At 53.9% G+C, this 143,736-nt stretch overlaps 2 protein-coding genes across 2 annotated transcripts; both read left to right on the forward strand.

Moving 5' to 3' along the window:
- The first annotated feature begins 6,032 nt into the window (after positions 1-6,032).
- Positions 6,033-101,870, forward strand: LOC119093590 (ETS-like protein pointed). Its single transcript, XM_037216565.1, has 8 exons — positions 6,033-6,068; positions 21,757-21,868; positions 79,100-79,216; positions 80,413-80,613; positions 89,216-89,467; positions 98,793-99,346; positions 99,910-100,067; positions 100,509-101,870. Exons 2-8 carry the CDS (start codon positions 21,817-21,819, stop codon positions 100,570-100,572), a joined length of 1,398 nt encoding a protein of 465 aa, XP_037072460.1. The 5' UTR covers positions 6,033-6,068; positions 21,757-21,816; the 3' UTR covers positions 100,573-101,870.
- Positions 101,871-123,305: 21,435 nt separating this feature from the next.
- LOC119094495 (homeobox protein Nkx-2.8-like) lies at positions 123,306-142,866 on the forward strand. Its single transcript, XM_037217553.1, has 4 exons — positions 123,306-123,606; positions 138,019-138,109; positions 141,479-141,571; positions 142,195-142,866. The coding sequence occupies exons 1-4, from the start codon at positions 123,341-123,343 to the stop codon at positions 142,816-142,818; spliced, it is 1,074 nt and encodes a 357-aa protein (XP_037073448.1). The 5' UTR covers positions 123,306-123,340; the 3' UTR covers positions 142,819-142,866.
- The last annotated feature ends 870 nt before the right edge of the window (positions 142,867-143,736 follow it).

Genomic DNA, 143,736 nt, shown 5'->3' on the forward strand with positions numbered 1-143,736 from the left:
GGCCGTTATATCCGGAAATCGTGCTCACAAAAGTCAGATACGAATGACTCGACCATCAAATTTGTATTAGCTTTGACCACCGAGTGACTTCTGGAATGGCACGATTTGGATGACGTTGCTATGACGTCATGGATGTCAAAGTGACTTTGAAACACTCCTCCCAAAAAGTCTCCCCATGTTCGCGGAAGCGTAGCTCAGAAACTAAAAGGGCTTGGGTCTTAAGCAGGGCAGGTCTGTTAACTGCACCAAAGGATTTTCAAGATGCCTTTTTCAGCTCAAGATCCCAGAGAAATGTGGAATGCTTCCTTTAACGATGGCTCACGGTGGTTCGTCATCATGCTCCTCCGACAGCCCATGGTGGTCCGTCATCACTCCTCCTGTGACAGTCCATGGTGGTCCGTCATCACTCCTCCTGTGACAGTCCATGGTGGTCCGTCATCACTCCTCCTGTGACAGTCCATGGTGGTCCGTCATCACTCCTCCTGTGACAGTCCATGGCGGTCCTCATCACTCCTCCTGTGACAGTCCATGGTGGTCCGTCATCACTCCTCCTGTGACAGTCCATGGTGGTCCGTCATCACTCCTCCTGTGACAGTCCATGGTGGTCCGTCATCACTCCTCCTGTGACAGTCCATGGTGGTCCGTCATCACTCCTCCTGTGACAGTCCATGGTGGTCCGTCATCACTCCTCCTGTGACAGTCCATGGTGGTCCGTCATCACTCCTCCTGTGACAGTCCATGGTGGTCCGTCATCACTCCTCCTGTGACAGTCCATGGCGGTCCATCATCACTCCTGTGACAGTCCATGGTGGTCCGTCATCACTCCTCCTGTGACAGTCCATGGTGGTCCGTCATCACTCCTCCTGTGACAGTCCATGACGGTCCATCATCACTTCCCCTGTGACAGCCCATAATGGTCCGTTATCACTCCTCCCTCGCTATGACAGCATATGGCAGTCCGTCATCACTCCTCTTGAGACAACCCATGGTTGTCCGTCATCATACTTAGCGACGGCCCGTGGTGATCCACCAATGACTCGTCGCGTATATTTTTTGGGTGGCATAGGTGTGGCCGAGGAACTTACAATGGGATCATCCCCCGGTTTTGGAGACCAGGGCTGCATTTTTCCAGCAAGTTTTCTCGCAGGCTCGCATTTCCTGAAACCTGAGAACTTGACAAAAATCCTCGGTGTGACGCAGGTGCCTAAGTGCAAGACATTTTTGCACGATAGGACCGCGCGTGAGGCTCGAATAACTAAGACTGACTAAGGCTAAGAGACGGAACACGATCCAAAGCTCGGCGCCGAAATGGGGCTGTGTGTGCGTTCCTGCTCGCAAGAGGTACGTTGACTAGCTGACACGTGCCAGTCTACAGCGCTCTCCGTCTGCAATCGTGCACTTTTGTGGTGCTGTATAAGGCCGGGAGCTGATAGCCACGACCGAATGAGTCCTAGCAGCGACACTCTTGATGTAATCACGGCACTTCAGAGCCTTAAGCCGCCTTGACTGCACCGAAGCATTCTCGACAACAGGTCGGTGTCAACCATCCTATGGTGTGCAGGGCCCCCTCCCCTTTGAGCATTCCACACAAGAGCCGTGCCTGATGACCCCGTGACGGCAGCCAGCGGTGCGACAGGGGGGGGGGGGGGGGGCAATCACACCACAGGAGCCGCCCTCGACGGCGGCCGCGGCCTCCGTCTTGTCGCCGCGACGACCTCCGCGAATACCTGACGGCATTTACGCCGGCGACGGTCGAGCCGCGGCCCTGAGAGTGAAGAGCCGGCCCCGCCCCGTCACGGCCACGGGGTAAGGCCTGGCTGCGCTGCCGCGGGTCCGCCCGGCGTGTTCTGGACCGTAGGCACTGCTGGCACCGAGAAATGACGTGCACTGCGGCGCAGCATGTCCGGCCGTGGTGGAGATCAGTGATGCAATATTTTTGGCGAGAGGCGTTAAGCTTGCGCCGTGCCGGCGATACGCGGAATGCACAGTTCGAAGTTGGCAATTTTTAACTTACCCTGACGCTGATATTGACTTAAGGTATCAATTGTGTCTGAAACTTACGGAGACTCCAGGACCATCATAAACATGTGACGAAACGATTCATCAGCAAAAGTGTCTCAACCACAACAAAAACGGAAGCTGCATGCGTCAAAAGGCTTGTTAAATTGAGTTTAAGGGAGTTGTCCATGTTTAAATATATTCATATCACAAGTGCTACCATCATCAATTTCACGATGCAGTAGATAAACTCCTCAATACAACATCGTTGGATAGCGCCATGGAACGTTTGTGTGACATCAGAGTCGCTTCCAGATGGCTGTGTCAGAGCTGCAACTCTGGCAGACGGGCTGACACTCGCTTGTGGCGCTTTACCTGCCGAGAGTTGGCGTGTGTGCTGGCGCGTGTTTGCGAAACCCCAATATGGTCATGTGCACGTGCTGCGACCCTTTCTCGTAGTGTTCCTGCAAATTTGTGCTTGATTTTGCATTGTTTACTTGCATCCAAATGCTCTGTTATGGCGTTATTTTTCAGTTATCGAACTCCAGTCTTAATTCCGTCATAACTCATACCACCGCCCGAAATCCCGTATTGTATAGTACAATACGTGAGTAGTGCCCTTTGACTGCACTCAACGCATCAAAACGGTCGAAGGCTAACTGATTGCCGCTGATGTCATGAATCGCGCCGCCGTACGCCAAACGCGAATAATTCGATAATCATGTTTTTTCTTGGCCTTTAGCACTGCATTGCCAGCAAGGTACCGGTATTTGTGTGGCGTTTGTGTGGCATCATGAATGTATAGTTGACCTTGATATATTCTGCACATGTTCGCGGAGACTAGGCTCAGAAACAAAAGTGCTATCCTCCCCTACTCTCACCCTAATAGGCGGAGGTCGACGCAACCCTCTAATGTTTTTTTGAAGATATCTCTCCGACATGTTGTGCAATCGCAATAACATATTTCGTAGCCTATGGAGCATTCATTGCAAATGTTTTGACACCAGAAACTAGCTTGTCTGGTTGCGGGGCAGCGGGCGGCAACCAACGATGCCGCGGAGTGCACGCGGCGGGCCGACATTGTTACATTAAGGGAGCCATGACATTGTTACATTAACGGAGCCATATATCATGAATGTATACTTAAAACACATACAACAAGGAGCATTGAGCAAGGGACATACACTTAAACCCCATACAAATGTGAGCACTCCTTTTACAACCGCAGCGTTAGCGCTACTGACGGGATGGTGATTAGGTCCATATCACTGCGGCGATATCAAATCAGGCTTCATCACCATCACCGCGGGTGCATTTCCTTAGAAAGGTGCTGAGTCATGTATAGGTTTACAAACAGTCCGGGGACGCACGCGTCACAGACATCTCCCAGAGTGGAGCCGAGAGAGCACGGATTAGCGCCACTCTGGGGTCGTTGTGTCGCTGTAATAAATGGTCGGCGGGCACCCCAACCAGTGCACGACAATGGCTGAGTTACCTTGAAGATTCCTGAGCATCCTTGAGTTGCCATGAACAGGCATAGTAATGCGGCGCTCAAGCACCAAATCTAGCCCAAGTGCTTGCGACACCCCAGTCACTTTGCACAGAAGCCTGAACGACCGACTTGGGATGATCTGGTGCTGACCATGTGGTGACTACAGCGCGAGTACAGGCCGACCACGCTCAGTGACGGCGCTGGCCTGTCATGCGAGCCGTGCTATCCCGCTTAAATTTCTTGCTATGTGGAAATTAGATAGGTCCAGTTAAGGCGAACAGCGAAGAGTGTGAGCCTGTTGCGCTTTTGGAGCCAGTGAATCAGACACAATCGGTTAGAACATCAAGCTCCCAGCTCAGTGGTAATCCTCGCGTATGATGGACGCTTGCTTTTCGCCCATGTGTCCTTGTCAGTGTCGGCACATTCCTTATCAGCACATCGACGCGTGTTCGTCCACATGATTCTGCAAACAAGCAGTCCGGCTGGGACAGGTCATGGGACAGGTCATGGGACAGGACAGGTCAGGTCAGGTCAGGTCAGGTCATGGGACAGGTCATGGGACAGGTCATGGGACAGGACAGGTCAGGTCATGGGACAGGTCATGGGACAGGTCATGGGACAGGAGAGGTCAGGTCAGGTCAGGTCAGGTCATGGGACAGGTCATGGGACAGGTCATGGGACAGGAGAGGTCAGGACAGGTCAGGTCAGGTCATGGGACAGGTCATGGGACAGGACAGGTCAGGACAGGTCAGGTCAGGTCATGGGACAGGTCACAGGTGGCAGGTCATCAGATGAGTCAACAGGGTCTGCTTCAAGTCATCCGCCAATGTTGAGTACGATGAACATACCGACGTGTGTCTTTCAACAAAGCCTGAATCTAAACCCGTCCAGCAGAAGAATGTAGTTTTCCTCGATAATCGGCAGCAAATCATCACGTTTCATCCAAATTCAGAACAATATGAAGGGTGGGGTAAATGAACCGTGATGATGGAAACAGGACATCAACATCAGAACACCAGCACAAGTTCATGTGTTCATTGAACACACGACCTTCTTCTGATATTAATCTCCTGGACGGCTGGTGTAAAACTTCTATTTTAGGTCCCATCCCACCCTTTTCTGAACTTTTTGCAGTGTTGTTGGTGCGGCCCATGTCAGTGCGTAGACTAATCCATATTTCATGGATTTCTCCGATCGGTGTGGGGCTCTTCTGTCCGCAGTGGGCACACAATGGCTGCTGTGTGGTGGTTTTCATGCTGTTCTGGGCTCCTTCAGCAACATGCCAGACAGGGAGCTTCTGGATCATTCTCACCACAGGCGACCGCAGAAATGAATGCATTGCTGCACATCTGAAGGATCTCATCAGATATGCCTGTATTGCTACTAAATGCCGCAACCGCAATCGGGGTAGCGTGGTGGGAATGCTGAGCATGTAAATGTGGGTCCGAGGATCCCAGAAGTGCATGCGAAAGCAGCTGGCAAAAAGCGCAGGCCACTGGAGCCGCTCGGCATAAGGGTGGTGGGAGCTGATAATCGTTTGAAGGGGTGGGGGAGATGTACATCAGTCGTATTCGTCTCATGCGCTTATCCTGGAGCGGTGCTCAGTTTTTGGTTTGTTACGCATCAACGGTAACCACGGAGGATTCTGCGTGAGTGAAATCCGACCGTTCTAACGCTTGGACGGACTGGAATTACGTTGAAATCAGGCACATATATATATATATATATATATATATATATATATATATATATATATATATGTATATATATATATATATGTGTGTGTATGTGTGTGTGTGTGTGTGTGTGTGTGTGTGTGTGTGTGTGTGTGTGTGTGTGTGTGTGTGTGTGTGTGTGTGTGTGTGTGTGCGTTTGTGTGTATTTAAATTTCAGTGTTATAGGTATGACTAAAATATGTTTCCTTTACATCGAGCCGCACGATCGTAGAGCATATTAGAGCATTCGTGGGTGAGCATGCTTCCGAACTGAAAGATTGCTTGTCTTCGAGGCGTGGCCCAATGATGTCATACTGTGACATAATGCTAGTCAGCGCATGTTGACAAACATGACATGACACTCAAACGTGGCAGCATACAAAATTGAACGTTAGATCTATGGAGTTTCGTAGGAAGTAAGTGATTTGGAAAATCGTTGAAAATGGGTTTCATGTTCCCTGTCCTCACTTTTGTAATTTCGTATGTTTTTGTACAGATACAGCCCAGGCAATAACGAGACTTACTTCAGGACTCCTCTACAACTTACTTGTTCTTAAAAACTGCACCGGAGCAGCTAGCTTAGAAATTGCGTTTTTTATTTTCGATCTTAAATCAATAACGCTGATACCTGAAGTGCCCGCAGTCATAGAAACAAATTTCCAGTCTGAGCTTGAATACCAGCGTGACAGAGCATGAACTGAGCTTCTTCGCTGGTCGTCGATTGCTCTGCTGCGCTAAATCCCGCATGGTCTGTCCCGCAGATGGCGTGTGGCCACCCCGAATGGGCCGAGGACGGTCTTGTCTGCGGCCGAACGACGGGAGCTTCACCTGGAGGAGAGGGCTGCGGCGAGTTCACGCGAAAGGTCAGGGTCAGGAGAGATCTCGCAGACCGCTCTGTGCGCGGGGTCGGACGTTTTGGCGCCTCACAACTGCGGTTAGTGCGTCACATAATTCTTCACAGCCAATCTGTCGCGTGATGGCAGACCTCCACCGCAGCACCGCAACGTAAAAACACATGACGCTGCAGGTGATCCACACATTCCAATCCCAAAACCGGACACGGCCCAGGCACCCTAATATAACCCGCCGAATTAAGTGTCCCGCGGGCTGGTACAACCGGGCGCCGGCGGCGTCGGCACGTGACCCTGTGTGGCGCGCGGAGTTCCCGGCGGCGGCGCCTCTGATCCTCGGCACGGACGTCTCCGGGGCGGCGCCCGGCGGGGGTCCGCCCCGAGCGGCCGCTCCCCGGCGCCCGCCAAATACGGGGCGTCGAAACACCCCGCCGACTGGTTCGGCCTCAAAGCCGGCCAGAAATGCGGCCGTGTGCAGGCTGTCCCCCCTCCCCCCCCCGCCCTGCTGCAGGCGGGGCAGGGGAGGGGTGGGGCAGATGACGCTGGTCCCAGGCGCAGACGGCACATCGTTATCCCCACGCGTGGTACTAGAGGTCGCCATGTCCCCGCCGCTCAGCGACTCGTTTGTCAAGATCTGGACAGGGTGTGAAGGTTGCCACTCCCTGTCGAATCAGGGGCTTATCGTGAGTGTCAACGCCCTCTCTCGTTGACTTCAGCGCTGCGCCATACCATTGGATTGCGTTTTCGCTGGCGTAATCCCCTTGATGTCCATTGCACGGACGAGTTCGCTGTTCCGTCTGCTCGACTCCAATGGAACGACCCATCGATGGATGGTGATGGAAATGACACGTCTATTTTGCCATTGCATCCCAAATTACGCATCTGTAGCACCAACGATCAAACCTAAAAGCGCTGCTCCCAAAGCGTTGCCACCAGTTTGGTTTCGTGTATTCCGTGGGCATTGGTGCCGCTTTGTTCACTGTTGGATCGACTGAGCTCCCTGATAGTCTCTGGTTTGAGAATTAAGCGTGTGGGATGCTGTGGAGACAGAAGTTTGAGCACTTGATTATGGTGTAAGTCTGTTCGAACGACATGTTGGAGACACCACTAGCCATCGTGGGTAACAAATTTATAACGTGCACCATGCAGTCTGAGCAGTCATGTGCAGTCACGCGAACGACAAAGCTTATTGTCGCGCTTTTTGGGCGCTTTCTTAGATGAATTTTCATCGGAGCAGCACTGATCGTCTTTTCTGGCACATAGACTTCGTCGAGCACTTCAATTTGCCTTGTGTGCAGGTGAGCTTTGTAGAATGGTCGACCCGCCAAGCAACGGCATTACTGCGTGCTGCTGCCCTCACAGCAATATGCGCAAACATTTCTTTAAAACCTATTTTGGTTTCCTTTGTGATACGTTTTTTTCGATGATACCATTTCGGCGCATGGTGATTTGTCTTTCTCTCCACGATGATTCGTGTTATTGAGATCATCTACCTGGTGATCGCACCGTCATCATGTTATTGTCTGCAGTTCCGGCACGTTTCGGTTCGCTTCGCACTTCATGGTATGTTGTCAAATGGTGCATTACAGTTCAGCGTCAAATAAACAAACGTGTATTACTGCGCCAAACATGAATTACTGTCGTGTGTAATAACGTTCATGTTCCGAAGAAAGCATAGTCGGATGATGGAATCGCCTTGCATCTTTGATACCTGAGGGCAGTAATCGTATTATTTTTGTTTGATTTTTCGTGACGTCTCCGAATGAACGCAAGTATATTATTTGCGGAGGCGTATCTATGCAATGACGTGATCAGGGGCGGTTTTGGTGCGGGCGGGTCGAACATTGTTTAAGCATCAAGAAGTGATTACCTCTATCCCGTTTATCTCTTTATGTCTCCATATTTTGTTAAACGTTCTATGCGCATTCAAGTACATAACATTTAATGTCACTCTTTCATATCTTTGTGGTCAACGAACGTATTCTTGATGATCTAAGATGCTATCCTAGAGCACATGCGCACCAATGACAGTGCTAGCGGTGTTCATCAGCGGCGCGAAATCGCAGCGGCCCGTTACGTGATGACGCAACGGTGGGATCGGGGTAGTCGTGCCTGTCCTGGATCACTGAATTCCATCGATCCTGCTAGAAACCAAACTACATCTGGTGGAAATCACCTTGCCATCTACATTGGTCACGTGACTAGTTTAAGACGCCCTAGACCAGGTCACGTTTTTTGACTAGTTTAAGTTTGACTAAGTTTAAGTTAGTTTAAGTTAAGCTAGTTCAAGTTAGGTTTGGTTATACTAGTTCTAGTTTGACGTGGATAGTTTAAGACACACAAGACCGTGCACATATGGAGTGTCACTCAATGCTTCGTATATCTTTGCTAAACAGGAAAAGTTTGTGACACTGAATATGAGAAAATTATGACCCAGAGAGTTTCCGATGGTGCGCGAAAACAACAAAGGCTCTTCCTGCCCTTCTCGTACATATTCGCAGCAACCGGTGGATATTTGTAGGACGGTGTTCAAGCTTAATGGTCTGGACCACAAACGCCTCCTTGACATCTATGCCGCCGTTGAGTTGCCTTGACATTTCCATAATTTCTGTCACAGTTCCGTTACACAGGCGTCGCGACTGGATGTATTCCATTATCGGATGTTTTGCTTGTACTCTTTACAACAGTACAAGGACACGGCCTTTTGACCCAGCATAACATAATTCACCCGCAAAGATGTTTTCAAGACGATTAACACTCATGGCCCATGAAGTGAACATCACGATGTTTAGCAATACAAACCTAAAATAACCACAAGGCTGTTGTACACTAAGGCTACCCAATCCCTCTAAGTCCCTTTGTGGCATGTTAACCCAGTTCGGATCGCAAACCTAAAATAATCACAAGGTTGTTGTACACTAAGGCTACGCAATCCCTCTAAATCCCTTTGTGGCATGTTAACCCAATTCGGATCGACAACAAATGGGAGAGTTTGACATTTAAAGATATTGAAGCAAGCATTAGATGCTCGCAAGCAAGTATATGCTCACTTGTAACTATTGGTATACTTTTTAAGTGGAGAAGACCGCTATGCACAGCACAAGTTTCTGTTAAGCAAATGTGCTCTTCAATGCGTTATGGTTTGATTAGGTCATGTACCTAGCACAACATTGATTGAGAGCCAGTTGACGGGCGTCACATCTGGAAATCACGCTTACAAACGCCAGATGTGAGCGCCTCGACAGCTATATTCTTTGTGTTGATTGCTGCATGGCTTGAGAAATTTTGGGATTTGGATGATGTTATTATGACGTCATGAATTCCAAGGTGATCTTTAAACACTCTCCTCAATATACCTCTCTATAATTGGCGGGAAGGCAGCTCTAAAACTATAGGGGCTTAGGTCTTAAGAAGGGTACCGAAACAGCACCGAAAGGCCTTCAACATGGTTATTTCAGTTCAAAACACCATATAAATGTGAAGCACCTTCTTTAATGCGCTGCAATGGTCATTAGGCGCCAGAGCGGTAGCGCTCCCCGCGTTTCATTTCCTTCAGTCAACTAACGGCGGAGAACAACACCGTCACATGTTTTTGGGCCTCTGTGCGTTGACGTCGCATGTATGTACTTCCAACGTTGTACACTGAAGTCCGACTACGTGCTACGAAGAGCGTATCGGCCTTCTCTGGCTCGCAACATGATATAATCCAGTGACTCACGCTTGCGTTGTGAATCACCGGGGTCATTCAGCTCAAGGTCATTACATATCGAAGGCTCCTCTTCAGTGCGCCCTGACCCTAAGCCCCTATGCGTCAGCTGTTAGGAAGGCCTCTTTATTTGCAGTTTGGTCGATACGTGCGTAGTTCCGTAATGTGTCATCAGTTGCCACGTCTTCAGGTCACAGCCCGCTGCCCTTCTCCCCACTGTTGCACTGTCCCGCCGGCGACAGTTTGGAGCCCTCCCCCCCCCCCCTCCCCTTTGTCCGCGATGCCGATCGTCATGTCCACATGACGACCGCACGCGACGGGTTTGTTTCTCTTTGTTGATTTATTTTGTGATCATCTGGAGCGGGAATGAACGCCAGCTAGAAACATCAGCCCGATTTCAGACACGCTGTGAGGCCTGGGTACAGCCTTGCTTTGTTTCGTATCGCCCTCAGTTGGGACATGGCTCCTATGCCATCCCCCCCCCCCCCGTCCCGTATTTCCCATACCCGATGATCGACTTCTGTTAGAAGCATCGGACCATCCCATAACTCTAAAAACGTTAAAGCCCAGCAGTCCATTTGTTTAACATCTCTTCCGGTTTAACCCTACCTCAATAAATTGCCTGAGGCTCCACCTCTGCAACGGACACCCGCTCTCGCGGCGCCTCGTGCGCGGGACACCTGCCTGTGCTACCGCCGGCGTCGGCGCTGGCGCCGTCGTGCTCCCCGCCCTGCTGACCCGCCGCCACCGCGGCGCGCTACCGCCGGCAGGGGTGGACGTTACCGCGGCGGCGCCACTTAAATTTGAACACGGCCCGCGGCGGCGTGATCACCTGGCCGCCCGGGGGCATCTCGTGACGGGCCGAGTGGCCGCTTCCGGGAGCGTTTCCGGCGCGCTCTGCCGCCGCCGGAGCTGCAACAGGTGCTGCCCCCGCCGGCCGGCGGCGGCGCGCTGCACCTGTCCGGGCCCGACGAATGAATGGAGGGAGGGGAGGGGCGGTGACCTCCGCCCTCTCCGTCGGCCGTTGCGGCTTTCACCTCGTTAATGACCGCACGCGGAGGTGCAGGGCCGTTCCACCGTTGGTGACCGGCGGGGAACACGGGTTCTGGGTGAAGGCGCACCCTTGCACTGCGGCGGGACAGGTGAATAACCTCGCCCGATCATCACCCGTTAATAAACATCACCGTTATAACACTAAATTACCATTAGGCTAGTTCTGTTGGCGTTTGTACTACAAAGCTCTAAATGTTTTGTGTGTGTGAGAGGAAGTATCCGCAGGGTTTGTCATTTCGCCATAGCTGTTTGCTTCCTTCTTTTTAGCTTGGGCGGGGTTCAGCGTGTGCAGGCACTGATCACGCAGCTGGAGGATGAAGTAAGGCTGGAATATGGAATATTAGCAAGGAAAAACATGACACGTATTTTTCCATAACAAAACATGTGTCCAAAACAGGAAGTTGTCATAACATTAGGACCATGCTGCACAATACATAGGGTGTTGGTAACTGCTCGTCGATTTATGATCAGTGTCCCTTTTGGGGTCATCGTATCACCGTCATCTAATACGAATGCAGTGCACGACCTTCCAAAGAACACCTTCGGACGAACAGCAATGCATCCGGGCCTCCAGTATCTCGGTCGCGCAGAGCACAAATCTATGACAAGTTTGCCGCTGAGCACAGGTTCCACGGGTACGCTGTTCCCAGCGCCGCGGGTACGCCTTTCTCAGCATGCATCATCAATAGTTTCATACCTAGCATGCATACAAGGTTCCAGGCGGGCAGCAGAGGTTGTCACGGAGTGGGTGAAGCCACAGACTTAGGATTGGTTCATGGACCCAGCTGGATCGGGAAAGCCCCAAGTGATGCTGATTACGAGTGGATGGAGCTAAGAAAGTTGCGCCTCATGCGGTTTTGAGCGGATTCTAGAGTCGAATGTTAATCTAAGAAGCCGGGAATTTGTCCAAACGCGGTTTTTCTCACATTTGTGTTCAGCTTAGTTGAAATGGGAAATGAGATGGATTACTCTCGGAAATGCCCTGGCCGTGGCGGATCGGACCGGCTTGAAAATTCGTGATCACGATGGATCAGTTACTGGATTATGCTGTTGAGTGTTTACTTTTATGAGGGAAATATTAGCGAATTTTTAATGATGTTTTGCAGTACGTAGATAATAGATGCATTTCATGTAACCCCGAAAATGCAATCCCTGCAAAACTCGATTCCATGTCGTTTTGGAAGTACGCGCTGAAGTGATAAAATGAGCCCAATTGCACGTTGCTTCCAAGTAAAAGGACACGGTTGCCAGTGCGTTTCATTTAAAATGACAATCTTAGAAAGGTTCTGAGATTTAAAAAAAGCGCTCATGAAGATATACATACATGCATCCTTTGAACATTTTGCATTTTTTGCTTTTATCGTCAGCGTTCATCTGTCAAGCAAAACGCCCCGCGCCAGCCCCTTGAACATGAACACCATTCTTCAAATTTCAGAACGACCTTCACTTGCTGCAGCCGCTGGTGTCTTGCAAATTGCGTGTGCACCTAGTGAGCGTCGGGACGGAGGTCTGCATCTCTTGATCTTAGACAACGACGTTGAAAAGCGATGCTGAAACGACGTCGACAACAATTTCTAGTATCCCTTAAACTGGCACTGCAAGTGAAACATCGCGTGGATACCGTCGTTTGCATTTTTTAGCCGTGTGTCCTTAAAGAGATCGTTCCACATCTTGATGGGGTTTTTAACTGAAACAGCCATCTTGAAGGCATTGTGATGCATTTCACAGTCATGCCTTTCTTAAAACCTAACCCCTCTAGTTTCTGAGCTACGCGCCCTTGAAAACAAGGGGACTATTTCGAGGAAAGTATTTTGAGGCCACCTTGGCATTTATGAAGTCATAATAACGTCATTCAAATCCTGCCATTCCATAAGTCGTGCGTCGATCAAGGCAAAGAAAAGATAATGGTCGAGTCGTTCATACCTGGCATTTGTGGGTGGGATTTCTAGGTATAACGGCTTTCAAGTCTTTCTCAATTAATATTGTGCAAGGCACGATGACGTAATCAAACAATGACATATCAAGGACAATGTCTACTTAACTAAGAAATTGTGTTGTCTACAGCACCGTATTCTACTTTGAGGTATACTTAAAGGTATAAGTGAGCTTGTTTCATCATATCTGATGCGCGTTTCCATATCTTCAAATGTGAAACATTCCTTTTGAGCTGGTTCTATCTGCGTGGCAAGTAGGAGGCACACAAAAGAGTACGGCAATTCGTGTTAACACTGTCATCACGCAGGTGGGTATGGGTAGCTGTGACCAAACGTGAGGGTCTTTCAGCAGCCGAACAGGCTACATGAGGCCACAACACCAGCAACAAGCCTCGCTGCCAGCGCCAGCATTACGGCGCCTCTCGCTGCCGGTCGTGGCCGCCGCCGCATCGGCGGAGGTCACTGCCGGCGTAAGCGGGGCCGATCCGCCATGTGCGGCCCGTGGGCGGCCGTGGCGGCGCCGCCCGCCGTGCACGCCGTGCACGTGGCGTGCAGCGCCTCTGCACGCCTGTCCGAGCCGGTCGGCGGCCGCCGTCTGACGGCCGCTCCCCCCGCCGGGGCAGTTCCCCGCACCGGGCCGGCGCTTCCCCGTACACCTGTCGCCGAGTCAGCGTCGCCGACGGCGGCCGCGCCGATGCACGGGTCAGATACGGCCGGACTTAGGACGCCGACCGCTGCCGGCTCGGTGGTGGCCGTGATGCTGGCTGGAGCTGATGCCGTCCGCACGGGGCAGACCGTCTGGCCCCCGGAGATAAAGGGCCAGTCGACCGCATTCGTGCTGGACATGATGTCTCGGCGTGATGTCAGGCTGCATGGGATTAGATAATGCAATGCGATGATATAAGAGGTGATGTGGGCCTCCACAATGCAAGTGTCTGCCCCGATTGCAAGGAATACTGTACGGTGCGACATGTTTTGCATATCATTGGCACGGGATGCCCACACTTGCTTCTTCTTTAAAAAAAAACTTTGCCCGGTGCGGATTCAGCGGGGCCAAAAGGACCATGCCCCCCCCCCCCCTCTTAAGCTTGTGAAGCCATGATTTGATTGAAACCAGGAGCCAGCTCCCAAAATGGCCGGACGTGTGCTGTTTATGCAAGTTACGTCATTTTCCAGCAGTTCATCGGGTATGTTTCTAGTCTTGCTTCTGTTGGGGCAGTCAACCGTGTCAACAGCCAACGTATACGCGTAGCTTACGACGTTTGCATATCTAACATGAGTGGTTCAATCCTGGTGGATGGTTAACCCGTTAACACACTGATATTTTGAGAAGTGGCTGAACCCGCTATTATGTTGGTTGTGTCCCTGGTGACCCGTTAATCCCATCATACACCCGGCCTACCCGTCACAGATTGTCTTGCTTCCCGCACACAGCCCTTCCACGCGCGACACAGCGTGCTGAGCCCAAGTCACCACCCCGGGATTATGTATGTATATATATATATATATATATATATATATATATATATATATAAGCATGTCTGGGTGTGGGTAGCAGAAGCCATTAGGAGTTTTAAACGACTTTCTACAAGAGCGGTTTGTCCCTCCCAAAAAGCCCATATCTGCCCCTGGACTTACCTCGTTGTAACGATAGGCAACAATAAACGAGTGGTCTTTAATTTTTTTTCACAATTAGTTGCCACATATCCTAAAGAGCAATTGTTCAAAAGTTTCTCATAAAGTATCAAACTAGAGTGCTCTCGGCCGAAGGCCTTTCCCTTAATTGCCTTCATAATTAGCGCAATGCCCATCAAACGTCGCTTCATCATCATAGATCATTTGGATGAAGACAGGGACGCCCCAACGGAGTCAGATAGCCTCTTGGGATCTTTTGGTACAGATACAAAAGACGACCTTCATTTAAGGTGTCAAAATGGAGTCCTCCGGTACGAAATTCGAATATTCCCCGCGTACATGTTTCGACCAACTAAAACACGCGACGGACAACATCCGCATGTCACGCGAAAGACACTCAGTACTAGAAGCCGGCGTTGCACGCGGCACGGGTTGCGGCTTCGTGCCACAAAAGAAGATATCTCGATATAAAGTCGGCTTGCATTGACCCCGCCCGATATGACCGGTGCGCAGCTTCGATAAGAAGTGCTGTCATATTGGATAAAACTATTGTAGTTCTGCAAAGGCCTGAAATATTAGTAGCTTACTTTGTTTGGGACGGAAGAAGCACTTAATTCGATTAAAGACTTTATAAAAACGTCTGAGGTTACAGGGAAAATTTCCCACAGCTACGGAAATACACAAAAACCCGCTAGTCCTGGACATAAGCAGTACCAGTCACAGGTAAGTCCAATTCCAGTAAACCAAAGCAGCATAACCCGATCTTAGAACATGCAACATGACCGGACGCAAGACATCGAGAGCAGGTCCTCACTGCATTCACCAGTCATTTCCAAGACAGGACAGGACTAAGTAGCCAGTGTCCAGGTTAGCACAGCACAGCTCAGCGCGGCACAGCACGGTTGGGCACGGCGCGGCACAAACAGGACGGCAGAACACGGCACGAATGACACAAAGTGTTCAGAAGGCAGGGCATAGCAGGACAGGCCCAGGCAGGACATAAGACAGGACAGAGGAGATAGGAGAGAGTGCAAAGAAGGTAGGGAAACGGAGAGACGAACAGAGAACAGGGACGGGACATTAGGCAATGCCGAGCGTAGGGCAGAGTGTGCGAAGGTGCAGGGCAGGACAGAATTAGGGATAAGGACGGACAGGTGGAGGAGAGCAGGGCAGAGCAGAATAGAGCAGAACGAAACAGAACAGAACAGAACAGAACAGAGCAGAGCAGAGCAGAACGGAGCAGAACAGAGCAGAGCGGAGCAGGGTAGGGCAGGGCAGGGCGGGACAGGGAGAGCAAGGTAGGACAGGGCAGGGCAGGACAGGGCAGGGCAGGAAAGGGCAGGAAAGGGCGGGGCAAGATAGGACAGCACAGAAGGTGGGATATGGAAGGGCAGGGTAGGAGCGACTGGGGTAGGGCAGGGCTAGGCCTGACCGGACTGAGGCTAGGCTGGACTGGCCCTGACTTGTCTGGGTTGGTCTGGTCGGAGCTGGGCTGGGTTGGGCTGCGCCGGGCTGAGCTGAACACAGGAAAGGTAGAGAACATGATGTGGCGGAGGATAGGGCATGACAGAAGACAAGGGATAGAAAGAAGAGAAAGAAGAATGTAGGGCAATAGACGAAGCACGGAAGGCATGGGACAGAGGACTGGTGATGAGAGGCAATACAAGAGAGAATAAGACATAAGATGAGAAAGACAAGACAAGATCGGTCCTCGTCTTGCTCTGCCCTGCCCTTCCTGCCCTGTTCTGTCCTGTCCTGTCCTGTCCTGTCTTGTCCTTCCCTTAATTTCCCTGCCCTGCCCTGCCTGGCCCTTTCCTGCTCTGCCCTGCCCTGCCCTTCCCTGCTCTGTTTTGTCCTGCCATGTCCTGTCTTGTCCTGTTCCGTTCCGTTTTTGCGTAACTATTAATTGTCTCTATAGCCCTGGTCCCTCCTCACCTACCTGCCTATTCCACTGCAGTAAACGCTCTTGTGATCTTGTAAACGCTCAATCTTTTGGAATGATTGCTCGGACCATCGTCTCCGTCACGTGTGTTAGTATCTCTCCATCGTCTCCGTCAAGTGTGTTAGTATCTCTCCATCGTCTCCGTCACGTGTGTTAGTATCTCTCCATCGTCTCCGTCACGTGTGTTAGTATCTCTCCATCGTCTCCGTCAAGTGTGTTAGTATCTCTCCATCGTCTCCGTCACGTGTGTTAGTATCTCTCCATCGTCTCCGTCACGTGTGTTATTATCTTTCCATCGTCTCCGTCACGTGTGTTAGTATCTCTCCATCGTCTCCGTCACGTGTGTTAGTATCTCTCCATCGTCTCCGTCACGTGTTAGTATCTCTCCATCGTCTCCGTCACGTGTGTTATTATCTTTCCATCGTCTCCGTCACGTGTGTTATTATCTTTCCATCGTCTCCGTCACGTGTGTTAGTATCTTTCCATCGTCTCCGTCACGTGTGTTAGTATCTCTCCATCGTCTCCGTCACGTGTGTTAGTATCTCTCCATCGTCTCCGTCACGTGTGTTAGTATCTCTCCATCGTCTCCGTCAAGTGTGTTAGTATCTCTCCATCGTCTCCGTCACGTGTGTTAGTATCTCTCCATCGTCTCCGTCACGTGTTAGTATCTCTCCATCGTCTCCGTCACGTGTGTTATTATCTTTCCATCGTCTCCGTCACGTGTGTTAGTATCTCTCCATCGTCTCCGTCACGTGTGTTAGTATCTCTCCATCGTCTCCGTCACGTGTGTTAGTATCTCTCCATCGTCTCCGTCAAGTGTGTTAGTATCTCTCATCGTCTCCGTCACGTGTGTTATTATCTCTCCATCGTCTCCGTCACGTGTGTTAGTATCTCTCCATCGTCTCCGTCAAGTGTGTTAGTATCTCTCATCGTCTCCGTCACGTGTGTTATTATCTCTCCATCGTCTCCGTCACGTGTGTTAGTATCTCTCCATCGTCTCCGTCACGTGTGTTATTATCTTTCCATCGTCTCCGTCACGTGTGTTAGTATCTTTCCATCGTCTCCGTCACGTGTGTTAGTATCTCTCCATCGTCTCCGTCACGTGTGTTAGTATCTCTCCATCGTCTCCGTCAAGTGTGTTAGTATCTCTCCATCGTCTCCGTCAAGTGTGTTAGTATCTCTCCATCGTCTCCGTCACGTGTGTTAGTATCTCTCCATCGTCTCCGTCACGTGTTAGTATCTCTCCATCGTCTCCGTCACGTGTGTTATTATCTTTCCATCGTCTCCGTCACGTGTGTTATTATCTCTCCAGCGTGTCCGTCAGTCACTTCTCTGGCCGTCGTCAGATGTAAGTGAGTCTTAAGGAGGGCTGAATGGTGTTTCTCAGACTTAATGGGACTTGATGAGGGCGGCAGAATGCTCTGGTCGAAGCGTTTTGCAGATACTAACACACCGGACAAGGACGATCAATCATTTCATCAATCATCACAGTCGTTTCATCCGCGGTGCCCACAACTTGTCTCAATCTTGCCGTATAGGTTAGATGGGTTCAGTCACTATATTAGAGTGTTGCTATAGCCAACACTTAAAGCTTTTTACGATGCTAGAATAAGGCTTAGCAGTGGCCAGCAGTGGTTATGTCATGAACCTAACGGTCGGTTTTTGGATGTTTATAGGGCATTCCCATAATCGTTTAAGATCTGGTGATGCAACTGTAGTTATTTCCTGGAGCTCAGTCTAGAACTGAGTTATAGATGTACCCGTTTGCTGCTCAAAAGGAAGAAATAGGTATGTCACGAATTCAGCCATCAGCAGAACTATGAGTCATAAAAAATGCGTCAGCACTTCATATACAGTAAATCCGTAGGCTTTATGCTGCATAGAAGGAATGCTGTTTGACCGCAGGCGAACCCCAGCCGTCCCACGGCGGTCCCTATCTGGTAACATGTAGCGATTCAACCGGATCATACTCTGGAAAAGTGCAACTCAAGGGATGTTGTTTAAAACGTTTTGGCCATAATAGGAGGTCCAAGAAATGAATTGGGAGGGAGATCTGAACAACATATTTCATCCACAAAAGTACAGGTTTTGACGTTCTGAGGATTTTAAGGACTTTCACAGACTTTGTCTCTACCTTAAGGAAGCCAAGACAGACATTGGGGGCCAGCACCCAAAGGAGGTCACCTGAGAGATTTCAGCATCTTCTGACCAGGGTATCTGGTCAAAAATTCATGGGAGGGCCAAGAGGTGCACGGTACCATTGGCTGCCGATGAAGACCAAGCGCCATGCCATGAAAAGAGCGATGAAAAAGGGGAAACACTGGTGTCCCTGGGGAGCACTGATCGCAAAGCAATCATATCTTCATTTCATGGTTCGTGCTTTCCTTTCATCTGGCACGCTGCAAGGAACCCGGTTGGAGACACGTGGTTTCCACGCGGGCTCTTCGTCAACCGGGATGGTTGTGAGCCCTAGGAACTCACGCACGTCCTCGCGCGGCCAGATTTGGCCAGCTTCAGGCAGAAGGCAACGACGTGATCCTCGGTGGAGGGAAACGTATCAGCTACTGCCGGTTACGAGTCAGGTACAGATATTCACTAGTCATGAGTGCAAACTTAGTCCGATCACCGTGTCTCCATCTCCTCTTGAAGGTTTGAGCAGAGATATCTGGCCACGAAAGCTGACTGAAGAACGTGGAGGAAGCCACCACCTTGAAGATATGGTGAAGACATCCCGAGCAAAGGATCGGTCGCACAAGCTTCTGTTGAAGACGCGTGCATGTTCCTAGCACTTGTTCAACGTTGTTGGAGGTGCTGTCGAAGCTCATTCCAATGATCTTATTCGAGACCGCCCAGTATTCCAGAACATGTGAGAAAGCGTCGGCTGTCGCTACACCAGTTCCAATTGAAAGCTTCGGAATTCGAAGGAGTTTGGCGACGCCTCCTGGACCGGCTGCAATGAATAAGAGCCAATCCAGCCTTTCCGTTGGGTAACAATTTCTCCGACCAGAGCACTCCGCGCTGGGTGATGCGGTTGAAGAATGCCGGATTTCTTCTGCAATGGTTCTGCTCTGCTATTCGGGCAGCCGCTTGATCAATTTTCTTTTGGTCGCCAGTATAGGGGACCCGTAGCCGAGATCCAAGAGATGAGGGGAGGGTGAGGGCAGAATCGCAGAGCGATCATTCAGCTTGGTCCGATCGAGGGCTGCTGCCAGACACGGAGTAAGGATATCTTTGGCTCTCGAGCACAGTCCTTCCGCGGCAGAAGATACTGGGAATGGCTCGAGTCCTCATCACCCGTCGCTTGCTCGCTGTCGGTGGACGAGAATTCCGGCTGAACAGTTGCCTACCGTACCCGAATATTCCCTTCCCCAAGCCGTCCAAGGCATCTGCGCGTTACCGACGCGACGACTTGTGTTAGATTGTTCAGGCCTTACGTGACAACGGCGAATATTGATGTGTAGTGAGTAATGGAATTTGGCACAAAAAATGACAAATGCATAAATTTGACAAATGTCAGAATTTCATCAAAGCATGTCAGTGAAAACGCACTTTTTAAGAGTTGAGGAGCTTTGAGTACCGCAGTGATGCATGTACAAGCATGTTAGATCATTGCTGTGATTTCTAAATACCTTACATACCTTTTTTGATTTGAGCACGTATCGTGGTGATGAGCCTTTGTGGACATTTGTTATATCCCAAATGTTCATGAATACCACTAGCATGAATTGCATGCGTGTCATGGCGTAAAGGCGGACATGGCGTAAAGGCGGACATGGACATGTCAATGGCGTAAAGGCGGACATGGCGTAAAGGCGGACATGGACATGTCAATGGCGTAAAGGCGGACATGACGCTCCACCAGGCGAGGCGCCGGCAGATCCGTGGCATCACTCCGCCCAGCGCGGACACCAGCGTCGCATCGCAGCCAGGCCTCTGTTCGGGTTCTTGCGCTTATCTCGACCGTTCCAACTCCTGTCACATCATTCTAGGCTGCTTGCTACACAATTGGCAGCATTTAGCGTGCTGTGGATCTTCCAGCATTCGCTCATGTCACCGTGTCCGCCCCTCAGCCAAGCGTCGCAAACCAGCGCGGGTTTGCATGTCCGTATGCCTTTCCCGGCCTGAAACAAACGGTCGGCGAGCAGCCGTCGCTCCGTAGTTGAGGCGTCATTTCCTTGGAAGTCGCCAGCCTCACCCCAGCTGCGCGCTGACGGCTCGTGCCGGGCGCCCATTGGATGGGTGCGAGTCTGGTCCGATCAGCAATGGTCATGACTGGCTCACATGCTCGGCATGTCCCGCTCCAGGTTGCCCGGATCGAAGGATGGCCGAACACGTGGCACGCTTGCACGTGCACACCTGCACGTGTGCAGTGTATACCGCTCCCTTTTTGCGGCGTGTCGTGGCAACGCGACAGTCTTTTTGTGGGAGAGCTACGCGTGCCGTCCTGCCCCCGTTTCCTGCCTTATCTGCAGGACGTCTGACTTGAGGCATACCCAAAAACGTCCCATAAACTCATCCGTCGACGCGCTTGCTGTTCCTGTCCGCGGGATGTCAGGGGCGTCAGGGGGCAGTCCGTGTGCGCGTGATACACTTCCACACCTTCGCCTCCTTCATCCCCCTTGGTTTGTCGCGGTACTTAACATAACCCCTGCGTACCACGCCTCCACGCTTGTCCGCAGCGCCATTGGGGCGCCACGGAGCCTGCGGCGGGCCCGAGGCAGCCCGGTTCGTGCTACGCCCGCGCGTGCCACACCTCCACGCTTGTCCGCAGCACCATCGGAGCACCACGGAACCTGCGCGGGCCTGAGGCAGCCCGGCCCGTGCCATGCCTCCGCGCACGCCTCTGCTGCCCTCCCGGTGTTACGGCATCTGTCGCCGGCCGGGACAGCCCAGCGCGTGCCGCACCTCGCTTGACGCGCTCTTGACGCCAGGCGGCGGCGGGCGGTGACGTTCGGCCGTCGGAGACCAGCTCGCGTTACCTAATCCGGGCCGGGTCTGCACTCTGCAGTCGTCCGGCCCGCCACAGTCGGCCCGGCGCGCCCGGCGTCTCCTGACCCGCCCCCAGTCCCGTAGCAGAGCCAGCGTCGCATCAGCTGCTCCTCGTGGCTGGTCAGGCCCGGCACAGTCGGCCCGACGCGCCCGGCCTCTCCTGACCCGCCCCCAGCCCCGCAGCAGCGCCAGCGTCGCGTCAGCCGCCCCTCGTGGCTGGTCAGGCCACGGACAGGACCTTCGGCCGCGCTCAGGTCCCAACCCGACCCTGACCGCGTTGAACACAGGGCTGCCAGCGAACGAATCGCGCCCGTGCGAAGTGACCCGGGACTTGGTCTGGACGAAACACTGCGGCCAGGCAAGCGGCGCCCGGGACCCGATCTGGGCCGCGACTCGGAGGTGACCTTGCAGTGACCGGAGCGTGACCTGGCGTGCCCGCAGGTCACGTTCACGACGCGTGACGGCCAGTTCCAGTCCTGTCATGAGCCGCACTGGTCGCCGATGAGGAAGGTGCCTTCTCTCAGCGACCTCAGCGACCAAGAGGCTTCTCAGGGTAAGTCATCAGCCTATTCCGGTTAGGGCTGACAGGGTAATAGTGACAGTTGACGGTGTGACCCTGAGGGTGCATGTCGGATCGATGTGCCAGCGGCGACGTTTCACGTTTGTGTAGGATTGTGATTGATTGATTGATGTGTAGGATTGTGAGACGTGCTAGCGGACTTGAAGCCCACAGAGAAAAATCCACAATCATTACATTATCGAGACCCAAAATGCATTGCCTTCTTAGCTTGATTTCAATTAAATGACGGGTTATTGGGCATGCCGAAACTGACGCGAAACCGAGAAGTGTCACGTGACCAGAAATGACTACACCAGCGGCCAATGCCTTGCCGCCATCCCCCGTTGCCGGCCAGTGATTGGTTGAGTGTGACGTCAGGCACGGCATGACCAAACGTGGCCGAGTCATCTCACTCGAAAATGTGTTATTGTCCGGCATTTCTTAACAAATAGAGAGAGGACGGTCATGTCCGGCGCGAGCTGACTTATTAGGATTCGCCCTTTTCTAATTTCCCCGTAAGGTGTCACATGTTACTTTAGGTATTATCAGGCAGGCTATGTCTTAATTATGAAACGAGAAAGGAGATTGCCTTTGCACCCTTGTGGGAATTTCGCGCTTCTTGTGATTGGTGTCTGCAATCGCTGACATTTAGGCGGAAAGATATTCGGGGGGAGTGCATACGTAAGCGAGGACGTCCGTCCGGCGCAGCTTGGAATACTTGGTTACTCGTCACTGTCGGAGGCCTTCTTATTATCCCACATATGATCACATTACACGTCACGTATAACGTACCAACCTCCCAAAATGTTCGATAACCTCGGGCCCTCTAGCACGCCTAATAATGACCACGTTATTTTAAAACTGACAAGAAAAGAAAGATATTTTCGTCGTCGGAAGCACGCTCTAATGTAAACAAAGGTCAAAGGTTTATATTGGGCTCATGTAAAGCCAGGTCAAGGTCACGCCGGACAATTCATCCGGGCTACATGGAATCCACACGTCTTAGACCCACGACCTATTGAGACCTATCAAGGTTGGGAGAATTGTCATTTGTCTGGAAAACGTGTCCGATTTACTGATCCCTGTATCACAAATGGGCAGCACAAATCATCTGAGCCCAGCATTTGTGATTTGGCGCGAACACTCGATGTACTCTGTATCTTAACGTTGATGCCGATAGATACTCGGCCAACTCAACGGGTACATTACAGCCCAAAGAATCAAAACTAATTTAAAATACGAAGAGATTTTTCGGATTGCTCTCACGAGCACTACATGGAGCCAATGGGAGCGTTAACTAATCACGTGCGATACCTGTTACCCAACCTAGCAGCGGTATTCTTATTGGCAATGTATCGATCGCCAGACATCGATAATTTGTTGTTCTTGTCTGGGGCGGCTTCGAAATTAATCCAGATAATGGGAGGTGGGTAAACGTCTCTGCTTTCGTCTCCGCTTGCATTCTGCTTTTAGGCGGTCTCGGTTAAGGGCGTGACAGACGACGCCCTCAAATTTGGGAAAGCATATTTATTAACGGACTCTCCACAACCCTAAGCAAGCAAACTCTTGCACAATCCTTGAATTATTAGGTGATGGGCGGTAAGCACTATAGATGTGGTTGCATCAATGTGTTCGTGTCTTTATGGCGTTTTCATTATGGATACATTTTACATGCTTCATAGTAAAACTAGCATTTCGTCTTACCTAAATTGGTTATACTTCATTTGTCTTCTCCGTACTACAAGAATCTGTGAAGGTAGTAATGCTCAGTGGTCATCCCTTGATACTCAATACCTATTTATTGTGTCGTTTATATTTCTCCAGCATTGAGATAAGATCTCAAAACGTATTGCCCGAACTGTCCTAGATCTTAAAGATACTGCTATGTGAAAAGCCCGGAAACTCGAACGATGCGTAGAAAAGCTCGTCAATGCTGAGTCAGCGGTCGTTTTTAATCAAACACTCATAAGTGAAAAAGCTGTGCCAAGAGAGAGAGAGAGAGAGAGAGAGAGAAAGAGAGAGAGAGAGAGAGAGAGAGAGAGAGAGAGAGAGAGAGAGAGAGAGAGAGAGAGAGAGAGATATATATATATATATATATATATATATATATATATATGAATGTATATATATATATATATATATGTATATTTATATGTATGTATATCTAGATATGTATCTATATTTGTATATATATATATATATGCATATATATATATATATATATATATATATATATATATATGTGTGAATCCGTGGTGGTTTATTTTAAGTTGCATGTACCACCGTCTTCCAAAAACTGGGCAGTTGGGTATAAAATACCATCGTTCACCGCTGGAGCCGCCGGCCTTCAGTTGACTTAATGCTGCTGGCTCTGCCGCTACGTGATCGTGCGGTTCCCGTGCTTCTTATTTCTCTAAAGTCCAGTGGCTTTTCCAAGTCCGTAAGGCCAATGTCGTGGCCGATTGTGGCGTCTTCATCAGAGCCAATGTGGCCGCGCCGGTCCCGTCTAGAGAAGCTGTCATCTCGAAGCTGTCATGTAAAATTAATTCCGTTCTGTGGCATGGTGTACCCACCTAAGGGCACCACACACCATGTAAGAGCCTGAGTTTGGTTCTTGAATACGGATAATGGCATTGCGGCCTTTGTGACGCACTCAAATGGTGTGAAGTGTAAAGTGAAAGCGTCCAACATATCACTATGCTACCATCGTATGACAACTTTTTCCGCCTATATTTTTGTGTCGTGTCCAGTGTAAAAAACAGAGGAGACGTCCTAGGACTTGAAATATCCAGACTTTCTGATAGTGTAAAGCCATAAGTAGATGCATGCAATTTTATGAGACATAGCCTTAGTTTACTGGAATGAGGAATCAGAATGAATTCTCCAGTACATTTCAGTGATGGGCCAATTTAAAATCTACCATTTCCTTCTCATTTGTAGTCGGAAATTGTCACAGCAGCGTTTAAGATGTACTTTGGTTCTGTAGAAATGACATAGCCCAGATGGTTTGATCCCACCGCCCTACCAACAATACTAGTATTGGGCTAATAACGTTATCAGATCACACTGGCATAATATATGTTATGCATACTTCATGTAGAACTATAAAATTCAGAAATATGACGAAATACATATTACACTTACTTTGATACTCGCGGGTTAATGGTGTCAGCATTGTGGCTCGGCGGGCTTTTACGGGCCGAGGCTCTAGCTAGCCTGGGCGGGGCGAACTGCGGGCCGGATAGTTTGGAAAAAGCCACGTCTGCAGTCGGGCTAAATTGCCCAAGCTTTCGATGAAAGTATATTTTCTGGCGTGGCATTTCGCTAGATACCGTGTTTCGATACTTTCCATGCCAAAACATTGTTACAGCGCTGCCTTCTGCCGTTCGCCTGCATGCGCCGCGCACGAAAAGGACGCGGCCATGCCAGGTACGAGGAACAAACGGTACAAACGGTTCAAGCTACAGTGGGACACCATTCGGCCATTTTCATACCACATGGGGTGCATCAACTTTTGCGCCTACAAACTCGGTTTTTGAAAGGAATTGTGCTGTTACTTTGCAAGTAAGAGTGGGTGGTGTTATCATAGTTGTCTTCACCGCTTTTAAAAGCGCGGGGATTTTCAAAAGAGACCAAGAGCTTTCCCTTTTGCCTCCAAACACATTTTCAAAGCGCAGACAAACTCACACTTGACTATACTAAAAGCTAAGGAACGAGTTGAAATGCAAAAACGAGTCAGGTAACAAAAACAATGGGATTTCAATACATTAGAAGATACCCTAAGCCTGACATAAACCTTGTATTGCTCTTAGTTTTGTACATACTGCTTACAAAAAGACTTGCTGTAAATAGGGAGCTTTCTACCTAAGCGATGCTTTAAGATTTTGTCTATCCGTTCCTGTGCATTTTACTTGATACATTACGTAGTTCGCTGTGGGTAGCGTTGAGTATTTGATCACCATATTAGAGAAAGCGCTATTAGATTGTTCGCGAGAGGCAACGTAAATTACTAAAACTTGTCTCTGTCGCACCACGTATCTTACATGGATACCAGGCACCTAAAATACGCGTTAAACTGCTACCGGACGACTTATTTGCTCAGGAACGCAACAAAGTTCTCATCATTTTTGCCTTAAACTAGCCTCGGATTGTGACATTATTCCGTTAAATGAATCACGTATCCTCGGTCTAAACTTTTCCCCAGGTTTGGGCCTTTATTCTTAGATACCCAGGTCCTAGCTGATCTTAGAAAAAAAAATTATCTAGCAGCGGTCACACTAAAAAGTCAGCAAGACCTCGGCACCGCAGCAACGACGCCCGGCAGTGGGTAGCACCGACGGCACTGTAACCACGCCAGGACTGCCACTACCGGACGGCCCCCGTCATTGCAAGACCAGCTGAAGGCGTTGAAAGCTGCCGCCCGTGCCGCGCGCAGGTTAAGCCATGTGGGTTCTACTGGCGGTGCTGAATGAGTACCGCCAGCGATAAAGCGATACCAAGGCTGGCGTTATTGGCGAACTTTTTGCATATCTAGTCTGCTTAACGCTGCACCAATCCTTGGTAAATACCAGATCTCTAGCATGAAGAACGGTCCCAAAATCCTCCCCGCGGTCCGACGCCGGCTGAAGCTCTGTGTAGAGATCGGTCGACGCGGCGGGTGACAGGGGCACAGTCCGGCACTCGTCACCCGAGAGTGGCGCCGCCTGCAGCGCTGACCATAGTCTAAAAACACACCTGATGTGTTAATGCATCTGCATGCCAAACGGTAACTAGGTATAGCTGTTTCGGATTTCAGCGGCGTCAGCTGCACAGGTGGGCAGGCAGACTAAATGATAGGGTGATTGATGCGAATGAAGACCCAGGAATGCTTCTTAAGTTAGATTTTGTGCTAGGCATATCCCCTTGTTATCCATTAATTAAATTTTCCGAATAATTAATGCAGAACATTGACGACCTGACAGCTAGAGACACATGTACCGCGGGAGTAAGGCCAACTGCATCAGCTGTGTTTAACGTTTATTTCAACGACGTCTTTGCTCGACCACCCCACATCGCATGCAAGCGCGAAAACGAATGCAATTGTAAGCCTAAGTGTCGTGGCAAGCATCGTATTACTCTGCACTGAGCTCTGCCATGGCATGTTTTCTTTGCCTCATGTTCAATGCATTTCCATAACCAGATGATATCAGATGAATTTCACTAAAAGTTTAAAAAAAAACGACAAAGGCACTTAAGTTACAGGCCGCGCCTTCGTAGAGATTCGCTGAAACCGCCTACAAATGATGCACGTGGCTGCATATGCCTCTCCTAAGCTCCTGTATTAATGTTCTGACAAGTTGATCGCAATATGGTTCTTGACGTACAGCCACGGCACGAAAAGCGTACCCATTGCCCGGGGGATTTCACTCAACCACATGCTCCCAAGGTCCCGGGGCGCTGCCTACTTCCGTGACGACCCCAGGAATTGACGTCCAGTCAAGGTACTCAAGCTTGACGGTGTTAACCTAGCTACGTCGGCGATTAGTGGGACTCGTTAGCAGCGGCTGCCGAATCTTTAAAACCGGCAAGCACGTCGTCTTTTGTGATGACGTATCTGTCCAGCGCATCGATGCCACCGCCGTTATTTTTCGGAGTCAACGCCGCCCAGTCACATGTCATGGTTGCCAGTGCGGCGGGTACCCGAGGCGTGCTGATCGTGAGCTTCTGAGCGGGAGGGGGGGGGAGGGGGTGGGGGGCGGGGGAGGGGGCCGCGACGGGGCCACTGGCCCGCACGATCGAACCGTCTGGGGCAGGGGCCCGGGCAGAATTCCTGTCGGTCGGCGGCGGCGTCTGTTGATGGAAACGGAGGACGGCGAGGGCGGCTGACGGCGCGCTGTCGTGGCCGCGGCCCGTTTCGCGGGTCAGCTAGCTGCAGGGCGGGCGCCGGCGCCGCCAGGCCCCACCCCTCTAGTCAGTGGGGCGCGGTGGATCCTCCGCCGGTTCTCCCCCCCCCCCCCCGCCATTCCTTCCGATATCGTGCCCTGTAATTGGGAGGACTGGCCGGATCGAGTCGGAGGAATGGGAGGACTGTCTCCGATCGAGAGGACCGGCTCCGATCGGGAGGACTGGCTCCGATCGGGAGGATCGGTTACTGAACACTTGGACGGGAGCTCGAGCAGTGCAGGCTAAACGAAGAAGGGTGCAATGGTAAGTGCTAAAGTGACATGCTAAATTGATCGTCAACGTCTGCTGTTACCAAGCAGATAATCGGATACTCTTTTGCATGAAAAAGACCTTTCTTAATACAACAGTTAACCGTTACTTGAAAGCTTCGGCTTTAAGTTGGACGGCACGACCGTATTATGGTGATGCAGGTGCCGGTGGTGAAGCTGCTGGCAAAGTAGTGACTGCCCGGCTCATTTTGAAAAAAAACGATTATTCGATTTTTGCGAGGTTAAATCGGGCGGTGAAAACAAGTCGTCATTGCACTAGTGGCACAACAATGCACTCGGGCACAAGTGGGGCTATTCGGATGTGTTGCACGTGGTGCCGGCGCGACGGTAATTGTCCTGTTTTGACGTGGCGTGCATGCTCAGCGGGTTGCTAGGACGATCACTGTCGCTGGCTCGTGCACAGCACACGAACGATCCCCCCAATCAGGGCAGCTAAGCCCCCCTCCCTCGAGTCGAGGGGCCGGCCCCACAGACGTAAAGGAGGGAATTTCACCGCTCCCTCACGAGATTTCGGGGCACGTGCACGGGAACGCGATGCCGGGCCAACTTATCCCTCTCATTCACTTCGGAAAAACCGCGATGGAGGCTATTTTGTCCCGTTGTAATTGACCGGCTCGTGGTGGAATTGCCGCGCCGCGGCTGTTGGAGTACGTCTTGAAGAAACAGAATGGCAGCCCTACGGGCTCCAGATTCTCTATCGCAGCGATCCTGCATTGGTTTTGTATTACATGTCGCTAATCTAATCGTGCGAAGTTGAATTCAGCAGCATACAGGCAGGTTGTCATTTTCGCTGATAACCAAGGTGGTGGTACTCATAATATATACCGATGGTAATCGTAAATCAGCTTGTCGATGCAGACATGATTTCAGAGTTCCGCTGTTGTTGGGTTTGTGCTCTCAGTTTTATTCTGGATAGTACCCGACGGCCATCTTAAAGATCGTCACATGCCTCCATAAAACGTGTTTCATTCTGAGCGAGCCTTCATGAGTAATGTTCCCTTAACGTAAGCAATTCAAACCCGTACCCATCCGCTATTGGCTGCGTATGGATTTCACCCATCACTTGCGCGCTCGCCTGAAACCTTGTACTCGCTGCTTGTTTGCCCAGTCAGATCAATAGCACACCCGTTTTATCCCAAAAAAACGTCTACTTTTCACAGCTTATATCTCATTATACTGGGGTGCTTTCTTACACATAACATGCAAGCATTTAACTTTATTCTCCTTTTGTACAAGGAAAAAGGCTGTTACTACTGTCTTATTTCGAGACACTTCGTTGATAGGTAATTGTATCTTCATTGATACACTGGATGGGCGGCACAATTTTGTGACCTTTCATGCGGTGTTTTTGAGGTGTCAGTGTTTATTCGCAGAAAAACACCGCCGGACTTGAAAATTGTTTCACGGTTATCTGTGCTGGCCAACATGCTTATTTCAGGTATTGTTGCGCTACCGATTATCCTATGAGCTTAAACAGATAAGTAATGTAACATTGCATACACACTGCAATTGCAAAATGCTTCTAATATAAAGGACATCCAAGATATACCGTAGTGAGCTGTGATGAAATATTTTTGATTGAGGTTTAAGTGCGACATGCCTTATCGCCGTACTGCACACAGGATATATATATAATATATATATATATATATATATATATATATATGTGTGTGTGTGTGTGTGTACCAGAAGTCTTTTCAGGCGGGGTCGAGCGAGGCGACGCCAGACGTGCACCATGCCTTTCATAATAGGATATCTCAACCTCAGCGGATGGGGCTTGTTGCCAATGACATCCTTCAGCCATGAGTTTATACGCCGCCTGTATCGCGCAGCTGGTTTCGTGTCTCTAGTCTCTATGGTTGCCAAGAGGTAGCATATATCCTGGTTCTGATTTAAGCCCTGGATCATGGTTTGAATAATTATTGGCAGTTTAAGCAGTTACAACCAGACGGCCAAAGGAAGTCCTAGTGATTTCACGCATGTCTGTACAAAATGGTGGGAAGCATAAACGGTCTCAGCTTATATCGTCGCAGATGACGTAAAATTTTGTTACAAACATTTCAAATTTTGCAGCAGCCGGGCAAATTTGGAGCACAGTAGAAGAAAAAGAAGCACCGACTCAAAATGGAAGCATAGTACTGGAAGTTTTAAAAAATCATTTGCGCGTTTTGGGATCCTACAGGGTTGAAGAATGTTTTCTGTGGGCCGTAGGTGAAAGCATTGTCTGAACGTGGGAGAGCCATGGCAGCCACGAACACGTTTCTCCCGTTCCTACGCCAACGTTTGCGACCCTCCCGCTAAACCATCGAACTCTTGAGCCCTGCTTTCGTGAACAGCCTATTAGCTAGATAATTTTGTCATGTGTTGCCGTCGAATTCCGTTTCAAATCGCACCGAATGAAATCCACTAGAACCACGTGTATATCTTGTGTGGGGGGCGGAAGTCTCCACCCCCTTCCTTTGTACCTTGAAGGTGGCCTTCAAAACCAGAAGAAGTGATCTGCACCGAAAGCAATTTTTTACGCGACATTTTCCAGTGTGCAAACACGACCCAGCAGATTAATGGCCCGTCGCCACCGTGAGTGGTCGCGACGCGGTGATGCAAAGACTTGTTTGGCAGGCAGTTTAACAAGACTACGATCATGAGCGTTAATCATCATGGCGGCCACCTACACATCCAAATACTTCTGTCATTCTGATACGCTGTTAGACAACTCGTTCACGCTCGCAGGTTTCCATGTTGCCAACTGCCAGGCACGTGGAATTACCCGACCGGCAGGTTATGTGGTGCACACCAGCTGTACGCTTCCTCCCACGTCTGAATTTCCGCTCCGCCGGACAATCCGGCCCGGCACGCGTCCCTGACTCCCAGTATGTAGGGCTTCCCTGGCTTCTCATCCCGCACACACCCCGTGCGGGCTCCGTATCCGGAGGGCACAGCCCATCTCGGTGCTCCTCCCGCGCTGGTACGGTCTCCTCCCCGCAGCACGCGACGCCCCCCCCCCCCCACGCGCCGTGGATCGCCCCCCCCCCCCCGCGCCGGCGGCTCAGGCCTGGCTGCAGCGGCGGCTGAGCGGCGGGCGCCGGCTCGGAACCGGGCTCAGCTCTGGCCCAGCCTCCTCCCGGGAACGGGCCGGCCGTTTGGCCGAAGGGCCGCCAGTACTGCCGCGGTGACCGCGTGATGGGGTGGCTGCGGCGGACGTGTCGCCAGGCCGGGATCGACGACGGACGGACGCTCATCACCCAGCGCCGGCAAGGTCAGGCGGGGCCAGGGGGCGGTTAGGCGAGGTCGGCTGGGGCTAGGGGGCGGTCAGGCGAGGTCAGGCGGGGCCAGCGAGCGGTCAGGCGAGGTCGGCTGGGGCCAGGGGGCTGTCAGGCAAGGTCGGTTGGGTCAGGGGGCAGTCAGGCGAGGTCGGGTGTGTGCTGTTCCGTGCCAGTCGGTACGTGGTGCAGGCACGAAAGTCGGCGACGATTCGTTCCTGTTGGCTGTCCTGACGCTCTGGTCCAGCCAGTTGTCTTGGCGCCCTGGTGCGGCCAGTTGCCCCCATGTCGACGCGTCGCCGTGTTGATCAAACTCACCCGGAGGTTCCGTCTTGCTGCTACACCCACGTCCGCTGTTGGATGAACAGCATTGCACCAATGACCTTCCCGCCCCGCTGTTCCATCCCCCAATCGCCACTCCTGAAAGCTGTGGCCTGACAGAAAACGTCGTCAGCCACGTCGTCAAAGCCCTCTGACCCGTATCGCCTCTGCCCGCCCCCGTCCGCCACCCACCGGCACCCTTTGACCGGGCGTCGGCGCCGCGGGCCATCACGGCCCTCTGGTCCGAGACCGCTGCGCCGTCAGCCGTCAGCCGCTGCGGCCTTTGGCGCGGGCCACCGGAACCACGCCGCCGGCGGGCCCAGCGGGACCCGCCTGCCAGCGCCGCCGCCGCCGCCGTCGTCCTCGCCGTTGACGGTGGGGGCGCACCGGCCCAGGGCCCCGGCTTGCCTGCTAAAGATGCCACGTTATAGAGACCTGGCGCCGGCGCCGTACCAATAACAACCCAGATATATGTGCACCGGATGAAAACCAGCGCCGTTCGTCTGGTGCTGGGGGGGGGGGGGGGCAGTTTTTAGTGTATTCGGTCTCGGTGCAGGCCGCCATATCCTGGCGAGGACTGGAAAAATACCGCCATTGTCAGCCTGGGCCCGCTGCGGTGACGCCAATACTGATTAGATACCGGCTGCAAGTGTCATGAAGTCAAATCCTGCATCTCGCCTGACCACAATGATGGTGTTAACCCGACGCGGGATCGTGAGTGACCAGTGTCACTGGGGTCGTGCTGACGGGCGGACCGGTCGGCACGGGTCCCGAGTCCGTCTGGAGATGCGCCGCGTTAGGCAGCGCCGCCCCCGCGGCCCGCGCTGAGTTCGGGACGGTCCGATGCAGGGCTGATGCGGCAGGGGTCTCATGTCGCGACCTTGACCCGATCACGGGGGTCGTTTCCGTGATCTGTGCGGCCTTGAAGCGGCCTGGGGCTGGGGTCGGCCATCCCCACCAGGGAATCCTGTGCTCTGTTGGAAGCCCAGCTTCTGCCCCGCTCACAAGGGACCAAGCTCTGCCCCGATCAGACGGCTCCACAATGTCCTGCAGTGAAGGGTGGTCGTCTCCCTCCCCGCACGCCACCGGTTGCGTCACGCGACGAGCACAGAATTCTGCGGTGACATGCTTACGGACGGCAGGCCGGTGGCCGTACGGAGCCTCAAGGGCACGCACCCAGCGGGGACGGGGATCGATGGCTGAGCGCTGGGCTGGCTCCCCTGGGCGTTCGCGCCTCCGGGAAGTTCGGGCCTTCCCTCTGATGTCGCTCGTCCGTTAACAGAACAGCGCCGGAGGAATTCGGGTGCGACCGGTTCTGGATGCATACGCCACTCCGTTTTGTACGACACGCGCTTTTCCATGGCGTTATGCTAATCGCTGGCGACTGGCGGCTTTGGCGGTGATTTGCTGTTCATCAACCCCGGCTGAGTGATGTTCTCCCTGTGCAGTGTCCTCTTGGCGTCAGGGTTCTGTAGCAGCGGCTCTGCACACAAGTCTGCGGCAGGCGCGGAATCCTGTCGGCCATGTCAGGCCGTTCTTTACGTGTGTCGCGGTGGCCAGACAAGGTCATGTGTACGTCACGAAATGCTGGCGGCTATGCGGGGTGTGGTGCAGCTTAAGTCACCTGTTAGCTGGCGGGGGGAAGTAATGAGATCCTGTCGGGGCGCAACGGATATGTCAGTGAGGTATGCTGCAGATCCCAATTAGTGGTCGAACGAGGCATGCCATGCATTCGGGTCTTGCCTTAGAAGTGTTTTTCAGCCCATGTTTGGTGGTTTTTCATCATATCGGATCGCACATTAACGTAAGCTTGGTCCTAAATTGGAGACGTGCTTACTATACGGTCACCTCAATATGCATGTTCTTAAACCAGAATTGCATGAACGCCACGCCCAGGAATGACTGAAGATCCGCTTCTTTCTCTGTTATCCTTGAGCATCCCGCACGCTATTAACGAGGCCGCTCCATATTAACGAGAGGCGCATTATGAACATGATTGATTCCAGCTGATATTACTGTAATTAGCGTACTAGTATAACAGCGCGGATTCAGCACATTAGCGAAAGAAAGACTGATCAGTCTTTCGCAGCATGATGCAGCACACTGTCTTGAAATGCTCCCACAAGTTGTCTCACGTGAATTCTTAACACCATCCCTCGGCATTGAAACACGTGAGGTTGTTTGGCTTTGACTGCAACCTAAATGAGCACCGGAGCACCGGAGATTCAGATTCAGCGCCAGCGCGCCACACGCATCGCCGAGTCACTATCGCGTAACGAAGCGCACGCATCGTTAGATCGTTATCGCCTAACGTTGCGTGTGCAATACGTCAATTACGGCCGGTCCAACGACTCCGAGCCAGGAAACCAGGCCGCAAAATGCACGACGTACCGCTCCCGCCAGCGGTATACAAACATTGCGTGCGTGGCCGGCGCTCCATGCTGTCTGGGAGCGGTGCGTGAAATCAAGCGGCGTTATCTCATGGTCATCACCGCCGATTTAGATGTAATCCGCGGTAAGTGCACGACGTACGGGCCATGATCTTGCGGGAAACTCATTCCGAGTGCGTCTGCGTAAAGCCTAATCCGCCTTTTTGCGACTGAAATAGATATCTGCCGGACCAAGAGTTGCCAGCACATGCTGCGAGTGGTGCCGGTCCCAGGGTGTGCAGCTTTCCCACGGCTGTGAAATAGTGCGGATCGATTGACTTAGCGGGGTCTATCGCTGCTGATTCATTGACGGCGACGCTTGATGAAAGGGGATACCAAGGGACCGGGCCGGGTGAAAGACGTGAAAGTCGTTGTGTTCGGTTGGCAAGTCTTGGGAGTCTGGAAAAAGGTATTGAAGGCTTTATGACAGCGAAGCATTTGCAATTGCCAGTGCTTCGTTTTCCCATCAGCTTCAACTGCCATAAATCTGAAAAGAAACTTGCCTATTTGGGGTGACTTCAATCAGGGGTCACTTATTTCAGTTCTTGCACTTTGTGTAGTGGTGTCCTTCAGTGCACTTTCTTAATTCAAATTGTGCTCTGACGACGGTGGGTCGCCCCAAAGGAAGAGCGCTGCACGGCGTCAGCAGCGCTGCTGAACCCCGGCAGCCTCCACGCCGGACCAGGTCGTGACCACATCCTCCACTCACTCCGCCGACACAGCCCAAAACCCGCAGAGGCTGCCATACCAGCATGGTGCGGTTCCTGACCTACAGCTCTTCCCTCGGGCGCCGGTCTAGGCCTCTTGGTGCCGGGCGTCGCTCCGACCGGTCGAAGGTCACACGTGCCCGGAGGCGCCGCGGGCGACCCGGCAGCGCGCGCCAGCGGCCGCCGCGCCGCGCCATGAATGCCGCATGAGGTGACATGCCTCGGGGCCGCTGAAGACGCCGAAAATGTCAGCACGTCATCGAGCCCAGTGCGACGCTGACGGTGGAGGCTGGGTGGCACTGAGCCTGCCTACTAATCTCGACACTGCTGCGGCTGTCCTGGGCCGCGTCTGAGCTGCATCTGTACATTTTTAGGTAAGCAAAGTAGCGAAGCCCCACGCAATTCATTGGGAACTGGAATGCCGAATTAACTTGAAGCATATAATGATTTTTATGTTGCTTGAGTCGGGGAGGAGATGTTTGCACGTCAAGACCAATACTGTGGGGAAGGGGCAAGACAACTGGGCGGAGGAGCAATGCCCCTCCAAGCAGAAACAAAGCTCCACTCATGGCCACCTCGCCTCTGGCCTTCGCTTTTCCGACAACGTTGTAAGCGCAAGGCCATCTTCCCCAGATTTCACAAGCGCCCATGGGCTCCTTTCGCCCAGGATTCGCTGCGACTAAGAATCCTGCATGCGCCTTGGCCCTGCCACGACCCATGGGGTCGCTTTCTTTGTCCCACGCAGCGTTGGCGGGCCGCAGGTGAGGGTCCTCTGTCCGGTGTGGGTCCTCTGTCAGGTATGGGTCCTCTGTCAGGTGTGGGTCCTCTGTCAGGTGCGGGTCCTCTGTCAGGTGTGGGTCCTTTGTCCGGTGTGGGTCCTCTGTCAGGTGTGGGTCCTCTGTCAGGTGCGGGTCCTCTGTCAGGTGTGGGTCCTCTGTCAGGTGTGGGTCCTCTGTCAGGCGGACCACTAAGCGTCTGGGAGTCGAGCCATGCCGACGACACAGGACTGCCGACCCGTAAGGACCGCCTGTGCAGACGGCGGGTCACAAAACTGGTATCAAGAGCATGCGGAGCCAGCAACAGCTCGCGTAGCCCGTGGCTGTCGGGGGGCCGCGGCGATGTATTATTAGCTGGACACTGGACAGGCCGGTCGCCCAAGTTTGCACATCTAACTGTTGGCTGTTCTTGAAAATGCGCATATGCACGAGCATATGTATGCGTAGTATGCAAGAAATTGCGGAGTCCGGTTTTTGGTTTCCGCACTGCAAGGGTCCCTCAGCGCGGGAGGGGGCCGGCCCGGGACAGCCGCAGCAGTGTCGAGATTAGTCGGCAGGCTCAGTGCCATCCAGCCTACGCTGTCAGCGTCGCACTGGGCTCAATGACGTGCTGACATTTCCGGCGTCTTCGGCGGCCCCCCGCCCCCCCCCCCCCGGGGCACGTCTCCTCATGCGGCATTCATGGCGCGGTGCGGCGGCCGCTGGCGCGCTCCGCCGGGTCGCCCGCGGCGCCTGCGGGCACGCGTGACCTTTGACGAGCCAGGGCACTGGCCAGAGGTTCGACGTCTGGAAGCCCGAGGGAAGAGCTGTACGTCAACATCCGTGTCGTGTTGGTGGGCCTACACAGGGACTGTAAAGCATGTGACCTACATCGGAAACCCCAGACAATAAAGATGCGGTCAAGAAGCCATCAAGATCAGCCATCCTAGGGCTTCATATTGATGATGATTTACGGCTAGGATCCGTTTCATGCTTAGTATAGAGCACAGGGGGCAACTGGCCGCAATGTCGAGCGAGGTGTTCGTCGACATCGACGCGCAAAGTCCCCAGACATGAACCGGTCGCTTGAGCACCGAGACTGGCGCATCGTGCGTGAATAATGCACTGGCACTCGGGCCAGAGGACGAGCGCAGCGTTCTGCCCAGTTAAAGGCAGGCGGGAGCTTTGGGACAGAGCCACGATTTGTCCCGCGTCGAACTTTGCCGCCAACCCTGTATGACAGCCTTCGAAAGTGGTGTGAACTAGTCCGAATTATTTTCAACCGCGGTCCGAAAAGTCTTCGATGGTAAATTGCTTTCTGAGAATGGGGATCTTATCGATCTGGACAGAGGTTTCTTAGACGTCATTTCAAATCAAATAATGCAAACAGCTCAGCAACAGCTGCTGCAAATCTAAACAAAAGACTGCATGCTGTTGCAAACATCTATCAATGCATAGTTTGCGCATTCTGGCTGTATTGGAGGCACCATATCTCTCTCTCTACCGCGGCAAATTTTCCTCCCGTCAGTCGGCAATCACGTGCGGAGACGGTTGGCGTGACAAACATGGGAGACTTACAGGGCCATCAGCAGCGGACAACGCCAGCTTCAGAGAATAAGGGCCACCACATGTCGGACACGTGCCTGGTTGATGTGGTCAGGGAAGAGCGTTGATGCTAGTGCTGTGTCGTAGCGCTCATTCTTTTTGAAGCCTGTTTATTCACATCAATGTATAGGTTCAGATTTACACAGTTTGAAGGGCTTGGAGTCACTTCTTAGATCAAATCAGAATGTGAAGAAGACTGGGGACGTGAAAACAAGGATCCCCTCTCGGGACTAAGCCAGCGTGGTTACAATGCCATTTAACGACGTCCTAAAGTATCAATGAAGGCCCCCAGAGACTGAATCGCCAATTAACCGTCAGCTAAAATTGCGTGCAAGCGACTTTCGTTTTGGATCAATACCAGCTAAACAGCCAGCGTGCGGTGTTAGATGAATCAAGCCAATGTTACATGAATCAAGACTTGGCGATTGTTAAGAGATGCACTCGCCCGGGACAGGCACGAGATAATCCAGCGAGCCGCTTGGACTGCTCGCCACCATCGCAGCAGCCAGGTGCTGAAATTATAACTATTGAAAACCTCAATCGCTACTCACGTCACTGCATTCCCTCACTCGAACCAAATGAGAAGAAAGAAAATTGTCGTTGGTGAGTGATGTGTATCTGCATCGAATAAGTTAATGTGCATTCCAATTTGCGGCGCGACAAAATGACGTCGACTGTCCAAAAATTATTGAGTTTTCTACCCCTGTCCGCCCAATTTCCCCATTAAGCTCAATAATTTTTGAAATTCCAAAAAATTGGAATTTAGTCGGCACCTGTAATGGCTGGCCGCGATCGGCGCTGGATTACGCGCACCAGCAGTATCTTCATCCGACATGTAGCAGACGAGGCGTCCAAATTTACCTATTCAGCTTTGCATAGCTGCACTGTTCAATGAATTGGAAATGGTATGCAATGAATTGGAACTGCAAAAAGTGAACACCCTCGAAATGACTCGTGACTGGATCAACGACTGACAGGTGACACTGACAGACTGAGAAGATCCGCGGCTGCGCAGTTTAGGAGTGTCTTTTGCCGGTTGAATCAGTCCGATTGGCCAGTCCAGAGAGGCATTCAGGGTTTGTTGCACTCTCTCTCCCTGCTAGATGAATGGGAGGGTGCAAATACACCAGTAAAAGCCCCACCAACGATCATGCTGGGCCGGGACACCCGGAAAAGGTCACGACAGGTCACGGCAAACTTGGGTGGCGGCGCGGTGGACGTTCTCCGGCATTAGCAAACTCAGACTGGCTCAACACAGCTATCAAGATCCTGAGTTGCTGTCACTTGATGTGAAAGGCTCAGACGTTCCCAAGTCAGTGCCATCGCACACGACGCGTCGATGCGGCCGATAGGCATCACCCCAGCCCGAACAAAAGCGGACGTGCTGCCATCTGTGGATCAGTGCAGAAGCACGGTTTTTGTCGCAGATGGCGCGTGTGGGGCTGTCCTTGAACGGGAGCGGCACCTCCGCACCCCAATTCTGCAGCCCTACTCTCGGCCGCCCGTGGAGTGAAAGAAGTCCTTGGCGCCCGACACGGCCCGGGCCGGACGGCAGCGGCCGCGTGCGTGTCTGTTTTGAAGAGGATCCTAGATGGCGGAATCACGAACGATGTTTATTGATAAGCGGCTTAGCGGGCGCCAGCGGGGCCGGATATCGAATGATCTCCTTGGCCGGGCCGATTACGCGGGAATTAGGCTACGCAATGAACTGCTAATAATGAACCATAAGTTGCTCGAATGAGGGAATCTCGCGGATAATGGATGCCTCAGAAGTGAGCAACTCCAATGCGGATTTTAGATACCAGTTGTGCAGCTGGACTTGGGCCGATTTTTCCGGACTTTGACACCGTGGCGTGAGGTCGAAAAGCGTAAAAACCGAGCGAAAATCATAATTCGTGGTCGGGTAGCGGGTCTGAGACCTTCAAAGGTCTCAGTCGGTGATGCAACCTTTGGGGATTTCCTCTTTCATACTTTGATGTAACTTCCGTTGCAACTTTGGTACCAGTTACATGGTCATACCCGTCGTGCACAAGCTCTTATGTTTTCATAACAAAAAAGTGGATATCAGCTTCATGAAACATCAAAGCAAGGACATTTGATGATTTTATAACTAGTGGAACCTACTGACGCGAAATGTATTTGCTGTCCTTGCCTTCTTTGCCTTTTTGGACTTTGACGATCACTGAGATGCGTGGAAAGCTTCATAAACTGGGCGACTTAACACTGCTCTTGCGGAGGTGTGATTTTCTGTCGTTTGAGGGTGCCCTGGCATCGACAGGACCTTAGAGCAGAGCGGACGGACGTTGGAGCCGAACGGACGGACGTTAGAGCCGAGCGGACGGACGTTAGAGCCGAAAAGACGGACGTTAAAGCCGGATGGACGGACGTTAAAGCCGAATGGACGGACGTTAGGGCCGGACGGACGGACGTTAAAGCCGAATGGACGGGCGTCAAAGCCGGATGGATGGACGTTAAAGCCGAAGGGGCGGACGTTAGAGCCCAAACCGGACGGCCTGGGGAATAAGATAAAGGTTCAAAAATTGGTGTGGTTTTGGCCACCCACAATCACTTTCAGGCAACTGACCTATGTACTGATATGCAGCATGCATCGTATATGTAGTTGAAGCCATTAATGAAATGTGCATGGCATAAATATTATGTTAGTCGAGCATCAATCATGGTTTGTCGTTGACCACTGCTGCAAACTTACTTCATGATTGCGTGCATCACGGCTATCTATGTGAGGCACTGATACCATGTAAATTTGTCCATTTTGGTGGTCTCTCACCTTCCCCCAAACGCCTCTTCCCCCTAATAAATATGGGTAAGAAAGAAGTACTTGGCCAATGAAATGCAGACAGTTTCCATGAAATGCCGGTACACTTAGTACCTACCTGAAGACATCACTATTAGTTTCATTTTAATGTTTTACTCTAAACTATCCTGTATGTACCCTATATGTTTTGTCCTTTCATCCCCTTTCTGTGTTAATTCAGTCCAATTATTGGCAGGTTTTCCACCCATTTGCAACCGACTTGGGAAAAGAAACGCACAATGTACGGCAACCTATAGGTGAAACATGACTGGTTGCATTCACATGCTTATGCCGTTTTCCGTCTATAAACGGGAGTTTCACTCATACATAAGTTGTTTGTTTCACCTTTTTACTGCTTCGTCGCGACCATGATGAACATAATGGGAGAGGGGGTAAAGTATGTGTAAGGACACTTATAAAGAAGGGGGCGCACAGGATTTTACAATGGGGGCACCACTCACAAAGAAAACTAAGTTAAGCGCGCCACGGGCCGAACTTTTGCAACATTTGTGTTGGCGAGGTCCCGTAGAGTTAACTGTTTTAACACGGCGCATACGAATTTTAATGAACGGTGTGACGTAAGATTGGGGAATGAATTCGAGAAGAAGGAAGTTAAGACACATTTGAGAGAATTTGAAGAGCATAAGAACCCTAGGTGTTTAAAGTATAACACAGCGCGAGGAAACCATTACAGTAGTCAAGCACAGTTCGTTTTGCTCTCAACATCAAGATCACAACTAAATGTGGCCGAAATCCGGGAAGAAATCAGATTTTGGGCATGCTAGATCAACTTTACCAGCCGAACCCCACCCGCCGACGATTTGAAAAAGTGATGCCCGGGACAAAACGGTATATATATATATATATATATATATATATATATATATATATATATATGTGTGTGTGTATATATATATATATATAATTTCCTTTCATTCTTTCCTCTTCCCTCTCTTCTTAATCTCCTCATCGGCACTGGCTCGTTGCCATCCCCCGCTTATGGCTATCTCTACCTTGATGCGCTTACCCTTGTCACGTTTCCTGTTTCTCCATCCTTTCCCTTTACTTTCCGCCTCTAATTTTCCCATGTCTATTTCCGTTGCTTCGAGCTGCCATGCCCCAAGCGTCCCTTGTTTGTGAATGGCAGACGCCGCAACCAGGGACTCGTTTTGTCGGTACGCTGATTGGATGCTTGTGAAAGCATAAATTATGCGACTGCAATCGATCACCACCTAACTGCCATCCGTTTTTACCTGTCTAGGCATCTCAGGACAAGTTTTGGAAGCGTTTGCCTGTGACACCTGCGCGAACCGTGCCAGCAAATGGACCAACCTCACTTTAGATAAATGCTGCTCATCACAGTGCACTTTCTGATTCGCTAAGGCTCGTGTTTAGTCCTGCAAGTGTGAAAAGAGCACACCAAGCTTCCGCTGTACACTTTCTCATGAATTTAGCAGCAACGGCAACATGGCACGGGGACCCTCCTGAGCCCCTATCGCCGCACGTATCCCACCTCGCCGATATGACAGCGGTAAAACCGGCGTTCTCCGGGCGCCGCCTCCGCGCGGTGGTGGCTCCGGGTCATCCGGACCCGGTCCTCCGGACCCGGAGACCCCACCGGGTCCTCCCTGTTCGGTGTCATTCCGGTCCGCTCGTGCGCCCCTGGTGGCACGTGCGCCTCAGGCTGCCGCTGTCCGGGTGTCGGCTGAAGACGGCCGGAGCGCGATAGACGGACGGCTCGCTGCAGCCGCTGTGCAGATAGCGGTCAGGATGTGGCCTCCGTCTTCGCCTCGGAGACGCGCGTCAGTTTCCTTCCGCGGTCGCCGGCGACATAGGGGCGATTTTTGCGCCGCCAGCCGGACGCTGACGACCGAAGTGGCCTGGAGAGATATGGGCCCGGATCCTGGAGCGATAGCGTCGCGGTGGGGCACTTCCAGTGGCGCCGCTGCGGCTTCTGTAGTCGGTTACGTCGAAGTGCTGGGCTCGCTCGCCCATGCTAGGCAAGCTGGCCTCTTTTGTCGTCTCCTGACCTCTTCGTGAGACAGCACACTGCTCTCTAGCGGCCAGGTGTAAGTACAAAGGCTGAGGAGTTGCTGGTGTGTTTGCGTGCTTTGATGTGTAAAGCGTTCCGTTAGCTGCAGTGTGACTGTTGGCCGCTGACTTTGATGTTGCTGGACCGTTTCGCTTTTGTGGTCACACGTGTTAACGCGTTCTTGGCCTCTTCAAGGGTGTCCGCGGATAAAGTTCGACATGTGTTCCTGCCCAAGCCGTGCGTCACTTTGACGGTGCGTCGATTCACTTGTGACTCGACTAATAAAAAAGTTTGCTGACCCTCCTCACCCGTCGGTTGGCTGTCTGGAATTCTTTCCACCTCCTCGCATTCAAATTCTGCCCCTCATTCCGCGTTAGAAATCCGTTCAAGACTCCCATCGACTCAGCTACTGCGTACATTTCTCCACGGTGTCAATCACATCCCATACCTGCCCTCTGATGGACACCGTCCGCCGCCCTACACGACGTAAACGGCAGCCAATCGCTGCGCGCCGTCCGCCCCTTTTGCCGTGCCGCGTCAGTTTGTGCGCCGAGCGCGAACAAAAAGACGTCGAGCCGCCTCCGGACGGTGACCACCTGGTCGACGCCTTGATGTACGAGCGGGGCGTCCCCTCCCTGGTCCGGGCGGGGCCGTGGAGACGGCGGGGGGGGGGGGGGGGGGACAAGGGCCGGGAGGGGTCGACCGCCCAGAGACGGGCCCAGCCTGGCGCGCTGTTTATCGTCGCCCTAATTACAGCGGACAGAAGGCCGATACTAAATTCCGCAACTGCCCAACAATGGGGAGACGATGGCGGCATTAATTAGCCTTTATTAATGAACGATAATGAACGTGCCGGCGGCGGCGGCGCGAGAGCCGGCGGCGGCGTGCTCCATCAGATCGGTGTCACCGCGGCGGCGCGTGGCCGGCCGTCGCCTCCGCTGTGCACCGCCGGCCGCTGCCGGCGCCCCGGGCGGCGCCGCGGCTGCGGCAGCCCTAATTGGGTGCCGATCGGTGAGCAGCTGGCGCTGTGCTGCTCGTGGTCTGGCGGCACGGCGCGCAGGCTCGCGCGGACTCTGATTCACGGCCACGGCACCGGCGAACCGTGACACCCCGCCGCCGCCGCCGCCGCAGCCGCTGCTGCCACCGTCACACCGCGCGCGGGGGAGACGGGCTGTCGACCGTCGCAGCGTGTACGAGGGGGGGGGGGGCGCTCCACCAGTGAGGGGGAGGCCGCTGGCCGCCGCCATGCGCTCTGTCGTCGTACCCATGCACGAGGCGCCATGCGTGTGTTAGCCACGCAGCGACCGCTTCTGTCATGGCTTTGAGCGGTTCAGCGTGGAAGTTTGCTTAATGTTTTTTTGGTACTGAGATAATTTCCTTTCAGAGGAAGACCTGCTCAGTAGCCCTTAAAGCTCGTCTCCCGCAATGACGTCAGGGGTTTGTCAGGCACATTGGCTCTCCTCTTTTCGCTCTCAGCGCGCCAGCGCTGTCTAGCAGTGGACACGTAACCCGACATGGGGCCCCCAGCCTCCGTGGCCGCAGCCAGGTGCGGATCGCCTCCTTTAGGCGGCCACGAGCCGGGCCAGTCGTCGCGTCACCTGTTCCCACCGCGCTGCACGTGTCCGCAGTCGCACAATACGCCAAATGGGATTTCACGGGCCGGCGGCGGCGAATGCTGCGCGCGCCCCGCCCGCCGCCGCTACAATGCCTGCCGGGTCAGCCGCGGGTCACGGGCGGCGCCGGCGGCCACGCCGGGCCGCCGCCGGGGGGTCACGGTCGGCCCCCTCCCCTCCCGCGCGCCAGGTGGGCGGCAGGTGCGGCGTCCCCGCACTCCCCCGTGCCTCCCCGCGGTCGCCGCGCGGCGGCGGCGCGGCGCGCGACACCGCCCTCGCCGCGCCGCGCCGCGTCGCGCGCAGCGCTTTGTTCAAGGCCTATGCAAATCCGACCGCGGTTTCACATCATCGCTGGCCATTACCCAGTTGCGCCTATCATCGGTTTTGTTTTTCAACCGTTCACTTCCCTCTCGGCGGCGGCGAGAGGCGCGCCGGCCGCGTCGCTCGCCGCATTGCCGTCAATTGATGAAAAATAGACCCAATTAGCGGACCGACGGCAATATGCATTCGTTAAGGGCGGATTATCCAATCTGAGAGCGGACCGACGTCACCCACTTGGTGGGATTCGGGAGCAGGCGAGGCTGACGGGCTGCCGGCGCTGGCGGAGCCGACTCTGACTCGCCACCCGCACCGACGGCGGCGCACTCTGGCCGACTCTCTTGCCGACTCTGACCCGCCACCCGCACCGACGGCGGCGCACTCTGGCCGACTCTCTTGCCGACTCTGACCCGCCACCCGCAACTGCGGCGGCGCACTCTTGCCGACTCTGACCCGCCACCCGCAACTGCGGCGGCGCACTCTTGCCGACTCTGACCCGCCACCCGCAACTGCGGCGGCGCACTCTTGCCGACTCTGACCCGCCACCCGCAACTGCGGCGGCGCACTCTTGCCGACTCTAACCCACCACCCACACTGGCGACGGCACACTCTTAGGCGCGGGCTGGCCGCATTATGCGCGTGCGTGCAGCATACTCGCTATGGATTATCTATAAGAGTGTTCACATTTATAAGCACTGAGTCTGGCGCGTCTCGCTGTCGGCCCCGCCGGACATCTCGCGGTGCAAGGGACGGACGTGGCTGATCCGGAGCTGGGTCGGCTGGTGATTCAACGGCCATGCGACACAGGCCGGTGTCAAGGGTGTCAAGGGTGACGCTGGACCTGTGACGTCACGAGTCGCTGGTGACTGGAGTGGCTCCCCGCCTTCGCGAAGCGTCTGCTGACCTCAGGGGGCGGCGCGTGTGCTGTGCACAGGTCATTCTGTACTGGCCGCGGCACGAAGCGATTTGGGGGCAACTGTGCGGTGTGGTGGAGTTCTTTTTTGGATTTCCGTTGGGGTAAGCTGTGTCTTTTTTGGCTTTCCGTTGGGGTAAGCTGTGTCTTTTGGCTTTCCGTTGGCGTAAGCTGTGCCTTTTTTGGCTTTCCGTTGGCTAAGCTGTGTCTTTTTTGGCTTTCCGTTGGGGTAAGCTGTGTTTTTTGGCTTTCCGTTGGGGTAAGCTGTGCTTTTTTTGGCTTTCCGTTGGGGTAAGCTGTGTCTTTGTGTGCATCAGGTAAAAGAGCTGGTGGAGCTGGTTGACAGTATTTGGCACGTTTCTATGCTGGCGAATCGTACTTAAGGTGATGTAATAAAGTAGGCTCTAACTAGAGACTGCTTTAATAAAGTAGTTTCTAATTTGAAACGGAACTTTCCAACCCGCCAACCCGCTACAACTGCCCCCGACACGCAGGGTTGTCGCCGGGTTGTGAGTCAGGCCTAGCGGGGTTTGTCGGTTAAAGAAAATGCCAAACAAAATGATGCAATTGATGCTCATGTGATCTTTAAATCCTTCCAACAATTACAGTTAATTTGCATACGCAATATCAGTATGGGCAAATCGTGTGTTCTGGTTTTTCTATCAAGGACAGTGGCGCAGCCGAGCAGGACCATGGGCTCCCTCCTCTCCCCGGCAGGCTCCAGCGCAGTCTTTCGCCACGATTCTATGACGGCGTGCAGACGAAATGATTGTTTAAGACATCAGGGCAAACCAACATCGATGCTTAATAGATACGCTAGGTACTACACCGACTAGCATCTGCGGAGTCTGTTGGGCTGTTCGCAGGGCGTGGGTACCGTCAATGGGGCTAGGACTCTCCTATGATAAACTACCCCCCCCCCCCCCCCTCCGCTGTAAATCATTTTGGCCCCCTCCCGCTCCCTATGCAAATATGTCCCGCGTCCGTAGCAAGAGCCGTAGTGACAGAAAACCCACGGCGTGATATGTGTGCAGATAACACAACAGAAAGCCATGACCCACAAATTGGACAACGTTGTGGACTTGGCCTCATTTTATTGTACAGTGGTCAGGGGATACATTTATACAAACACAGCAGCATGCTGCACTTGGCAGCTGTTGAGAGGGTGAGGTGCACTTAAATTTGTTTGCTTTATACACAAACCATAACTCAGAATCAATAGCAATAATTAATTAAGTGACAGGTGAACTGTGTTGCTCTCTTTCCTCCAGCCTCGCTCACTGGTCAATAACGCCGGCAGTTACTTGTGGATTACATGCGCGACAGTTGTCGAAATCTGGGTATTGGTAATGTGGAGCTGTCTATTTATTCCTGCGTTTTGTTCATGCACACAAGAGGATACATTTTGCGACAACGAGTACAGGGGCTCTAACGTTCGCCACGTGTAAACTTTGCTGCGCTTGTTATTGACTTTCAACATATAAGTCTCATAAATAATTGTTTTCTTTCCGTAGAAGTACTGCATTATCATTTAATAACATCTCGCGGCTTTCTTGTGGCGTTGCTAAACGTGAATGATGCGACGTGAGTATCACAAACAGCATTCTTGGACAAATTGTTTGCTATCCTTGCTCGCAGCACCATAGATGGTGCGGTGATGATCGCCCTGGAAAGAAGAGTGGGGAGTGGTAAGAGGGAAACGTCGGTCATCGCAAACCTGTCATGCGGCACTTTTAGGCACTGATGCTTGACGAAGCTGTTGATGGAAGCATACAACATATGAGAACCTGCATTTCTGCCTTGAGTACGGGCTTATGGCATTGCGATTTTTTTTGACGCATTTAAATGTTGTGAGGCAGACAGAGCTCAAATGTCGAATTTTAGAGGCAGTGTCCCAGAGCTATGCATTATTTGTGCTCGGTTACAGTATATTGAGCTGAGGATACTTTCCAGTATTGGAAATATGTGGTATGTCATTGCTCTTTGACAGTGCAAAACATTCAATTGATGTTTGTAATTTTAGGAGACCTACTGTATTGCTTACAAGGTGAAATCAAGGTGATGAACAAGGCGCAATCGCTGGTACCTTTTGGTGAGAGGTCATTTTAAACAAAAATGTCTTCCCTCACTTTTGTAGTTGGAAACTGGCATCAGCGTTTAGGGTGGCATTTGGCACTGTAGGAACTGTCTCAGCCAGGTGTCTCAACTGTCTCAGCCAGGCATCAGCGTTTAGGGTGGCATTTGGCACTGTAGGAACGGTCTCAGCCAGGTGCCTTTACCACTGATTTGTAAATAAACTCACTGGCATTGGGTCAACAATGTTGTGCATTAGATAACCCTGACATGCTATTTCTGATGCACATTTCATGTGTGCATCTAACATTAAAAAATGTTGATTGCACTTAGCTAACTATCCGCGGATTAATGTCTGAGCGGCATGGCAGCGCAGCGGGCCTTCACGAGATAAATTCACAGCAAAATATATTTCTGGTATAAAACCCTAAAAAGTTATTAAACCAGACATGCATTGCGAACATTTCCAGGAAAGAGTGTACAAACTTATTCATTCAGAAAGGAACTGGGCTCAATAAAGTTTTGCTCTCCTTACCATAGCATGTTTTTCCTGTTTATGGAGAACGTTTAGCGAATTGTTGGAGCAAAATGTATCTATTCCCAATAAGTTGCAAACAATCAAAGCATCACGGCAAAGATAATGGCATCAAGGGAATGAAGGGAGCGTCTTGCAACTTTCGACACCTTAAACTAATTACGATATTTTCTTAAGCCCATCCGAATAAAAGGCACGGATACGCATGTATTCCAGCTCGAGCAGCCTGGCATTACCCATCATTCAGCGGCTCTTTATAGTTCGTCTCGCTGGCCGAACTGCGCTTGCTGCGCGGTTGTGGAACAATAGTCTGAGTTTTGATGAACTATAAAGCCCAAAGTTATGTGAATGAGCCATTCTTGAACCAGTCGTTTTTTTAGGAAATTGCTCATAGTCTTGTAAATGTTACTGAGATGATAGCTTATCATATAATGGAATTGTGTTCATTCGCAACTCGCATGAATCGATTTATCATCTAGGTGCTTGCAAGGTTTTCATTCCGAAGTAGTGTTTCAACACCATCACTCCTATATGATGTTTCCCGAGCTCAGATGCTAAGTCTATTTTTTTTTAAAAAACGTGACCAAGGTCAGGTTCGTCGAATCGATTAGTCGGCCTGCCTTACATCAAGCCACTAGAGCTTACCATCTGTCTTTGTCACTGGGGATTCCAAAAATACCACGCTTGCGCATGTTTATCATGACACTTCGTGTATTTCCAATGCGATCAGTGCCATGCGATACGTTTTAGGCTTTGTTTGTCGGTTGTAATTACACCGCAGATCACTAGAGTACACATAGAGCTTAAATGTGTCACTCTCACAACCAAACATGCTGTCTAATTCCATAACCTCCGTATTCCCCGCCGACTATCCATCGGCCATGACAGGCACGGCAGCCCCCCCCCCCCCCCCCCCCCCCCTCCCAGCCTGCCATCCAGGCGCGGCCCGCGAGCACTTACCGGCCTGCTCTCCCACGACCACCGGAAGCTGAGGGGAGGAGGGGCGGCGGCGACCGCCTGCCAATCGCCATTACGCCGTCCAGCTATGCGCAGAATCCTGAAACAATGCCGGCACAGGTGCGCGGCGCGGTTCTCACGGCGCCGGCGTGACCGCCGTGCAGGGGCACGCTGCGGGGACGTGCAGGGGCACGCGGCCGTCATGCACAGACGGGCGCGGCCCATCTGGCCGGGCGTCCCCCCTCACCTCCCCCCAGCTCCGACCTCCCAGCCGGCCGACAGGTATGCTGGTGTTGGCCGTCGGACACGCTCGGTGGACCTCAAACCAGAGAGAACGGAATTGGCAAATCTCGCTGCGCCAGGCGTTGGCTGCGTTCGGACGGCGTTCGCTGCGTAGCAGCGGACATCTTTGATAAAGTCGTTGAATCGTTTCTGCTTCCATCAATGCGCTTCCACATCAGAGCTCAGCACAACAACAACTTATCAACGGTTGTTTTCAAGTTTTTTTATATTATTCTCCCGTACATACTTCAAAAACGCATGTGATGGTAACTGGTAGCTGCGACAACCGTCAGTTTTCTCAAATATGAAGTGCAATGCTTTGAAAGATGTGTTGTATAGTTGTGTCTCTGTTCATTTAGGTATGAACTGTTCGTCGGGCATTATTTTCGCACAATATTTCCATGCATGCAAAAGATAGCCGTACCGAATCGAATCGCATGTGAGATGCAGATTTGCTAACTGCGAAAAGCTCGCGCGCCTTAGGTCCGCCCCGGACGTAGATCCAACAATTCGGACAACTTCGGTCGGTCTCGGACGTAGATCCAACAATTCGGACAACTTCAGTCGGTCTCGGACGTAGATCCCGACAATACGTGTTCACTGTGGTACGGGGCGAGACCTGCTTGGTGCGGGAGAGAAGGACTGTCGCGCCGGCCAGTGTGACGGCCGCTGTGTTTCGCTGGTCACGAACGCTCAGGCGCAAGCCGTGGATCCGGCCGTTTTGGGGGCGTTGGAAGGATTCAAGTCAGACATCGACAATCAGAATACGTGGCGCAATGAAGTCAGCTCGACGATCTAAGGGAATATGCCGTCTGCAGCTCGCCGAACGACGTCGACGCTGTCGGCGCTGTTCGATCCTCAGGTGCGCCAATAATCGGCCGCGAAGAGGTCAGCGCCACTTTTGTAAACAGGTCTCAGTCATGAACACGACTGGGACGTATAGTTTGGTTCATTGGGACCATTGGGCACCAAATATGTTCGCGGTTTTGCAATATTTTTGCTCCATCGCCAAAAACCTAAGTGACTACAAATCTAGTTATTTGATGACTGTCATAGCCAGTGCTACGGTTGTGTACAGCAGCCCTTTACGAGGCAATTTGTGAATAAGCTCGCGAGCGCTGGCTTGCCCGCTAAACTCTTACGAAAGACAGACTTACAAGCCATTGATAAACCCATTGGACGCCCAAACCAGCACATTTCCATTGCTCTCAGGTTCTGGTAGCATTTACTCGATGGCAACAAGTAGTCCACTTTCGTTATCACCTTCCTCGTCCCGCACCGCACATGATATGCTATTGTAGCACCAAATGCTTTATTTAAGCTTCCGAAAGATAAGCGAGCACTTGTCTTCAGGATGTTTCTCGGCTTAGTTTTCATGCTGTTCTTTCAGACATCACAGATCCGGACATCGTTTTAAAATGCGTTACGGTTCGGAAGTTTGCCGAAACAAAAAATCAAAATTTGTGCATAATAAGTTCGGAGTTATTGTGCCGAATATCCTTAATTTTGAAATTTGCTCTGAATGTTTGCATGCGTGCTTTTACAACTTAGGTGGATTTGTATGCGGTAATACAACCTGGGGTTGAGACCCAGATATGCAACCATACTAAAATAAAACCCATCTTTTATGTCTTGTGCAAATATAGTTACATAACACGTTTAGTGGTAAAGCTGCATAAAAATGTAGTTACGTTATAAGATAGGTGCATAAGTATGTAATTGTATAACATAGCTGCATGAGCTATTGCTGCTTTTGAACTATTGAACCGTAGTTGCATAATATATTTGCAACTAAATTGGCGATAACAAGTCATAGGCATAACCTGTTTTTAACCAAAGTTGTCTTTTCGCGCCATGAATTTACAACCTCCAGCCGGGCACCAACGCGTTAACAGCCGTTTGCCGTGTAAATAACATTACCGGCGCGCATGAACCGCGAAATGAGAAATTAAAGACGGAGATATCCCAACAGGCTTTGATACACACTATCATTGTTGACTCTTGGTGATTGGCGGGTTTATCGAACCCGAGGTAATGACGACTTGACATAACATTCGACAGTTCTCTGCATCTGAGATTGCCTCACACGGAGCGCTAACCCACGAACCAAGGAATGGGCGCTGGTGAGCGTGAGATCACGCCGATACGGTAAAAAGCTCAACATCATGAAGGCTCCACGAGAAGCGTGAAGGCGCAGCCACCCGCGCAGCGAAGTCAACCAGCCGCGGCATCGGGCTAATTTGAAACACCAAACGTACGCAAGTATCATGGAGCCGATGGCTGATGCATCCATCCTGATCACGGATTACGCATCACGGATCACGGCTCACGATTCACGGATCACTGGTCACGGGTCACGGATCACTGATCACGGGTCACGGACCACAGATGACGAATTACTGAACCCGGCCTGTCAGAGCACGGTTCAATTTACCGAAAATCGTCGATCAAACAGAGAAGCGGCTGGCATCAAAATATCGATTAACTGCAAAGTGCTCAAGATCGCTGCGGTGGCGGCTTCAAATTCTTGATAGAGCTGGCTTGTTTTTTTTTGGCACATCTATCCTTCTCAGTGCTTGATAAACTTCCAGAGTGAAAAATCGGGGAGGCAGGAATTAAACCACACCGCACAGCGTTGGTCACTTAACTGAATGTCACTGATAGCGTCATTCCAATCTATCCACTGTGCTATCAATGCACGATGTTTACCATTCGATAATCATCGTCTATACTCCAACGACACCCAGATGCCACATTAGCGCACAGAGGTCGTTGTTTGAGCCGGGAATCGAATCTGGACCCGCCACGTGGCAGTTCATGTCGTGCGGACAAGGCTGTTCCGCCCCGATGTTTTACCAGCGAGGCCATAGGCCGGAGGAATCCTGCTTGCACCATGAGAAATTTTCCACTCGAGTGGTCCTGCCGGGCGCGACAAGGGTCTGACATTGTCTGGGCGCATCGTCCACTGGAAAAATGCGAACTTAGTTCTGTCGCTAGTAATGTCACACGGCTTCCGAGGCATCTGTTTGACAAATGCGAGGACATGATTTCAAGTTGACATAATCTAGGATCAGTATTACGTACGAGCTGAAGCATTTTGAAGCACAGTTCAGCGTAACTTGGTATCTTGTGCACTTCATGAAAGTCGACACATACGGGTTCTAATTGCATTCACGGTAGTAAACTATGTGCGGTTAGAAGATGCTGCAGAAACTGCAGAAGCTTGAGTGCCAAATGGCCAGCGCATGCGGCATGCCCGAAACCCCCAACAAACATCAGCGGAAAAGCAACCGTCTTAACACAGAAGTCATCCACCTCACACCATGCCAATACTTGATAAAGCGCTTGGGTTGTAAAGGCATCTGAAAAAAACACGTCAACAGGAGACGTCAGCCAGCTACAGTGACCCGCCATAGCCCCAAGTGGCTAGGGCGACTTTGACCTCACGAGGCGGCGCCCAGCCTCAAACACGACTTTTCCGTAGTGACCTTGCTCGCTTAGTTCACAGCCACCGATGTGTAAACATGACGAAGAAAAATATCGCCTTTTGTCATAAATTGCCTCCGAGCAACGTTACATCCCCGGCCAGCCGAGGTTTTTGAGAGCTGCCGATATTGTGAATCTCTGCGGCCGGTCCGGTCGGCACCCGTGGAGGCTCGCATCTCGCAACCGCTGGCCGCATCATCATGCGATGTTCATTAACGGCAAACCAAATTATATGAGAGTTTGGCGGTGTGAAGGTGCAGCATAGATATCTGTGAAAAGAGCTGATCAAGACGGTGCACGGGCTACGCCCATTGTCCTGTTCACAAAGCATTAATCGCTGTCAATGTTGACCGACAGGCGCGTCGACAGTCGACCGGGAATGTGAAGTGACATCGCTTCCGAAAACGACTGAATCTGGAAAGGCTGAAAATGCACGGGCAGTATGCCCAGTATATTGTGACCAATATGCATCCAAAATATTTGCGGTATTTATGATGCTTGGGAAGCAGGCACCGAATGGTGAACCGTCCCGAGTTCCTTGATTTTTGTTTCTCGATTGCGAGTTCCTCAAATTGATTTCGTGGGACTAAATTGCTAAGGCTTAGACCCAAAGCCAGCCAACTTTCCAACTGAAGACTCTAAACATCAGCCAAACTACGCCTGCCAGACTTGGTAATCGCCCCTGTTCTCCCTTAAAGTTATCTGAGACCTCTCCGACATGTGAAATGATGCCCAAATTTTCGGAGTTTGTGGGGCGTTCCTTGCGCATGCTTTTGGTGCTAAACGCATGTTGGCTGCCTTTCTCTTTCCCAAAAAGGTGTAGGTTTTTAAGGACACTGCTCGTCGATCCACGGCCGGCGCGGGCGTCGGGCGGCAACCGACGTAGCCGCCGATCCCTCGTGGTTGGTTGACACTCACGTTCAAGAAGTCCAAAGTCAAAAACCTGTGTTCGAAACATACAAACTACATATAGTTTCGTAAGCGTTGATATATGAAACCGAAACAACTGGATTTCTAGGAAAACTTCGCCTTTCACCGTGGCAAGATGGGGTCAATTATTGACTTGCGATATGCAACCACTAATCGTGAGACGTCGTTGACACCAATTCATTACTTTTTTGCCAGGTTGGAGGTTCTAGCATGTATATATATATATATATATATATATATACATGTATATATATATATATATATATATATATATATATATATCGAAGTCCTATTCGTATGATCCCCAACGATGAATATCTTTTTTCTGTCTAGTGAAAACCAAATCAGTACGATAACGATGTTCATATCAATTAAAACCTCGCTTGTCCCACGCCGGCAGTGGCGTGAAACGAGCAAACAACTGTCTCACTGTTTATGTGCCCATGGCATGCCTTCCATTAAAAACGGCATAAAAGTTCGTTGAGGGGTCATCTGCGATCCTGCTCATCACCTGAAAATTAAAGCAAAGCGCTCACCTCGAAATAAGACAGGAAATGTGCTGCTCATTATTGAGACCTTCCACTGCTGAAAGAGTAATGGTTATGGAATGGAAGGAAGCTATGCGTGCGATGGTTCGACATGTACTAGCGTAATCAATCGGTATGCAATGCAGATGTGTTGGCACGCAGATGTTAAACCTGAGGGCTTAACGTGTTTGTCGAATCTAGGGCATTTGTGATACATCGCAAGTTTTTTTGTGACACGTGTTTTTATTCGAGCACCGTTTCCTGTTTGAGCCTCAGTATTTATGTCATCCTGCACCAAATAGTCCGATAGGAACAGCGGATGTCATTAGGTGTATGATGGTGGGATAAATTCCAAAGTACGCCATTCGTTTTCTGATTAGATCTGTTGATGCAACTCGGCTTCATTCTGCTTTTTTGCCCCGCTCCTGCAACAGTGAATTTTCACTACCGTTGTAATATATCTGTCGGCATTGTATTTCACCCATTAAGCGCATTGATGGACTAGTTTCTCCCAAAATTGTTGAGTTTCGCAAATTAGTGCAATAATTTAAGCCATTCTCGGAGCTCATTGGCATACACTCTACGTGTGCACTTGAAAACAATATTTGTCAGGGTCACACAAACTCTGGTAAGGATCATCATGGGCGTTGCTATGGGCGTCATTATGCAGTCTACCTACACCTGTTTGAATCCATGCATTGCTGCATGTCGAAATGTAGCTCATATTCAGGCCGAACGGCCTACACTTAAGTGGTGCAACACTAATGCATAATGTTGTTTCATGCGTGAGAACGCAGGAAACAATTCGAGTTATCCGCTGGAGGTAGCGCAAGTTTTGTCTGAACAACCCTATGTTCAAACTTGAAAAGACCGAATCAAGCGACACATAAATTGAAAACCACCCGAGGCTATTCAAAACACAACGAATGCATAATGTTATTGGCAATGCCTCTTATCCTTAAGATGCAACATTTCATTTAAATGTGAAGCCATAAACGGCGAAGTCACTGACAGCTCAGCGAGAATTTTATCACCAGACACGAGAAGTCTGATTTGTTCATGAACTAGCACCATGAATGCGACAGAGTGATATTTTTGCTGTTTAATTAAGAAAGGAATCCAGTGTTGTTAGAATGTCTCGACTCGTTGCCATTTTGACAGTCGTGGTTTTCAGGAGAAGTGTAGACTGAGTACCGTGTACATAGTGTACGGTGACCATCGTAGCTTGATTTTTGACCTCACACCGAAAGTCTTCTTTAAATAATTGTTACCGGCCGTACCGATAACTAGTAGGTTAAACGCCGTTTCAGATAGAGTGGCCAGCGACTGACCGTTGTCAAGCTGGTGATCAGTCAGTGATGGCCCTGGCAGCCAGTGACAGCCGCAGGTAGCAATTGATCACTGTCTGCGTTAGTGATTAGCCAGCTACTGCTGCCATCATTGATCACTGCTGATAGACTGCGATTTCAGCCAGCAGTTAGTGATGACGGTTCTCGGTGATTGCTCCTCACAATGATTGGTCAGGTGTTGATCGTTGGCGGTGGCAGGTGATGACTGCAAGCAGTGAATAATCGCTGTCTGCGGTAGTGATCGGTCAGCGATTGCTGCTGACACTGGTCACTAATGACACATATCAATGCCAACAACAGATGACCTCTGCTTTCAGTGTTCGCGGTCAACATGTAATGGCCAGTTAATGACAACTGCTGCTGAGAGCCAGTGATAGCTGCGAACAGCAAACGGTCGCTGTCTGGTGTCCGCGTTAGTCAGCGCTGCTAAAAATCCGTGATCGCGCCGATAGCCGGCGATCACAGCCCGACCACCGACAGCCAGTGATTACAGCCATTCGCTGCGACAGCTAGTGATCACGCCGTGATCGCTGTCGACAGCCATTGATCAGCCAGTGATCGCTGCCGACAGCTATTGATTACCCAGCGATCGCTGTCGACAGCCAATGATCAGCTAGTGATCGCTGTAGACAGCCATTGATCAGCCAGTGATCAGCCAGTGATCGGCGCCGTGTGTCGGCATTTCCGGTCGACCGCTGCCGCGCGGTCTGCGCCGCCGCCGCCGCCGACGCGGCGGCAATTCGCTGCGCGCGTGACTCATCAGCCGCGAGGTCAGGCGAGCTGCGCGCCGATTGGCCGGCCGCGGGTCGGGGGCGGAGCCTCGCCGTTTCTTCAGCTGCATTTGAATAACAATGGGCGAGATGGCTTTCCGATTGAATGCGAATCGGTCTCAAAGTCCGGCGGCGCGCAAATGTTTGGCGAATACCTGGCGTCGGCGACGTGGGACTTTCACAATGTTGAATCAGTGGGAGGAGGTGTGAACTCGAGGTAAATGTCGTCGGGCTGGCTATTCGCCGCTATCGTGGGCGCGCGGCGCGGTGAAAGCTGCGCTTGTTTAAGATCAGGACCAGCTGACTTCGCACGCGATGTTTGAGGCCCGGATAAGCTGAGCGTGTTTGTTTTTCACGCCGGGACCTTGAGAGATACGCTCAAGTTGCCGCGAAATGCCGTAATTGCGCCGGGTTGTCGTTCATGGCATGCCTCATATACGAGTTAGAAGCGCGGAACAGTGACCAGGGTAGTTAATGCGTTGCCGGTAACGAGTGTGGGCTTTAGGGTCATCCACGACGTCACTCCATAACCTCTTGCGTCATCTTTAACCTTGTCGTGTCGGCATTTCCCATCGTTACATTTGGAAAGACCATGCTGATTAATGGAACGAAATGTGATGTAGCTCTTACGGTCGTTCGGCTGGGCCAGTTTTCCCACAACCGAAACCACTTGGCGTGTGCTTCATCAGCGCTTGATTGTAATCCTAAATCATTCCGGCGCAAAAAGCGCAGGCTAACACGGTAATGGTCTAAACAACTCCACTTTGGAGAGGCATTACATTTTATCATCGTCATAAAGCGGGCGCGGTGACAATCTAGAGGCGTCTCCAGGGCAGGCAATTCAACATCTTACCGCGCTCACTAAGACGTTATGGAATAACTCTGGCACCATGGCTGATAAATATCTTCAACCACCATCTCAGGTTTCCATGCATGTTTAGTCTATCGTCTTCCCTACTGCGCAGCATTGTCTTTGATATCTCCGATTCCAGTGATCTTCTAGGTCTTCCCGCCTCTCGCTTGTTCCGCATCCTTCAGAGTCGTAAAAGATCGTGTTTCTAAGCGCAGTTGGACTCAAGTATCACCCGCCTCCCTCGCTAGTCCGCCGTTCAGGCACGACCGCGACTGACCTGGCGGCTCCGGATCAGGCTCTGTATCTATCAGACGCTGTCTGCTCCCTGGATCTCCCTGCCGCCTCTGCCGCCCCCGCAGCCCACGCCTGAGACCCCTCTGAGGCGCCCTGTTCACCCTGCCGTCCTGCTCCGAGCACCGGGCCCTCCTCCCGCGCCAGCCTTTCGACCTCCGACGCGTCGCCGACCGCGCGCGGGCCGACGCCGTCACGCGACCGCGCTGCTGTCGTCGGCCGTGACGGAGGCATCGGCAGAGGCGGTTAGCGCCGACCTCCGGCCGCTGCCCGTGCCGGCCCGCGTGTCCGCACCTCGACCTTGATACACCCCCCAGAGGAGAGTTAGTGCCGAAGCTTGTGGCGCCGGGATCATCGTTAGCTCGACAGCCGGGCGTGCGAAGCGGCGCCGGGAATGCTCGATAAGTGTGCGTGGTAGCAGATAACGGCGTTCGTTAGCCAGAAATGACCGCCTCGGTGAGTGGCCATTGTTCGGAGCGCTCCGGTCCTGGGGCTTGACTGAGGGCTGTCTGTTTTCCAACCTCTTTTTCGCGGAAATGCCTCCGAAGTCGCACATGATCACGCAGTCAATTTTCCTGTACACGCGATCTATGAACGGTGTCCGTCCGGGAGTCCGCGAACCTCGTAACTACAGGTCGTGGTCGCGCACGTGAATCTGGAACGGGTAACTGATGCAGGACACTGGCTAATTAGGGTGACCGCTTTGGCGGGAGTTGTACACAGACCGTGGGTGCATGCTGCTCCTCGCGGGAAAGGGCATGCAACTCGCTGAGCCGGGGAGTGAGGCGGATTTCGCTCTTTGCTGCAGGCACTCGGGATTTCCGACTTCGGACCATAATCGGGTATTACGGTTTTGAGAACACCCGGGTTCAACAGGAATGTAAGCAAATTATTTAGATACAAAATAAATTCGTAAAATATTCCGAAAATATACACTGGAACCTCGTATATCAGGATGAGAACAAAAACCACGAATTCTTACCATCAAGGACAGCCACTAATCGTAGGTAGGGACCAATGATGTTTTTAATGTGAAATCTACATCGCAGATGTCTTCAGACATCCTTGCAACTTCGTCACCCGCCACCGCATTTCCTCCCCTTCCCCCCCCCCCCTTCCAACACCGAAGGTCGTCCCCAGCACGTCGCAGCCCAATTAGCATCCGTTCAGGAATCCCGCATCTGCAGGCCGCAATAAGCCGGCCGTGGCTGACACAGAGCATAACGGTCAGCCCTCCACGCGGGCTGCAGTGGTCGGCCCGAGCGGGGGCCAGGTGCGCGGCTAATCTCACCGGGCCAGGTGCGGGGCCGCACCAGGTCAGATCAGATCAGATCACGGCAGATCAGGCCGCACGACGGCCAGCGCTGCCGCTTACGAGCGGCACGCGTCCTCAGAACTGGATCGCTCGTGCACAGAATGCAGGCCGCCGGTGCAGACAACTGAGACCTATAATGGTCGGTTCCGCGCCGCTGGCAAAGATATTTTGAATAGTAGACATATTCTGGATAGCATAGCATATTTAGATGACGATAGCAGCCAGAATTTCAACCCCACCAGTTGACAAAATGAAGACTACCGTTTTATTTATCAAGGACCGGTTGCAACAACAGAGCCCAACCGGCTAGGGATCAGACCCCTGTGAACCAGTGCGCGCCGTTCGAGTGCACCGACGACAGAATTTGGCCAGTGGCCGAGCTGGACGCCGCACAGATCACCCTGTATAACGGTCCGCGCATGGCTGTCGCAGCCCGTAAACAGGGCCATTAGCGGCCGCGGGCGGCGCGGCGCCTCCCGCGCGGGCGTCTCCTGGCACCCCTGCCGGCCCGCCGCCATTAGCCGGCTATCTGGCGCACGTGCCGGCCGGAGCCGACCGCGCCGATTGCGGTCTTCCGGCGGCGTTCGCGACGCACGCGCGGCCGGCGCGCACGCGACCCGCGCATCGGGCCGGCTGGCCTGATGGTGGCGCACGAGCCGGGCCTGGGTCGGGTCACCTCGTGGGGGTGGGCTCCGGGCGGGCTCCGGGCGGTGTAGGTAGTCAGATGAACCCACAGAGAGGTGGCAGGCTAGCTTTCCGCTAACTGACGGGCAGACAACGTGTTAACGACATGTTGCTGACATTCGACCGACTTAATACATGGAGGGGGAGACTGACTTTGCCCTGGGGTCACGCGGATTTTAGTAAAAGCCCGGCCTCTGAGGCCTGTTGCGGTCAAATGCGCGACTGGGATCAGCAAGGACCTGCGATACCATCCAAATGTGCATCAATTTCGTGCAAAGCGAGACATTGAACAATCTATTTTCGGCTCCATGAAGCCAGGCTACAGCTGCGGACATTACTGACACTGATAGGCTATGGTGGCTGATTTGAAAGCTCGAATTCGAGCGGAGATGTCGTAAGATGTTGTTGCTTTTTTTAAAAGTTTAAAGGAACTTGTATCTGAAAGGCCATATGTATTACGTGCTCACCCAGAGGCTGTTTTCACGCTATGTTAACAGCTATGGCCGACGTGGCGACCTCAACACAGCAAACGCCCGTTGTTGCCGCTGTCGAAGTTGCCATATTTGAAGCATTATGACATGCGGCTTCAAAAAGGCATTAATAATCTTCAGTGCATGAAGCCATAGTCAGACTGACTATGACGAGCCAGGTGTCATATGACATCTGGTTGGCTTATAGATGAATCAGCTGTTACAGACCACGGCATCGCTTACCGGCATGGGAAATCTTAGGACCAATTTGGCTTTAGACGGTTATTTTGTAGAAGATGGCTGAAGCTTAATTGGACTAGATAAGCAAGGATATTGATGGCCACGCGACGGATTTGCAAGCATGATCATCAGGGAAAGTGCGCGTTTTATCTATAACTTTTGTTAGCTTTTGTGCATAAATTTTGGAAAATGGACTTCACATTTCAATTCGGTGATGCTTATCACACAGCGCGGGTGTGCGGTGAAATTCAATCTTCAGGAGGGAGTGTCCCTTTACACCGGACAATGAAATGACCTCGCTTGACACCCAGTGTCCTATCTCAGACACGGCTGCCGCCATACAGTCTGCCGCTGTGGTCTTGTTCAGACAGGTCTCCGGTCGCCGCCAGGCGGGTCTGCTGACCTGCCCCAGTCAGACGAGACCGCTGGTCCGGTCTCCCTCAGACGGGTCTCCGGTCTCCGTCAGGCGGGTCTGCCGACCTGCCCCAGTCAGACGAGACCGCTGGTCCGGTCTCCTTCACCGGTCTGCGTCAGGCGGGTCTGTTGACCTGCCCCAGTCAGACGGTCCGCTGGTCGCTCGCGGCCCTGCGACTCCAGCCGGGTGTACGCTCGGTGAGCAGATCAGCGTTGGATCAGGCGGAATAAGCGGCTTCCGAGCCAATCGCAGCACGCCCTCACTCTGATGCCATCGCAGTGTACGTTCACACTGATCCAATCACCGAGCGCCGACAGCCTGCGGCGGATCGGGTCGTCACCGCCAGAGCCTCGCCGCCCGCGCCGCGCACCAAGGTCGGCCTAATGCGGCGTGTGTCGCCAGCGTGTGGCTGCCAACCAGTTGCTTCATAAGATGAACATGCTTGGTAGGAGGGTCGGGCACCCCACACGGTGTGCAAGCGCAGATTGGTAGCCACGCAGTACCGGCTGGCAGCCCTCGAGACAGCGGCAAGCACGATAATGGCGATTGAATGGACGTCTTTCATGCCATGAGTGGTTGCAGTAACGAGCATTAGGTATGCAAATTCGCGGATCATTTGTGAGCTGTATCATAAAAATGACGCCACTGCTGCAGCCCAGCCCTCAGGATTTGTATCGCTGTTGCCCGACGCTTGTAAAACAGCAATGGGCGACACCTGACGCTGCCTTGCGCCGGCCGGGCCGCAAATGTGGTGACGCGCGTTTTCCATTCACCGTCCCAGGGTCATGGGGGACGGTGTCGGTGCTGTGTACGTCATGAGCCATCCCGAGCCTGAAACAGCCCCGCCCCGTCCACGGCCGCCGGGCGCATTGTCGACATGATGTTAAGTGGCGTGCCGCCGGTGTCGGCGGTGATATATGAACCCTTCTGTCATCCTCGGCTTTATTCGCCCGAACAAAAACGTGTCGAGCTCGTTTTCCAATTCCAGCGGCGGTAAATGAGCCGGGTGCAAAAACAAATGCATCGGGATTGGAAACACACGTCGCCATCGCCGCCGCTGGTGGGAAGCGGCGTATTTGGCGCAATGTCGCGCAGCGCCGCGGTGTGCTGCGCGGAGTGGGGCGTTCAGCGTTCTCCCGAGAGCGCGAGGTGGGCGTCTGAGCGTCGCCACTGCTCTGAAAGACGGGACACGGTCAAACACTGAGGTGGGCACACCGCCTCTCTTCGTCGGATTGATTTTTAGTGCCTGCCCGAGCAGAACGCATTTCTTTGGAAGTCCGCTGACTTTGGTGCCACTACTGTGCGTGTTGCGTTTGCCTGCACGCTCATACCATTAGAGCTATGCAGCCAACCACACCACGGTACGATCCTCTCGTCGTTCGGGTCGCTCACGGGTTATCGGGGACACTCTCGACGGCGGTGTATGCTGTGCTGACGTCTGGACCATCTCAGCCGCTGGGCGGTCCGCTGACCGTGCTGCGCGGACCGAGGCTCCCTGGTTTCTGGATCGAGGTTCCCTGGTGTCTGGGCCGAGGCTCCCTGGTGTCTCGACCATCCCAGCCGTTGGGCGGCCCGCTGGCCGTGCTGCGCGGACCGAGGCTCCCTGATGTCTGAACCGAGGCTCCCTGGTGTCTCGACCATCCCAGCCGTTGGGCGGCGCGCTGGCCGTGCTGCGCGGACCGAGGCTCCCTGGTGTCTGGGCTGAGGCTCCCTGGTGTCTGGGCTGAGGCTCCCTGGTCCCTCCCTGGTGTCTAGATCAGCCCGCGCGACGGGCACAGCAACACGCAGTCAGTAGATAGGACAGAGGGTCACTTCCGGTCCACCGTCCGCGTCCCCGGAATAGTCAGGATGAGGCTGCTGCGGCCACTGCACCGCCGATCATGGCGTTGCAAGCTGCGCTGCAGCGTGTGAACTGCGATGCAGGAGCATGGGGCTGCTGGTGGTGACGGGCTGAGGACAGTAAGTGGAACCCTCAGTCGACACCTGTTCCAGATGCGGTGACGCAGGAGTGAGTGCTAGATTTGAGCTCGATCTAGAAGCGTGTCGCAACGGTCTGCGCAGGTGTAACCCGGGGAACGATCCTAATGTCCAGGGGTGAAGTCTGCTGGTCCATGTCCGAAGGAAAGGTGGAACTGGGGTGTACGGTTTGCAGACTGAAGCAGCTTTCGGAAGTTCGCCCTGTTCACTTCAGTGCTTCCTCACCTATGGCATTCATTTTCGGCATCCCCCGACGACCTCTGGCATCACGACTATGGCATCACCCGCAGAGTTCAGGGCTTTTCAGAGGGGCCAGCTTCAGCTCCTGCTTCGCCAAGGGGCCGTGCTCCTGTGGGCACCACCCGATCATGGCGAGAGTGAGGTGGGCCCGTTGGAGAATCGCGCAAACGTCCCCCTCCCCTGTTGGCGCCGTAAGTGCATGTTTACTGCACGATGAAAATAATGCATGCTGTCAGTTTATGCAAACTTCCCACATTCAAATTATCAAAACACAGTCATCACGGCGCAAAAGAGCGTTTTTAGAAGTAAGGTTGCGTGTTTTGAGTCGCAGCCATCAAAGCTAGGTAATATAGTTGTCTTCACAAACAGCAAATGTTTAGAACATTGACGTCGTGACAGTCATTTATTGGCATCAGGTAAAGGCAAGTTAAAAGATTTGGTGCAAATAAGTTCAGCCGTTCTCTGATTTCACTTCTACATCTGCGACGCTGGAGATAATACAGTTCAAAGCATGGCATAAAGTTTCATGTCAAGCCTGCAATAAACAGTTTTATGGTTGGAATAGGCGGTGTGCCTGACTAGCCTTTGCAATTTCGGATAATTAGAGCTTGGCCGGGCAGCCGAAGTTCGCGACCTCCCACTTAACCTCAGAAGCAAGTGCCTTTCACAGCGGCAGTCAATGCTTAGGATCATGCTACAAACAACGAACGTTTTACATTGGAAGACATAAGCTGGCCTTTTCGCCCCAGTTCTCATGACATGTAGAATTGACAAATTAATCGCAATCGCTGTGAAACCTTGAATGTAACTCATCGCGCAGTTTTACGCGTTGCGCACCGAATATCAGTTCTGGACTTGGAATGCTCGATTTCATGCGCACGACGTTACATGCATTAAGTGGCTGTTGTTGATATCAAGAATATTGAACTAATCGTGTACAATTTTTTTAACGTACTGTGATCTGCAAAATTATAAGTGATTAACAGCGATTACATGATTTTTAAAAAAAAATTCCCAGCTATTTTATTCGATCAGCCTTATTCAATCATTTATCATATGTTGGTTGCCTCGATTGTTCGAAGCATTGGGGCGTGTAATGCCAAGGGCAGTGTTGATGTTTGAAAGGTTTGGTAGCACTGATCATCTGCGATCATTTCCTGACATTTTACAATACATCTGCTCATCCCAGGCACATGCAAATAATTTATCAATGCTTCACATGTTTCCTGGAGTGTTTTTATCCAACTAGACAAGCAGTGGAATCGTCGCCTTCGCTTCGCAATCGTCGAGAGTTTTCTGTAATGGAGGCCATGCATGAAATGCAACCCCAAGCATTTAATGTGAGGCCAGGCACAAAATGTTGGGTCAGTATTCGGGAATTACGCGCTGCCTTATGTGATGGTGTCTCACGGGTTATATTTATTCGATGTCTTTGGTGTTGGCCAGAAGTGCTCTGTACTTCTCTTGTCTTATCAGTTTATTCCTGATCAATGCTGAGATAATGGGAGGAAATCTGTTTATCGCCGCTCTAACTTCACGTTTTTTATTGGCCATGGTGGTGAATCTTAGTTTTTATTAATGCGTTTTGAGTAAGCAATCCTTCAAGCTTGCTTAGCCTTTTCTAAGCGGGCGATCTGCCAAGCAGATCTGCCAAACAGATTGATAGTCAGTCTGCCAAACTAAATGACTGTTTTAATAGTAGGATGTTTTGCAAGATTGCTCTGAATTTAAAATGCTGACTGAGATTGAACTTGATGACCAGTTTCCTTAGTTACCGCCAAGCTGTGGCCTGCTTGGGTCTCGGCCCGACTGTGGTCACGCCGTGCTGAAAATGCAATATGGCGTGGCGCCTGTGGTACTCGTTCGGAACCGCCGTATTCGTTCGGTACCGCGGTACTCTTTCGGTACTGCGATACTCGCAGTACTTCGCCAGCCAGTCATGGGTCATGTACGCGTCGCTTGGCCCGGGATCTGCGGTTTTTGACGCTGAATATGCTGCTGCTGGACTACCGCAAATCCGGCTTTCTTGGTGCGTCGGGTTTGTCTTTTTTTGTTGTTGGAGTTAGGCTCGACTGACGGGTATGTTAAACCCTTGATCTCAGAAATCAGAATGGGCAAACATGACGACTATGAATCGAACTCCTTGCGTGCGTTGCATTCGAACCCAGGATTCCCCGGTAAATTTTAAGTTGACCGTCTTAATTCGGAGAGAGGACTTAAGGGGTGAATCCTGCTCTTTGTCAAGGACATGTCAGTACAGAAAGAGGCAAATAGAGGGATCCACGCTTTGTGGCGCATCTTTCACGGACAGTCTGCCTCATGTCGTCGCGCTGCCCTGGCTGGGAAACCCGTCCGCCCGCACACCCCTCGGGGTCCACTGACACCGGTCGTTAGTCGTGACTCGTGACTCGTGACTCGTGAGCATGACGCTCCAGTCGTGCGGCCGACCCGCCGATCCCGGCCGACGCCGCCGACTCGGGCCAGCCCGCCGGACCTCAGCCGCAAACGAGACCGACGCCGCGCCACGCAGCTGCCCGGCGCCACACCGCCGGCGGCGGCGGCGCCGACCGGCTCGCGGTCAGCAAAACGGCGCGCCGTCACCTGCCGCTGACTGTCGCCGGCGGCGGCTCGGCGCCGTCTTTGTCGCAGGCCGCGTGTCCAGCAGCCTTGGGTGGGCTCGCACGCATTTTAGCCGCGCGCGAGCGGCCCAGGTGCGCGGCGACAGGCGCTCGCTCATGCCCGCAGCCGGCGCTGTTTGCCGCCGGCACTGTCGCGGGTAATTACTGGGAGTGTCGCCGCCCCTCCGGCGCCCCCTCCCTCCCCCCCCTCTCCTCTCCATCAGCTGGACCTCCTCCCCCTGGACTTGTTCCGTCGCCAGCGGCCGGCGAGCGCGCACCGGGCGAGGACGGCGTTACAGAGCCTTGACAAAAGCCGACCCAATCATCGAAATAATGAGATTTTATTTTCATTGGTCGCGGAACCCGCCGGCGGCGGCGCGCGGCGCGGCCGACCGGCAGCCTCTGCGCGGCGGCCGCGCGCTAGCCTCTGCGCGGGCTCCGTCAAGGCCGGGCGGTCGGCACCTGTTGTTGGCGCCCGATGTAATAGCAGAGCGGCGGCCGACAGAGCGGGTAATGGCAGGCGACTCCAGGTGCCCCCTCCCCGCCCCCGCCGCCAGCCGCCAGGAGCCTTGTCGGCTCGTAACGGCCACCCAGCGCCGCGCCGCGGGGCTGGGTGAGGAGGGTCCGCGGTGGGTGACGACATGCCTCGGATGGTTCCCGACTGCTGGCACGTGGGGACGCTAGGGGAGACCGGCTGTCGTCTGGCGGCTTAAACGGGGTGGGCTCTCCCTCGCCGTTGCGCGAGCACGTGTTCTCCAGAAATGGCACGTGACATGGAGACGTGCGGCACCGGCTGGCCGCAAACACCCGGTGGATGGCTGGTTGGTGGGCGCATGGTAACCTGTCAGTATTTGTTGCAGTGTTACCTGACGTATGTGCCAAGAAGGTCATAAAAAACCCGTTCCGTTTCAGCGTATTTCCCTTCAAAGTGATGTGTCCGAGTGATAGCGTGGATGCCACCGTCCGGACAACGGATGCGCTTCCAGTGAGCTGGAGCCGTCTGCCCACAATCCACTTACTGTCACTCACTCAGCGATGCGTGATACGCCCACACAATCCAAATTAGCGCATACACGGAGCCCCTAAAGCACCGGAAAACAACAATGCGAGAAAACAGCCGCATCGGTAACCACGGTGGGCACGGCGCCGCCTAACCACAGTTCGCGGTGAATTAAACCCCGGCCGACGGTCCAGCGCTGAATGGCGACAGCACCTGGCCGAGGCTGGGCGGTGGCGTTTTGAAACAGCGGCCTAAGCCCATTACAATGCGGGCGGCGGCGGGCGGCGGTCCGCGCCGCCGGTCAGTCTCGACGCCGGGCCCGGGGCGGGACGAACTCGGCCAGCCAAGATCGCTTCGACGGAATCGCCCGTAATCCCATTCCATTGTTTATCCCGCACAATGGGCCCAAATTCGGTTATTTCACCGTGATTGGTGTCAGGCCCATCAGTATCAGGGGAGGGACCGGGGGACGGCACGGGCGCTTTAGATGCGAATGGGGAGGCGGAGAAAGGGGAAGCGGCAGAGGAATGAAGGTGTGCGTAAAGGTCGGTATGCGCGGATAACCGGTAATCTTTCGGTATGCGGCGCACAATGCGTGTGTTCTCAGGTGGAGACAGCCGCGGTAACGGCCATACGAGGCGCTGAAGGGACCCATTAGCAGACGAGCGGGCGGAACATTCAGTGGTGGTGGGCTGCGTTTGAGACCAGCTGAATGGAGGACCCGGCGGTTATATGGTAGGCTTGGGATGTTATCTGCCGTGCTAACCAATGTGTGTTCGGCTACGCAAATTGTGCTGTTTTGGTGCAAAGAAATGAGATGCTGGTCTTCTTAGCTCCCGGAATAGACTCTGTAAAAGCCGTCTTGCTTCACCGACAAAAAAAAAACGCACGAGCAATGAGCGGTTGTGTAATGGATCTGCGTTCCCAGGAGCAAATGATTTCTTGCTTTGCCCACGAGTGCGGATGTCGTCGCAGGGTTGGCATCATTCAACCGACGGGCTTTCGAATATCGCGGCAAGCCACGGTTAGGACGATTGCTCAGCGCACTCACCCTCCGACAAACAGCCACACCAAAGTGGCTATACAGCTGGATTTCAAGCTGTCCCCAGCCCTCGCACGCACGAGAAGCTGGAGCCTTTGCCCGGCCTGGGTTGGCCTAGTCAAGCCCAGGCTAGCCCAAGAGCACAGGACATCAGATCGTCGGCGCCCGCCGTTGCTGCGCCGCCGCGGGCGGACCTTCAGTTGAGGAGCGCCGCAGGGCCGGTTCGCTTGCGTCTCGCAGGTCAGCTGTCGCGGCGCGGCGCGCGCCGAAATAATTGGTCAGCGCGCGGGCGGGGGACAAAGAGGTCAGGTAGGGGGAGGGCAGTGGCCAGCTGTCGGCGGGCCTGCTGACCACATGGCCCCGCGCGGCACGCGTTCAAACTTCACGACCGCAGCTGCCGGCTGTGGCCGGCTGCGATGGCCGCCGGAGGCCGCGGCACGTCCGGGCTCCGGGACCGTCCCGGCGGAGGTCACCAGACCTGCGCGTGATTCCGCTTCAGCCGAACCGATTTCGACTCTGACTCACGGCGTGTGGAGTCGTTTACGGCTCTGACCCGGAGCAACTCAGCGCGACCCTGGGTCGACTCCGAATCCAACCTGAGGAGATGCGGCTTGATTCCTCGACTCCGATGTAGCCGATGTCGGTGAAAACAGTTTTGGAGGTAAGAGCAGTCCGGTTCCATTCATAAAAGCCTAAATAGGACATTTATCCCGACAACAATGCCGTTATATGCCAATAAAACACCTGGTACGGGATGGGGGCGACCGTGGCGATAACAGGCGTGAGAGCCGTCAGTTGTTAACACGCAGGTGACGCTAAGAAGCAAGCCGAGGGAGCCAGAGACCTTCGGCTACTGATGCTAATGGGCGTCAGCAGCGCGTTGGAAAGTATATCTTTCATGTACATTTAACAGGTTTAAGTTCAATGACGTAACATTTGCGCACTAAGACCTCATCATTACGTAAAAAGCGCCCGGCTGTGAGGGTGATCGGGCTTGGGAATTTCGGCCGACGACGTGGATGAATTGGCAATAACCTACGGTCTTCGCAATTGTAGCCGACCAATAGCAAGAAAGGAAACATTTTGGGTGCATGTTGGTTCCAGTGAACAGGACTAAATGCACTGTAATTTGTGTGGTTCAATATTTCTTGGTTTAGATCCGGACGTCCTACACAAGAGGTCGTTTTCAAAAAGGGTGACATTGGCCAATTTCCAGTCGATGACTGGCCCACCTACGGGTCAGACAGCGTTCAGATCTGTCAGTGAGCCGTTGCCTGTGCGTTCACTTTCACCATGCAGTTGGACGTAGTTCTTCGTCCGCTTTGGTCGCTAAGATCTAACAACATACCTCGAAAACGAACAAGGCGGGATATCCGTGGTTTGCGCAAGAAAATTCGCAAATGTCCACACGCATCGACCCCCATTTTTGCCTCCATGATTGCCAGTCTTCACCGATCAGGACATGAACGTTCCAGTGAACTAGAATCGTTTTTTAGCTAGGGTGAAAGGGAAAAATTCCACCGCAACAAGGGCGGCATAGGAGCGAAAAATTCAAGTTACGAAAGCTAGAATTTACAAACCAGTGAAGGATGGATCGGCAAACAAAGAGATACCTTTCAAGCTGCATGGACATTCAAGCATGGACGTAATATTAAAAACATGACAATTTTTTTAAACATCCTAGGTCATTACTGGTCATTTCTAGGTGTTATATTTTGCACTTCCCTTCCCCGGGATTTTTTAACACAAAACAGAGCAAAGGAGCTCAACAACAAAGACGACATCAAGAAATTCAACAAGCATAAAACATTCAAACAAAAGACTTCTTGGCCTCCTGCACATGAATGCGTCGCCAAATCAACCAAACAACTGAAATACTTTTGAATTGCTGGCGGCATGAAATGCAAATGTTACGTCGCTGTTTCTTACAAAATGCCTAAGCTTACTTCCATGAAAGAAGCCTACCTAAGCCGAACCTAAAAAAGCCTTACCTTGTGCCATCCTGCCTAACCCATTTTTATGATAGGAGCATTTGTGAGTCACTGATTCCGGAAAAATTCCTGCTGCTACTTACCATGCAAGCGACCAACTTAACCAAGCTTGCAGTATCGCACATGTTGAACATCATCTCAGCCTACCTCACCTATTCCTTGACAACATGATTAAGCTTATTTCTGGCTGGTTTCATCTTGTGTTTTGGTTCAGTTTATCTGTGTCAGCTGGTTGACACCAGACAAAGTTGAACACACGCAAATCAAAACCCAGGAGCCACCTGAAACGACAGGATTATCAATCAGCTGTTTAAATTACTTTGAACAGTGTACTCAAATTGCCACGGTTACCCTCTGTCAAGGGCAATAGTGGGCATGCTCCACAAAACACACACAAACGCTCTCTCTCTCTCTCTCTCTCTCTCTCTCTCTCTCTCTCTCTCTCTCTCTCTCTCTCTCTTCTCTCTCTCTCTCTCTCTCTCCTCTCTCTCTCTCTCTCTCTCTCTCTCTCTCTCTCTCTCTCTCTCTCTCTCTCTCTCTCTCTCTCTCTCTCTCTCTCTCTCTCTCTCTCTCTCTCTCTCTCTCTCTCTCTCTCTCTCTCTCTCTCTCTCTCTCCTCTCTCTCTCTCTCTTCTCTCTCCTCTCTCTCTCTCTCTCTCTCTCTCTCTCTCTCTCTCCTCTCTCTCTCTCTCTCTCTCTCTCTCTCTCTCTCTCTCTCTCCTCTCTCTCTCTCTCTCTCTCTCTCTCTCTCTCTCTCTCTCTCTCTCTCTCTCTCTCTCTCTCTCTCTCTCTCTCTCTCTCTCTCTCTCTCTCTCTCTCTCTCTCTCTTCTCTCTCTCTCTCTCTCTCTCTCTCTCCTCTCTCTCTCTCTCTCCTCTCTCTCTCTCTCTCTCTCTCTCTCTCTCTCTCTCTCTCTCTCTCTCTCTCTCTCTCTCTCTCTCTCTCTCTCTCTCTCCTCTCTCTCTCTCTCTCTCTCTCTCTCTCTCTCTCTCTCTCTCTCTCTCTCTCTCTCTCTATCTCTCTCTCTCTCTCTCTCTCTCTCTCTCTCTCTCTCTCTCTCTCTCTCTCTCTCCTCTCTCTCTCTTCTCTCTCTCTCTCTCTCTCTCTCTCTTCTCTCTCTCTCTCTCTCTCTCTCTCTCTCTCTCTCTCTCTCTCTCTCTCTCTCTCTCTCTCTCTCTCTCTCTCTCTCTTCTCTCTCTCTCTCTCTCTCTCTCTTCCAAACATAATGCTGCTTGCCTTTTCAGTCGCAAGCAAGCAAAAAAAAATCAAAATAATAACATTGAACTTAAAGATTTCATCTAGAAGGCTAACTTTAACCATGTGCCGCGGCGCTGGGTCGGCAGGGTCTAGACCCGCTTTAGCCGTAGTTTGCAAGTTTTGTATTTTGCAAGCTTGTGTATAGTTATAGGAAACGCGTGCCCAGCCAAGCAGCCTGCATACAAATGCGGAACAATTTATAAAGCACAAGCGACAGTGGAAACGTTCTCGCATTTGCTTGAGTTGACTGGCCACTCGGTTACTTCAACTCCGATCCCGACTCCCACAAATGTGAAGGGTATCTGTTTCATTCTGCCTCAACGAAGGTGTGTATGATTTCCAGTCAATTCCGATTCCGCCTGAAGCCAAACGCATGCCTGGGGGTCACAATGCCCGAGGAGCGGATTGAAGTCACAAGTCGAAGGAGCACTGAGTGTGGGACAGCGGTCACGGAATCAGATCAGATCAGAGAGGAATCAGGCCCCAGGTGTCACATCGATGGAGCGCTGGGGCGAAAGCCGCCAGTTCGGCGAGTGCTAGGCTGGCAGTCGGTAGTGCTGGGAGCGATATGGAATGAAGGTCATGTGCCCCGGAAAATATTGAGAAGGGGCGCGGGGGTTTGGGAAGAAATAGGTCAGAGGTCTGGACCATAGCCGGATGGCATCTGGTCACATGGGGACACATCGGCCGCTTGATCACCAAAACATTGACACAACAGAGCTGTAGACGTTGCGTGTGGGGGAGAGGGGGGGGGGGGTGGGGGCAGATAAAACTCCAGGAGGCGTGCCTAGATTGTTAAAAGGCGTGCCTCACACATTGGCAAAACTGGGCAGAAATGAGGTGGGATGGATGCCTTGAACTTATCTGAGGGCCGTGAAGGATTGAGCTGTTTGCCATGACGGCATCTGGAGGGGAATGACAAAATAAAGCTCTGTTCGTTCGAGTGGTTTTCTTGCCTGCAGTAGCGTGCTCTCGAATTGATTCAAAGTTTATTCATGATGGTGTCTGCCTTTCAATCCGTTTGAAATTCGCTGATGTCTTTGCATATGTTGAGTTTCGCGATCTTCTCTTGGACTGCCGTCGGCAAGCTGAGAATAGGTGCGTCACCACTATCCTGCTTCTCCTGTGGCGGGAGATTCAACACACCTTGTTACCTCGCGTCGGCCAGGTAATGACGCCGAAGCCTGTATTTTTACCCCAGACACATGCCGCAATAAACCAAATCACCTGAGCCAGAACCTTGAAACGTCTGCAGCGGGCAGATGTTCTGTTAACCCGGCGCCAGCTGTCACCGCCGGTCACCGTTAGAGCGTACGTGCCCTGCCGGTCGCGCCGGCGAGGGCCATCAGCCGGCCCGGGCGCCAGCACATCTCGGCCCGCGCGCCGGCCTGAGCTGGGCCCGTCTCCCCACCGTGCGGCGGGGAGCCCGGTCAGCGGGCCGGTCCCGGAAGGTGGCAGGGTGGACCGGCGAGCCTGCCGCGCGCCGTCAGCACAGGTCACATCCGGCGGCGGCCCGCGCCCCCCCCCCCCCCCCCCCTCCCCCGCCCGCGATTGTTTGGCTGGTAAGCCGAGTCGGCTGCCGTTGTACTGTGGAGTCGCCACTCATGGGCGTATGGGCAGGGACGGCAAGGGTGGACATAGTTCCTCCATTTTTTTTTGGAGAGGCTAACGTTAAAATTTTGACGAAGCGTGGAAAGAATTGACTAAAAAATGCGTCTGGTCACACACTATTTGTGGGCGTTCCTACGCCCCTTGCCGCTGCTTCTCGGAAACGCGTTCACATCCGCCCAGCCCAGCCCGATTTGTTTTGATACGCCCGAGCATTCACCCATTCGGAGGAACATGCATGTTGCACGCGCGGTTCAATGTTGTTTACCTAGCCTGTGGATCTGCGGCCTGGTGGTCGCTGCGCCAGAGTTGGCATGGCACTGCAGCCAGTGTTGTATCTGCAGGAGCGGTCCGCAGGGAGGTCGGGGTTCGGCATGGGTGCCAGCGTCGCAGTCTGTTTGAGCTTCGTTCGCGGGTACTGTCGCTGCGATTCGTGTCGCTGACCGGCGATGTTGAGTTCTGGGACGAGTTTGTAAGCAAGTGGTACATCGGTCGCGTTTCGAACAGTCTTCCTCCTTTTGCCTTCGGTTGCGGGTGACCCATGATTTACCAACCTGGAGTTGTATTTTGCCTAAACGTGGAATAAATGCGTTTTACAATCGGCTACTGGCAGTGAAGAGTCGGTGTGAAAATGCGTCATTAAGGGAATGGGAAACACTGCGGCTTATGCTAGCTGCTTGCATAACAATTCAATTTGTCTAGAAAGGAAAGCACCAGCCCGTTTCCTTTTTTTCTTCATCTCATTAGACACAAGCGCGGTTTTCAAATTCATTAAGAAAAGCCTTACACCAATACTACACGCTTTATTCGCTACGTGCGCCTGCATTTTGAGATGAGTTTTCGGCTGCGGACTTTGATCTCAGAGCCGAAATATAAGTGGTTTACGCGGATATAATTCCCAAATGCATTTTACCAAACGACCCAAAACGTGCATCATTATTGTAAAATTGGCCCGTCTACAGTGTAGTGAATACCTGACATGGCTTACACTGCACAAGCTCCAAATCATCACAAGTTGTTGTTTGCGACACATGCGTATCAAAATTGGTTTACAACGCTCTTTGCCGAGCTGCTTCGTCACTCAAGCAGCATCCCACTTTTTCTACATGAGTTTTAAGCGGGTCGTCGAATAAGAAAGCCAGACAACCACCACTTGCGCGCTCACGCAATGTAGCGTAATGTTAAGCGCAATCATGACCCACCCGGATCTATAAGGCAGCCGCAAACAAAGGGCCATAAAACGCTAGCCCCATTGACCTTGTCGGCCCGGGCCCATGGCTGCCGGATCAGTGAAATGCCGACGCCGGTGGCGCACGTGACGTGACGTCACGCGCCGGTGACCGGAAGGCGCGGGTTGCCGTCATGTGTTTACTCGGTGACGGGCGGACCCCGGCGCCTTCTCTGAATCGCTTGCCCCGTTTGCCCTGATCTGAAGCGTGATCTCGGCGGCCGCCGGCCGGGCTCGCGCCGACGGCCGCGCTCCCGGGCCGGGCAGCCGCTTTAATCCGAAGCGTACCGCCGCCGCCGCGTGCTTTGTTGCAGCTGCCGCGGCAGCGGCGCCGGCCTGCCGTCGGCGGACGGGTTCTGCAGCCGGACATGGGGTCGACATGTGTACCGCGTCAGCCTCGCGAGGACATATCTGGGCCGATCTCGCCGCGGCCCTCGCCGCCGGCCGCTGACAAAGACAGCTGTCTGCAGGAGGGGGGTGGACGCCACAGGGAGGGGGGGGGGATTACGTGTTGCCAACGGCTGGGCTCCGTCTAGATGGCGGCAATGGCTTGGTGACTCCCTTAAAGTCGACAAGACATGAAATTGATGCAAATTTTCGTCTGTCGTCCCTTTGCACAGCAAGCACAACTTACTTAACATTTAGTTATGTTTCGCGTTCTTGTCAGCCGCATGGCTGTAGGCTTAACGCAAGATGCACTTCACATACGGTGAACAACGTGGATAGATTATCTGACAAACCAAGATTTACACAACGTGCAAGGATGATCCAACGATGCAACACAATAGCGCAATAGCGCAAAAATACCGAAATTATGTTTGCAGATCAGAGACACGCGATTTGAACGCGTACATGGAGCTTCGCAACTCAAATGACTCAAAACGATTACCAGCATACTTCACGCGGATGAAATGACAATGCATTTGGGTTGTCTACGTCTCGTGTCACTGCAGAATCAGTAGCACTAATCGCTCCATCATTTCACACAGACTTTGATATTCTAGTCTGTGGCTTCTTTGCGGTGTCTCGTCGTTCTCTGACGATCATGGTGGTGTTCTGTTATCACCACATCCACGCACTGACCATAACATATTCCAAGTTTGTTAGGTTTGTGCTGTGAAAAGCATGATTTGCTGATGCCTGCGTATCTATTGTATTTACCACCGAGTACTTCTTTAATTTTACACCCAACTACTACGAGGCAAGTCGAGCTTCGTCAGAGAGAAGAAGTGATTTGCTCCAGCAAATATGTCTGGTCTGTCAGGAATATTGGCATTGAAAGGGTCAAACGGAAGTCTGGATGATCCTTGCCAATGCCAACTGAGACCTGGCAGCGTACTTGATGTAGCAAAGCTCTAATGCTTGGTAGCTGCCAGTAAAGCTAGATTACGTAATCAAGGCTCAGCTATGTTGGCTCATGGTCTATTGCTTAATCAATCTTTAGTAATAGTAAACGGCATTTGTTTGGAGTCGCTACATTTGGAGCACGTCTGGAGAGATGCTGTCCATCAGTTTTATAAACCATTCGAACGTATTGCATGAATATGACCTTTTGAAAATACTGTGCATTTGAGGAGAAATGGGGTACGGCTACGCTGAATTAGAAAAATGTGTGAAATTGATGCTTTTTTCATGATGTTTAATGCTTTCTCAGCCAGAAGTTTCGCGATATGGTGAATCATGTAACATGCCACCTGAGTCGGCTCCATGATGGTCTTGGTCATTATGGCCCCCTCAGCCACGAACCTGATTCAAGCACTTCTGGTAGAAGAACGCAGACCGCCAACGTGCCAGGGCTACTGAGAAAGTGAAGACAGTAAGCGGTCATTGCAGTATGTGATGAAAACACACCACATTTCCCGCGGTGTTCATGTCGCGATTGGGGTTTTCACACGACCGGGGTGCAAAGCAACTATGCTGCAGTCGTTCAGTAACGATCAATAATCTCACAGAAATCATCCAAACAAGAAAAGTCCTGCAACACGTCAATTGACGCCGTCGTTTTGAAACGCGGCGCCAAACTCTGCGCTCGCAACGACAGTGCATCACTAACTTATTCTGAGTATGTTCCGGGCCGCCACTGGCCAGCAGAACCAACGGCGAGGAAGCTGCAACTCCCCCTGAAGTGGCTCACTTCTGGCAGTTACCGTTTGCCCACTGCATGCCCTGGACGGCACACATGTGCAAAAAGCAAATTCGGGCTTGACCGGTTCGCATGCGGCTGCACCGGTGCAAGGCACGGACACTACGAAATTACCGCCGTGGGACCGTGCCCGCGTGAGTCGGGCGCCAGCTCCAACGGTCGTCCCGGACCGTCGGCCCGTAGGCAGCGTCATCGGTTTGAAGGTCGGACGTTGCCGGCTCTGCGTCACCACCGACCTGACCTCACCCCTGGCAAGGTCACCTGGTGCGGCCGTGGCCACGTGGGGTGACTGCGGTGACTCCGGGACTTGCCGCGGGCGATGAAATGGCAAAACAAGTGAAGTCCATTTGAACAGTGGAGGACGTGGAATGCGAGAACCATGGGCGGCACGCATTTCACCTTGGATTCGCGAAGGGAAACAGGCATAAAAAGCGACTTGAAATAACACAATATGACAGTGATTGTTTCTGTTGTCGTGTCGGCTGTTTGGTCATGTAGCACCCCGACGTAAAACAATAAGTATGAAGGACACAACATGCTTGCAACTTTACCCTCACCCTTTCCTATCTAAAAGCCTCGGCCGTTCACCGTTCCCTGTCTAACACCGTTCCGTTCCGTCCCTAGCACCGATAACACATCCCACCAAATGCTATTGTGGTTCATTTCCATCGTCGGCGAAAGCAGCTGACAAGAGCACCACGCTCCGAATCTGCACTGACCCCACTCGGAGGTCGAGACAAGCGCTGGACCGATGCGATCAGCCCCAGACAGGCGTGGGAACAGGCCTCCACCACCGCCAGATAAGCATCGGGGCTGCTCGGAACCGAGCCAAACGGAGCCCAAACCGGGCCAGAGCCGACCGAAACGCGCCCGCTGTGTGGAAAGTGCGGAGTTTGCAAAGAAACGAACAAAATCTCAGGTTTTACAAAACGGGCTGAGATTGAACAGGGGCTGACAGGCCAAAACGTTACGTTCACCATGACGGAGCGGAGTCAAGGTTGAACCAAACCGTGGTTGGCCCGGGCTCTGTCGTCCGACGAGCCAAAACCGAAACAAAAAGCAGGCGTGATTATACAAAATTAAGACCTCGCCGAGAGTCATATGAAAGCTGCGCTGACGGGTAGCCTGAACGAAGAACAAGCTCTTCCACGAATTTGTTGCAACTTTCTTCCCAACGGCGCATCATCACCTCCTTCTCAGCTGCCGGCGCCGACAGTCTGCGGCGCACAGAAGGGCGCCCGAGTGAAACAGGCTCCCTTCTCCTCCGAGGAGAGAGAAGGCGCATGCCTCCGCCCCCGGGGCCGGCTCGTGCCGGCTAATGATGGCCTGCCACTGCTGCCGGCACGGCCACGCGACCTCCACTGACCGCGCCGTCAGTCCGACGCGCCGCACGGGGCTCCCGGGGGCCGCCACCGGCGGCCACCACCCAGCAGAGCCCGCGGTTGCCTTTGATTCGCCGACGTCTCGCGCCGATGCGGTCTGGGGCCCGTCTGGGGGCGCGCGCGGCGCGCGAGCTGGATGATTGACGCCTGTCTGGCGCGGCGGCGGCCCCTTTATTTCTCGACGGTCGGCGTGATTGAGGGGTCAGCTGTTGCCGGGCGGCGGCGGCACAGGTGGTCACCTGTTGCTCGTGCCAGTTGGGGCGAGCCGTCACGGCGCCGCTCGGCTGACCTCATGGCTCGGCGCGGCCGGGGTCGGCGGGTCGGGGAGGGGTGTTCGCGGCTGGGTGGGCGCCGCGCCGACCGGCCGGTGCGGCGCCCGCCGGTCCGGCCGCCGTCCACCCCCGGCCTTCCCACCTGCGAGCCGCTCTGACGCGCGCCGCTGCCAAGGCCTCAACCAATCAGCGGCCGCCGCTGCCCGGCAGGCTCCGCCCTACGCCGCCCCGGTAGAGGCTATTCATTCATAAACTTTCATTGAGCGAGTTGTTGTGGCCCTGGGGAGGCAATTAGTCTCGCCCGAGTTGGGGACTGGTCGCGCATTACCGGCCGTCGGCAAGCGGCGTTTTCGTCGTCTCCATCGTTGCCGCCCCCAACGACACCCCGCGACCCCCGTCGACGTCGACGACAGCCGTCGGCACGCTGCCGACCGCCGGAAGCGGGCGCCGCGCGCGGAGGGCGCCGAAGGGCCGCCGCGCCGGGTCCGGCGCCGCCCCGGGCGCCGCCGCCGTCCGCCGCCGCTGCCGCCCGCGAGGGGAGCGGGGCGCCAGTGTCTCTCGGGGGACGGTGCGCGAAGGACGGTGCTGCGGCGCGCGCGACCGGCCGACCGAACAACCCGCGTGTCGACGCGACGCGCGACGAGCGGCGCGCGCCGGGCGCTATGGCGCAGGCGAGTCACATGGTCAGCAGCCGCATGTTCCAGAAGCCAGAGCCGATGGTGCCGCGGCCAGCGCTCCGCCCCGCGAAGAAAACGAGAGGTACGGTGCGCGCGCGCGCGCCAGCGCCGGCCATTGCGCCGCTGCCAAGCCCCGCCGCCCCCACAGCCGCGTCGGAAACGATACGCTTGATCACCGCCAATTGCAACTGTAGCCCACAACCCGTGTAGAATCGATGTTTTCATGGCGTTTGCGTTGGCGCCGCTCCAGCGGCTGGCCGTGTATTTCTCGGCGGACGGACCGCCGCCCGGTTATTGCGGCTGTGGCGTCGGGTCGGTCGGTGCTGGGTCGCGCCGTCCAGGTGGGGGTGGCGCCCGTCGCCGTGGTGTCCGCGTGTGCCGCCGAGGAGCCGTGAGCCGCCCGCAGCGGCCGCCCACCTGCGCTTCCGTGCGCGTGCTGCTGGCGGAGGTAGAGGCGCTCGGGAGGCGCGGTGCGTTTCAATGGGCTGGCAGGCTGAGGCCAAGACAGCTGCGCGGCCTGGCTCATGTGGTGCTTACGATCCGTGGCCGCGAGGTGGAACTGATGGCTTTTTCCAAGCCTGCTTGGCGCTGACTATTGGCGTCAGATCTGGTTATGTAACCGTGTGATTTTGCCCAAACCATTCGGACTTCTAGAATTTTGCTAGCCCGTTCGTGACGACCGCTGCGACTGTGAGATATTGCGAGTCAGTGAGCAAAGCAGCTGCAGGGGTGTTCGTTGGTAAATAATTGTACGACGGTTTATGTTTATATATTTGGCCCCGTTAAATAATGTTATTCTTAATGTGGCAGTTGTTACGTATTTTTGCGATTCTCATTTTCCGTCCACTCACGGCCATCTCCATCTAAGAGCTTAGCCTTATTTCGTTATCGTTGGTGCGCATTTCCTGAAGGCCACTGGCGTCCAGTGTCTACCGGCCTCAGTTTGACAGTCACGTACCTGTATTTACCTGGGAGGAACGAGTCCGGCAGACACCTTTTTGTCCCCGCTTCGTCTGGAGAGGGTCTCTGCTATGCCCGTCAACGCTAACCTGCCATTCCAGTTTCCTAAATGCGCCGAGTTTTTTTCCGCGTTGGGTCTGCCTGTTTCCAACTCCTATCGGGATTCCACGCGACTCCGTCCCTGAACAACAAACTTCTGCCGTTTTTCAAGTGCCCGAGTGTCTGTAAACGTTCGTGTAGTATGCGCTCGGCATCTCTGTGTATTGGTCTCAGATCTGCCTGGGATGTCTGATTGTCTATCACGACCTGTATGTGGTGTGCCAGTGTCCCTTCCCAGTCGCCTGCGAGGTCAGAGCGTCAGTACACAATCGCCTGTCTGTGGATTCCAGCACTGCTGTCTGCGAGCTCTTAATCTCAGGGCCCAGCTGTCTGTGGTGCAAGTGTCTGGAACTCACTGCCCAGCTGTCTCTATCTCTAAATTCAGGACTGATGTGTGAAATATGGTTTGCTGTGTGGTCTCGATACATCTCCCGACCTTCTTGAGTGTCTGTGCTCACCCGTCTGCGATGTCTTGAAAGTCTGCGCTCACTCGTCTGCGGTGTCTGGAGTGTCTGCGCTCACTCGTCTGCGGTGTCTTGCGTGTCTGTGCTCACCCGTCTCCGTTGTGAATTTCAGACCTGCCGTCCCAGGTGCCTCCCTTGACACCCGGCACCAACAAAAAGATCGCAGACGCCCTCATGGCGTCCTTCGAGAACTGGAACAAAGAGCAAGAGAAGCGGTACATACCCAAAGGTGAGGCGATCCCGCCACGCAGCCTCTCGGGACGCACGAGCGGCCGCGGCTGTCGCTGCACCCCCTCCCCCGGAGACACCTGCGCCAGAGGCGATATCACCCAGCGCGCAGCGGGCACCGCAGCATCAAAGCCGCCGACAAATCGGCCGTGGCTATCGCAGTGTCAAGAGTGCTTGGAGGGATTATCGAGCGACGGAGCCAAGTGCAAGGCTTTGCTTTAGTTGTTGAGCAATGGTAGATCAGCGGTTGTGATTGGATTGCTTCTTTTGTCATGGGCCAGATCCAGCATGGCCGCCAGTTTCCAGCGCGGTGGATAGCTGTAATATTTGGTCGGCAGACTCAGGGCTATTGTGCTTTGGATTTGAATGACGAATTCTGTTCGATAGGTATTCCGAAGTTACACGGAACCACGGAACCAATTTGACATAAACGCATCAGCGATTCGAATGACGTGCTCCCGGCTTTGGAATAGTTTGTCTTTGTGGTCTGATTTTCAGCGAGTGCCTTAGTTAATAAATGTGAGGGACAAGAGCCGCAGCGTAGCTTTATTAGTGTCTCGCTCCCTTTGGCTTGAATCTAAGACTTATAGCGTTGTTTTGGTAAATTGAACTATTTTAGTCCACCCCGAACCGAATCATTTTTAACTAAACACGCGCAAAGGTCCGGCATATCCTCTCAAGTTTTTCATCTGTCGGTGTGTCAGGTGTATCCTCCCGTAAGCGGCAGGAATTCTGAAAATTATGGTATCAGCATCGTCAACGTGCAGTCGATGACGCGGTGACGGTGCTTTCAGTAATAACAACGTTGTATTCTATATTATCATGGAGATAATATAGAATACATATATAGATAATATATAATACCTAATTCTATATTATCATGGATATAATATAGAACGCTGGAGACAATGCGTAAAAGTGACCACATTTCATTTACGGTTTTATTGGCGTTTTAAAGCTGATTACTGAAATGATGATGCCCTGTTCGCTGCAGGAAAATGCGATAGAATAACTGTTTTGGTCGGCGCAATCTCTGTAAGGTTCCTGAACGTTGCTCTTGAAGCCTTCCGCTCCTGACTTCCGGCCAAAGTCAGACAAGCAGTGACGTGCCCCGGCGGCTGGACCTGACCCGACCCGCCCTGACCCGGCTGACCTGACCCGACCCGCCCTGACCCGGCTGACCTGACCCTGTTGCAGATCCGCGCCAGTGGACTCAGATGGACGTGGTGCACTGGCTATGCTGGGCCACCAACGAGTTCTGCATGGAGGGAGTGGAAATAGACAAGTTCAATATGACGGGGCGCGAGATGTGCGCTATGGGCAAAGAGAACTTTCTGGCCCGGACGCCTCAGTGGATGGGGGACATTTTGTGGGAGCACTTGGAGAACCTGCAGCGTGGTGAGTACACAGTCTGGACGAGCCGATGCGAACGCGTCGGCGAAAACGTGCCTGTCCTTCGAATGTGCGGCAGTTAGCGCTACGACTTTGTTTCGAACATCGAAGTGGGTTCTAGGAGAGCAGGCTTTTGCCGCTGGTATTTGACAGCCGTTCAGTTGGTGTGATGCTGTCAGGCATTTGAAGCAATTTTCCATGTCGTGGTCACTTCACATTATTATGGTAATCGGGGCTTTACGTCTCACCAACTGCCAGGGTCATCTGGAGATTGATGCCTTTGTAAGGAATCATGTTAGATGCGGTGGTGACGTGACAGGGACTCGAACCCCAGACCGATGGGTCCAGAGCCGAGCGTCCTAACCACTGCACCACCACCCACCTTAATGGTTACTTCCGGTTGTTCGGTTGTTTGTTATAGGCGCAACATTTTGTGACTATTCAACCCAGAACGTGGCTTTCATAAATGTATGGTACTAACTGGCTCCGTCAACAAAATTAGACAAAAATCATCGGGCTTTTATCCTTTCAAGAAAATTTGCAAAGAACCGGTGCGTCGGTCGTTGAAATACGGCTGCAAGGTCTCTGTGTCCAGCCCAGCACTGCTGTCAGCCTGCAGTGCCGGTGTCCCTCTGTATGAGCCCGGCCGCTCGCTGTCCAGCCCAGCACTGCTGTCAGCCCGCAGTGCTGGTGACCCTCTATAGGAGCCCGGCCAGTGTGACAGAGAAATGTCAGGTTCTTTAGCAGTGTAAGCCGTGATACCATCTCCACGGACTACATGCGACACGAGGTCGTGATTGTTAGCGCCTGTGATCCAGTTACGTCATATCTGAAACCTGCTCGTCCGGCTAAGACCGACCTTGAGCAATCAGCACTGCAGACTTCCAATGGGAGACAACGTCATGAAGGCCAAATGTAGACAACATTCTTTGGTCGCTTCATGTGAGGATATGATAGGTTATATTGATGCTGTCGATCAAGTTCCGTCACCGGTGAAATCGTTCTTAATATATATTTTTCTTGGTTTGTCGTCATTCCATGATATTTTCTTAGCAACTGCATTTCCGCTGTCAGAAAAAACAGCTATCGAAGTTAAAACAGAAAAAGTTCAAAATTACGGATTCGATTTAACAAATGGCAGCTGCGCACCGTTGATTGTTCTACCCCTCCGCCATTTCCAAGATATTTTGCGATACTGAGTGGAAGAATTGTGTCCACCTCGCAGGGTTTGCCTTCGCGGGATCAAAGCAAAACAGATTCTGGAGACGTATCGAGAGCAACAGGATTATGAAATACAAAGCAACAAAGCTCGCCCCCTTCGTCTTGACTGCGCATCTAATTTTTTTTTTCGACAGCACGCCGCAGCAAAGCGTCATGCGTTGATTGGGAGCATTTTTCACTTCAAGTTCCATCGCCTTCCGGTCAGAGGTGTCGCGTTGTTTACCGTTAGGTGGCGGGTGGCTGGGGCGGGGGTGGCCCCAATCATACCAGAATTTCGACACTAGAACTATGGTGTTACATGGAGAGCATGTCCTAAAAAGCTTAGACTGAAATCCATCAGGTATCTCTGGAAACTTTCGTACCGGAAAACTAGCCATCGACGCCTTGCTAAAATGGCGACTTTAAGTACCATCGGAGCAATTTTGTGCTGTTAATAGGCGGAGAAAACCACAGCCAGTTAAAAAAATTGGACAGTAGTGCATGCCTCTGAGAGGGAGCCCAAATGATTGAACATCACACTGTCGGTGGCATCGCACAACTCTGAAATGTCGTATCTTGATGTGTTCATGGTGAGCTGCATTGGAAACCCGGGCATTGTACCCTGTACCCTGCATTTGATGGACTCCCAAGGATCGGGTAGCAGGACCTGCCTTCCGCAATCCGACACGGAAGGCGCGATCCAGCTGCGTACGATACGAGTTGGAAGGTGCCGGCTGGAGCGTGGCAGCTACGTGCCTGTGCTTCCGAGCTGAGATCGGACCGTCGGGTTTGAATGGACCTGTCTAAACGAACGTCTCGTCGCCACGGCTCGCTCAATGATTGAAGCCAGCAATATTTGACTGGCCTCGTCAGAAGTATGATGGAGCAGTGTGTGGTCCTGACTGGGTTTTGTATCGGTCCCAGACCTCGCCAGGTGCAGGCGCTAGACTAGCCAGTTCACGTCAAGCCCGCTGCCGTTCTGGTCACCACCTGCCCACCTGTTTGAAACTTTGTTCAAAACGGTCCACCGTTCGCTGCGATCCCCGCACGGCCCCAATCTCCTCCTGCGAGGATCTGGCCCCCACCCCTGGTTGGCCCGACCGACCCCGACCAGCGCCTGTGACGTCACCCGAACGACGCTCGGCCGTTGGTCGGTCTTGCAGCCGTGCTGGAGCATCTCCGGAACTGGAGGTGCCCGTCCGTCTGGCACGGCCGTCGTGGCGCGGCCGCTGCGATTGATGACAATAAATATTTACGTTTGGCAGCACCGTATCGTTGATGGCAGATGGCGGTAGCACGGCGCCACCCCGCCCGTTTGCGAGGGGTGGGGCTCCCCCACCGCTAGGCGTGTCCCCATTGGGGTGACATCGCGTCGATCGAGGAGCACTTGGAAGGTGCGCGGTGCCTGACAAGTTACTCCGCTAGCGCAGCGTCGGAAATCGTGCTAAGCGGGGAACGCCATTCGTTCGGCAGAGTGTCAGGGCGGAGGATGTCGTGACGCTGGAGCAGCTGAGGCAACACAAACAATGATATAATGCTATTTGTTTGAGGGGCGCTCATGTGTCAGCGCACCAGAACATTCCGAGGATACCGCAGACTCTGGTGCAACGTCACTTATCCGCGGCCTGGACCATGTCGATCGCAAAATCTGACGGGGGGACATGCCAGCTGCATGTCGCCCGCAGCTGCCTGGTGCCGCGGCAGGTAGCCCCTGGCCCGCTGTCTGGTGCTACGGCGACGCCCCCGCGCTGTGCGGTCCGCGCCGCTCTGCGGTCGCATCTGGCCCCCGGCTGGGCGAGGCACACCGCCACACGGCAGCGCCACCGAGCCGTTAGCACCGACCGGCGAGTGAATATTTCGCAAACATGGCTCATTCGTCGACGGCCGTTTCGGAGGATGCCGTGTTTAGAGCCGGGAACAATGTGCGGGGGCGCCGCGCGGCGCCGCGCTTTGAAACACCTGTCCCTGGCGTGATGGCACGCGCCGCTGGAGATGACCCCTCCCCTCTCGCACCGGGAGAGGGGACGGGGTGTGATGGTCACACGGCTGATGGCTGATGAGCGGCCCCGGGCGATCTGTCCAATCTCCACGCGGCCCGGTTGTTTGTCCGAAGTCAGCGGCCGGAACGGGCTGACATTGTTTCACAGCGCGCGGCCGCCGGCACGGCCCTGTTGTCTTGTCGGTTGCACCACTGGCGGCGCTCAACGGCAGGGGCGCGCTGGCCGGCCGGGCTTCGGCGTGGTGCGCCATGTTCGGCGCGTTCGCGTGGCATTTGCCTCGCACACTATGTGGCGCTAAATCGGCGACATATACAAGTGAGCCCGGCTGGCACGTTGAGTGTCTGACCTTTCACACGGAATAACCGATGACGCTCACACGAAACGGGGACTCTTGCTTTCTCGTGGTCCAGCGCTACAAGGACCACAGACAACGCGCGTCGCGTGCACTAAATCACATCACATCGCCAGCGACGCGCGGCGCGTCGGCGGACGCGCGAGCCGACGTTTCGCCAGCGCGCCCCCGCTTTCGCCACCGGCCGCGAGCCGTTGTCTCCCGACGGCGCCGCGCCGACGCCGACGCCCCCGTTTGCGCAAGCCGTGTTTGTGTGCGTTTTCACACGGCGTGACCCGGACCGCCGCCGGCGCCCGCGTGTAATTGTTATTTGTCCATCGGCGATGGCCATCGGTCAGTGGCGTGGCCAGCGGACCCTGACCTGGCACCGTTTCCACCGGAAGCGGACCCCGGATACGCCCCGCCCCATGACGCGCCGACGCGCCGGCCGCGCCGCACCCGCGCGTCCGCCCCGCAACTGCCGCGTCCGCGCCGCCACTGCCGCCGGGGAGAGCTGCGAAGTCGCTTCACGTTTGGTGAGGACGGGCTTTGCGGGAAGGGTAGAGGATGCGTTAGTGACGGCAGACGGCGACGTGGCGGGCCTCGGGATGGGCGTGGCAGCTGCGGCATGCGATGCTGGTAACGGGTCGCCTGTATTTTTCTCTTTAACTTTTATGGAGTCGGCACACACTGGAATGAGCTTAGCAGGCGGCATAAATCAAAGGAACCTCGTGTTCGAAGACAAACCATGGGCATTGGCCAAATCGGCATGCCTCAAGCAAGCGACGAAAAGTGTCTGAGAAAGCTACGGGCACCTCGGACTGCAACAACTTTTCCTGTCACTCGGGCTGCGCGCTGCTCGCTGATAATATACTATTTGGGGAACTACCGGCTTGCATGCATAATCACCCCCGCAAAGTGTCTGGATGATAATGGGGTGACTCTGATCCCTATCTCCAAGAAACCGGGCATTTCCTTCAGCTTCACACTAATGCGCGTACAACGATCGTTTATGTGTGAATTGAAAGTGATGTAAGCAGTTTCGTGACGAGGGCAATACCTGTATTTTGCTGGGCAGACCGCACTTGGCTTCTCGGTGCAAATGCAGCTCTGACTGGTGATCAGAGCCCTAGGCATTGATGGTTTCCAAGAACGCCGAATGTAACACGAGCTATTCTTTTCACCGGTATGTTGCGACGAAATAGGCTAGTGAGCTGTGCTCTGAGAAGAGGCATAGACATATCTAATTTCATATACCTTACTTATAAAATAATACCTGAATACATCAGTTGATATGCACCATGTTCTAACTTTCTTGTTAACATCTTTGATCACCATTGCGTCACGGCGTGGATACAATATAGTCTGTTCTGAATCAGCTGTGACCTGTGTCATATTATTAAAAATGACCGATTAAGTCGTACTTAAGGCTGAATACTGCTATGTACTTGTTAGAAAAGAACGCAAAGCGAATGTATGCCTCTCGGAAGTAAATTAAACGTAAAACGGCGCTATGACATATCATTAAACCCCTGTCGCGCCACTGCACCACATGCGCCAGCGCTGTCACCATCGCCTTCGCCCGTCTCTGTGAAGCCGCGCCCGCGGCGAGCCCCACCAGCGCGCGCCGCGGGCTCCCGGTGCCAGACTGCCCCCGCGTCTCGACGACCCGCGCGTGAGGGATGAACGGGCGTCCGGCGCGCTCGCCAGCCGCCTGTAATTAGACACTCCAGATCGGCCGGCGAAATATCGCCGTCAGGTAATTAGACCCCGCCGCGCCGGCCGCGGCGATATAGCCGTCAGCGCGCTCCAGAGGCCGGGACGCCGCCCGGGCCGCGTCCTGCTCCCGGTAGCCGTCCGGTGTCCAGTGGCGCGTAATTTAACCCAGTCGCCATTCACGGCATTTCTCCGTCTTGACTGGATTATCTCGGGCGCATTTTTGGCGCACAATCGGCGGCGGGCGCTCCAGCGTCGGGGTGAATGCGCCGCCGACATTCCTCGCCGCTGGCCTTTGAGGGCCGCCCCCGGGCCCGGCGACAAAGTTCGGCCTTACCGCTTCCGGCCGCGACGAGGGGCGCCGCGGACCAGGTGGGCCTCGGGCGGCGACGTGCCGCCGGCGCCGCGCCACCGGAAGGAACGGCGCGACCCTCCGCCGCCTGTTTGTCTTGATCCCGCGGCGCCGCTGTGACAACACGACTTCGATGCCGGTGAGTTGTGAGCCGACCTGTTTGCCGCGACCACCAAAAGTGCATTAAAGTGTCAATATTTGGGGTAAAAACAGCGACGGCGTCGCGCGCGCCGGAAACGCCGCTAATCCCGGGTTCGAAGGCGGCGCGGCGGCTAATTCGGCGCGTGATTTCTGGCAGGCTTCGCCCGTCACCCGCGCAGCCTGGAGACGCTTTGAAGCGGAGCTGCACGCTGCGTCGGCCCGCTCGCAGTGCGTGCGCGCTCCAGCCGCCTCCGTTGCCAGATGGTCTCAGTTTATTTGTTCAGCTGATGACCGCAGTTATTAAACGACGGCTAAGTAGGAACGCGTACTGTCTGGGCAGCGTCGCCGCGACGCCAACAGCCCGGCTAAACGCCCATTCTCGGAAGTCTGATTCAGTTTCGGCAGTGTTCGCCGGACGCTGTGAGCGCTGGCGCGCACGGAGGAAGCCAGTCACGCGATCTGGCGCAGAGCGGTGTTGCGACTTTGAGGGGCCGTCGGGACGGAAAGAAGACAGCGAGCCCCCGCTGTTTCAGCTGTCTCATCAGTCAGCAGGTAGCCCTCATTATCTGCGGCCCGGATCACGCGCCGCGCAACCCTTCCATTCAGCTGAGCCCCCGCGCTGAAGAGCGAAACAGCTGAAAAAACGCTGCACCGGGCCGTGTCAGTCACCGGCCAGCCTCCGCAGGCCGCGTTTCGGCTCGATTATCGCCCGGTAGCCCAAGGTGACCGTCGCCCGGCGGCGGCGCCGGCGGCGACAGCTCCGGCGGCAGCGCGCCGAACAATGGCGGCCGTGCCGCGCTGGCGGGCCCGGCAGCGCGCCGCCGCCGGCCTTGGCTGGGGAGCCGGCACGGCCGCTGCACACGCGCCACTCGCGCTGTGCGCCGCGGCCAGACGCGGCGTCTGTTTCTGCTGCGCTGCCGCCGGCCGCCGGCCCACGCGCCGTGTTGCCGCAGGCACCTCCGCCTCAGGAGATTCGGGGCGGGCCGGCCGACTGACCGCGCTCTGGGCTGGTTGTGCGCGCCGCGGCAGTGGACCGTGCAATGGTTTGGACCCGGCCAAAGCCTGTGCTTGTTTTCCTAACCAGGCTTCCGGTGAATAAAAATAGCCGGTTTTGGCCGCCTCGCAACGATGCATTATTTACGTTGGTTATATTTACGCAGACTGCCAAGAACTTAATGTAAACGGAGCATGAGACGTAGCCACCCCGTCGTGGTTCCGGGATTCCACTGGAGACGCAAGGGCGAGTTTTCGAGAATTCTCGGCGTGGTTCGCCTCACGAGCCCGCATGCTGAGCTTCCACTTTGATCGCAGCTTCCAAAGGCTCCGGCTCTGTCGGTCCTGGCTGACGTGGCCATCATTAATTCCTCGTAACATCGTTACTCTGTGAACGCCAAGGCCTCCGCTTTAGGTAGTTCCAACGCGCTCCCAGCAGTTCCAGCTGCCTGCGGGGGTGTATCACGATGGTGACACTTCGTGTCCCGGGATTTCCATCTTGCCTCTAATGATGCAGTAAGGCTTTGGGGGTGGGCGTGAAGAAGGCATGCTGCACGTGCTACCCTGGATCCGTGACTCGGAATGGTCACGGTGAGAAAGAAACGTGATTCATCCCTCCCATTTAAAGCCCACAGCTGACCACAACGTGTATCAGCATCCTTGCCGAAGGAAGGCTGCGTCATCAGCATCCTTGCCGAACGAAGTGGTGTCTAAAACAATTCAGGTTCAGAGAAGCAACCAACAGGGAAGTCCACGGGAATGAGGGACCTCCCAGCACGGAAAATAACTGATGACTCTGGGCAGACCCCGAACTGCGGGGATCCCTCGAGCAGTTCGGATAAGGCCTGCGACCGGCCGTCGCTTCTTCCCCTCTCTCGCTCGTGGCCGTGTGCAGCTCCGTCCCTGTGACACAGCGGCGCCGGCGGCCGCCCTGTTGTGACATCACTGACAAAGGTCCCGCGGCGGCGCGGCGTGACCCGCCGGCGCGTCACGTGCGCACCGCGCGGCAAACAGCCGGGTCAGAGGCGGCGCCGCTGCTGCCGCCGCTGCCGCTGCTGCTACCGCTGCTGCCGCCGCTGCTGCGGGGGCCGTGCACGGCCGCCGGCGGTGCAGCGTGGTGGCAGGCGCCGCGGGGTCACCCGCCGCGCGCAGGCGTTGGGTGGAGCTCTGTGTGACACATTTAGCCGCAGGGAGCGGCTGGGAATGCGGACCGGTCCCAGAGCGAACGAGCGATATGGCTGGGACGTGGGCCGGCGTGCTGTGGCTGTGGCTGTGGCTGTTACTGTGGCTGACCACAGTAACTGGCAGGTAGATTGAGTTATTGTTTATGCATCGCATAAAACGGCATCAGAGCACCACAGGTCAAATACTAATTATTGCGTGATTTTGAGCCGCGAATAAAGGCTTAGGAACTGGGGAAGAGGAGGGGAGGAGCCTCACAGGACCCTCTCTTTGAAATTCTGGAGGTTTTTTTAAAGAAAGCTGATGTGATGTGTGGAGCGAATCTGCCTACAGGGCATGGGCCTGCGTAGCTCTCCCATTTTTAAGGTCCCGATGCCCACTGACTGGAGTTTTGGGTCAGAGGCAGGGGCCGAGCTTCGAGCGTGACTTTTGGACCAGACAAAATGACAGAGCAGACCAGCAACACTGCGTAGGGAACAGTTCGCTCTTATGCAATTGCCTGACGATCTCTTTGATGCTGTCATGTAACTGACGGGCAGCAAGCCCTTGCTCTTAGCTTGGGACTTCTGAGGACGAACTGCTGCGACCGGCTGGCATATTTTGCATACTGCACCAGCAACGCAGCTGGACAGATAAACAAACCACAACGACCCATTATGGCCGGCGCTGAGTCTGCGTTCTGTCCGCTTCCAGAGTGCGAGAAGGCGAAGGCGGCGCTGGAGAACATCCCCACCAGCCTGTACGAGAGCGCGTGCGTGCCCGACCTCAACCAGTTCCTGGACACGTACCCCAAGCCGACGGCGCCGCACTCGCAGGCGCACCCGCTGCCACCGAGCCAGCTGCCGCCGCCGGCGCCGATGAACACGAGTCCGGGGCCTCCCTGCGCGCCGGCGCCGGCGCCCACGCACCCGCCGCCCGGCCCGCACGCACCACCCTTCTCAGGAGGTGAGTACCATGGCGGTGCGGTTTATTCCCGCGCGACTGTGGAGGTTGCAGCCGCTCCATTTTCTTCGAGGTTTGGCCGTGAATTTGTTGTACCGCTGTTGGAAGTGGTTTGTGGGTTTGGTGTCAGCTGAGCATACGTTTGGAGCCATTGGGAAAACTCCGGCCGGGAAAATACCTCAGAACGCATATTTCCTGGATGCTCGTATTACACACCCAGACACATTTTCCCTCTCGTAATCTTCCTATCGTCTCTGGGCCTCTAGCAGTTGGCAACCCAGATCCATTCTCGTTTTCCTTGCATCGGTAGCGGCTGTCGTTCTTCCCACCCACCAAACCAACTTCCCGGCTCAACTCCCCCCCCCCCTTACCCCGGTCCCCCTCTACCTCCTGCTCTCTTCGCCGCATGAATATTCCTGCGCTCGCTCCCCGGTCATTCATTCCCTCCGTCCGCGATGGCTCGCGCCGCGCTGTACGCCCCCGGCGGCGGCGGCGGCGGGCGTGTCTTCTTGCTCCGCTGCGCCGACATTGGACGACGCCGCGCCGCCGGCCGCGCGGACCACGTGACCTTCACGGCGGCTGCCCGCGCCGCGGCGTTCCGATCCCGCTGGCGGCCACGGAGCGGCGACCCCGCGCCGAAGACGCGGCCGCGCGCCGGCGACGGCCACCTGAGCAGGTCGCCTGGGAATCCGCTGAGGTCGGCCGCGTCGGAGCGGGGACCGGGGCCGCCGCGTCCAGAGTCCGCGAGTCCGCGTGACGCCGCGGCCCGGGTCACTGCCAGAGTCCGCCGGACAGTGGAGGCCTGCAGAGGCCGAGCGAGACCGTGAAACCCCCTATGCATGCCGTGACCACCGGAGGGACCAGACACCAGATCCGGGGTTTTACGAGGCTCTTAAGTGCACCGCAAACTAAACCCAGGGGAGACATCAACCCCCTGACGCCGCGAGGCGTCTCGGAGTCTGCGAGGCCGCCTCGGGTAGACCGCAACGCCCCAGACCGATGCAGCTGCGGCTGGCGGCCGGGTGGCGCCTCGGACTGGCATCTGCGAACTCGTTACTGCAAGTAATGGACGGCACCAGGAATGCCGGCTCGGATGACGTCACTGGACCTCCGCGTGAACTGGATCGCCCAGAAAGACTCCGTGCCATTCCCAGCTGAGTGGTCACACCGCCAGCTTAATTCCGCGCTCAATGGGCTTTTAATAGCAGTAGGTTGTCGTGTTGCGGCCGCAAACCGCATGCACAAATGAGCTGTTCATTTGAGATCAGCCGGGCGTAAGTAGTACAAAGAAGTGTCACGAGGTGGCGCAGAAAGGCGACCCGCGCCGACCTCTGGTCCGGAAACGTCGCTCCGGCGCGCCATTTCCGCCGCTTGGCGCGCCGTTTCACAAATGACGCCGCCGCGCGCGCCTCGCCGCACGCGCCGGACCGCCGGCAACGTCGGCCGGCGCCGTCGACGTCGGCTCCGACGCGCCGACCGCCGTGACGCGCCGTCAACCCCGGCGGCCTTCGGCGCTGCGGTGGCCGGGCGCTGGGAAGATCACGGCTCGGCTTATGATTGGCTGGAGCGGAGGCTGCCGGTGCGGTGTCGGCTCGCGGGTTCAGGGCGACGCCAGTGGTCAGCTGGCCAGGGCGGCGCCAGTGGTCAGCCCATCGTTGGGGAGCACGGGTCACCGAGGTCGAGGATATCGTGCGTCGCGATAGTCCCGCTGAGCCGATCACGTGGTCCGGCTGTCTGCGTCGTTCGCCGCTCCTCAACATAACCCACATGATTCAAGCTTGTCTCAACCTGTCATGTTGGCTTACCACGGCCGATAGCCTCGAAACAAAAACATGCTCCCACCGCTCAAACCGAATTGCCGTCTGCGTCTGCCCGGTTCGCCTGCCGGGCACGGCCGGCGCATGGTCAGCTGACCCGCGGCCGACAGTGGCGCGCGCCCACCGCCGTTGTAGCGCCGCGACGGAACGCCGAAGTCCAGCCGCCTTCAAACCGGCCCGCAAAAACGGCCCGCGCCACCGACGGGGGGGGGGGGGGAATTGACGGGTGGGCAGCAGGTGCCCTCGGCCGGCGTCTTGAGGGGGGATGCGCCTGGCTGCCGCGGCCGGGTGTCTTTGTTTTCTGGCGCACGCCTCCGCCCTCCCCTACGCGGCGAGTGGGCTGGTCGGTCGGCGGCGCGGGGCGCGACGCACGCGGAGCACGGAGGGGTGGGTGCCCTGCACAGCACGCCGGCCGCGCGCCGTGCATCGGCGGGAGGGCGGGCGGGGTGGGGTGCAGGCGGCTGTGCACGCCGGGGAGAGGCACGTGCGGTGGCGCGTCGAGGTGTGACGGCAGACCTGTCCACTCGCCGGGCGTACTTACTATTCAGCGCGCGCCAGTCGCCGCTTTGTCCGCGCTGCACTGCTCATGGCGACACGGTGGTGACACATTCCTTCACATTGAATCACCGCTGCGTCGGAGCATGTATCGCGCGACTCGTCACAGTACAGCGGTGGCGGAGCGGTGTGTGTTGGCTGTTGACACCCGGACGCCTTTCATGCTACCGCCGTGAAGGCAGAAGAGACCGCGTCCCATCGCAGCACCAGCTCAGCCGCTGGGTTTCCACGCGTCACGGGGCGCCACGGGGCGTCACGCGGCGTCACGCGGCGCCGTGGGACCCGGGCCGGCGCCGTCTCCGCGCCGCGTCGCTCCGAAAGTGAAACCGGCCGTCGAACGTCGCTGCTCCGTCGTCGCCGTCGAGATGTGGGTTACGTCGGCTCGTGGGAACGGGCGCCAGCTGGCGGCAGCCGGCGCTCGCGGCGTTTCCGGCGCCGAGGAGTCGTCCCCGGCGCGCGGAGGGGCCGTTCCCAGGACAGCGCTGCCGCCTCTCCCCCAGTAAAACAGTAGCCGAGCTATTACGACCCTCTCCCTAACGAGCCACCACGAGCGCAGCCGATGGCCGGATGTTGTGCGGCACCGGATGCGTGACGTCATGGGGGTGGCGCCCCTGGGCGGGGCCTACCTGTAAAAAGCGGCGGAGCTTGTGTAGCGGCCGATTTTTTGGAGCACGATCTCGCTCTTTGTGCCATGGGTGGCAAAAACGGCAAATGTGTTTGCAGCGAAGCACGAAATGACTCTTTTTGCCGACGGCAAGTGGGTCCGAAAGCCAGGATTCATGCGTTGGCTGTCTGCACCGTCAACGATTCTCCGTTTCACTCGGCGAGTCAGCACCATTGACTGCAGGCCTTTTTGTCACCGTGGATCCCGCGCTCAAGTCGACTGCGTCTCATGCACGGGGCTGCTGACCGGCCCACTTTTGTGCAGAAGTCCTCGCACCGCGAGCCCTGCCCCCGTCAACCCGCCAGTGGGGCAGCGCACTCTAATTAAATCGCGGTAATGCGGCCCTCGAACGAACTTACACACACATATCTTCATTCGCGGGCTGCGCATTGTTGGGCTCCTGGCCATTTGGCCGGCGGGTCGTGCTACAATGGCCGGCGCTGGCGGGGTCGCGCCCCGAGGTCAGCGTGGGGTCAGCGAGGTCGCCGGGGTCAGCGGAGGGGCCGGCCGCTGACACGTCTCGGCTACCGGCGGCGATATCGTTGGCTCCAATGACCCAGTGAGTATGGGAAGTGTGCTATCCGAAATGGGCCGGCGCCCATGACAGGAAGCGGGCACGGGTGAGTCGGAGCGGCGTCCGTCGGCCGCCGCACACTCCGGTCAGCGCGCGCGCCGAGCGCCACGCACCGCTCGCCTGCGCCGGCCGTGACGGGACGTGACGCGACGTGACGTGACGGGCGCGGTGGCCATGATTACGGCTCATAGGCGCGACTGGCGGCACGACCTGGCCGCCGGCCCGCGGCTCGCCGCCGACCTCTTCGCCCGCGCAGGTATGCTCTCCGCGCCCGCGCCGGAGTCTCGGGCGTCCGCTCGGTTGCGCTGGGGCCGGGTGTCCGTCGCGGCGGGAGTGGGGCAGCGCCGGCGGCGGCCGATCGGCCGGACGGCGGTGTTGTGCGCGCGGCGCCGCCTGCTCCAGTGCCCCGCTCCCCTACCCCGGCCGCCCGCTGACCAGATGGCGCCCGTCCGTTTCTCCTTCGCCGTCTGCCAGCCGTCCCTCGCCCCTCGCCGTCCCCCGCGCCGGGCGGTAGCCGCCGGCGCCCGCCGCCCGAGGGGGCGTTTTTTGCGCGCGCCGGGGGCGTGACGTTGCGCCCGGCCGCGCCGGCGGCGGCGCGCCGGAAGTGTAAGGTCGCGCCGATTCCTATGCGTCGTTCGCTCTCGCAGGTGGGCGCCCAATGAATGGGGTCCGGGCGGCATTGTTTGCCCTCGCGGCCCGGGAGGGGCCCCGGTCAGGGCCATCAGCCTGACGAGGCACAATCGGTCCCCTCTCGCGTCAGAGGAGGTCCTTGGACGACGAGTATAAAAGCCCATTGCTTCCAAAGTACCGTAAAGACCAGCCCTGTCCCGGCGAAGTTTTGCTGGCGGTGTCTCGTGACTCTGCTGCGGCCCATGTGCGCTCGATGTGACAGGCCCGACACATTCTCTTGTGGTGTAAAGGTGCCGGCGACCTGTCACTGTGACCCGTGACATTGCGTGATATGTACCGGCGCAGGTGGCGCGCCTTGGAGTGGTGCGCCACCGGGACCAGCGCACTGCGCACCAGGCGTGAGGCGTGAGGCGTGAGGCGTGAGCGCCACCCTCCGCTCCACCGTGGCCGCCGCTCAGGTGTGAGGCGTTTTTGCCGCGCGCGCCAATTTCAAGGTGGGGAGGGGGAGGGAGGCGAGGTGGGTAAGTTCCGGCGGAAGTGCGCGTTTACTCCCCCGCTGGCCCGGCGGCGGACCCGGCGCATGGGACTTAGCCGAGGCCTGGGGCAGCGTCTGATTTGGGCCGGGCAGCCACCGGAACGGACGATAGGCTCGGAGGGAGGAGGGGGGGGGGGGGGGGTTTAGAGGGGTGGTCGAACCCGCTTTGGTAGGGGAACATGTGTAATCTGATTTCCATTGTGTGACGGACACAACAATGTCGGAAATACGAATACAATGAAGTTACTAATAACGTGGGATTGTAGAGGTTCTCTTTGAGAAGTCATCGGGATAGAATGGTTTTGTCTTCACGTTTATGGCCTGTGCTGCTCAGATTATATTACAATGCTATTAGTTACAGATGAAATATCAGTGGCTTTGTTGTTTTAAGTATGAGCAGACTTCCGGTTCTTATTACAGTTTTAAATCATCCACTCAACAATATCATACCACCCTTAGGCTGCGTAGAGATAGGTACGATAATCACTAACTGCCTGTGCTGCAGGACACAATTAGCGACAGGAAGTCGGAATTAACCGGGGGACATTAGCGGAGGAGGCGACTGGGATTGGTCACGCACCCACCTGTCCACACCGGTCGGCGGTGTGGCGTTAGTGGCGCGGACGGGCGTTTGGGCACCGACGACGAGGAAGAGGCGGACCGGAGTCCGCTCACGGAGTCCGACACCCGTCACCAGGTGTGGGCTGCGGCGTCGTGACACTGCCGACGCCGCTGACACTGCTGACACGCCTGACACGTCTGACGCCTCTGGCGCTCCCTGAGTCTTGATCGACAGTCTGAGCGGGCCGTGGGCACGTCAGCAGGTTTTGCGTTTGTGTGGCTGGCCGCGGGCTGTCCGCGCTTCCCATGCAGATGCGCGAAGCGGCGGACGGCCGCCGCAGAGGCGTCCCTCGCCACATCGAACTCTGGAGCTGGACGCCAGCGGCCGGACAGCGTTTCTCACGACACCTTTGTCCCGGGCAGCGCCCATCTCCGCGGAGGTCCGTCGCGGTGACGCCCTGTGTCCCCGCCGTGTCATCTGCGGCGGAGGGCCCACCGCCACAGAAGGGGAGGGGGGAGGGCAGGGGGAGGGAGTGCACCGAGCGCCAGTCACGGCCCGACCCCGTGAGGAATTCCCAGCCCTTTGTCCGCTCGGACGTCAATTTTACGGTGTTTATTTACACGCCGCACTTTTCATGGATGGGACAAATTTGAGCCGCCTTTTTGTGCCCGTGGACCGGGCCGGGCCCGTTTTGATGAATGGACTCGACACTCCATTGAGAGGGGCCGGCCGGCCGGCGTGGCGCCGCCCATTCATTCCCATGTGCTGTCGCCGGCTGGTTTTTCGTCCTCGGCCACAGCCCGGTACCAGGCGCCGGAAGCCTCTTGTTACTGCGCAGATTGGAGCCCATTGTCGCCATTGAGCGACACCGGTGGCAAGTATTCCGCGCCGGCTGCCGGCGATCCAGCTGATTTAATGTGTAACTCTTCACCGGCGCCGGCGGCGGGCGTCAGCGGGTATCAGCGGGACGGTCAGCGGTGTCAGCGGGGCGGTCAGCGGTGTCAGCGGGGCGGTCAGCGGTGTCAGCGGGGCGGTCAGCGGTGTCAGAGGGACGGTCAGCGGTGTCAGAGGGGCGGTCAGCGGTGTCAGCGGGGCGGTCAGCGGTGTCAGCGGGCGGTCAGCGGGACGATCAGCGGTGTCGGCGGGACGGTCGGTGCATGGACGGCGTCGTGTGCAGGGTCCTCCGCCGGCTGTCAGCGGACGGACAGTCAGCGCGGTGACGCAGCTTGAGCGGGCGCGCTCAGCCTCGGGTCGACCTTCTGTGCAGCGGGCCTGGATTAGACCTGGCAGCTGACGCGCCGACCGGGATGACCTCTTCACCTGTGGCCGGGGGCGGGGGCGGGGGCGGGGGCGGGGCGGGGCGGGGCGCTGACGTGGCATGATGGTCTCCCCACCTGTCTGCACGCGATCACGTCACACGCTGCAGTCGTCGTGGCGGCAGCTCCAACCCGCCGCCGCCGACGCTTTTTCCACTCGAATGTAAGCACAGTCTGGATTTAAATGTTTTCATTTGCTAAAAAGGACAAACAGCGAGTTGTTCAGTGTTTGGCGGTTGCAGATCAAACGCGCCGCGGCGGCGGCGCTCTTTGATCCGCCGGCCGACCTCGGAGCACGTGCTGCGCCCGCCGCGCGCCGCCGCGCCGCCCATGACTGTGTAACTTTACCCGCGCGACCGCCCGCACGCGCTCCTGGCGTCGTAAATGAGCGGAATTGGCGCGCTAGGTCGGAGGGGCCGCGCGGCGCGTTCCACCACGGCAGGCCGGGAGGCTGCGCGGCGCGCGGCCCCTCCCGCCGCCCGCTCTCCGCTGTTTGCGCGCGGCTCGCGCGGCGCAGCGACCGGCGATCAAACAGCGCAGCGCGCGGACAGCGCGCCGCGCGCGTCAACAGCGCGCGCCGGAAGCGCCTGATTGGCCGGCGCGCGAATGTGGGTCCGCGTCCACGGACCGCCGGTGGGGCAGATCCGCGGGCCCGCCGCCGCCCGCCAACGCCCGCTGCCGGTTTGTCACTGCGCTCGCCTATCGCCGCCGAAAACACTGGTCGGCGGGGGCGTCGGCGGAGAAACGCTGGCACCGCGCGGCGCTGGTGCGGTGTGGCGCGGCAGGCCGCGGTGAGGGGGCGGGGGGCGCCCCCGCGCGGGGTGCCTGACGCCGGCCCCGCGCCGACAGCTGATCGGCCGGCCACCGCCGGATATGATCCGGGCCGACGGGCTGGCCGGCCGCTGCTGCCGTGGGAAAAGGGTTAAATCCAGGGTAACTGGAGATGCCGAGCGGAGGGGTGGGGGAGGGGCGGGGCGTTCGCTCCCGTCCCGCCGGGGAAGCAGGAGCAGATAGGCCGCTGTGAACGGGGGATCCCTCACGGACGGCGGAAGGTGACAGCGCCGGAGAATGAGATCACTTTGGTTGCACCATCGAGCACTTATGGGCTGGAAAGGACCACAGTAAAAGTACTAGTGCGTCGTGGCTGTACTGGAGGAGACGAGATGATGTGGCAAGGGGTGTCCTTGGATAAAGGACCGAGGCCGGGGACAGACGCAGAGAGGCCGAGGCGCGCGGCGAGGCGGCGGCCGTTGAGATGACAACCGGAGGTCGGCGCCCCCCAGGGCCGGGCCGGGGCGGCGCCCAGGCCGCCCAGTCTGCTGGGCGGCGGCGGCGGCGGCGGCGCAGCCAGGACTGACGGAGGCCCAAACAGCGAGAGCGGCGGCGCGGCTGGCGGCGCTGCCGGCGCCAGCTGGCTGCCGCCGGCAGCCGTCGAGCGGCGGCAACAAGTGGCCGCCGGCCGGACCCCGGAGGTCAGACGGCCGCCGCGTCGGCGCCGTTGGCACCGCCGGCGCGCCGCCGGTGCCGCCACTCCGCCGCGCCGCCGCTCGACGACGACCGCCTGTGAATGGGTTGTGGCCTCGGGGCGGGGGGGGGGGGGGCGGCGTCCGACGGCGCCGTTGTGCGTTCGTCGACGCGGCGCAACGCTGGGTCGCCTCGTCGCCACCGGCGCGCGCGTCGCCTCGCGCCGAAACGCTGATTTATCGGCTGGCGGCGCGCGGCGTTTTTTGGCGCGGTAATTGCGGCGGCGGGCGACTGTTTGCGATCTAATTAAAAGCCGGCGCCAAGGTCGCGCGGCGCGGCCGCCATTGTCCGGCGCGGGATTACATTCCGCCGGCGCCGGCGGCGCGCGGCGCCGCCGTGGTGTCGCGATCTCGCCGGTGACACCGACCTGCCGAATGGCGTCATCGCGGTGCCACTCGGTCGCGCTGGGCGGCCGGGCTTTGTGCCGGCCGGCAGCGGCGGCGGCGGCAGCGCGGAGGTGGCGCCCGCCGTATCGTGTCATCGGACCGGTGACGGGTGTCGCTCTGGCGGTGCAGAGCAGTGCGGGAGGAGAGGGTGGGGAGGACCGATGGTGGCGTGTCGGCTGTCATCGGCGTGGAGAACGGATTGCGCGGACGATAACATAACGGCTCGCTATCTGCTCGCTGAGATTCGGCCGGATTCGTCCGGGTCTTTCCCCGTTCTCGCAGTCGGCGCGCCTTAGTACCGTCCCTGTTCTCGGCCTCTGAGTTCGTTCTGTTGCTCTTCGTTCTGAGTTCGTTCTGTTGCCTGGTAATGTAAGCCTTCCTTAAAGACGAACAACTCCCGCGGTCCTGCCCCGCTGATCGGCCATGTGACCGATGTGCCTCCTTTCTTGGAGCGGCTGACCTGTCGTGGAGCGTTCTACCTAAGGTTAGGTCACGATGTGACCTAAGGTGGAGCATGCTCAGAAACGTTTGCGTGGCGAAGCAAATGGCCCGAGCCATATTCGATGACAGATTAGAAAACCTGCGTCCATCCTGAGAGACTCCGGTGGCGGTGGCTACCACACCTGCCACAGCCTATCCCCCCCCCCCCCATGACGTGTTCGGTGCTGTCCCTTTCTTCCGCTGGTCGCTGGCCCACGGTGAGACACTGCTCCCCTCCCGCTGTGCCCCGGACGGTAGCTTGACCGACGCCTCCTCCGCCGGCAGGTGCGTACGGCGCGCAAATGGCCGAGCCGATGCAGGGCATGGGCGACGAGCCGCCGGCGTACGTGCCGCAGCACTACGAGCCCGAGTACCCTCACATGGCCGACCCGCACCACCACCCGTACGGCGAGACCGGCTCGCCCGAGTTCTACCCCAACGCCAGCCTGGAGCTCAAGTACCGCACGCCGCACAAGCTCTACCCGCCCGCGTCGCGCTACGACGGGTACGACGCGCACTACGCGGCCGGATACGACGCGCACTACCAGACGGTGCCGCAGGCGCCGCCGGAGGCGTGGCACCCGGAGTTGATGGCCGGCCACGGGCCGCCGCACCCGGCCTTCCTGCCGCCGCACCACCGCGCCTCGCCGCTGCAGGGCGACGTCAAGCCGCCGCTGATGGGCGCGTACCCGTCCTCCGGCGCCGGCCCCTGCTTCACCGGCTCTGGCCCCATCCAGCTGTGGCAGTTCCTGCTGGAGCTGCTCACGGACAAGTCGTGCCAGAACTTCATCTCGTGGACCGGCGATGGCTGGGAGTTCAAGCTCACGGACCCGGACGAGGTGAGACATCTAGCGGCGATTGTATGTACTTATGGTTGGGGTGGTACCGGTGACCTATGGTGGTGGTTGTCTCGGTGGTGAGGTGAGAACACGACCGTACTACTGGATGATCATTGCATCTAGATCGTAAGGAGGCCTTGCAGGCCGTGGCCCCGTGAAGCTTTCGTAAGCCGTAAGCACGTTGCTGACTCGCAGGTTTGATAGATAGCTATCGATAGCATTGGCTTCGCGTTGGAATAGTGTGGAGAGGGACTATCCACGACATCAAGGCATTTATTTTCGTGCAATATCGCAGCGTCATGTCGAAATTTCGAGAAGTTGGAGAAACCCCGCTCCCTCCCGTCTTTCCTCATGATTTGGTCCACGATTGGCACATTTTTTTCCGTTCCCCATGGATTGGTTGCCACGTGTCATTTATATTGCTGTTTAAGATTCTTCATGTTCAAGTAGATTAAGGCATGTGCTTGAACTCTCGCTATCGATCAAACCGCGTTCACAGACCATCCAAGCCCTTGTGTGACCTCGGTGGTGATGGGTTCTGACCTTCCGCTACCTCTCCACAGGTTGCGCGGCGGTGGGGAAATCGTAAGAATAAGCCAAAAATGAATTACGAGAAACTGAGCCGGGGCCTCCGGTACTACTACGACAAAAACATCATACACAAGACGGCCGGCAAGCGATACGTGTACCGGTTCGTCTGCGACCTGCAAAGCTTGCTCGGGTGAGGCATGGTCTGGCCCGTCATGTGCTGTTCACGGATGCAATTACTACATATATATATATATATATATATATATATATATATATATATATATATATATGTATGTATACATAAAGTGCATTTATTGCTATAAATTAATTACACATGCTATGATATTACATATATTATAAGAGGTGGTGTTGCCATAGATATCCAAAGCTGGAATTACAATTATGTTATTACCTTCCTCGACACGTTGATTGTTACCACAATGAAACGAAACTGAAAAGGAACCGGGGAAACGTATTTCAAGTTGCTATGTCAAAGGCCGTTGTGAATCGCGGGACCTATCTCCTGCAGTATCAGCCAGCCCAGAAACTTGGCAGGCCTTATTTCATTTTGGACGCATCGCCACGCGTACAGTCCTAGCGAGTTTTTCAGTTTCGTGTTCTTCTATTTCAGGTACACCCCCGAGGAGCTACACGCCGTGGTAGACCTGAAACCGGACAAGAAGGAGGACGACTGAGGAGGCGCCGTACGCAGGCGTCTCCGGCTCCCCTGTTCCAGTCCAAAGAGGGCGCTGTGCGTACGAGTCGGCGGAAACACGGGCGATCGGGTCTGGCGAGCTGTACCTGAAGCGTTAGTTCGCGCGCCCGCCGTGCCGCGGCGTCACGATCGCCCATGGCCCGACGCACGGCGCCACCAGCACGCGCCCGCTCGAGTCACGAGCCGTCTCCAAGAGAAGTGATCTTAAAAGACTATTATTATTGACTAGTCTGCGAGTACAGATGAGCCGACGCGGCGATTCGGCCGATATTCAGACGTCACGCGAGTTGTCGCCGTTCGTCGCCCGCTGTCCGCGCGCGCCGCCGGCGAGCGCGGTTCGATTGCTCACCGTTGAGCGGAGCCGACGCGGCTCTCCTCCACCGAAATCCGCGGCTTTGGCGGGAGGGACCACGGCGGGCCGGCGGCTCAGGCTCAAGCGCGACGGCGTGGCGTGTTCTTTTCTACCGTGTTTGGGGTGACCCCAGCTGGCATTCGGGCGGCGTTGTTGAGGGAGGCTACCAGGCCTGCTTGATGTTTCGTGCTGCGAGCCGATTGGTGGGCGCGCAAGTTTTTATTCGCGGACAAGCGATAGCTTGTTTCGCCGGGCGAGCTCGTGCCAGGCCGGCCACACTGTTGTGACGCCGAAGCTTCCATGAGGGCGCCGGGACGTGGTGCTGTTAGTGCCGCTGTTACTTGTTGATCCCACGTGTGTCTTACGTGTTTCTGGGCTGGCAGTGCTCACGTGGCGCCCTGTGCCACACTCCCCGGCATGTGCAGGCGAGGTGGGTTGTTGTTCACCCGCGGTCGTCCGAAGCCTTATAAAAAGTGACCGAGGGTATACGTAACCGTTTGATAACCCGACGCGACAGCCAGGTACGAAACAGACTACCTGAGTGTTAATTTATTGTTCGCGCTTCGGCGAGGGTGCCGCCACCGGCATCCTCGAAGGTTAAAGCTGTTTGTTGTGATCTCGCTCTCCTGAAGCCGCGTCGTCAGCGCTGGCGTCTCCCACCCCTCACCGCTTCTCTGCTGACTCGCGGCGAAGCAAGCGAAGCGTCCACTCGGGCGCGGCGAAACGCAGCGAAGCATTACTCCCAAGCTTAATCACGTTTTGTTTATGCATATCATTTGTTGAAAATGATGCCACATAAAGTGCCTTGTACATATTACGTGCGTGTGTAATTATTTTTGTAACCGACATGATGAACCGTGACAAATTGTAGTATTTGAGTGTGCATTTGAGTGAAAAGATGTGACAAAATATAGATATGTTGTATCATAAAAGTATGTCGTGAAATCAAACGGACTGCATGTCCAAAGCAGCGGCAGCACGGCTATGAATAGATGAAAAAACGGAATCACTGTCGCGTCAAAGCCATCACAAACGCGTCAATGACAAGTTTTCTTCCGGGTAATGAAGTTTAGAATTCGCGTGTTGAGGAGCGTATCAAATTGGGCACTTTTCCTTGCCCCGAACGATCTTCCTGTGAAGCACTTCGAGAACAAGGTACATCGAGAAAACCCTTTACGAGGTTCGATACGAGTTTTGAAGCTCACACTAAAACAGACCAACGTAGAAACCGGCGCGTGCCCGCGGTATGGTGACTTCATCTTATGGAGACGAAGGCAACGAACGAAAATATATCCACATCACCAATTAGGAAGCTTTGGGTCATTTGTTGCAATAGCATGCAGGTCAAAACAGGAATACAGTTACACTCCAACCACGGGCAGATCTAGCCTGGAGTTGTTGTTTTTATTTTTTTTTTGGGGGGGGGGGGCAACCTTTCGTCGCCAGCTGGCTGGTGCGGGATCCGAGGTCCAGTGTATGGTGCCTCTCGCGAGTACCTAGTAGGGACACCATTCAAGCACCGAAATGCTTTTAAATCTTCTATGTATAGTATGCGTGTTTACAAAGCTCGTACCATAAGATATTCCTTTCAAGAGTCAACTGGTCAGATGGGGTTTACTGTAAATGGTGATCGGGGTGACAAACGGTGAAACAGGGTGACCAGGCCGGACAGAGGACGATTCTAGTGGCTATGGAGCGTGGTGGCAGCTGCGGAGCGGCTGTGGCGGGCGGGCACACCGGTGAGCCGCGCTGCGGAACGAGATGAATGATGAGTCAGTCAGGAGTCGGGATGCAATGGCAATTTGAGAAGAACAAGGGGTTGACGTGACATTCAAATGATGTTGGTAGCGGAACACTGAGCGTAAGCGTAAGCGACCACTGCTGCTGTCGGAGATGAGACCGATCTATGAAGTTTGGTATTATACGTAGGACTGTTTTGCAAGGGCCAACGGCGTGAGGACACATAGTGAGGAAAAACGCGATTAGTGGAAGTGCATCAACATCTTTCTTCATTAAGTTTTTTTCCGAAACGGAAAGAAATGTTTGATACCGCACATCATAGTTGAAACAGACGGTAAGCAGACGAAACTTAGGTAAGGTAAGTAAGGTAAGGTAAGGTAAGGTAAGTAGACGAAACTTTTATGAAATTCTGGGAATGTTTTTTGGGGGCCAAAACATACTCTCGGAGCTTCTGGGGGACCATGCCCCGTGCTCCCCTCCCCCCAGGATCCGCCTATGACTCCGACGTTGAACAGCTGTTTGTGTATGATTTCATTTAACGAGCCTGGTCGGGCCGGAGTCTGTTGAGCCCGTGGTGAACACCGCCTGACCACGGGACCCGGACCGCACCACAGCACCGAGCCCCCGGGTCCGATGTCGCACTGGCCGGCCATGGGTTCACGCGGGCTGGGTGACGGGCCGCGCACCGCTCGACCCGGCTGGCGCCGGTCCTGTTGCCGGCAGGGCGGACTTCGAGCTGGGCTCTGGACTCCAGTCCAACTCAGAGCTGGAGGCGCCCGGAAAGGTGCGAGAGGCGCCCGCCCGACAGCTGAGGCTGGCAGCTGCAGGAGCTGGCGCGATCTGGCGAGGGGCGCGAGCTGGCGGAAGCCGGCGGCCAGGTACAAGGCGGAAAGCCGGCCTCGTCGCCGACGGCGTCGCGCTCGTGCTGGGGACTGCGGCACCGGCCCCACCGACGGCGCGGTATCGCGCAAGCCGATCGGCAGGTTTGCCCTGCTCGTCCCCTTTTGGGTTTACACAATAGCCCGCTCTCCAAGTAGAGCAGCGAATGAAGTGTATCGACGGTTCTGACACCTGGACGGCACTTCAGCGTATCGTAGTTCGGTCGCTGCCGGTGGTGGCGCTGGGGTGCCGACTGGCGCTTCATGCCTCGTGTACCGGACGCAGCGCGTTTGTGTCGCGCCGAGGGAAGTGGCTGTGGGGCTGGAACTTTCTTTGACGTGTTTTAGCGCAACGAGGCTATGATACGTGCTGTCATTATGTGCTGAAATACACAAGTGAGTTTTTGTTCGGATTGAACTTTTTGATTGGATAGGCTTGCTGGGACGACCAGGGCTCACGCAAGCATTGTTTTTTGGTGTGTGAAACCTGACCCCACCATCCGGTCACATAATTCTCCCCGCTCTCTGAGGTCATATACAAATCGTGATGAAAGGAAAGTTCTCAAAATGCACTGGCCCAAAGCCAAAGGATTTTAAAGTGTGCGAGGGGAGGACCTCTTAGAGATAGCCAGTTCCTCAGCTCGTTTAAGTTCTGCTGGGTCCTTTTATGCCGCGTATCGAGGGTAGTAAATGCCAAACTGGGACGATAGCGAGAATCGCAAGGTTGGTAACTAATTGGCATGCAAATGGTTTGGTGAGATGGTAACCGTATAACTAACGGCAGATACTGGGGCCCGGCCGGAATGTTGACCATAGCTCCGATGTTTATCATGGTAACTGACAGCAGTCGCATATGGCACCCGGCACGAGATGATACTACCTGCTAGGAATGTCTTACTTGCTTTGTATGCCATTTAAGGGGGGGGGGGGAAGCGAGAGACGGCTCCATAGGGCGGACATTCAGAAGCGTTTCTTGGTATTGCCCCTGCTCCCACCCTCAGCCTACCCCAGCTCAGTTTCAACCAGCTGACTGATTGCCATCTGTTTGCGGCCTGCAGCGCACAGAGGCTAACTGAGCCGCAGAGCAGCCGCGTGCAGAGGCTAACCGAGGCCGGTGCTGCTTCTTGGAACCGATTAGGCGAGGGCTGTGTGGCTTTGACTCGAGCCCCACGAGCAAGATTTCCTTTACCCAACTCATCCGCTACCTTGGGGACGGTGCCCACGCCTACCCGCCACCTTGGGGACGGTGCACACGCCTACCCGCTACCTTGGGGACGGTGCCCACGCCTACCCGCTACCCTGGGGACGGTGCCCACGCCTACCCGCTACCTTGGGGACGGTGTCCACGCCTACCCGCTACCCATTCAGAATTAACTGTGCCCACTCGTTTGCCATTTTCTAGCGCATAAGTTTTAAGCATTGCAACCGTTCAGGAAAGGTCACACCCAAGCATGCTTTTTTGTTGTTAAGTGCAAAAGTAGTCTGAATGGCTTGCATAAACCTATAAAACCCATAAACCAAAAATAAAATCCATAGGAATGTGTTCCGCATTTGTGTGGGTTTTTTCACTGAAACAGTCACCTTGAGGATCATCCGGTGCAATTCATACCCTCGCCCTTCTCAAGATCTAAAGCCTTCTGTTTCTGAACTGCACACTTGCAAAGATGTGCAGACGTTATCGGGGAGACTAATTCAAAGTAACTCAGGTGTGCATGACGCCATAGTAACGTAGTTCAAATCCTGCCATTCCATTGGCCATGCGGCGATCAAGGTCAGGAAAAAATTGTCGTGTCGTTCATATCCGGCGTTCGTGAGCACGATTTCCAGAAATGACGGCCGTCAATGGGCTCTCATAGAGAAAATATGCTGTCTATAGCAGCCTTTTCCACCTAAAGTTTTATAAATATTTATCACATATAGCTTTGTAGTTATAACTTACTGCTTCTCACTAACTTATAGGCTCACCGAGTGAGCTTATTTCATCATATTTAATGATTACTTCACTATCTTGAAATGTGTAGCGTTACCTTCAATGAAGACAGCTATGAGTAAAAAAACCGCAGGCAGTAATATTGTGAAGTGTTCTCCGCAGTATCCTCTCGACTTATGTAAGCCTTGTCCATACCCGTACGAATGCCAGCAACTTGTACAGCTAGCTCCCCCTCGTTGTCTTCGATGTCCATCTGCCTGCTGGTGCAACGGCAACAACATGCGATTTCTTCCTAACACTTACAGTTGTCTGTATGCCAAAGGCCCGTGCTGTGTCTGTTGCATCTGCAGCATGCAACGCTGCCTGCCTTGTTTTCAGTGGTGCAGCTGCAGGACACTGCATCCAGGAGAGCTTGCGGAGTAACTGCTGCTGTTAAGACGGCCGGTATGATGGTGTCGCTCCAACCGAAGTTGGAAATATCTATAATCTTCTTTGAGGGGAGCACGAGGAAGCTTCTGGGGGGGGGGGGGGGGGCTAGGAGCGTTGTGGGCCAGTCAAGTCCCCAAACTTTCGGCTATGCCTTCTGCGGTCCCAGGAGCTAGCCAGACGACGCGGTACAGCAGCTGACCGAGGTCAGCCGGCAGCTAGTCTGATGACACTGCGGTCTCGCTGTCCGAATGCCACCATGCGCGTGCCCCTGTCAATCCTCCCTGGCACACCGGGGAAAGTGTTTCATCTGCCTCCCATGTGGTCTCAGTTGGCGAGCATAGCTGGCCTGCTACGAAGAAATGCGGCAGCATCGCCTTGGGGCAGTGCTGGGAAAGGAAGTTGTCGTTCCGACCTCCGCGTAGGAGCACGGATGCCCGCAGTGTAGGCTTGAAGGGGCACTGAACTCACATGCTTGTGGTCCAGTGCTCTTTGGCTGTTTCCAGGCTATCGCTCAGCTCCTGGTATGACATGGCTCCTTTCAAGTGCAACCTCCGCGCCAGAATGGCAATAGTGAGGCGTCCCCTTTACTACTCATCCACCAGGCTATGCCGACGCAGCACTGCAAGGGTTCTTCCAGTCTGAGCGCACCTCCGCCCCCGATAAGGCTTTGTCTGCTGAAGAGTCACAGATTCAGTCCACTGTTGTCAGGTTCAGTCAGCAGGGAAACGTGGCGTAACTGTCGGAAGTTCGCAGAACTGAAAAGCCGACCGAGTGGACGGGTTTCAATGCTGAGCAAGACCGACTGGTGGCGGGCTCTGCCCTGAAGTCTAAGGCACTGGTGATGTTCAGACCGATGGTCTACCGGCCGCCTGACAGTCAGACACCCTTCCGTATGCGCTCGTATGTCTCGAAAGGACCATCAGTGCTCTCGGATGCAGCATACTCATCTCAAAGCCGGCCTCCTCTTGTATAAGATTGCATACCTAGTCCAATAAAGCGAACCTCAGGGCCTGACCAACCTCACACGTGACTCACGCGGCATGGATGCACACTTATGATACACGGGCACACTTCACACGTGCATGATGCACACTCACGTGTGTGTCCTGAGCTGTGTGGGAACACTGGAGAGGGGACCTGTTGTGAGCACAACTCAGAGCAGCGCAACTCAGAGCGCAGCGTTTGATGGCGGCATCACAAGCAGGACAAATGGGAGGCCTGGAACAAAGCCCGGATGGCAAACCGACTCATTATCGCCGTGCTGCTGCATGCCTTCTACTTAATGGAAACAAGTCTTACCAGGAGCTGAGCGACTACCTGGAGTCAGCCTGAGGGCACTCGACTGTCTGGAGGATATGAGCAGGCTCCTTGGTGGAGGGGCTGTGCACGGGAACAGCTCAGAAGCGATTGTAACAAGGGACATGGTATTGGGCATCACCAGGATGCGGATGAGGCACCCCACTGAGCACAAGCGCCGTCGTTCTAGCCCAGAGGTTGAAGTCGAAGTTGAACAACAGAACAGTTGAAGAACTGTTACTTGAACGTGATTTGGCTATGTTTATTCACGGCTTTACATTGTTTGACTTGTGACAGCGTGGGCCTAGCTGTTAACTTGTGGCAGCGTAGGCCTGACTTGTCCTCGGCGTGGGCCAGCGTGGGCCTAGCTGTTGGCTTGTGACAGCGTGGGCCTGACTTGTCCTCGGCGTGGGCCAGCGTGGGCCTAGCTGTTGACTTGTGACAGCGTAGGCCTGACTTGTCCTCGGCGTGGGCCAGCGTGGGCCTAGCTGTTGACTTGTGACAGCGTAGGCCTGACTTGTCCTCGGCGTGGGCCAGCGTGGGCCTAGCTGTTGACTTGTGACAGCGTAGGCCTGACTTGTCCTCGGCGTGGGCCAGCGTGGGCCTAGCTGTTGACTTGTGACAGCGTGCGCCTGACTTGTGCTCAGCGTGGGCCAGCGTGGGCCTAGCTGTTGACTTGTGACAGCGTAGGCCTGACTTGTCCTCGGCGTGGGCCAGCGTGGGCCTAGCTGTTGACTTGTGACAGCGTAGGCCTGACTTGTCCTCGGCGTGGGCCAGCGTGGGCCTAGCTGTTGACTTGTGACAGCGTGCGCCTGACTTGTGCTCAGCGTGGGCCAGCGTGGGCCTAGCTGTTGACTTGTGACAGCGTAGGCCTGACCTGTCCGCGGCGTGGGCCAGCGTGGGCCTAGCTCGTCTTGCACCGTTTCCTAGACGGCAGAGAGTCCGGCTTCAAATTAAAGCCACTTTAATGGGACTTCAGCAACTTTTGGGAACCGCGATATGAGCCCTCACAAACTTTCTTTTTCCATTGCCATGAGAAAGTGTACCAACATGAAACGTTCGCGGTAGTTGCCATTGTATGTTTTCAATATAAGAAGCACTTGGGTAGCAGCTCGACAGCACGTACTCAACCAAGTGAAACGCGTCTTCTGCAGTACATGTGTCGTGTATATAACACATGTTTATATATTTATGGTATATGACGCACGCAGCTTTCAGTGAGTGACACACTTACATCAAGTCCAATGTGACAATGAGCAACGTCTTTCGATCAAGAGGGGTGGTTTTCGTTATTCTTGATCATTTTCACCTTCAGCCCTCAATGGGACCTTGAATTTGGTGCAATGGGTGAAAAGAACTGCACAAATGCGCTCACAGTCCATCTACTCCATCTGCCCACTTAGCAGATAAATTTTCTACCCAAGTGACCCATCTAAAGCGGTATTACACGATCCTCAAAATCGTCAAGAAAAAACTTCAAACGGAACCAATATTTAAGATGGCGGTGGCCGCTGTCTTGGATTCCGTAGAACGGTTGAAGCTGCTTAAGCAGCGACCTAAGCTAGTTTTGATCCCTCAGCTATACAGAATATTTTTCCACGGAAAATTTCGCGGTAATCGATATTGCAAGGTCTTCTACAGAAAGAATAAGGATGGCAACTCGACCAATTTTGTATGAGTACTCATGGGTTTACCCCAATCCGCTCAGCCCTCTTTTATTGGCAGCACGCACCGGCGGTGGCGGACGATCTGCTCTGAACGTCAGCTGGCATCGGCAGGGTGAGGTTTTATGCGATCGGCACCTAAAATGCAACAACGTGGTTTTTCTCAAGACTATTTCACAGAGAACACCGTATGGGTGCATGGGCTCTACATCGCTGTAACTGATGTATTCTGTGGGAGCTTAATTGCATAATGAAATGGAAATATACCCATGATAAAGTGAAAAACAGGACGCTTGGCCACTCAACACGAACTATTTTGATCCTCATTTTGTTGGCGAACTTCACACATTAAGTCTATATATATATATATATATATATATATATATATATATATATATTGATGTTGATATCAGCACTTGATGCTGGCGCTCGCTATCGACGTTTGTTGTACCAGAATGATTATCACTCTTAATCTAAAGTTAAACACTTTAATGCATTGCGCACAGGTGACAGAGTTCCGCTAATCCGCTAACCGCCAAACAGCACAGCTAACTTCTTCATCAACGAGTTAATGCTTCCGATAACTTTTTTAAAGGCGCTAGTGGACAAATAACTTTCTGCTGAACTCAGTTCCGCAAACTTAAATTCCGCTTGCCTTGTTTCAATGGTACGGCGAATCAAGGATGCGTCAGCCAAAAGGGACGATATAATTAGTAATGCCTCTTCCGAAAATCATCGACGAGTAGTTTCCATTTACCAAAGCCAGTAGTCAGTGTTATGCGCGGCGAAAAAATTGTCCGTCCCGACCATGTCCTGAGAGTTTTCCGAAATTCTCTTCTGACGCGGACAACTATCTGGACTTGGTTGTGGCGTTGGCGAGCCCGACCCCGCGACTCGAGCTGCCTCTATGCCAAGAGGTTTCAAATATTGTGGAGACGGATAACTCGAGGGCCACCTCACATGACTGAGCCGTTGGGCGTTCGGCATATCACGAAGAAGCTGACTCCTTCCACTTCATGTTTATGCTGTTTCATTTTTCCGCTCGAAGAAGCCTGTCCGTAAAATTTGGCTTCGGCATCTAGAAAATGTGTGCACGGTATACCACAGTGGAAAGATCTCCGCATTTGCTCATATTAAGGCCAGATCTTTGCAGAAGAGCTGTAACCAAGACAGGAAACGGTTGACATTCAGGAAAGATGTCACATATGTCTAAAAATTCTGCAGCTCCCCACGAATGTGACCGAAAATACATTTTTTGGAAGGCTCAACTCCTTCAGCCGCGCTGATTGCGTAGCACGAGGCTGAAGCGTTCGTTTACCTTCCAACATGTCGGCTGCTCCGAGCAAACAGAAACGTACCCCAGCGCAGGCTGCAAACCTGCTCCAAACACCTCGCCTTTCCTCCTCGAACCCCGGCTCTCTCGCCTGGTTGGTGGCTCGAGCGTCGGCACTCGGGCGCCGAAGACGGCCGGCCTCGGCTTCAACTGAAGAGTTAGCTGGAGTGCGAGTCCTTGACAGCTGTTTGTCCACCCTCGGCTCCCGGTTGCAGCGCCGAGTGGAGAGCCATCTGTTGACACGGGCTTACAACAGCGCTCTCGAAGCGGAGCATCTCGCGCGTCGGATGAGTGCCCTATCGATCCTGGTGGCCTCCCAACGGCGCCGTGTGCACAAGCCCACCGAGTCACCGGTGGCGGATTGTCACGGCAGGCCTGCTGAGCTTAACTGGCGCTGTATTTTCAACAGGCACTTCCCACATCGCTACTGTTTGGATTAAGCTTCAGCTGCCGCTTAGGAGTGAATGCATCTCATTGCTGTCTAGAATTGACACGCTTGGTCAACATACCCAAAAAGTGCGCAATTTTTCGTGGGAAATTTAACGCACAAATCAAAAAATATATTGCTGACGCCAGTCACAGTCGCGGGATTCCAAAAACAACTATTTCAAAGTCAGAAAAAAATCAACCACGCAAAAATCTTTGGCCAGAACTCCGCTCGAGTTCAATGACCATTAGTTTCGGGCTCGCTGTTAGGGTTTATTACTTATGTGGATCTTTGCAAATATTCGGAAACTTGGAATCCCCGCCCACATCGCTTCCTCGCCCCCCCCCCCCCCCCTGAGTGGGTTCTGAGTTACTCAGCTATCCCTGAAAAACTCCACGGATGCAAAACGAATATTCTGCTGGAATAAATATCGTCTGTGTAGCCCGCTAATTTCATGAAGCTCCACCCCGCTGCTTCGAGTACACATGACTTTGCCCGAATGCACCGTTCCGTCTCGGTGCGCGGCTCCGGGTGGCGGCGCCGGGGCGCTTCGTACCGCCGGCCGCGCCCCCAACGCCGGTGGCGGGTCCCCCACACCGACCGGGCCTGCCGAGCCGTCTGTGTACACAGGCGAATGACACGGGCGCGGGCCCGCTCCCTCGATAGTGCAATGTTTGCGCGCGCCCTCGATAGGCCGAAACATTAGCGTAATCAGAGCCGATAGCCGCCCGGCTAAGTGAGAAACTCGTCTTTTGTGCGATATCCAGCCGCGGATAAACAGCATGATTTACACAGCAGTAGATACAGCGTGGCTATCTTTGGTGCAAGCAAACAGAGTCCCAGATCAACACGCTGATCGCAGACGTATTATCGTCAAGAAGCGGCAAAGTCCGCCCGACCGGTAAGAAGCTCAAGGCAGCAGCTATCTCTGGGCTTATGCATGCGCATCACAGGTGGTATCTTGTTTTCGGCGGCAGGTGCGATGAGCGGCGCCGAAGGACGTACTTCGGAGTGGCGCGCCAAGCGGGCGTCGGGCTCAAATTCGACCAGCGACGTGACTCAGAGGATGGGTACCCGATGCAAGCACCTGAGCGGAACGTTTGACATCATGACATTTGACATGACATCAGGTTTGTCCGTTACCTGATGTCGTCTCTGACGCGTTTGCTGAAACATGTCCGACGGTGGCGAGTGGTTTGGGAGACGGGACCTGCGCACTCAGGGCGTATTTTGTGGGCACCTAGGATGGAGTTGTCGACTTGTCTTTGGCTGGGTGCCAGTCTATCAAGATCGACTCTGCTTTGGACGCGGTATCACGACGTTTTTTTTTGTTGTAGTGTAAAAAATAAAACGTTCTGTAAAAGCTCAGAAAAAGCTGCCCTTTGCTTGTTTGATGTATGAGGTCCGGATTTCTCTCAAACAATCCTGAAATATATATATATATATATATATATATATATATATATATATATATAACTCAAGTACATACGCGGTGGGTATCAATACTGAAACTCGCCGCGCTCTTGTGCTGGGACGTGGTGAAATAAGTGGCTCCTCGGTGGCCTCCCACATCGGAAAGCGACTCCGATTACCAGGGATTCACTCGTCACGAAGCACCAGCAGAACAGCATTTCAGCATTTGAAGAGGCAATCTCTCCGATTGCAGTATCACGACACCTGAACGGCTGGTCTCTGCAGCCTCACTCTCAGACCGGTGGCGTGATAAGCGCCACCTGAAGTCTGGGACAGAGAAGCTTAAGTGGCATACTAGAGCCATGAGATATTCGATGTCTTGGCGCTACCCCTTCCCCTCCACCGTCCGCACATTTCAGTCTTCGCAGAGGCCAGTTGTTCTCGAGACGCTGGTGGGAAGAGAGAGAGAGAGAGAGAGAGAGAGAGAGAGAGAGAGAGAGAGAGAGAGAGAGAGAGAGAGAGAGAGAGAGAGAGAGAGAGAGAGAGAGAGAGAGAGAGAGAGAGAGAGAGAGAGAGAGAGAGAGAGAGAGCAATCAATTTCAACCTGCTGTGTACGCGGATCAGGCCTGTTCAAGACATGGCCACCTGTGTTGAGCGCATATTCAAACGTCAGGATAATCTTCATCAGCAGGTCAGCTGCCTGTTGGAGGCAAGGTATTCTATTAAAAAGATGCATTCCCATCGATGTGATTGAATGCGTTTCTAGGATCAGAGCCTTTTCTAAGCAATCTCTTTGGATAATCCCTGACCCCACCGTGTGCAAGCAGCATGTGGGGCTTTCAACAACAGCGTGAGGTTCTTCTGACCACATGGGAAAGGCCCTAGATAAACGTGGAAGACCCCGTGGCGATCAACAGTGCCTCGACGTGTCAGCATTTAAGAGCCCTGGCAACAGCATAGGCTCTCCGACAGAAGTGGGAAACTCGAGACCAATGTGGGTGGGACCTCAGTCATTGAGGGTGCGGGCAGGTCGATCGAGAGGGACCTTGTCAACAGTGTAGCGTTCTCCGAAAGGGCGAGAAGAACCCAAGACCGATTGGTGGGCCCCTGAAAAATCGGGAGCGTCTCGGCAGGCTAGCGTATAGGGCCCCGGCCATAGCGCAGGGCTCTCCGAGGAAGCGGGAAGAGCTGAGACCGATGTGAAAGGCCCTGAGTGATCGAGAGTGCCTAAGCAGATGAACGTATAAGGCCGCTGAGAATAGCGTAGAGTCCTCCGAGAGAATGCTGAGTGTCCAAGACCAACGTGGCGGACCCTGCGCGATCAAGAGTGCCAAGACAGATTAACGGAAAGGGCCGCTGACAAGAGTGCAGGGTTCTCCGTAGATGAGAGCAAATGGCAACAGCCCTACACCATTGTGGAGGGGTCCCTGAGCATCGAGAGCCTCGGTGTATTAAATTATATGGGCCCAGCAATAACCCTTCGAGTAAGTAGAAATAACGCGAGTCTAATGTGTGGAGAGCTGTTGAGGGGCCGAGAGTACCGCGGCGGCTAACACACATGGGACGCCCAACAAATGCATTGTTGGGCCTTCCGGGCGAATAGGAAGAATCCTGGAGGGCCCCTGGTCGATCAGGAGCGCACCAACAGGTTAGCATGCTGACTCCGACAACAGCTTAGGGGCCTCCAAGCAAATCAAATGAGTTGAGGGCAACGCGAAAGGTCGCTTAGTGATCACAGTGCCCGGCAAGTGGACGTAAAGGGTACCCGGCAACAGCGTAGGGTACCCCTGGATGGCTTATTGAGCCCTAAAACTCTTTCAATCAGCACCCTCTCATTCCGCAAAAGAAATTAGTAGCAGGAAGACTGCCGATGCGAGAAAGACTGTGGAATGAAACATGTTAAAAGCGACACAATAAATAGATCACTGGATAGATTTTAGGATAAAATGTACATTCAAGACTTATTGATTGCTCAGCTTTTAGATGGTTTGCTCTATGTCGTCGCACCTTTCGATTTCTTTAAAAGAGCCATGACCATATTTATTTATTACCATTGGTATCTGATACCACTGGTATCTAATACTACACGTTGTATTAGATGCAAGTGGCCATGACGGTCGGCTTATATTTATGAAAGAGGCTTGAAGAAGTTTTCTTTCATTTCAGTCTGATCTCACGCATGCGAAGAATTCGTATACACGTACGCACCTCGTATCCACAGTCGTTGATTCGTTACAGCTTGTCAACAGAGCCTTCCTCACAATACTAGCGAAAATGTGCTTGTTTCGTCCGGATGGGCATCGCGCCCGAATGCCGACTGTCGGTTTATCGAACTACCTTGTTGAAATCTGTCACAAATGTGCTGTTCAATTTGGATGTCAGGCACATAACAAGCAAAGAGCCACTGGTGTCAATGATGTTCGATCGCCATGAGTGCGCTTGCATTTGTTTGTGCTTGGAAAGCCACGTACTTGATACTGAAACGCTCAGGCTGTTTGTTGAGTGTTTTTGCCCGCTCGAATTTACAGCAAGCAGTGCCTGTTTACACCGCACCCAGACGCGGCGCGGTTTAAATGAAGGCACACGGATTTGTTGTGCATTCGCTCTACAGTAAAACGTCCGGTCGCCTAACCAAACACACACATCTATCGGATTGGCCGTGAAGAACCCATTCCTTAGCTACATATAGTTCGGCATAAACGCTGGGATGGACTTCCACGTTACAACGAGCGGGAGAGCGGGGGGCTCCAATAAAGTCGGAGGATCAGATCCGACTTCGAAAAGAATCTTTTCATCGTGAGTCAAATGTTATCTCGTAGGAAAAACTGTGAGATTTTAATGCTTCCCCCGACTGAACAATGGATTGGCGATGCAAGAATCGGTAACGCAAGCGCGGCCGAACGGCGCATGCGCTGAGAGCACCTGTTTGTTGAGGACATGCACCCTGATCTGAGGTTGCGTCATTGTGTGCAATGACCAGGTAGGTGCAGCGTCAGGGTGCACTGACGTATCTGTGGGGGAGGGGGAAGCGCATTCCAGCCATCCCCTGAAACGCTGAAAAAGGTGTCACGCTTTTTAGCTGAAAAAAGGCCAAAAAAATGGCGCAAGCATTCTGTTGGAAACTGAAAACGGCTGAAAGCAAAACAAGAAATGTAAGCAGCGACACGCCTTCTGCGCAGTTTTTAAAAACTAGTCATGTTTTGATTTAGAGGTGCTTTCGTCGCTTGTCTTAAAGGGAATGTTCCGCATTTGAAGATATTGGGGTGGGCCTCAGATGTGATGGGAAAAGCTTACTTGTAACTATTGGTAAGCTTTCAATGTTCAAAAACGACGCTAAGTAACAAAACTGCACAGTTTGTTAAAATGCGCCCCATTACGTCATTGTTTGATGGCGTCATGGCATGGCTTTGTACCTGGCAGCATCTAGCAGCCAGACCTAAAGAATGCTTCGAAACACACGAAAGCTGACGCCAACCGGCCATTCTCGTCGCGGGGACTGCGTCGGGCGGCGGATTAGTGGCTGGTTTGTTTTTATATTTTTTGTCTCGGTGCTGATCGTAAGAAAAGCTTCGGTGGACTGTTTGGCATACGCAACGTAGCGATCGCCAGCTTTGATGGCAGATTTTTAATGTCAAAGCACGATATGCTGGGCTGTTGCTGCTGCTGCTATGCTGTTGATGATGATTTTGTTAATACTGTATTTCATTCACGACCATTTTATTTTCGTAGTGAAACTTTTCTCAACGCATACAATTTAGATTTAAGGTGACTTATCTGAGGGTTCGTTTGAATCAAGAGCGGCCCAGGCCTGTTTGGCCGTAAGAAGAGGGAGAAGGGGAGGGTGATGCGATGAAGATGAATAAATCAGCGACTTTCGCTGACTTCTGCGACAAGAATGGAAGAAAACTTCGTGCATTTAGGTAAGATAGAGATAAAGGTAAAGCAAAAGATAAGATTATAAAGACCAGTTTTAACTCCTTTTTACAGTATGCTAAAGGACGTCGTGCAGTGTCACTAACAAATACAATACGCAACTCAAAGTTGGGTTGAAAAAGCCGGTACATACAAAACGCTTAGCCACATTCCTAATATTTGATCCCCTGGAGAACAGGTCCACTTGAACGCTTTCATGCATACTCACTGATTGTCACTGAAGGCCCGGATTTTGCCCCACTCGTCAATGCCGTCAGTTCCAATTCCGGTTATCCTGGATTGCAAAAATTACGTCTTTTTATGTTTGAAAGGATGTCGCACAGTTATGTGGTTTTCCCCCAAACCTCAGATACGGGTCACAGGTGTCAATTTTATAACCCAAGTTGCACTAGTTTTCCTAAATTTTCCCTCATGCTGCTCTGAAAGCATTGAAGAGGCGAGAATCCGGGGAGAAGTTAATGCTTGGGGTGGGTTGAGCCATTCGGCAAAACGATGCTCCCCCCACTCAGGGACTGTATCAGCCGGTGTCAAGATAATCATGGTTTTGGGATGATAGAAACTAACATGCGTTTACATGATAAAATAACGTCGTTTTCCACCCTCACTTGCTCTGGTAGCGCTCGTTTTCTTAGAACCAGACACCTATTTTCGAATTATTGCGGTCGAAATTTGTTGGACAGAAATGGCATTCGGTGTGTCGCCCTTTTATGCTGCCAACAGATATTTCCAATTCCGCGCTTTCACAAAACTCCCGCTCTTTTGGCACAGCTACACGCTGTGCCGACAGTAGTCCAAACATAGTTCAAAGAAAGGAACCAATATTGACAGAACGCCAGCAGATTACTTATGGATCTGCTGGCGATGTATGCAAGTGATATGCACTCTTATGAAAGGTGTTGGCATCCCTAAAATCTGCATTGTACATATGTCACGACCCATGTGAAGAATGCAGTATAGCGTGTGTTCTAGCAGGCACAGCGACCAAATATATATATATATATATATATATATATATATATATATATATATATATATATAGCATTAAATGGTAGTCCTGCAGGCTCTGCCACACCAACTAGGTTCGGTGCTTTTCACCCATGGCTTCTGATAGTCATTGCACACATAAAGATGTGTGCACACCGGTACTCTATCTGCGATGCATGTATCCGAGCTGCAGCTAGCGGCAGGCCTGACTAATCGCACCATGGATTAGGATGGAGCAGCTTATAATCTCGAATTGATGCGTGACCGTTGGTCCCGTGGCGGAAAACGGCCCATAGCCGGTGACCGGTGGAGTCCAGTGCGGTGTTCATGCCAGAACCAGACGCTCTAAGAGTCTGTGCAAAACATTTCGAGACACCGTCCCAATCGCATGTAAGTCCTGGTACGTTTTAGACCGGAGGTTGCCTGGCAGACACCTCTCAACCCAAGTGGAGTCCACGTGCATGCATGCGCAATGCATGCAACGTACAAAAGCATGTAACGTGCATGCCTCTTCCCACGCCCCCCCCCCCCCGCAACTGACCTGATCTTCAACTCCCAGCAAACATCGGGGTCTTTCGGTGCTGTACGCAACGGGAGAAACTAGACGTCATGTTACCAGACGCCTCGCGCCTTTGAGAAAAAGGACGCACGAAAAGGACGCCTTTGTAAGAGGTGTAGGTTTACGATAGTGGGTAGTTGGTCAAGTGCTGAATAATGTTTCGTTTCTCCCATATGTGATAGAATAACACAGCACAAGGGATCGCCAAACCAAGGAAAGGACAACATGCGAGGAATGCGATTATGAAACCCGGCAATATTGAAGAGAGCGTCCCACCTTTGGGGCATACTTCAACAACATACTTCAGTGAAACCCCAAAACCAGCTGCGTATAATAACAACACTGGGCGGTGCCGTCGTAGCACGGTCAAAGCATAACAAAGATGACAAATTGAATTGTTCTGAACTCCAAATTACGCTGTCAGTGGTTGTAACAGCATTACGCTTCTTTCCTGCAGTAGCATTTCTCATAAAGGCAGCTTGTTGTAAATTTGCATTGCAGTTTGTAAATTTGTGGGTGTATTTGTAAAAATGTGTTTCATACGGCAGAAACCTACAAACAACAACTACAAATCACAAATCCACAAAACCACACACAAAACTTTACAAACCTCTCGAGAATCTCTACAACCGTACCTTGGTGTGTTTCATAAAGGCCAACTGATTCTCCAGCCGCGGCGCATTAGCAAGATTAAAAGTACAAATCACAGCTGCAAATCAACTATGGCCTAACCCATTGTAGAAAAGGTGATCGTAAGCTTAAGGCAGTGCCAGTAGCGAAAATGGATTGTTGACACGAAGGTGGCAGAAGAAGGAGGCTTGTAAGAATCTTCCGGGGCAAAGTAAGCAAGTTCTCAGAGGAAGTGGAAGGATAAAGAAGCTCGCAGAACGCAACGCTCAGAGGAAGCAACGTGACGGTCTTGATGGATTTAATAATATCAAACTCCCCGTATGGCCCGTGCAACCAAGCGTGCAGCAAATTAATTTCTTTGCGTTATTAGCCATCACTATAAGTGGCCTTGGCAGCCCCACCAATCCGATAGAAATTCTGCGTTGTCTTGTGCTCGCGTGTTGAGGGGGTGGGAAGATACTGATATGAAGGTGATCATTTTCCGTGATTAGACCCACTGGTATCCAAGTCACTGCCAGGATGAAATGGTTGTATTGATAGGCTATGAAATGTCTTAATTCAAAGTATAGATTCTACTCATACAAGTGAAAGCAGGTATGCTCATCCTATCAAACTGCGGGCATGCGACGACATTCACCTTGACGCCAAACAAGGACAGCTACCGCCGGGTGTGGACGACGCATGCATTCCATGTCTATGGGTAGAATATAGATGCATATCATGGCAAAAGAACACTAGCGTTATGCTGGTTCACTGATCCACTGTTTCGCTGGTTGCCATGACAGTGCCAATGTTCTGTTTGTTTACTTCTGTTACAATCTGTGAGACGCATGGTAAACACATCGACAAATGTATTTGATTGCTGGTATTGGGGAACCTAATGTTCTGTTCCCTGCCACTTCCAATGCATTTTCTTGCGTTCTTTGTTTACAAAGCGCGGTATTTATAATGATCCATAGCACAACCTCTCTTATTCCTGCGCTCGTCGGACACTGGCAATATCAGCTGGCGGGGTAAACACCGGAGGGGTGGGGGGGGGGGGAGCATCATTGGCTTTCATATTGGTGGAATCCCGTGGGACCCAGCACGGGGCAATGACGTCACTGGTGCCCTAATGTGTCACTGGCTCTGTCGCTGCTGGTCCCATCGTCGTGGCGTAGCGGAAACGTAGGATAGATGCAGCATTCAAAGTTATTGGAGGCAAGGCAATCAACAGCCATTCAAAGTTGGATTAGAAGCATCAATCAAAGTCGTACTGGTTTGGTTAGCGTTTCTTTCATCCGCAAGCAGGGGCATCAGCTTTCGAAATGATTGGGGATAAGCCCAATGTCCAGGCCCAGGCCCAGGCGAAATGCATATTTTGTGGTAGGGTGTGACATCCCCCCCCCCCCATAAATAGTTCAGCGACATTACGCCCTTGCGAGGACCTGCGAACCTAACCTCGCCCTAAATACGTTTCTCACCGGCTCGCAGGCCACTTTGTTTCGATGTACGGTAATTTTCAGGTTGGAGGCACTGAATAAGCCTTTATTTTAGTAGTGCGGCCATCAAGTGCAGCTAACGTCCGATGAAGGTCCCTGTGATATTTATATTTTCTTAAGATTTTGTAGCACTGGGGTCGGAAGAGTTGTGAGCGGGGGGGGGGCAGCCAAATATGGTGGATAGCTGTCACAGAATGGCCGTCACAAAGGGAGCTAACCGATCCCCTTCTACAACGTCGTAATCTTCAAACTCCGCTGTCGCTGCTGTTTGATTGCTATGCAGAAGCACAGTCAAGGAGCGCCCCATTCGGCCCACGGGTCTTCATTTTTACCATAGTGCTCTTAAAAGGAAATTTGAAATTGGCGTGATGCATTCTCGCCGAGGTCTGCCCACTCTCTTAAGAAAGTCTTGATTGCGCCCCTACTGTTGATACGAACTAATGGCGTGTGGGCGCGGAGACTAGCTAAGCACAGATGAAAAAGAGCCACTGTGTCCTATCATGGGGCCACAGTGCCTGACAAGGGATCCTGTGTCAGCAAGGGAATCCAAGTCGGCAGTGGGTCCGTTTGCTAGAAAGGGACAATGACGGGACCTGGAATGTCAGCGGGCCTCTTGCATTGTTTGAGGCCCCCGACAATGCAGGGAAATAGGAAATAGGGTAATAAAAGGTCCCGCATTGGTCGAGACATTGGAATGGCAATGTATCGGAAAGTGGGCCCAATAACCAACAAACCACCTTGCTCCCTTTTGTCTAAGGGCCTGATTTTGTTAAAAGTGATCCTCGTGCCACTTAGTAGATACATTGTACCTGTTAGAAATTATTGTGCGTCACCGAAAGCCTCTACTCCGGGTCGGACTACATGCTCACATCAGAGGACGGCCGGCGTCATAAAGGAGACCAAGGTATCCTCAGAGGGCCTCTGAATCGATCATGAGGCCCGGCGTCCGTGTCACCAGAATGTCGCACTATAACTGTTCTGTGGCCCCCAGTGTTTCACTGACGGCGCCGCCTGAAAGGAACAAGCATATGGAGTTCATTCCACGACCCCTTCATTAACACGTCCGTTGGAATAACGGAACAAAAAAATAAACGAAAGGAAAAGAAACTTTGGGGCCTGCTCAAAACTTGGGGAATTTCACCAGGGGCCTTTCACAAATCCCTGTGTCAATCCCACCAAGATTCTGGGTGTGACCCTGGGCACGCGCACATGGGTGACACAGAAACCGGCGTCGGCAGAAGCGGGGACAGCGAGAACGGCGAACCCAACTGCGTGAGCCTGACTGCATGCGTTGACACAAACGTCCCGCTTAGTATGGGCGACGTAATTTGGGTTAAGTTTACCGAATTTACACCAAACTAATCGTTTGATAATGTGGGGCAATTTTAGGGACGGACGGAAGAAAGGGTAGCTTTTCCCAGCAAATTCGGTACGCAGTGCAGCTGTAACCAACGGAAACGCATATATCCAGATCGTAATATGCATCGTGCGGGGCTGCGCGCTGCCCTCGTTGTGTCAAGACTACAGTGACGTCACGTCAACGTTGGGCGTATCGGGTGCTAAAAAGCCGGTCGGGCGTACTTCTTATACATCCTTGGCAAGGCCGGTGATTGGCGGCGACAAGTTACATACGGCGTCGAGTTTTACAACTTCGATTGCGCAACGCGCGCTGGTTTTTTGAAGCAGTTGTATTTTGTATTTTGTTTACTCTAAATTGCAAATTACAAAATACAAACGGTTCGTAAGAAGTTTTTTATGAGGAAGGCTACGGGTGCGGTGACCACCGCCGTCACGAAAACCACCGTGGCATGTCTGCTGGTGCGAATAAAACAACGATTGTGATTGGCCCAGTGGTTCAGGACCTGTAACCGGGAGTTTGTTTGGTTGAAGGTTGAACCAGTACGTCAGTATGGACAATGCGATGATACTCCCATTCCCAAAGCCAAAGCGCGCCTCGAAAAGAGGCACTGTGATAAACGTCAGGGGGGGGGGGATAAATCGCTTATAACCGTTAATCGAAAATAAGCGACTCACGGAGTTCACGGGACAGCAGGTTCACGTCCGCTCATCTTTTTTGTCAACATGGAATGCTTCAAGTTCTCGTGGGATTTATTGCACAAACGTTTTGACAAATTAGCGTGTCGTTAACTTAGTAGAGCATACACGTCGGCAAAGAGCAAGACGAATAAAATGTATTGTTTTCATAGTGGTGAGCAGGGAGTGCAATTATATTTCTTCCGCCGGAGCAGCTACTTCGAATACAAGTTATGAGCTTTTCAGAAGGGTTTCGAGAAAAAGGCATTGCTAATAAAGTTGTACGCGTCTGATCTAACAAAAGGTGGAGGTGCAAAAAATGTGGAAAAACGTACGTTCGAAATCTATGAGAAAAACGGACGGCTTCATGTCATTAGTAAGCAAAAGGGCTTGAGCTATGTCGAAAATATGCGCAAATTTTATCATTCTCACCTTGCTCTTATGTTGCATGCACAGACGACAGCATAGCTTGACCTTGCGCCGAAAATGTGCAAACATCTTTGTAGTGACGAAGCTCCTTACGGCAGTCCCGCAAGGCGACGGTAATAACGTTGAATGTAGCTCTGCAGTATTTTATCTCTAAAACGTGGTGCATTTGTGCTACAACTCACGCGATTGCGACGAATGCGGTTGGGGAGATATGTGTGCATGTGTGCGTGTTTTCAGTGTCGTTTCGGCGATAATGATGCGGTGTCTAACATTCATTTGAAAAGTTGTTAGACGCACGACCAAATGCACCCTCGCATTACGGTTCCATCCCTGAGGTCATGGTCTTGACCTGGCCGCGGTCACTCCCGCGGGCTTGGCCAGACGGACGCGGCGGAGCGTCAGGAGCCGCTGGCTGAAGCTGGGGCAAGGTACGAGTCAGTGTCAGCACCGATTGTTAGGTAAGTTGTTTAGTTCGTCAGCATATGCGGATTCAGCGTCTTGCAACATGTTGGATCTTACTTCAGTCCCACTTCCACTGTGCCCATTCCTTCCACTCACGGCGTTGCGCGTCCAGCGCACCCCGACCGGGCGCACCCCGGGGTTACCGGTGACGGGTGCAGCCGCCTGGGTACGCGGCCGGGGTTGCTGCGACCCCAGCAGACAGACGGGACTGTTTGTTCGCCATCTGCGCCACCGATAGTGGCCGGATCGGCGGGCCTATCTTATCTTATTGACTGGCGCCTCTCTCGCAGTCTCTCGCCGCGCGGCACAGGCCGCTGGGCACTGGTCAGCGACACAAGTGACTGCGACACCGGCCGCGGCGACACCGGCCGTCGGCGACACCGGCCGCGGCGACACCGGCCGTCGGTGACACCGGCCGTCGGCGACACCGGCCGCGGCGACACCGGCCGTCGGTGACACCGGCCGCCGGCGACACCGGCCGTCGGTGACACTGTCAGACCGGCGTCCGCCGTCCGGCGCTCCGTCCAGCGGCACACCGCCGCGCCCGCCCGGTGTCCACACCGTCCACGCCGACCGCCGGGGCCACGCGCGCGCGGCGTCCACGCCGTCTCGGGCGGCCACGCTGTCCGCGCCGGCGGGAGGAGCGGCTGTGGACGGCGGCGGGCGGCGCGCGGCGACGCCTCGGGCCGCGGCCTGAGGCGGTGTGCTGGGCTGACCCGCGCCTGACCCTTCGCGCCGACCGAGGGCCGGCCTCCGCACCGGACCGTCGGCCGCATGCCAGCCTGCTCGGCCGCCATGGACCCCCCGCGGCAGGACATGTATGGCTATTATGACGAGCGGGGGACGGTGGCGGACGCGGCGGCCATGCCGCTCAACGACTTCGGCTTCCTGCCGCTGGAGGAGCACCAGCAGCACCACCCGCACGAGCACCAGCACCAGCAGCCGCCGCACCATCAGCAGCAGCAGCACCACCAACAGTCGCTCATCTATTGGGACCAGCAGCAGCAGCAGCAGATGCACTACACTGAGGAGGATTACAGGTCAGACTTCTACGGTTGTCTGTGAACCCACCAAGAGCGCTACCAGGATTTTCTGAAGCGGAGGGAGGGGGGCGGTCTCAATGAGCACTGATCTCTACTCATAACAGAATTGTATACATCGTTTATGATGTTAAAAAACTCGCATCCAACGGGTGGACCTGGCTGCGCCTCTGGAGCTCACCACCATTTCACGGCGGCACATTAATAGAGGATTATCTCATCGGCATGGCCGTCAGAGAGGACCACCACGGCGTCTGATCTCTCGGAGGCCGGCACGTTGTGAGGATGCGCCCCCGGCGTGTCGGCTCAAACGCGTCCAGCCGGCCGCCGCCGCCCGCCGCCACGCGAGGGACGATTGTGTTGTTGATGGGCGAGTGGCGGAGGGTGCCTGAAAGAAAGAGGGAAGGTGCTGCTCCTGTGCTTCCGTCAGAAAGAATAACGATGACGATATGTATCCGCATGGTATAGCTCTCGGTTAATGCGGCACTGATCTATGTATTTATCGCACATTTTAAGGATGTATCCTCGATGTCCAGACCACGTGCCCACATCTATAATGGAGACACGTAGCGATCAGCTTCTAATGGAACGGCCGGCCAGCGAGGTACCTGCCAATGGACAGTCATACGTTGCCTTCGACTAGAAGGCCACTTTTGGCGAAATCCATACTACATTGATGTCGAAATCTAGTACATCATGCATTTTTTATATCATCAAACTAGATATGGGCTGAATAGCGAAGCTTTACTTCTTGCCTTGATGCGCTTTCAGTGTTGGCACCAACGGCATAAGTGGAGAGCCCCATCACCTGAAGATCCGGATCCTGTCTCGCAAAGACACCTGCGAACATGCATTAAGAGCGAACGCGGGTGCGACGAGGTGTGCGTGTGCGCGTGTGCAATGGTGCGCCTGCGCATTCAAGGAGCAGCATAGCGTCCCAGTCACTGATCCTGAACTATGTAAACAAACGTCGCATCGCGAGCTGGAAATAGGCAGTCTACGTATGTCGAGTGTCTGTGTAAAGGTAGCTTAAGTCTACCTATAGGCTGATCATTAGTCGATAAACATTCCTTCATCACCATGTCAAGGCCCTAGGGGTAAATAACCATAGCACAATAGCTAATATCGAGCAGATGTCAGAAAACTTCCCATCACTGACGTAAAGTTTCTAGGTCACTCTATCAGCCTTTATGTTAGATGATGAACTGTGGCGTGGTCGTGAGGGAAGAACAGCTGACGACGCGTCAGCCATGACCCTTGTCCACCTCCGACTCACTTAATGACGGCTCTGATCATGCAGTCAACTCCGGTTATGGGTAGATTTCCTGACCCTATCAACTTGAAAATCGTTGTTAATATGACTCAGCTTGATATGTTGTCAGCGAACAACTAAAAGCTGGGTGCTTATTACATCCTTCGTCCGTGACACATTGGTGCCAGGGTGTGTGCGTAGCTAGGGTGGCACTCAAAAGCGGATCCAGAGCGGCACCCTGAGAATGGACGGTCCGTGCTGCGTTGGCGCCAGGTTGTGTGCGTAGCTCCGGAGGCACTTAAAAGCGGATCAGGGACGGCAGCCTGAGAAGGGACGGGCCACGCCGGCGTGAGGACAAGGTCCAAAAAGGTGTACTAATTTTAAAATAGTTCAGGAAGTGTTCCTAAACAAACTTGCGCTAGTGCGGGATTGGTTTCCCTCAAAGTTCAGAAATGTTCCATTATTGCCCGACTTGTGCGATCCTGGGGCTGACATGGCCAGGTTTGCCCCTCACCCTTCTGGACCTGCCCTTATCCGCAATCTCTCTTCCACGTGTTAGCTCCATTCTGTCTGTCACATGACGGCTCCAGTCTGTCTGTTATGCGTGGGCTCCAGTCTGTCTATCATAAGTCGGCTTCAGTCTATCTGCTACACGTCAGTCTGTCTGCCACACATCGGTGCCAGTCTGTCTGCTATACGCCGGTCCCATTCTGTCTGCCACACATCGGCTCCAGTCTGTCTGCCACACATCGGCCCCAGTCTCTCTGGTATACGTCGGTCCCAGTCTGTCTGCTATACGTCGGCCCCAGTCTGTCTGCCACACATCGGCTCCAGTCTGTCTGCCACACGCCGGCTCCAGCTGTTCCGCTGCCACCTCCGATGCGCCACCTCATCCTCTCAAACCCCGCTGATCTACGCCGCCCGCTCCCGCGCAGCGCAGTCCGCACACAGCACGCAGCCCTGGTCAGGCCGGCTGGTGACACATCTCATTGCGACCACCTGACCAGCTGGTCACCGCGGTCCCTGCCCAGCCGAGACGAGCCCGGCCTCCAGGTCCCGGCGGTCCGCGACAAAGGGTTGGCCTGGCTCTGTCCGGACGGTAGCAGTCGCCTCCAGCCCCTCCCCCCCCCCCCCCCCCCCCCCCGGAAGGATTACAGGACGGCTGGCGGACGCCGCGGGCGGGGGCGCGCAGAGCACTGAAAGGCCATCGGCGCCTTTGATCGCCGCCGGTGAGGGGCTGGATATGCGGCGGGCGTGGATGAGCGGGCAGGAGGCTGGAGAAGGTCGCGGGCAGCCGGCTGGCTGGGCTTGACAAACGGGGACAAGCCGCGGCCCTGGCGGGGGCGGTCTAGCTCCGAGGTCACGGAGGTGTGCGATTATAACACCCGCTTGCAGTTGCCCACCGGATTTGCTGGCCACCTCTGTCAGTCGAGTTGTGGATGCAGGGAGGCTTGTTTATAATCAGCGCTATGGTAGGACTTACCAAAGCCGTTTGCATGACAGGAGCGTGGCTTCCTACTTGTGGAAAATCCATTTGTTGGCGTATTTTGAGGGCAGGCAAAGGGCCTGTTTCCGGTGCTCCTCCCAAAAGATGAGGTGAGTTTGGAGGAGGTTGGAGGAGCGCTGAGATCTGCTACCAATTGGAGGAGGTATCAGCTGTCTGTGCGCGACTCGGCCAAACTGTTTTGGCGCAATAACATCAAATGTTTATTTGAGTTTGACATATGTGTTCAAAGTCGCATAAACGTGTAACAAATACTAATGTTATGCGTATAATTCCTATGAAAAGAATCCAAATATTGATGAACATGCAACGGTTTACTCACCTGTTTCTAGTACTGTTATGCGACAGCATATGTAGCAAACAATAGCATATGAATGAACTGCGCCACTAATGTCTACCGTAGCCTCCTACAAATTCCTACGAAAATCCCCCTTCATTTCGGAGGAGGCTGGATGAGGTTTGAGAAGATTGGGGGAGCTTGAGGTGAGGAGCGCGATGGGAGCAGACCGATACCTATTTTTCACTGTTCTAACTAACTGAGGTTGCGAAACATCACCACTGGTGTATGGCGTCCGGTGCGAGCGGGGAGCCATGTCAACAGCTTACGGGGAGAAAGATCGAGACCCATCGTTCAGGGTGGAGAGTACCGAGGACGAGCAATTCTTTATTATCAACTTCTGCAAGAAATGCTTCGTCTTTGCTCTCTCCTCACACCATTTGTAAGCAGGCAGGCAAGCAAAGCGTCTGTTCCCGTCGCTCCTCCAAAAAAGATGAGACTAGTTTGGAGGGGCTGGAAAGCGCTGAATCTGCATTAAAGGAATGTTTCACATTTGAAGATATTGAAGCAAGCATCAGATATGATGAAATAAGCTCACTTATAGCTATTCCTATACTTTTTAAGTGGAAAAGAATGCTCCAAACAGCACAATTATCTGTTCAGTAAATATGCTCCTCAATGCGCCACGGTTTGATTACGTCATCGTACCTTACACAAGATTGATTGAGAGCCGACTGACGGCCGTTATATCTGGAAATTGTGCTCACGAAGGCCAGATATGAGCGCGTAGGCAATTATACTTTTCATCTTGATCGCTGCATGGCTTGTGGAATGACAGAATTTTAATGGCACTATTATGACGTCATGAATGCCAAGGTGACTTTGGAATGCTCTCCCCGAATGCACTCTCCATTTCCCATTTTCGCGAGTGTGTAACTAAGAAACTATATGGGCTTAGCTCTTAAGAACGGCAGGGTTGTGTATAGCACCGAAAGCTTTTCAAGATGGATATTTCCGTTCAAATCCCCATATAAATGTGGAACACTCCCTTTAAATCTGCTGCCGCGGGGACGATTTTGAACAACGTATTAACTGTACGCAATTTAACCAAACTGTTTTGGCACACTGGCGACGAATACTATTAGACGTGATGGTTACCGATAAACATATTAAAAATCGTAAATGTTTGCAACAATATTAAGGATGTCAGCATGAATAATCTGTCCGCACAAATTTGCACACCAGTCCTTTGTTTCTGTTAGGTGACAACAAATGGAGCCTCAAAAGCATATCAATGAACTTCACCATTAATGTCTATCACAGCCTACTCCAAAGCCCTCCAAAAACATATTTCATTTTGAAGAAGGTTGGAGGAAATTTGCGGCAAGCTTTGAGGAGCTTGGAGGAGGCTGGAGGAGCCACGGAAACGGTCAGATTAGCTTGGAGGAGCGTTGAGGAAGTAAGAGGAGTTTAGAGAAGCGACAGGAACGGCCTAGCTGCAAACTGCACTCATCAGAATAATCTGAAGCAAACGTCACCCCCATCAGAAAGGTACTGCCAAAACGAGCCTCACTGGACTAGAGACATGCCATCTCATGAAAGATTAGCCCTTCGGTAAACTGAATTATCGGCGTAATTATTGGGCCATGAGTAAGCAGAAGTGATTGCGCGCTTGTGTGTGTGCGTGTGTATATATATATATATATATATATATATAGTGTGTGTGTGTGTATGTGTGTGTGTGTGTGTGTGTGTGTGTGTGTTTGTATGTGTGTGTGTGTGTGTACGTGTGTGTGCGCGCGCGCGTGCGTGTGTGTGTCTGGAGGGGGGGGGGGGGGAGGGCAGATATTCTGACGGCTCCCAGCAATGTCCGGACGGCGAGGAATGTGCCATCTCTGATCGCGTTCGCCCGGCGCCTGACACGTCCGGGGGAGGAATTCTTGCGGCGTCACCGACCGGCGTGGAGGAGGCGCGGTGTTGGCCGCCGGGGTAATCCCTCCTTATCGGCTTGATCCCCGCCCGCCCACGACGCCGCCCCGTCGATATGTCAGCCCTATTAACGCGGCGGTGTCGGTGCGGACGGACCCACCGCCGCCTTGGTCACTGGAGTTGGAGGGGCGGCGGCGGAGTCGGAACGCGGCGTGGCGTTCGGCAGACGCCCAGACACGTGAATGCCGCAGGGACGGGCAGAAAACTCCGAAGTTTAAAGGCCCGTTTTATGCGCGTCAAGCAGTGTTTAGACTCAAACAATGTTTAGATTCGCAGTAGATGTCATCACTGAGAGAAATAACAGAAGAAGATAATGGGAAGGGGAGGGGAAAATATCCGAACACGGAGAGGCACAGGAGGAACGAACAACGAAACAAGATGAGAACAAGTGAGAATATAAAACCGCAGAGAAGAGACAAGCAGTGGGAGAGAGAAACAGGGATGTAGGAAGACCTTGTTGCAAAACGGGTCAAACAGCGGGTCCAAGGGTGACGGATGTGGCGCGCCGAGGGCGGTCAGTGGCGCGCCCCCGACAGGAAGCCGACGGCCGTGCGGCGCCGGCACGTCCCGCCATACATCAGGCCATTACTTCCAGTCGAAGTGCCGCCGCCCAGAGCCGAGCCCCACCTCCCCGGCTGACAGATCTCTCTCCTTTGACGCGGCTGGCGGCAGTCGCCGGTGCCTTCCGGTGCCGGCGCCGCTGAATGGCGCGCTTCGCCGCCGCCGCCGCGGGCAGCGCCGCCTCAAAGGCGCGCGCGCGCGGCTGGCAAGGCGCCGGAAGCAAAGGGTGCCGGCGTGAACACGCTGTGAGTGAGGGCTGTGTTTTTTGCAGCTTGCCGATTGTGAGATGTGTTGAAGGACGAGTTTCTCGTTCTGGTGAAAATCCTGTTTGTTATTGAATTATCGATGGCAGGTGAACAGAGGTGTAACCAAGTGGCGTAGCTAAAGGGGACCGTGGGAGCTTTGGACCGAAGGCCCAGCCCTTGTTGCCACTTTAAGATCCCCGCGAGACTTTTAAAACATAAAAAGAGTCCCAAGGCATCGAGATAGGACTCTGAGTTTTAAGTAGGCCCCGGGAACACGAAAACAGAACCCGTGCAGCGGACGAAGAGAGCCCCTTGGCTGAAAGGGTCCCTCTTTGACTCGAGTTGACCTCATTTAGGCGAAATCCTTATCTGCCTTGCTTGGTACAGTGAGCACACTTGTAGAGATAGGAGGAGCTGTGCTTCAAAATCTTTCATCCGCCAGCAGGAAAACTGACGATTTTTTACATGATGTGCTCTCGTCTGGAGGCCACTTCGGTTGGAGTCGTCAAGCTATTTCGAATTAAACGTCCGAAAAGCATTTTGAACACGCACAACACACCGGTTTCATGACTCAACATCTGTAGTCCCGATTCATAACCCGGGCCCGACGAAAGACGCTACTGGTCTCAGGGGGGGGGGGGGGGGGGGCGATAATTATAGGCACACATGGCATATGTCGTCTTCCCGGTGATAGCTTTTGTTCCGATTTGGCTCAGATTCAGCCCATACATATGCACCTTAAAGGGAGTGTTGCACATTTGTATGGAGCTTTGTACTGAAATGGCGATCTTGAGCACCATTCGGCGCAGTTCACAGCCCTGCCCTCCTTGAGACCGAAATCCCCTCTAGTTTCTGAGCTGCACACCCGTGAAGATGTGTAGGACTACTTCGGGGAGACCTATTTCAAGGTCACTTATGCATCCATGACGCCACAATAATGCCATTCAAGGTTTTGGCATTCCATTAGCAATGCGGTGACCAAGGCCAAACAAAATATGTTCGTTGAGTCGTTCATGTCTGGCGTTCGTTAGCACGATTTTCAGATATAACGGCCGCTAGGTGGCTCTCGATTGGCTCTTCAAAGTACGATGACATAATCACTACAATGACGTATTGAGGAGTAAATTAGCTAATCAGGGAAGTGTGCTGCCTAGAGCAGCCTTTCCACTTAAAAGCACACCACTAGGTATAAGTCAGCTTCTTTCATCATATCTGATCTTTGCTTTAATGCGTTCAAATATGGAGCATTCCCTTTAAGCCGTTTTAATCTCGTTAGCTTTGTCGTCGCCAACTGCACCTATATCACGGGCATGTTGTTCGCTTCAATCTTCAGGTCATGGGTGTAATTTCTTATTCAATTGGAGAACTGGGCAGGAGTGATGGGGCCCTAGCCTTCCAAATTTGACAAGAAATATGACCGAGGGCGGGAGAAGCACATTCTTATCATCATCGCTCGGGAGAAATATATTTGATCATCTTTCGAGAAGGTCTGTCCATTTCTTACTGTTCAGCACCCCCCCCCCCCCCTTATTTTGCAAAGCTGCACGCCTGCTTGCGATAGAACCTCACGGCAAGTGCCGCGGGAAGGAGGCTACTTCATTTCCGCCGAAACCCGTCGCTTTTCACAAAGCTGACCTTTGAGCTCCGCTCTTTACGCAGCGCTCCTTTGACCGCCGGCTTTGTCGAAGCCGGTGTCCTTTTTGCCCTCACTTACATCAACCAAACCCTTTAGCGCCGAGCCGAGCCGCTGACAAATGGCGGCGCTTTCGGCCGCTCCGCCGCCGCCGCCGGGCCGCGATCTCCCCACCGAGTCCCGGGTCACGCGCGCGTAGGGTCGGCCCCGCCCGGCCGCCGCCGGCCGCGTAAGCGCCGTGGGAAGGTCGCCGAGGTCGGCCGGCGGCGGACGGCGCGCCGGCCGACCTCGGCCGCCGATCATCGCCGGGACCCATTAGCTGACGGCCGATCTGTATTGTTGTGCGTCATTGGCGTACGCCCGTGACCGGCAGGCCCGCGTAGATAGACATCGCGGCTGTCCGTTCGCAAATATTTGCCCCTTGAAGAAATGCTGGCTCAAAAACGTGCTTATGTGCCCGGTGTGTGCCACCAGCACCGGTGGCGCAATACGCGTATGCATAATGCGCGTACGTATATAAATGCATATCTCTGCTCGGAGACCTGTGTGGAGAAGGACGTAAAAGGAAGAGGCGCGGCCACGAAGCCGGGCCGGAACAGACACACCTTCGGCAGCTTTCACTTCACATCAGCCGATCACCCGGGTGTTAGGCGTCCGTTCACCCCATCCGCATCTGGGGACCTGTGTTTTTCCACCCGGAGCAGCCTTCGCCGCCACAAACCGTACATAAAGGCCCTTGGCGGGCTTTTATGCTGATCCTAATGATGACTGACTCTGTGAATGGCCCGCAAATGGCGTTTGGCGGGCGGGGGCGGCCGTCAAGCCTCGGCCGGGCCGTGTGGGACGAGACAGGCAGACCGGTAATCCCGACACGGGGAGAGTGCGGGGGCACGGCTCAATGTACTGCATCGGAAGAAGTGACCAGAATGGCAAGTCGAGGGCCTCACGACTTGTGCAAACAAAGTCTCCGTTTTTGCGAGAGATGAGCTGTCACTGTTGCCTGGTGCCGGTGCACTTGGCTTTGAAGTTACATGCCATTTGTGTGATGGATGCTTTAAGTTGTCTTGGACTGATTGCACTAACCATGCTGCTATACCAGTTGCCAATTCGTTAATATTGTCGGAATGTATCGGCGCATTAAAGCGTGCAAAGTCTGTTGTAAGCGCTTGTTAATGCTACCGCTTGATAATATTGGCCTCGTCTTCATTGAGAGCTGTTCCCATATCATACAATACATCAATGAAGTAGATATTCCTTTGCCTATCGCCGCGGCATTCCCGTAGCATTTTGGTCACCTTTTTCGCCAAACCTCAAAGCACCATCTGGTACCCGGCATAACTCCATCTCTATAGGAGTCTATTAAGGCGAGTCCACGAAGAAGGGAGTCGCACAAGTAATCCACCAATCGACGTCACAAACACCGGCAGTTGTAACAAACCGGCTTACTGGACGCCGAGTCTGGCCCCTGGGCTTAGCCAGCCACTCTTTCACACCGTGAGTGAGGCACAGGCGCCGCGGAACGCCAGAAATGCCGCGGCTATGCGACGCATACACAGCACGGGGCTCGGGTTAATTGGACAATTGCAGAAGTGCTCGTCCGCGCGCGTGTGTGCGTGTGAGGGAGAGAGGGTTGTTCATGCCGGCTTTTCTGAAGGGTGGTGCGGCACCCTTTATTGGGCGGTCACCAGGGGGGCAACAATGGACCGACAATGAGCTCGCGGAACCTCAACGGACCGCAGCAGTGTTACACCGAGACGCCTATTGCTCGGATTATTTGGGCTCGCTGTCCCGTGGGTAACAAAGATTGGTTCCGGAAATTAAATATGCCATTACGTGGAGTGCATAATTCCTCCCGGAAATTCAAGAGCGGTAGTGAGAGGCAATGCAAATATTTCTGACAACACCCGGCACTGCGTATCGTCCTCGATGCCGGGCTAGCCATCACGAGCTCCGAGTGACTGAAGGTGATAGGCGTCACGTTGAATGCCTGTAAGGCATTCAACGTTGATATGACACTTAGTCATGTTTTATTACGCATCTCGCTAGCATTCCAAAAGTTCCCACACGAGGGAATTCTCAAGTTAAGTCCCAAATCAAGAAAAAACGAAACCAATGGGAAACACGCACGAAATGATCGCTCGAAAACGACAAGATGCTACTTACCAAAAACGGATGAGGTCTTAAGGGTGTTCTATGCTAAGTATTCAGCCTGGTGTTTATGGGAAAGTTAGTCTGCTCAACTTATCGAGTTTCCCTTTTTACGACGACTTCAGAACATAAATTTTGTCAGTCATTCCTGCAGTAGTTTCTTTTGAGTAATTTGTCCCTGCGGAGAGACAAAGTCTTTGATCATCACAATGTATCATCGTCCTCTACAATGCATTACCATCCGACCACAACGTATTATCATTTTCCTGTCATACTTTTCGTATTCTTCTTGTCTTACCTATGCGCTTTTTGTCTATATACCTCTTATAAAAGGACTCATTTTACGAAACTGATGATACGCCCCCAAAATAGAGGAAAAGCAATGTCACCCGTTTTGATAGCGAGGCTCCCAAATTCCGATCATTCCTGACGTCAAGCTACCTGACTCCAATACCATGTTCGATTGTCCAAAATATGAAGATATGAAGCGGAAATTGTTTTACCCGGAGTGACTTGAATGGTGGTTAATGTTTTCGATGCTTTCAAAGACATAAAGATATATCCGGGGAAATAGATAAGAAATAAATAACTGGTCAACAAGTATTCCCGCCAAACGTTTGTGATTTTTTCAGCATTGAATGCTTTCTGACGTAAACGCTACTTGTGTTCCGAGGATATATACGAATAACGGTTGATGCCGCATATGCTCTTTTGTATTAGTGTAAAGACGTTGCATTCAGCCATGCTTATTTTGAATAACTTAGACTGAATTTAATTCAGGCATGTACCTAGATGACGTGTACCTCCATTCTGGTTCCAAGCTTTTGCAACTCGTCTTAACTAATGTTTTGCATTAAAGGTATGTTCGATTTGCTTTAATTATCGAGAGGGATGTTCAAGTTTCCCAGCGGCCAGGGCTTAGCCATTCAACACATCTTCCAGTGGCAATTTTATTAGCGGCAAACGTTTACGGACCACTGCCAATATTTTGGCGTTGTTGATTGCGTTTTTCGATGATTAGGAGGGTTGTTGGCGGTTTCATGTTTGTGCTGTTAAGGACGGATCGTTTCTTACCGACGTTATCTGGCTTTAGGGTAATTTCAAGAGCGTTTCAGTCTCCTGTAAGTATTTGTGGAGCATACACGTTTGAGCCATGCCTTAAACATTCATTCAGCAACAGGATAAGAGTAACGCCTAGGAAACTGCCCTTCAGCTGCCCAGGAAGCCACCCTTCAGCTGCCCAGGAAGCTGCAGCTGTCCTTCTCTGCACTTGGCCGGGTAGTGACGACATTTAGCTTTCCTGTAACTCGCAGCAGAAGAAAATGTGTGTAGAGAGGAATAAAATATGTCGCGCTTGGGCGCCCTCACAATCAGGTCGAGTTGTGTAGATGCTTACGACAGGGCCGATGAAATCGACCATCTCATCGTTGCCGACACGCATGAGTGGGCCCGCTGGGAGAGGCTCCGCCAAGCTGAACTCTCCAACCGGGGCCGCCCTATGCCGCGTGGTGTCGGGACCGATTTCACACACTTGCCCGGAATGTGTGTCATTCTTATAAAAAACGTGCGGCGCCGTATCTCTGGCTCTAAAACCCAAGGACAAGGATGTAGTATGACTGTAACATGGGCGATGTTTCTATCTCTGTTCATGCATATATGGCATAGAAATACACTGAAATGGAGGAGAAGAAAGGTTCACTTTTCAAGTCAACTCCCTCTGCTGATCACCATAGGCAAGGGCGTATTCACAGTGTGAAGACACGGAGCATGCTCAGCGCCCTTATTCAATCTATCAAAGCTGTACATGTCAGATGTGTGCAGGAATCATGTTGAAACTAAACCTATCGGGGTGTACACGTTACAATAAGCGGACCGAAAACACACGATGTTGTTGTTTTCACCATGCAACATTGCACGCGCCTACGGTTCACTAAACTGCGGTTTCAGTAAAGAACGTTGAGCTGAGCCTGCAATCTCCCCTGTGCAATCCTGCATCCTTCATTGGCCGTAGAGTTGATGTGAAGAGTGGGCGCCATGCCCCCTCAGCACTCTGAGCCCATGCAGATGCCGCTGCAAGCGGTGTTGCCTCTGCAAACGTCATTCGGCGCACTTCTGCGTACAGTACGCGACCCTGGATTAGAGAAAAGGGAAACATTGAACCTATAGGTGTTGAATGGAAGAAAATGCTCGAAGGTGGCTGTCAGCCCCTTTCCATTTGGGAGGGCGTCCGGCGCCCCTGTACTTGCCGAATGGCCTTGAAGACTTGCCCCCCCCCCCCCCCCACTCCCCTCTCGGCACAGATAAGTCGTTAGGGTTCCGGATTTCTCGGGCTGGGTGTTTCTCAGAGACTCTCAGGTCACCCAGAGCGAGAGCCTACCATCGGACCGGTCAGTGAACTGAAGAGTCAATCTGAAGGCAGACCATGCCTGTTATCCCGCTGCTGCGGGCATCACTTGGCATAGTGCTATTCCTGCGACAGGTGATAATCCGCCGGGCAATGCCATCTCCTGGGTTGGAGCCGGTCGAGGACAGCCTATCGAGGAATGGTATTCATAAACAATAATACGAACTAGCGGTTTTTTTCATTTCCATCGTATGGGCTGATGGACGACAACCTACGCAGGCCGACCAATGCCTGCCAGTTAACGATGGACGTTTAATCGAGAGCTTAAGCAAAAGGAGCTTGTATCCGGTTCTTATGCTTACACAACATAACTAAAAGTGCGCAAATTTAAGCTTCGCTTATGTAGCTAGGCTTATGTCGGGCCTACTCATGACTTCCGATGGCTGCTACCGCTCGTTTTGAAAAATGGAATTCGCTTCGAAGCCCAGGATATGACCGTGTGTTTTATCTATCTGACTGTCACGCTGTCTACTTCCTTGTCTCTCCCCTCCCCTTCTCTCGTACCCATCTCTCACTCCCTCTCCGTCTCAACTCTCCCTCTCATCTGCTCTCTGCCTTGGCTTTCACCTCTCTTTTTGTTCTCTCCTCGTATTTCTTCATTTCCTCGGACGCCCTTTTGTTCCTGCGGTACTGAAGGGGTCCGCACCACCGCTGATTGGCCAGCCCACGACCAGGCCCCGCCCTCCGGCTGAACGCCAGCCACTTGGAAAGCGTAGCTGACGGCGGCGGCGGGGCACCAGCTCTCGAGCGCGAGAGGCGTCTCTGAGAGGCGGCGTTGTTCGGGGAAGAGTGCTTCTCTTCTCGGCGACACGCAGTCTGGAGAGGAGAGTGAGTGCACACAGTGGGTTGTTGAGGGCTAGTGCAGAGCTCGCCGATCTTCAGCACGCACTCGACTGGGTCGCTCCACGTGCCTCTCATCTGCGCCCGCCTCTCGAGATACGGCGGCAATAAATTGCTGAGATACCCGCGCAAAGTCGACAAAACATAACGAGTGAGTGGCTGACAGTGATTTTGAAGCACTGGTGCATGCTGTGGAGTTTGATACGGGCTTTGAGTGAGTGAACAGGTAGAATGGTGGCATTTAAACAAGATTGAGATATTGACAGCTCTTCACAATTGAGCGATGAAGGCTTCCTACTCTTCACAAAGTGGACTTTACTGTCGATGATAGGCGACTTGAAAAGCTTAAAGCACTGAACAAATTTCGGGGGCAAAAGTGCGTCAACCATCATTGAGCCTCGTACTTTAACCTTTTAAAATCATCATGGATGGGAAAGTCCACCTCCTATCTCTATGATAGCGGCAGCGTGCACCACCGAGCTACTCGAAACCGTCCGAGATTTCCTGGCATCTGAGTGAGTGGCACTTGCGTGCGTCGGTAGAATGTGGGACCCCGCCGGCCCGCGTCGTCGACGCCGCCGAATGCACCCACTAGAGCTGTTTGCTCCCAGCAGCGATTGCTCGCCCCACTATCGGCGGTGGCCCGGTGTTGACGCACCGTCAGCTTCATTACGCACATCGACTCGCTGAACAACGGCAGGAACGCCATGTGGAAATGATCACCCAGAATGGTTTCTCCGGCGCAGCGAGCGGGTTTTGACGCCGTGGAACGTGCCGTTCGACCACAGCTGAAAATTAAATTCTTCGATGATTTGTTCCTTGCGTGGTCTCAGAAAATCATTGCACATTGGACAGCGCAGATCATCGGTCGAACGTCTGCCAGGGGCCAGTGACAATGGCTTGGCATCGCGCAGGCGACCGTCGTGTGCAGGTGTGGTAACGTGCGTGCACGACGGTTTGTCCGGGGCACTCGGCCCAGCTGCTTCCGCCAATGCCAGTGACGCGTCCCCTCTTGGCATGCTTTCTTGGGTGAGCGTGCGTCACCATGTGCGGGACACACGTTTGTGCCTCGCCGCCACTATCGCTTGGAGGCGACGCAGCTAGTCCCCTTCAGGGCCACTCCGCATTTTACTGGCATTTCAACGTTGGATCGCCGAGATATTAGAGCCTCAGAGCATTAGAGCATCATCCTTCCTTTGGCAACCCAAAGAACGGTGTATAGCAAGAGATATATGCATGACAGCGTATGTTTACTATCTACCATTATGTTGATGTGCTGAAGCATTTATAGACATATAAACAAATTGCATATTTTGCACAAGGGGTTCCCCACAGATGTTACTAATCACCTGCATTACAATGTAATCTGATGCTCCGAATGCAGCTGACCCACCTCCGACCACCTCGCATTTAGAAACACAGGCGAATGTACGGCGGTTGGTTGACGTTCCCAGCAGCAGTATTTTCCCTCTGATCCCGCTGTTTTCCACGCAGTTTGACACAAAGTGCCCGTCGCGCTTCATGCAGTGTCCTCAGTGAGCCCATTCCCTGTTCTGCAGGCAGTTCGACATGAAGATGGCCATGCCTGGCTCCAAGTCCTCCAGCTTTACCGTGCGAGACATCCTGAACCTGGGGGAGGGCAAGCCGCCTGTGGGTTGTCGCAGACTCCGCGGGGCGCCGGCGAAGGTACGGTTCGAGTCGTGGTTGCCTGATCTGGCCAGCAGCGAGTCTGAGTCCGAGTCTGAGTCTGAGTCTGAGTCTGAGTTCGAGTCTGAGTCCGGGTCTGAATCTGAGAGGACGCTGCCCTGCCTGGAGGCAGTGGTTTCATCAACGGCGTGCAGATTCGACCTGATGGCCGATTTAAAAGGAATGCCCCACCATTGACACAAATTTCAAAATAAGACTCTAGTGAAACCTAAGGACTAGTTAGGTCTAATATTGGAAATGAGTAGTTCTACTGCGACGCCATCAAGACATAACAATAATAAAACTGTTTATCATATTTTCGAGTCCAAATCATGCTGTCAACGCTTTGCAAACAGTAATCCGCTCCTTCCCTGCAGTCGTGACAGCCGTCGCCATGACGACAGGATCTGCTGGGGGGGGGGGGGGGGGGGCGCTATCAGCTGTTACTGAATAACAGCAGTACAAATGAACGTTGGTGGTTGGCACAACGTACGGCAGGGGCCAGTTACCAGCTACATACTCCCTTTAAATCCTTGGTTAAAATTTGAACCAGTGCCCCGCTTCAAACCTTGTAACATTCCGTTTCCCAAAGCCCAAGTGCGCTTCGAAAATAGCCACTGCATTAAATGCCACTGGGGAGAAATCAAAACCATAGCATACCGTTTCGATGAATTCGCGGAAGAATAACGTCATGTTCGCATATTTTTTGGTCCAAACGGAGTGTTTCAATTTCTCGTATCATTGGTTGCAAAACATTTTGGCAAGTTTGTGTCCTGCAAACATATTGCACACTCGTTTTGGCAAAACGAATGCAAATGGAATGTGTTGCTTTCACTGTCGTGAACAGGAAGTCCGATGAGATTTCTCCCACAGGAGCGGGTACTCATATCGACATCCTGAGCTGTTCAGTAGGATTTCTGGAAAGCTGGTACGACTGATCAAATCGTACGGGTCAGATCTAATGATAAGAAAAATACAAAAGGTGGCATGAACACCCTTCAAATCATTGTATAGCATAATCCACACAAACGATAGCATCTTCACATACTTCTAATGACCCACTGTATATGCGACTTCTTCTGTGTATTTCTATACCGCAGTGATCAAACAGGTTGTCTTACACGCACCGTTTGTCATTACCTACTCCTCTCAACCAAAGCAACTATACGTTAAGGTTATATACGACCCCAAAGACATGTGTGTGCCATTGAAGCTTTACGACGCACTCAGCTACTGGGCCATATGGCGTCGCCTGTCTCTCACCCTGACAGGAAGCGCGGGCCACAGCTGGGAATCGAACCCCGTACTTCTGGTTTTCCAGACGCGCGGTGGTAAAACGCAGACGCGTTTACCACTACACTGCTGGTACCCGACACCAAAGACACGATGCTTTTGTGCAACGGTTTAAATACGAGTTCCGTAGGCACAAGTAAGACCGTTGGGCCTCGGCTCTTTGCCTTTGCAATACCAAAACTCCCCTCCCATCAAAGCCTTGGGCGAATTCTTAAACTTGATACGTCATATCAAAATTTTTGTCGCTTCTGCAGACTTGTACTTACCAGACTCGGACCCCCAAAATACTCGACCGAAGACCCAACCCAAACCTAAACTCCCTCGAGTCGCACTGACATTGTCTGCATTTCAGGCAGATGTATGGCCTGTTTCAATTATCATTGAGTCTACTCAAACAAACGCATGAGAAACAAATGATATTCTTACTCTTTCAGGATATCTCATCCTTACTCCGTCTGAGCTAAACATCAACTGTTGTAATAAGTACTTTCTCTGTATCTCATTTTTTTAAATGCAGTGATGCATAGGTTTCTGTACTTAAGAGAAAATGTGATTTTTCTGTGTTGTGCTCTCTTGAATCGACTATATCAGGACTAGTTCAGACACCTAATCAATTTCAGCATATAAGGGTCACAATTACAGTCGACTAACAAGGCGCCTTGTTGCTTTGTCTACGAGATGCAATCGATTCCACAGAAGAGGGATCCAGCGCGGATCTTGGCTTGTGAGCTCCGGCAATCATAAAAAAATAGTGCTGCTACGCCTATGTCATCGAGAACCACTGCTGCAAATATTTTGTCGAGCCGGACCGTGTCACCTTCACCAGATATGCATAAGACAGTAGTATTAGCCCTATTTCCTCGGAGAAAACCAGGAGAATGGGGATATAGTTGGGTTGATATTTCGGCAACATGCCTTTGTCGAAAAAATAGCAGAAGTGAATTCGAAATTGCCTGCCGATGATCCAGCTCGATTTTTCAGGTTTTTTTTTTTAAAACAGCAAGCCACAGTTTTTGCAGGACAAAAACTGTGGCCTTGCCGCTTCAGAAGAAAACCTGAAAAATCGAGAAGGATCATCGGCAGACAATTTTGAACTCACTTCTGCTATTGTTTCGATAAATGCATGTTGCCGGAAATATCAACCCAACTATATCTCCATTCTCTTGTTTTTCTCCGAGAAATAGGGCTATTTCTACTGTCTTATCTATGTGGTTAATGTTCCTCGTTAATGCACTGAAACAACTTCACCAAATATGCACAGATGTAGCATTCCTCGACAGGTTCCGATAGCTCTTTTGGTCCCATCACATGCTGCATGCTTCAAGGAGCTGATGTCTATTCCGTACGACGTCCTTCCCATCCACTGCAGGCGTTTAAGACATGCTTCAAATGCACTTATGTATTATTGTTACCTCAACCACGTCGCCAACCGCCTTACCGTCGAAGTGCAAGAGTCACACACACACACACATTCCCAGTCTCCAGATAAAACTGCATGGTTTTCGTAAAAGGATGCAAGTTGTAATGATGTAGTCGGTTTTCACTAACAAATCGTCGCCTTCGACTAACCCTCTCGCGCACCAATCCACTTTGCATGCTACTGAGGTGACAGAGCGCACCGGACCTCGAGCAATTACAGGCGTGTACTAACAAATTTCTCCCCAGTCTGCGTGAAGGGCATCTCGGGACGCTAGCCCAAGCTTGCCCCCCCCCCCCCCCTCGCCACTAACATGAGCTCGTGGCCCCTTCAACTTGCGCCTGTTTGAAACTGTCCGGGCACGCTCCTTCGGGCGCCTCTCCGGTATCACCTCTGACCTCCGCATGGCTTTGGTGTCGCCCGGCGGGCCGCACGCGCCCGCATGACGCCGCCTCTGTTCTAGTCGGCATTGCCCCAGGACGAGTACCTGCGGCGCCATGTACACGTCCCAGTACCCTTACCCGGACGAGGGGTACGACTACCGCCAGCCGGCGGTCGGGTACCGGCCCCGAGTACTACGACCCGCGCTGGGCTGGCCCCGGCCCCGCGGGCGTGTACCCCAGGTCAGTGGGCTGTGGCCCGGATTTGGAGCCCCCGTGTGGCATGCGCTCTACGCGGATGTAGCACAGGGACGGGCCGAGCGCTCCGCAGCGCGGGTGGGTGGGGGGGGGGGGGGGGGGGGCGGTGCTTGAGCGAGCTGCTGCGGGAGACAACACTGCCTCAGCTGCTTTTCGTCTGTGTTTAGGCGCTGGTTGCTGGGTGCTGGCCTGTCAGTCATGGTAAATCGCAAGTTCGGCAGTGTGGCAAGTGGTTTGCTTTCATTGCTCCCTGGTCCCCTTCCAGACACTGACGCACCCTTCAGACATGCCTAGGTTTCTGTACTTAAGAGAAAGCGTGATTTTCAAGATATGACCCACGCTCTGTCCTGACATCCGTCCCTCAGGTCGTCCGTAGGTTCTTCCCCTTATCCTGACTTTCGACCGTTGTCTCTGACTTCTGCACCTGCCTTCGACATCCTGATGCCTGCCGTCCGACCGTTTTCTGCCACTGCCTCTGACCTCCGAAACTGGACTCTGTCTCTGGCCCTGGTCCGTGACCTCTGCCTGCACACATAAACCCCGACCCCCTGACCCCCTCTCCTGCCATGGACACTGATCTCTGACCTCTGTCCGTTGCCTCTGATGTCTACCTTCGACCTTTGGCCCTGGCCGTGGCAGCCTTCCCTGCACTGGGCAGGTGACCTCTGACTTCTGGCCTGACCCTCAACCTGGTGCCACAGACGGGCTGGAGCAGACGACACCGCCGGGCGAGTTCTCCCGCTCCCACGTGCCCCGTCTCTCCCGAGGACGAAAGGAACGCGGGTACGCCAGCCCGGCCGGCCGACATCCCCGCTACCGTGCCGACGGCGCCGCGCGCCTCACCCTCAGTCGACACCGACGACGGCGCCGACGACGCCGAGAAGGAGGACGCCGCCACGGGCCGCAAGCGCAAGCGGCGCGTGCTCTTCAGTAAGTTACAGACCCACGAGCTGGAGCGACGCTTCCGGCAGCAGCGCTATCTCTCGGCGCCCGAACGTGAGCATCTGGCCAGCCTGATCGAGCTGACGCCGACCCAGGTCAAGATCTGGTTCCAGAACCATCGCTACAAGACGAAGCGCGCCACGCAGGAGCAGGGCGGCATGGATCTGGTGCCGCTGGGCAGCGCGCGGCGTGTGGCCGTGCCCGTGCTGGTGCGAGACGGCAAGTCGATGCCGGCCGTGTCAGCCGGCTATGGCGTGCCGTCGTTCGGCGGCGCCGTGGACCTGCTGCCGTTCAGCAGCGCCTCGATCCCCACCTCGGTGGTGGCCTCGATGGGCGCGCTGCCCGCCTACCCGCGCCCGCTCATTCAGACCCGCTGGTGGTGACGTCACCGACGCCGTGACGTCACGACAGGGCATGACGTCACTGGTAGGACGGTAGGGTGTGTGACTTCGCGGGCGCGGGGCGTCACGGCTGCGGTGACGACACTGGTGGTGTGATGCTGCTGACGCGGTGGCGGCGTCGGCGCGGTGACGTTACTTGAGCGGTGACGTCACATGCGAGTTGTAACTTCATGGCGGCGGAACACCGCCGCGGCCGGGTCTTGTGATATTAGAGAAGAGGTACAGCAGTGCCGATGTGGTGAGGTCTCGCAGAGAGCGAGACGGCGCATTGGCGGGACGAGCTGGGATTAGTGCATTCGCCGCGTAGGTCCGATGGGCAGGGGCACGCTTTCTTCGCCGCGATGAGCCGCGTTATACGATTGTGCCGATCATTCGTGGAGTACAAACTGGATCAAAGTGATTATCGGAGACTCCGCCGCCATCGTGCCAGTTCAGGAGTCGGCCTTCGCCACCACCGCTCTGTGCTACGCCTTCGAGCCAACGCAATCCTTCCGGAGGCGTGCGTCGTTTCCTTAGTCCGGGCACCCATGTTGCTGAACGGCGCAAAATCAATTGTGTTGCGCTGAATCGCACTTGCAGTGCCAAAGACACAATCGTTTGTCACAGGCGGCAGGAGGTCCGGGAGACGCGCCCGTGCATCGGAACGGCCCTGAGATATTAGTGGTGATCTAGTCCTTCATGTCAGCGACGACTGACCTTGCGCCGGCCCGCGCAGGTCGCGGCCGCTGCTGCGCAGTGTGCACGCGCATCCGTGTGTGCTTGCATGTGGGATCTCTTACGGACGGTGTCGCTAATGCCATTACCGCCATGTCACGAATACCCGCGAGATAACCGTCTGTCAGTGGACTGAGGCGTGTGCCTGCGTGAGTGCGAATATAACAGAACAGGTGCAGTGGTGCA

Source organism: Pollicipes pollicipes, unplaced genomic scaffold, assembly GCF_011947565.3.
Source record: "Pollicipes pollicipes isolate AB1234 unplaced genomic scaffold, Ppol_2.1 Scaffold_4002;HRSCAF=4701_pilon_pilon_pilon, whole genome shotgun sequence".
In the NCBI taxonomy this organism is placed as follows: Eukaryota; Metazoa; Arthropoda; class Thecostraca; order Pollicipedomorpha; family Pollicipedidae; genus Pollicipes; species Pollicipes pollicipes.

Excerpts from the sequence above, each read along its gene's own strand:
- LOC119093590 (XM_037216565.1), top strand. The coding sequence starts at position 21,817 with ATGAGGAAGGTGCCTTCTCTCAGCGACCTCAGCGACCAAGAGGCTTCT. Across the intron at positions 99,347-99,909 it reads AGCTCACGGACCCGGACGAG|GTTGCGCGGCGGTGGGGAAA; the intron begins GTGAGACATCTA and ends ACCTCTCCACAG. Across the intron at positions 100,068-100,508 it reads GACCTGCAAAGCTTGCTCGG|GTACACCCCCGAGGAGCTAC; the intron begins GTGAGGCATGGT and ends CTTCTATTTCAG.
- LOC119094495 (XM_037217553.1), top strand. The coding sequence starts at position 123,341 with ATGCCAGCCTGCTCGGCCGCCATGGACCCCCCGCGGCAGGACATGTAT. Across the intron at positions 138,110-141,478 it reads TGGGGGAGGGCAAGCCGCCT|GTCAGTGGGCTGTGGCCCGG; the intron begins GTGGGTTGTCGC and ends CGTGTACCCCAG. Across the intron at positions 141,572-142,194 it reads CCGAGCGCTCCGCAGCGCGG|ACGGGCTGGAGCAGACGACA; the intron begins GTGGGTGGGGGG and ends CTGGTGCCACAG.